Source organism: Tasmannia lanceolata, unplaced genomic scaffold, assembly GCF_043159265.1.
Source record: "Tasmannia lanceolata isolate RefF3 unplaced genomic scaffold, GAP_Taslan_0.1 ptg000026l, whole genome shotgun sequence".
Taxonomy (NCBI): domain Eukaryota; kingdom Viridiplantae; phylum Streptophyta; class Magnoliopsida; order Canellales; family Winteraceae; genus Tasmannia; species Tasmannia lanceolata.
The window spans coordinates 7751483-7870533 of record NW_027518703.1 but is presented as its reverse complement, the minus strand read 5'-3'; the positions used below and the strand labels follow the sequence as shown (position 1 = coordinate 7870533).

Here is a 119051-nt window from a genome sequence, read left to right as displayed (position 1 = left end):
GGACTCAAAATGTTGATAGTTAAGATTGATCGCAAGGCGGAAAAGAAAGCAAAAATGGAAGTCATAACACGACAATTGTTAAAGTTATCATACACTCATGAATGCCAGTGTGTTGCAATTTCTAGAACCTCTAAATTAAAAAATGAGAAAATTAAATAGAATGTTTAGAAATAAATATATGCTGAAGTTAGCTACAAGGACCTTCATAATTGATTATATCCAAACATTTGAGAAACAAACAAGGTTTTACATTTCGGTTTCGGAGGTAATTTCGGTCCTATCCAAAACCGAAATTTTAGCCAAAATTCTGTAACGGGCGCTCGAAATGTCATTTTTATTTCGGCTGAAATTTTGTAAAGGAATAAAAAAATTGATATTTATCTTAAATTTCGACCAAAATTTGGTACGTTTTGGGAATTTCGGTTTCAGAATGTTTCAGTTTCGGTGTTGACTGAAATCGAAATTTAAAACCAAAGGCTTTATAGTATCTACGGCCATCCAGAGTGCTTTTTTATTGCTGCTTGGATATTGGTCTCAAGTTCATAATAATGAAACAAAGCAAAGATAATCCTACTTTTAAATATTTTTACTGACCCCACCAGCTCGGATAACGCCAGATTGCCCTTAGACATCCTATCAATATTTAATTTAAGATCTCCTATTTTTGGCTTGTCCTTATACACGCGGATAAATCTAAGCATGATCTAGGAATAATCTATATTGTGCCTACAGCCATCTCTTCCTAAGAGGAGCAATCGGAAGATTGAGAAAATGAACCAAGTAACGAGCAAAGGAATTACCCTTAAAACAACCCCCCCAAATAATGTTTTATTTCTCCTCTTAGAGAACTCGATCTATTAAACCAACCTGGTATTGCTAATTCTTTTTTTAATTGACTTCTGAGAGCTTTTTGGAAACTTCAATAACCTTTCACAGCTATTTAAATAATAAAAGACAAGTTGAGTTAGTGCAATTATCAAAACGTGATAGTGTCGGTGTTAGTAGCCATACATATATATACACATAAATATATTTATATACATGGGAATGATATCCACACTGCCATAATTTGATAATAGCACTGCTCACCTTGTTTTATGCTTTCTAAATTAGCTCTAAACGACTGTTATGATACTCGAGATGTCAGAAAATTGCAAAACAAAATATGGTAGTGTGGATATCAGCTGCCTAAATGCTATGATCCTTGGCCCATGCTATGCATGTGTAAAATAATGGGACCCACCCCATCAAAACATGAGGGGGTAAAATGGTGAGCCCCACTGTATGCATGGGCTCGGGTGGAGCGTGGAACACATCCACGAGTTAAAATGGTGGGCCCCACCTAATGCACGGGTTTGAACGGAGTTGGTGCGACCCACCCTTTCAAAATATGTAATAAAATGGCAGACGCCACTCCGTGCAAGGATTCGGGTGGAGATGGAGCGACTCACGGGTGTAAAATGCTTGGCCCCCCCATATGCATGGATTTTGGAGAGGTAGTAGGTAGGCCCTGCCATAACAAAACATTAGGTGTAAATGGTGGATCCCACCAGTGTTATCGGCCTCATCTTATCAAAATTTGCTGTAAAATGATGGGGCCCACCTATCCTGTGCATGAGATGTAAAAATGTCCACCGTAAAAAAAATAGTAAACAATTTCATTTAAGATTTCAAATAAAATTTGTTTAGGGAAGAAAACGGATGACAATGAAAAGAAATACGTTTTGTATATATTAATTATTCATAGATTTACATATAGATATATAAGATAAATATAATTATATGATGAATGACCTTATAAGCACATAAATTGAGGTAGTACGATAGAAGTACCACCCTTGATATCTGATAGGATGGGACGATGAGTACGTTTTTATACGGCCATTCGTCATATAATTTCTAACATAGATAGATAGATACGAGAATTTATATGATGGGTGGCCGTGAAAACACGTGAAGCCTAAAAAAGTAGGTACGGCCCACTTTTTTTTATGATCCAAACCGTTCATCTGTTTGGGCACAACGTAAATAGGTTGTGCCCCAAAAATCATTTACATAGGATGATACTAGCCCTTCGATCTGAACTGATCAGAAAATGGAGATTTCTAAAAATAATTTATGGAATCTTCAACGGATTGGAGGGCAAGGATCATCCTATGGAAATGATTTTTTGGGCACAAACTATTTACGTTGTGCCCAAACAGATGAGCGGTTTGGATCATAAAAAAAATGGGCCGTACCTACTTTTTTTAGACTTCACGTGTTTTCATGGCCACCCATCATATAAATTATCTATAGATACATAGAATGGAAGATGGTTAGGTAAAGAGGGGTACAACTACATATCAAAACTACGAAGTAGAATGTATGACTCCCTTTCGGTTACTATGCCTTTATTAAATTCGAAAATAATCAATTTTTATACGAAGAGCATATCTTTATACAATCCCTTTCCTTGAAACTACAGAAACATTGGAATAAGAAAGAAGAAAAAGATAAAGAATGCCCTTTCTTTGAACTGCCTATCGAGTGGAATATTTCGTTGGTTGTGAAGGGAGCATCCTGTTATAATAATTGGAGTGCGGTAGGGAAAAAATTTCATAAAAAACCATAAGAAAGGGAAGTGATATATTCTCCCTCTTTTCTTCCTTGGGACAACCCCCTTTACGACTACTCTTTTACAGTAGAAGGGGCTGTCCCAATTAAGCAAAAGGGGCGAATATATCATTTCCCGAATAAAATACTGGCATTTGCTCTGTCTCGAAGACGAGTAGCAGTTAAACCTGTTCGAAATCCCGAATACAAAAAGAAATATAATAAACTAAAGTTTTTGGGTGAGTGAATAATATTTTTTAAATAAGGGATTTACTAGGCAATTTCGCGGCTTACTTTTGCACCAGAGAACAGCCACATGAGATGAATTAAACCAATAGGACAAAATCTGCAGAAAAGTAAGACTCTGTGGCTGTTGTCTTATGCAAAAGTCTGCCTCGAAATGGCTTTCTACAAAATTTCCTAGCAAATCCTCCATTTTTTTTCTCATCCCCATTATTGGTGGGGCCACAAGTCAGATTCATACACGTGCGGTGGGCCCCAGGCGGGAATCTCGACGCTAGACCGTCAGATAGCGTGGGGATGCTCGTCTGGACGTGACACGTGTCGATGGATTTATGCCGCACGAAATCATGAAAAGCATTGAGTCATGCAAGACGACAAAAAGGACTGTACTTAAAAGAAAGAAAAAAAAAAGAAAAAGGGTTATGGAGTTAGGTGAGTCCTCGGGTAGGGATACCCTTTACCTTAGGTTTGAAACGGTCGGAAGTGATGACGTGGCTCTTGAAAGGGACCCTTGGGAATGATAAGTTAACGGTTAACTGACGCCGTTTGAAAACGGAGTCTTTAGTTTTGACCACTAAACGGCGGTTATCATTCTCAGCTCCGTTGGTAGATATGCACACACATATCGTGACCGTAGTTGGAAAACGTGACCAACAAGGAATGTATGGCTGTAAGAATCTAATTTTGATATTGGCACTACATAGGGGCTTTTCTCCGTGGGGGGAGGTAATAGCAAGCTTGGGTTTTACTACATCCTTGGATAGATAGACTTGCTATCTACCTTTGTTCGTGGATAAAACTCTAGTTAAGGTTATCTTAAAATTAGACATTATATTTTGGAACAAGCTACCGAAAATTAATTACAGAGATCAAGTTTGGGCACTCTGGGGGCCGACTGGTACTGGGAAGTGCTAAGGGACGATAGGTGAATGACGAGATGGGTCTTTTCTAGGCCAATTGGGATTAAAGGCTCCAATGAAGCTCAGCTTAGATCAGTCCTACAAGGCATTAGAATAGTGGGGGAAGGCATTCTCAACAACCTAATTGTTAAGGGAGAATCACTAAATGTAATCAGGTGGTTGGATGGTGTTTGCTCTCATCTCTCATGGTTCGATGAATTGATAGATGAGATCTAGAAGAGGATAACTGATTCTAGTGTCAAATTTCAACATGTTAGAAGATCAGCTAATGTAGACATAGATTGGCTGGCTCATTAAGGGTGCAACTTGGGTCGGGTTAAACTCGAGGAATCCTTTTTTTTTTCCAACCTGAACCCGACCTGAGTTCAATCCGACCCAACCTGAGTTTTTAAGCTTACCAAAAAAAATGATAAAAAAATGTCGGGTGATGGGTTGAATACTCAACCTGAACCCGATTTTTTTTTCGGGTTGAACCTGATCTGAGTTGCACCCCTATGGCTCGTGGAGGGGTAGGGAAGGATGCCTTGGAAGCTTTTGATTTCCTTCCTCCTTGACTGTCATTTCTCTCGTATTTCATTTCTGTTTCTTTAATTTGTTATATCCTCGTCGCAGGCCCCCTTTTCTTTTTAATAAAATTTTATCTCTTAGCCATTCAAAAAAGAAAGAACCAATTAAAAAGAGGGTAGTGCGTTCGGTTATCATCTCCCTCTATAGGATAATGTTATCTTAATTTAATCTCATCTGCAAATGGGACGCTTAAGGCTTATTTGGAAGACATTGACAATGGAGATTGTTTCACCTCATGACTAATCATGTCGCCTAAAAAACAGCCTTCCACTTTGTTGTGAAGGGTTGGGATTAATAAATGTTTTTTTAGTGAGATTAATCTCAGCCCTTCACAGAAAAAGGAAGTATGATTTCAGACGATATGCTTAATCGAGAGGCAAAACAACCTCTTAGCTAAATCGCTTTTATAACTATTATAACCGTATTTGCAAATAGTCATACTTAACGTTTAACTTTAAAACCAGGGGCTGTGCTTTCTAGCTCTATTGGTTAAGACTTTGTTCTGAAAACTCGAGGTAAAAGGTTAAATCCCAGCTCACCTACCAAAACAATAAATCCTTTAAAACCATTAGCATGTGAGATTCTATGCAAGTAAATTTGAGGTATCCAAGAGGTTCTAACACATTGTCTCCAATGTTTTTCTAGAGATAATATTTTCATCCTCCTTTCTACCATTTCCACCCCCCTCCTATCTGTCTATTCCTAGTAATCGTTGCATTTCCACCTCCTTTTGTTTTGTCTTCTCTTGAGAGTAAAGACATTTTCAAGAAATGAGTTCCAAAAAATGAGGTGGAGACATCGAGAAGGAATGGAAAATTAATATCATTTCCCACATTTTCCCTCATATGAAGGTTATGTGAAAGGGAAATGATATACCCGCCCCCATTTATTCAAGGAGCCACTTGTATAATTCATAAATACACTAGAGGGATGGCCCAGGGAAGAGAACGTGGCGCATATGTCACTCCCCTTATTTGAAATTATATGGTGTTTAATAGTGGAACAACATAGGTGCCGTCCTTGATATTTGATCCAACGGCTGTGTGCATGGATCAGATGACGCCCTGATTACCCAATGGGGACGTCATCTAATTAAAAACTCTATAAAGATTCTCTTGTTCTGTGTGCATGATGTTACGAATGTATATTATTTCTGAAAAATTGGTTGAGAGAATGGTCAATTTATAGATGCATTTAAGCCTGTACAACCTACCAATTGAGTGATTTTGTTTGTGGGACCTATCTGTGAGTACGATAAGGATATGAAAGTAATAAGGGTCACCACATTGCTTAGCGTTTTATGGGAAAATAATGACTTGCTCTGTAAAGGCATGCATAAACAAACAAACAAAAAACATATTCAGATAAGCATAATTCAAAGAAAGCCCTTTACAAACCCTTCCCTTTTGAACAACCATTGTTTTGGAAGACATAGTGTAATACATTTATATGCGGGAGAAACAAGGTAATAAAAAAATTCAATAATCTTATGACCCAAGAACATAATAGACATGATTCCTATCCCTATCGTGAGATAAAAACAACATAAAATACATAGAGAGAGCTTAGGTCGCTAATTAGATATCCTAAAATGGGGATTCGAATAACTTTAGTTGTCCTGATCATGGTTTAAAATTTTGGTTTCGGTTACCGTTTCGGACATTCGGAAAACCGAAATTTTGACCGAAATTTGGTATTCCTGTTCGAAATTCCGGACAGAAATTCCGAAATTTAAAACCATGGTCCTGATTACTAAAGATATCCAATTCCATATTTTAGGGTGAAAAGGATTGTTGTGGCAATTGCCCCCCTCCCATTTTTGTCTACAACGTAAACGCGTGGGCCTATGAAAAGAATGTGATGGATGATTGGTAACTGCTTCAAATTTGCTATTACTGTATCATTTTGTAAGAAAAAATCATCATAAAAATATTTGGTGTTGCTCGGTTGCAGCTATGACACTGTCCAGAATTGCCATAGATTTCTAGATAGGTTGTCTTATATAAGATATATCTCATATTATTTATATGCTAATGATATTGGCTCTACCCTGTTTTGATAATTGCACTAGCTCATCTTGTCTTTTATTGTTTAAACAAACTATCGAAGGTTATTACAATTCCCAAAAAGCTCTGGGAAGCCAATTAAAACCGAGAAGACAAAGATGAGTTTGTGCGATTATTATTAAAACATGGTAGTGTCAATTCCTCAAAACTAGGTATAAATACAATTCCTCATCTTTTTGTGTATATGACATGTTATTATAGAATAGATCTTATTCTCCGGGCGCTAATATTCCCCCCTGTAGGCTATTTCCTCCCCCCCCCCGACATTCTCCGGGCGCTGATATTCCCTCCTGTAGGCTATTTCCTCCCCCCCCCCCCCCCCCTCCCGACGGCTGGCTAACGTTAAACGTTAGGATTTAATGTATATGTCACTTTCCCACCATTTGACCTCTCTCTCTCTCTCTCTCTCTCTCTCTCTCTCTCTCTCCACACACACACCCACAACAGGAACAGTTGGTGGGCCCAACAGAAACCGTTGGTAGAATGGTGGGCCCATCTTTGAACAGCGTAGGCCCCTCCCATACCACACCATAGGATAATTCAAACCGTCCATTTGATGGGCCATAAACGTAAATAGGTTGCGTCCCAAAATATCATTTCCATAGGCTGATCCTAGCCATCCGATCTAAATAGAAACTACGTCTTATGCAACCTCTATAGATTGTAGGGTTGTGATCATCCTATGGAAATGATTTTTGGGGCACAACCTATTTACATTGTGGCCTATCAAATGAATGGTTTAGATCATTCTATGGAGTTGGTCGTAAAGTAACATTAAGGCCCATCCACAACATAGGACGATCCAAGCCATCCGTGGTTTGGATAATCCTATGGAGTTGGTCATACAGTAACATTAAGGCCCAATCGTAGGCCCTACCGATATTTTTTCAAATTGAAGTATACCGTCCACAACATAGGATGATCCAAGCTGTCCATGGTTTGGATCATCCTATGGTGTGGTTCGTACAGTAACATTAATGCCCAATTTAAGCCCCACTCATATTTTTGAAAATGAAGTGTACCGTCTAGACCATAGGATGATCCGAGCCGTCCATTTGATGGGCCATAACGTAAATGGGTTGTGCCCCCAAAAGGGTTGGCCCATCAAATGAATGGTTTGGATAATCTTGTGGTCGTACAGTAACATTAAGGCCCGTCCACAACATAGGATGACCCAAGCCGTCCATGGTTTGGATAATCCTATGGAGTTGGTCGTACACTAACATTAAGGCCCAATCGTAGGCCCCACCGATATTTTTCAAATTGAAGCGTACCATCCACAACATAGGATGATCCAAGCCGTCCATGGTTTGGATCATCCTATGGTGTGGTTCGCACCAATTTAGGCCCCACCCATATTTTTAAAAATGAAGTGTACCGTCCAGACCATAGGATGATCCGAGCCGTCTATTTGATGGGCCACAATGTAAATAGGTCGTGCCCCAAAAATCATTTCCGTAGGATGATCACAACCCTACAATCTATACAGGTTTGCATAAGATGTAGTTTCTATTTAGATCGGAGGGCTAGGATCAGCCTATGGAAATAATACTTTGGGACGCAAACTATTTACATTTATGGCCCATCAAATGGACGGTTTGGATTATCCTATGGTGTGGTATGGGCGGGGCCTACGTTGTTCAAAGATGGGCCCACCATTCCACCGACGATTTCTGTTGGGCCAACCAACTGTTCCTGTTGTGTGTGTGGGGAGAGAGAGAGAGAGAGACCGGTCAAATGGTGGGAAAACGTTAGGCAGCCGTCAGGTGGGGGGTGGGTGGGAGGATATCAGCGCCCTATTTTCCCAACAAGTGATGGATAAACGCTTATCTTGAAATAACTCTTATTCACGATATTTTCGCACAGATAATGGATACCTTCTATGATGGAATAGATTTTTAGAGGACAACCATCCAGCAATAAAAAATAATCCCTGTTCATTACAATCCTTATCCATTGTATGATATTTACTAGGTGGTATTAAGGATAAAAATGAATCTTCAGGTTCATAAGCTAATTGTGATAATTAGAGAAGATCTCGATGCTTAGGCCCCATTCTTTTTGGATTTTGAGTCTAGATCTGATTATTAAACTCAAAATTGTGTTTAATTTTTGAAGTTTCAATAATCACTTCTGGAGGGCTTTATCATTCTCTCACGTTTGTAGTTAGTTTAGATAGTAAATTGATATCCACAATCCCTCTTTTTATTAATTGCACTCCTTTTTTTAATTTGCACTTCTCCAATTAGCTTTTAGAGGCTGTTATCATTCCCTCAATAGCCAACTTAAAGGTGTTTAAGTGAGGAGAGCCATTGTTTCTGAAGTATTATCAAATAATGGATTAAGCAAATCTGAGGTTATTTTAGTCAGGAGATACCCTTTAGTAATTTTGGAGAACCCTCCCTCCCTAACTCAACAAAAAATTATAAGACTTCTTTTGGCCAGCCCCCTGTAGTGTATTTGTGACTTCCCTTTTACCCTACAACAGAGTGGCCCAGGAAAGAAAAAGGGGTGAATTAATCATTTCACTTTGTGATTAACCATGGTTAAATACTCCAGTTTTTTTTTTTTTTTCCCACCGCAGCAGTGAGTTTTGTCTTTTACTGCTGACTGTCGTTGAGAAAAGTAATGGAAAAATACATTTTCATTTGAAAAAAAATTGAAAATGATGACACCTATATATTTCCAGGTGAAATACCGTATATTAATACGTATTCTGCGAAATCATGAATGAGAAGAGGAGTATTTCAGAAGCCTGACTGCTTCTCTGATTTTGATGCATGCAAAGGCAAAAATAGGGGTAAAAAAGATAAAAAAAGAAGAAGAGTTAAAAGAGAAATAGAGTACTGAGGAAGTTTCATACCTTCCTTGTCTACATATTTTACTACATTTAGTTCTCTCCTTCCTCTTCATCCCAGAGGAAGAAACCTAAACAGGTGGGTTCTTCATTCTTCTAAAGGGACCTTGTGTTTTTTATGAAAATTCTCAAAATGTATTTATGTAATCTTTTTTTGTGCAGGAATTTTTCTGGGTTTTGTTGGGTTTGAGATAATGCTGAGGAAGAGAAGCAGATCAAATCATAAGGATCAAAACAAGAGTCATCTCATGTCTGATTCTATTTCAGATGCTCATGTTTCATCTGATTCTTTTTCTGTTCAGAAAAACAGAACCAGGCCATTTTTCAGTGTCCCTATAGGGTTTAGTTCCAAAACTTTATTGGATTCTGATTCAGCTAACAGCCCTACATCCCCACTAGATTGTAAGGGTTTTTCCAGACCCAATGGGCCTCATAAGAGTTGGGATTGCAATAGAGTAGGACTTGGCATTGTTGATTCTCTCAATGATGAATCCAAACCTAAAATTTTAGGGTTTTCAGAGAGTAGGAGTATACTTTTTGGATCTCAGTTGAGGATCAACATCCCTAATTCCCAAAATTCTCAGCAGAATTCTCTAGATTCTTCTGAATGTTCCAAAACATTTCCCAAAAATTGCGCGATTTTGCCCCCAAATCAGATCACTTCTCCCTTTCCCCAACCAAATTGCCCTGGATTAGGATCTAATCTAACCCTAAAGCTTGAGGGGATTGGAAAAATCCAATCTTTTTTGTCAGATTGTGGTGGATTGCCGTCACCCTTGACTAGTTTAACAAACTCTAACCCTAAGTTGAATTCCGATAATTTTTGTTCGGATTCGGAAAATACCCAAGTGGGTTCTTTTCAATTTGTTGGAGACCCAAATTTTGAAAAATTTTCTGGTTTGAAATCTAATTCAGTCCCTATATCCATTGGCTCTGTCCATGGATTTTTGGGTTCTATCTCTGCTAGTGAGATTGAGCTTTCGGAGGATTATACTTGTGTCATTTCTCATGGTCCAAATCCTAAAACAACTCACATTTTTGGTGATTGCATTTTGGAGAGTCATTCAATTGAGTTGGATGATTGTAATAAGAAGGAAGAATGGGGGATTGGATCACCTCCACCAATGAAGCTCTCAGGCGATTGCATGTCTTATCCTTCGGATGAGTTCTTGAGCTTCTGTTATTCTTGCAAGAAGAAATTGGAAGAGGGGAAAGACATCTATATTTACAGGTTGGTTTGAAGATCCCCAATTGGTTGTTTTCTCTGCTCTTTTGACGTATTAGTGACCATTAAATGTTTTCTCTTTCCACTGATTTCTGCATTTTCTGTTCGATCTTCAATGCCATGTATATAAATTTTCCAGTTGCCTGTATTTTTTTAATCCCTGAAGATTGTTTTTAGAAGAAACCTATAAGCAATGACAAGAGAGACAATGTCAGTATAAAAACTCCCTCTTTGGCGAGGAGTTGGCCAGCGCATTGGCATCTCTCAGAACATGCTAAAAAGAAACATGGAACTCTTTTACATAAATCAAGGATTTCATTAACTTGGGAGGATGTCTAACATGGGTTTTTTCAGTTACATGGGTGAATCTCTAGAGGCCGGGGCTATGATTTATAGCGTAAGTCATAGCATTAGAAGAATCCTCTTCCACCCAATGCTTCCTTTCGAGCTCTTCAATGTATGTAATGTATGGTGGGGAGAGCTTGAGGTCCTCATTAGTCTTAGATAGCAAAGATCATATAAACTCTTCAACAGCTCTCCCCTCACAGTTCTAAATGCCCCCAATATTGGCGGAGCTCAGATTACCTAACAAGTCTCCATAAATTGTGCTTCAAAGAATTAGGAGGTGGAGTTATGGAGCAACCCATCTAAGAGGAACTCTTTCAACTCTTGTTTGTTCGTTATACTCAGTCAGCTCCAATTTTATCCGCACAAGATGTATTTTTGATGACTTATTTTCCTATAAAGTTGCTTGATTAGTGTCCAGCGTTTCATACAGCCATCAATGTCAAGTATCAGATTGATTTCAAGTTTTTTAGCAACTTTTACTTGTGGGTTCAATCATTCTAGGTCTAGATTGGGATAGCTACAAGTTTCTGATTTCTTTGATCTTTTGCAGAGGTGAGAAAGCATTTTGCAGTTCCAGTTGCCGATCACAGGAAATTTTAGTCGATGAGGAAATGGAGAACCCCACTACTAATTTTTCTCAATCTCCAAAGTCAACCTGTTGTGAGGATATCTTCTTAATAGGTATGGCTGTTGCCGAGTAAACTAGGCAGCGTAGGATGCCTCCTGACTCCAAACCCATGATCAATGAAACTGCTGTGGTAAACGGTTTGACCATCTGTTTATGAAGAGCTGTTTATGTGAATTGGTTGCAGCCATAGATGGTCGTTTTGTATATCCTTTTGTTTACTGATTATGTTTCAGCTTCATGATATTGGGTGGGTCATGGATTCCAGTCTTTTTTTCCCCACAGTTGGAGTATGGATAAGAGTGGACTTCTGTCATATAATTTTGATTAGAAAGGGTTGTAGCCACTGTTCTGGCGCCCCACTTTTCGATTTTCTGTTTTTTTTATTTTGGGCAGGGATAATGCATAAGCCTCTGAACTCTATAAATTCATAATTGAATATGAGCTACTTTTGGATATATCTTCATTATGTTCTTTAATGATCTATAATTTTTTTAGTTTGTAATAATTCAAGGTACAGCAATGGCATGGTTTGAGAGACATGATGTCTTTTACTCCCATGTCCACAATCCCGTGAAAACAATCGAAACAGTGCAATATCACTAGCAGATGTAACGGGGTCACTATGATTGCTTTTGTTCATCATGGTTCAAGCATTGTGCTTCATATCATCATGAGAATGCCCTCGTCTGTGAAGAATGAAGGCTACACACTGACCCTCTCTTATCTATTCTATTATACTAAGCGTCTTCGCTAACTCACTTAGAAGGACATGAAATTCTAGGGTCACCAATAATCTCTACGAGAACATAACCCACCCTGGAAATGGTGGAACCTGTGGTTGCCCCTGATGACAATCTGTCTATCATATGCCTTTGATATGAGCTTCATAGGAGATCTTCCAATTGAGAAGATCTATCGACTTGAGACGAAGAAAAAGTTCTATCTATTTTATTTAGTTATTCAGTTAAACCATTGTAGCAGAGAGTAAGAACCATTTCATAGGACATGCATGTTCTTTATTTTCCAATGGATTTCTATCTTTCATTAATTGAAATTGTTTGATGTAGTGAGTAATAGGCTCTGGTTGTTCGCTGTTCAAGAATTCTCATGGTTGTTCGCTGTTCAAGAATTCTCATCTCTGAATGACGATCAACACACACAAATATTGTTCACAACCCGAATAATTCTGGTGTTGCCGATAAGCCCGAAAGCAACAGCTAACTTCTCGCTATGGTAAGATGTTTCTTGTTCCTCTTCATCTGCGCAAAGAAACAATTTTGTTGCATGACCAGCATAGCTCAATCTTGTTCTCATGTTATCCTGCGTGGAATAGATCTCTGTTGAATGAGATTGTGAGTAGTCTCCAGCTGTGAACTCATGGACAACTCCATTATCTTCTATCAGAATGCATCCCACCTTTGTCTTCAATGAATTTCATTGCATCTTTAAACTCCCAAACCCTAGCAAGGAGGTCAACAATAAACCCATAGTGCTGAACTGTGGGGCTAATTTTGTAGGAATTGCTCCTTTGATGAACATATTTCTGGCCCTGTTTCACCAATCCACCTTGACTAGACACAGACAAGAGAGCAATGAAAGTGATTCCATCAGGTTGTATGCCTACTCTATCCGTATCTCAGTAGAGATCAATGGCATGTTTTGCATTCCCTTTCATGGAATAGGCTGTAATCATAGCAGTCCATGTCAATAAGTTCTTCTCAGGTATACTCAAAAGTACTTTAAAAGCTCGCTCTCTCAACACATCCACACTAGGCTTACATGTCTATCAGGGCAGTGCCCAACACTGTCCGCTTCTATGTCATGCTTTTCGATATCAACATGAACTCATTTGTCGTGATCAATGGCTCAAACATGACCACAATGGCTCCAACATGACTACAGGATGATAGCACAATGATCAGGGCGAGCGTCTTTGGTGGCGGTATGCTAATCCGCATCAAAAAATAATCTTGCTCCACCCAAGTCTCCGTGGCATTCCTAACAACATCTCGATAAGAAGGTCGATCCAAACCTTCATAGGCACTATCCTATCGTTTGCATATCATATTTTTCCGTTAAAGATGACAATTTTATTCAAAAAAGAGGCAAGGGGAGAGGCCAGAGCTCCCTGTAGATAAAAGATCGAGAGCCTGTGGATCGGGGCTGAACCATATCCTTTTTCTGATAACAGATTACAAGTGCACTTCGGGAGTAAAGATTGCCCCATAAAGAAGGATCAACTAGAAGCTCATTATTTGACAAGACAATCAGCCAACCCATTGGTGCTTCTAGGAATGAGAGAGCAATCAATTCCTCGTTTCATATACATGTCTAATCCCTAGAAAGCCACCCATTTCCATTCCACTTTTCACAAGCAGTGGATGGATCTTACCTAATTTGCAACCTGAAAGAACTGTCACAAAAAGCAACCTCTTCAGGTTCCACGTTTGCAAACTGCATGTTTCCAAACACCTCTAAACTCTCGTTGAAAAGCCCACCTTGAAGATAATCAGCCATCATGATAACATGAAACCATTAACCTATCAAAGAAATAAGGGATTTGCTAGAGACCATAACAGAAGGCATTTCACGGACAGGCTGTTGCATGAGAGAGCGATGTAATTGGATAAGACAAAATCGGTTGAAAAGTGAGCCTATGTGGCTGCTCTCTCATGATGCAACAGCCGGTCCGCAAAATGACTTCTGCAATGGGGAGTCCCCAGCAAATCCCAAGAAATAATTTGAAGAGTAACCCATTTTCATAAAAAAAAGACTTTATTTGAAATAACAAACTTGTCTGTTTCAAACACAGTTTTGAATAATTTCTTTAAGCACTGAACTAGACATTAAATTCTTTTGAATATCTACTACATGAAGCACTTCACCGAACTTAGTCTTTTCCTTGACTTTGCTATAGATGATAATGTTTTTACATAAAAAGTTACCTTTCAAAAATAGAAAATGTTCACTCGCTATCTCCGACTATCTTGTAAGGGTCTGTTTGTTTTAGATTATGACAACCGATTGTGGAGTCCCCAACCGATTATTGGACTCAAATTTAGTGCAATTTTCAGTCCAATAATCGGTTGGGGACTCCACAATCGGTTGTCATAATCTAAAACAAACAGGGGCCTAAGAGGATAATACACCGATGTACCTTCAGGCCCTAATGCCCAACTACCAATATTTTATATCATCGATTAGGTTCACTTTCAAGCCTACAAATACTAATCTTTGAGCCATCTTTGTTTGAGGTGGTCATATTCACTCAGCATTCGGACGAGATTGCATCCTAATAAAGCATTTTCCAATTGGGAAATGATATATTTACCTCCTTTTCTTCCAGGGGCCACCTCCTTCTAATATAAAAAAGTAGCTATAAATACACTAAATTTGGGTGGCCCGAAAAGAAAGTGGGGAGATTATTTCACGTCTCTTTTCTCTTTGTTTTTGCCTACTGATATTAGCACTACCGTATTTTAATAATTGCAGAAATTCATCTTGTCTCTTCCTTTTTAACCGGCTGGTGAGTGCTTTTGGGAACTCTAATAAACTTTTTTTTTTGATAAGTAAACTTTGACATGTCTTTGAGTAATAAAAGTCAAGATGAGTTAGTGTAATTATAAAAACACATGTGAGACCTTCCTGAGTGACAGATAGTAAGTTAGTAACCAAGGTTTAAAATTTCGGTTTCGGTACCGGTTTCGGACCATGGAATTTTGAAATTTTGACCGAAATTTCAAAATTTCGGTGAAAATCTGGTACATAACCCGAAACAAATATTTATTTAATATTAAATTTCGGTAAAATATTAAAGGAAAAATTGTTAGAAAAATGCAAAGTTTTGGTTAAATTGTCAAGTAAGGGTACGTTCTTTTTATTTGTGAAATAGGGGCTGTCAGTGCTTTTAGAAATCCCAAAGGACAAGAATACCCTCTCTATCCCTATGCACTTATTACCTTCTCACCTACCACTTTCTTCTTCCTCAAGACTTTTCTAACGTGGAAAACTTCATGGAAAGGTTTTGAAGGTTGCCATTTACAACAGAGTTTGGTAATCGTGAGGGAGAGAGAGAGAGAGTCGGACTTCCGAGTCGGGAACAAGGTTTGGTAATCATGAAGGTTGCCATTTACAACAGGGTTTGGTAATCCAATTTCTTTGCATTTTTTTATTCTAAAACATCAAAATCAAGCTTCAATTTATAGTTGCCTGCATGACACTAAGATCACAATGTATATCCCTATTATCCTTCGAATTTTTACTCAATTTGAAAATAAAAATCTTTGGAATTCTCCCTATTCTACTGGCTTCCGTCGAAAGTCCGAACAAAGCTTCGGACTTCCGAATGGAAGCCAGTATACATAACCAAAATATTGGTTACATTCGGAAGTTCGAAGGTTTGTTCGGACTTCCGATGGAAGACAGTCAAACTTTATAGTTCGGTAATTGTCATATGTAAGTGCATCCTTTTGGTATTTTTTTTGTAATTTTAATACTTTGCTTCCATTTTTTTGTAATTTTTCATTTAAAACTTAGCACTTCAGCCACAAAATCCGTAATGATTTCTATTTTTTGCAAGTAATGATTACTATTTTTTGCAATTATGCTTTTGCTAGCCACCTTTGCACCCATATTACTTTTGCCAATCTTTGCATCAAAGGATGGGCCACAAGTCGAGAAGTTGCTTCGGCAAAGGTGGCTAGCAAATTCCCATAAAAAAAAAGGGAAATGTTATCCACACTACTGTGTTTTGATGAGGGCACTCCTCATTTAATTAAAAGTACGGTATGGCCCCCCATAGGATGATCCAAAGCGTCAATTAGATGGGCCACAGCCTAAATTGGTTGTGTCCCAAAAATCATTTCCATAGGTTGATCCTAACCCTCCGATCTATAGAGGATTAGGACTAACCCTCTAACATTCTGATCAGAGGGTTAGGATAAACCTACGGAAATGCTTTTTGGGGCACAACCTATTTAGGCTGTGGCCCATCTAATGAACGGTTTGGATCATCCTATGGTGCGGACCATACCGTACTTTTAATAAAGTGAGGAATGTCCTCATCAAAATACGGTAGTGCGGATATCATTTTCCAAAAACATCTTAAAAAATACGGCAAAAATCCGGGTGACACGCGGGTCAACCCGGCCCGTACGGGTCCGGCGTGGGAACCACATTTTCTACCCCGGAACCACTAGGGAACCAAATTTTATACCTCAGAACCAATAGGGAACCACATTTTATACCCCGAAATCATTACGGAACCACATTTTATACGCCGAAAACACTAGGGAATCACATTTTCTACCCCAGAACTACTACGGAACCACATTTTATACCCCGGAACCACTACGGAACCACATTTTATACCTCGGAACCACTAGAGAACCACATTTTATACCCCGAAACCACTAGGGAACCATATTTTCTACTCCGGAACCACTAGGGAACCACATTTTATACCCCGGAACCACTAGGGAACCACATTTTATACCCCGAAACTACTAGGGAACCACATTTTCTACCCCAGAACCACTACGGAACCACATTTTATACCTTGGAACCACTAGGGAACCACATTTTATACCCCGGAACCACTAGGGAACCACATTTTATACCTCGGAACTATAGGGAACCACTAGGGAACAACATTTTATACCCCGGAACCATTAGGGAACCACATTTTATACCCCGGAACCACCAGGGAACCACATTTTATACATAGCAACCACTAGTGAACCACATTTTATACCTCGAAACAGCTAGGGAACCACATTTTATACCCCGGAACCACTAGGGAACCACATTTTATACCTCGGAGCCAGTACGGAACCAGATTTTATACCCCAGAACCACTACAGAACCACATTTTATACTTCAAAACCACTAGGGAACTAGATTTTCTACCCCGAAACCACTACATAACCACATTTTATACCTCGAAACCACTAGGGAATAAGATTTTCTACCCCGGAATCACTACAGAACTACATTTTATACCCCGGAACTACTACGAAACCACATTTTCTACCACAGAACCACTAGGGAACCCCATTTTAAACCTCGGAACCACTAGGGAACCACAATTTCTACCCCGAAACCACTTGGGAACCACTTTTTATACTAGGGAACCACTAGGGAACCACATTTTATCTCGGAACCATTAGGGAACCACATTTTATACCCTGGAACCACTATGGAAGCACCATTTATACCTCGGAACCACTAGGGAGCCCCATTTACACCCCAGAACCACCAGGGAATCACATTTTATACCTCGGAACCACTAGGGAACCACATTTTATTCCCCGGAACCGCTAGGGAACCACATTTTATACTCCGAAACCACTACGGAACCACATTTTATACCTCAGAACCACTACGGAACCACATTTTATACCCCGGAACCACTACGGAACTACCACAGAACCACTAGGGAACCACATTTTATACCTTGGAACCACTAGGGAACCACAATTTCTACCCTGGAACCACTTGGGAACCACATTTTATACTAGGGAACCACATTTTATACCTCGAAACCACTAGGGAACCACATTTTATACCCTGGAACCACTATGGAAGCACCATTTATACATCGGAACCACTAGGGAACCCCATTTACCCCCCGGAACCACCAGGGAATCACATTTTATACCTCGGAACCACTAGGGAACCACATTTTATTCCCCGGAACCACTAGGGAACCACATTTTATACCCGAGAACCACTACGGAACCACATTTTATACCATGAAACCACTACGGAACCACATTTTCTACCACAGAACAACTAGGGAACCACATTTTATACCTCGGAACCACTAGAGAACCACAATTTCTACCCCGAAACCACATTTTATACTAGGGAACCACATTTTATACCTCGGAACCACTAGGGAACCACATTTTATACCCTAGAACCACTATGGAACCACCATTTACACCTTGGAACCTCTAGGGAACCCCATTTACACCCCGGAACCACTAGGGAATCACATTTTACACCCTCGAACTACTAGGGAATCACATTTTACACCCCCGAACCACTAGGGAATCACATTTTACACCCCCGAACCCCTAGGGAATCACATTTTATTTCCCGGAACCACTAGGGAACCACATTTTATACCCCGGAACCACTAGGAACCACATTTTATACCCCGGAACCCCTAGAGAACCACATTTTATACCCCAAAACCACTATGGAACCACATTTTCTACCACGGAACCATTAGGGAAGAGAGCTAAAAAGGTGATAGGGTAGGTGAAAATGCATAGGGAAGCGAGCTAAAAAGGTGAAGGGAAAAGAGAAGGGAGGGTATTCTTGTCCTTTGGAATTTCTAAAAGCACTGACAGCCCCTATTTCACAAATAAAAAGAACGTACCCTTACTTGACAATTTAACCAAAACTTTGCATTTTTCTAACAATTTTTTCAATATTAAATTAATATAAAAACAGTTTTTTTGGGTCAAATTTAGGAAAAACCGAAATTTCAACCGAAATTCTGAAATTTCGGCCGAAACAAATGACCGTTTCGGTTTTGGTCCATCTCGGTGTCGATCTCCACCGAAATCCGAAATTTCGGGGTCGGTCGAAATTTAAAACCATGTTTATATAGTAACTTAGTAACCGCGTTATTTGACTTAATTCTTTCTATCTGCCGGTTTTCCCAAAAAAGTAAGGTAAACGTTGCCGATTAAAAATAAGACGATGATATTTTTATCCCCCTTGAAGTATGCATTCGCCCCCTTTTTAACGTTTGACGTCAAAAAAGCGTTAAAGTTGCACACTGCTCCGTGCTCACGTTTATAATAGGGGGCGAATGCGAACTGCAGGGGGGCGGGGGGTTTTATAATATCATCCCGGCAAAAAACGATCAAATGTCACACATCAAAATTAGGGTTCTCAGAAACGAGAGCTAGGGTTTCAAATTCCGGATTTCTTTCTTCCTCCAGATTCTCCTGCAGAGAAATGGAAGACAATGAAGACGATGCTAGGTATCCCTCTAACCCTAACCCTCTAAATTTTCATCATACCTTCCCTTCTTCTCACCGTCCAAAACTCCCCGTCCGAAATCCCTCTTTTGCCCCTCCAATCAGCAATAATTTCGACTATGAAGATGAAGAAGAAGAATACGAAGAAGAAGAAGAAGAAGAGGAAGAACAAGAACAAGAACTAGACGAGGAAGAAGAAGAAGAAGAAGAAGAAGAAGAAGAAGAAGAAGAAGAAGAAGAAAATGGTATAGAGCGAGTCGTTGATGAAGAAGAAGAAGAGGAAGATGAGGATGGGGACGATTATTGGAGAATTCAGCCTGGACCTCGAGGTAAGAAGCAGAGATTAGATAAATTCGCTTTAGGGTTTGAATTCGCTCCTCGTGTTAAGGCATCAATACCACAGACTATTGCAACCACTACTCCTGCTCCAAAACCTTCATTTGGTGGCCGGAATTCCCCGGCCGATTGGTCGGAGCAGGGGACTTTCGCCCTCCTCGACGCCTGGGGGGAACGATTCCTTCAACTCGGTAGAAAGAGTCTTCGATCAGAGGAATGGATCGAAGTTGCTAAGAAGGTCTCACAGGCGTCGAAAACTCTAAGGACTGAGACTCAGTGTCGCAATCGATTGGATACATTGAAGAAGAAATATAAGGCAGAGAAGTTGAAGATGTTGGAAAGTGGGAATTCTAATAGTAAATGGGTTTATTTTAGGAAGATGGATATGTTGATGGGATCATCATCATCATCATCATCATCGCCTCCTCGGCAAACTGGGCTTTCGTGTGGGTTGGATTCGGGGGAGTATGTGTTTATGAACCCTAGGGTTTATCTTAATTTGTCGAATGGAATGGATGAGTTGAGGGATAGTCCTGATAATTCTGAAATTTCGGAGGATGGAGAGGATGGGTCAGATGATGATCTACCACCTAAGAGGAAGAGACTTTCGAAGGATGATGATGGGGGGTCGTCGGTTAGATTGCTCGCGGATTCGATTCAGAAGTTTGGGGAGATTTATGAGAAGATTGAGAATAGTAAGAGGGAGCAGATGTTGGAATTGGAAAAGATGAGGGTGGATTTCCATAGGGATTTGGAGCTTCAGAAGAGGCAGATTCTGGAGCGGGCACAAGTGGAGATTGCGAAAATTAGGCAGGGGAATGATGAGGAGATCGATGTTTCAATCGAGGATACCAGCGGATGATGTACGCTTTCTTTTATTGATTCATTTATGGCAATCTTGGCATGAACTTACTTTATAATATTATTGCTTCTATCTTTTGTTTTTGCATTCTTGGTTTCTATGTGTTAAAGTATAAAAGATAAATAACGCCTTTCTCCAACAGCTTAAGCTTTTGGAGAAGTTGGTTAGTTAACATGGTATCAAAGCCCTAGGGGGTTTTTGTGCCCTAGGGACCATTGGAGAAGCCCCCCTTCTCCTTCTTCTCTTTCTTTTCTCCATTCTCTCCCCACCCCACCTCCCTCGCCCATCTTCCTCCCTCGCCCCTCCCCCCACCTCCTCCCTCCCCCCACCTCCTCCCTCTCTCTCTCTCTCTCTCTCTCTCTCTCTCTCTCTCTCTCTCTCTCTCTCTCTTTCTCACCCTTCCTTCTTATCCCTCATACACCCTTAAACCCTTAACCCCCCTTCCTAAGTTTCTAACCCTCTTTCTCCATATGGTCTAAATTTCTTTCCCTTTTCTTTTCTTCTTTGTTTGCGACTCCGACCTTTCATCTTCTCCATTTATGCCCTAGAGGCCATATTATGTCTTCGTTTTCTCCTCTCACTCGTAGGATTCACGTCACATTATCTTGCCACACATAGTGGTCTCTTTACGCCCTAGAGGCATTCTCCTTTCCATTCTCTCTTGCCTTGCCGTCGTGTGTTTTGTCTATTTCACCTTCGCTCCTTCTATGGACCCCCTACTATAGAAAATCCCTCTCTCGGACAATCCCTCTCCTCTTCATCGGGTGATGCCTCCTTCCTCCCGATGACCACAATCAAACTTGATGGTTCTAATTACATGAATTGGAAAGTGGCGGTGGAGGTTTATCTCATTGCCAAAAGGAAGGTCTACACCATACGTCGTGACCCTCCTGTGGCTTCGGATCCCACCTCTGAGCAGTGGGAGACAGATGATGCTTGTATCCGTAGTTTACTCTGGCAGAGTATGATCCCACATATTTTAGGGACTATGATGCAGCTTCCGACTGCAAAGATGATTTGGGATCATACTGCAGTTATGTTTTCCGGCGTGGGTAACCTCTCCCTTATTTGTGCCACCTATTCTGAGTGGAGGTATCTTCGGCGTGGCGACACCCCTCTTTCTACATATTATGGCCAGTTCGTCTCTCACTGTCAGCAGCTCGATGTTTTCATGCCCTTGACGATAGACTTGGCCGAAGCTGCACGGCAGCGGGATCAGCTCCGAGTTGTTCAGTTTCTTGAGACCTTGGGCCCCGAATTTGTCTTTTCGCCAGCAGATTTATGGTTCTGGTACTATGCCTTCCCTCGACAGTGTCTCGGTGCAACCTCTTTTACTCCTGTTGTTTTTTATGGTCCTGCTACAGCGGCATATGCCGCAGGAGATCGGTCTACCCGTGGTGGTGGGACGTTTGGCCGAGGCCGTGGCCGTTCTTGTCCATATTGTACACATTGCCGACACGAGGGCCACCGTGAGGAGACCTGTTATGTGCTCCATCCTGAGCGTCGGCCGCGATCTATAGCTCATCCTCGTCGGCCGAGATCTACATCTCATCCTCATCGGCCGAGATCTACAGCTCATCCTCCTCCGCCCGCGCCGTTGCAGCCGGAGATCCCACCTTCCACATCTCAGGTACCCATTTCCCCTAGTTCTACTTCAGATTCTCCCATTGCTTCTCGTACTTGTTCTCACAATATTGCTCATCCTATTTCCTCTGTTGTTTCATACGATTCTCTCACCCCTATGTTTCAGAGTTTTTTCCCCTCTTTGTCCTCTGTTTCTTTGCCACAGTCTTTCCTAGCCGCTCTTGATCATCCGGGATGGCGTGCGGCCATGGATCTTGAGATGCAGGCCCTCCAGGCCAATCAGACATGGGGGTTAGTTCATCTTCTTCCTGGGGCTCGTCCAGTTGGTTGCCGCTGGGTTTATGCCGTCAAACACTTACCTGACAGTACTATTGAGCGCCTTAAGGCGCGGTTGGTGGCCAAATGATATACTCAGACCTTTGGTGTTGATTATTTAGAGACTTTATCGCCGATCGCTAAGATTCCGTCGGTTCGCGTACTTCTCTCTCTTGCCGTTACACATGACTGGCCTCTGCATCAATTAGATGTTAAGAATGCCTTCTTACATGATGAGCTTACTGAGGAGGTGTATATGGAGCAACCTCCTAGGTATGTTGCTCAGGGGGAGATGTCTTCCTCAGTATGTCAGTTGCGGAGGTCTATATATGGCCTCAAACAGTCCCCTAGAGCCTGGTTTGGACGATTCAGTGATGCTATCATGCGATATGGCATGAAACAATGTGCAGTTGATTACTCCGTCTTCAGTTCTCATTCTACTGCTGGTTGTGTGCTATTGATAGTATATGTCGACGACATCATCATTACAGGCAGTGATTCAGAGGGGATACACAGGCTGAAAACCTTCTTGCAGAAAGAGTTTTCAACCAAAGATTTGGGTCGTCTCAGATACTTTCTTGGCATTGAGGTTGCATATTCTACTAGAGGTCTCTCCCTCTCACAGAGGAAATATGTTCTAGATCTTCTTGAGGAGACAGGTCACCTTGGAGTGAAACCTGCGTCTGCTCCCATTGACCCAAATGGGAAACTCCTTCCAGAAGAAGGAGATTTATTAGATGACCCTGGCAGATACATGAGGCTGGTGGGTAAGCTCATATATCTTATAGTCACTCGTCCAGATATATCTTTTGCTGTTGGTGCAGTCAACCAACATATGAACTCACCCTGTACTTCTCACTGGGTAGCAGTGATTCAGATTCTTCGCTACTTGAAAGGAGCGCCAGGGAAATGCCTCCTATTCAAGAAGCATGGTCATACCAGAGTAGAAGGCTTCTATGATGCGGACTGGGCAGGATCTCCAGTAGATAGAAGATCCACCACTGGATATTGCACCTTTGTTGGCGGCAATCTAGTGTCGTGAAAAAGTAAGAAGCAGGACATAGTCTCCAAGTCGAGTGCCGAATCAGAGTATCGTGCTATGTCTCATACCAGTGGAGAGCTTATTTGGTTACGTTCTCTACTTTCAGAGATTGGTTTCTCTTCATCTGCTCTAGCTCAGCTTTATTGTGACAATAAAGCTTCTATTCATATAGCTACCAATCCGGTCTTTCATGAGAGAACAAGCATATAGAGGTTGATTGCCACTTCATTCGCCAGAGGATACAAAGAGGCGAGATTCATGTTTCTTTCACGAGATTAGCTGATCAGTTAGCTGATGTATTCACAAAGCCCTTAAGCTATACAAATTGAGTGACATATGTAACAAGCTTGGAATGTACAATATATACATTCTAGCTTGAGGGGGAGTGTTAGAAGGTATTAGAAGATATATTACATAGTGTACATAGCCCAAGGTCATAGTGGTCATTTGTATGTTCTCTTTCTATATATATCAAAGTAAAGTGAAGTGGGCTTCACTTCTTCTTTTTCTCTTCTTCTCATTCTCTAACAGGATCATTGCTTCCTTTGTCTTATCTGATCTTATTTCAAATTAGAAAATTGGATGTCAGATTTTGGAGAGATTGTTGAGTGGCTATGACCTCTTTGTAGGGTTCTATGACTTTCCTGACCATTCAAAATTTGAAAAAAAATGAATGATCGTGAGAATTTTGCAGGACTGCTGGTTTTGTTTTATCCTTTTATTTTAACGAGGACCCCATTTATTTACTACTGATAGGCATAGCTTGGAAGGGTTGTGCAGGGAAAAATGAATGATCATGAGAAATGTGCAGGACTGCTGGTTTTGTTTTATCCTTTTATTTTAGTGACGACCCGTTTACTACTGATAGGCATAGCTTGGAAGGTTGTGTTGGGAAAAATGAATATAGGTGAGACACCCATATCATATGGACTTATGATGTCTTTTCACAGTTTTTTATTGTTCTTTCCGCAAGTGTCTTTCTTATGTGGAGGTTTGTGTCTCCTGAAATTGATCTGTTACCATCTGTTACCCTGCTTCCACCCCAATAGCTATATGACATTCATCTGACTTGCATGTCAAGAGAATATTTTTCCCAAGGCATGCATTAGCAATTGAGTCTTCCTTGCCGATCATCTCTTTATTCCTTGTGGTCTAGAGAGCAACTGTGCTTGATTTTCTGTTGTGGGACTCTTTGTAGTGCAATGGCTCATCCTTTATGGGACTAATCTCTACGACACTGTGTTACTAGGTTGTACTATGCTTTGGGAATCTATCTTCTGGGCAACTTCTATATGATGGAATTAACATTTGTGACTAGTAGATTTCCCCTTCTGAGAAGCTTAAATTTTATAGTAAGAAATGGGGAATAAGGGTCCTTTAGGTGCTGGCGGTCTCTCCTCAGACTTTGTAGCTTCTCTTTCAATCTACAAGCTACAAAGTCTGAGGAGAGACATAACTTCATGCCTAAGAGATTCTGTTTTCACGACTGTGCCTTTTTTCTTTTGTTGGCTCTACAAAAGGTAAGAACTCCCAATCATGAAACACACTCGAAAGTGCTTGTTCCTCAGTTATTGGCATTGAAATTGAGTTCGAAGGCCTTCTGAAGTGAATGATGATGGAAGTTGTGCAAATTTGGACACTGTGTAAAGCAAAGCTCTAGAATAAAAATTCGATTGTTAAAGCCACCAAAAGGTGGAAGGACTGCAAAGCTTTGGGATGCATGGTTAGGGGTGCAAATTGTCACATACTTGATCTTTCCAAGCCCACCCGTGCAACACTTTAGGCACTCGTCATCCCTTAGAGTGACTAAGTCAGCATTCTTAGCTAGCAATACTGTCAAGACTAGTGAGCTAGAGAAGAGAAGGATGTAGACACAAAACACACTCAAGGGAAGAAGACACTTTGTATTGCTGTCAAAGTTATGCAACTTGCTTGATTGAGTACAAATGATGGCTTCATCTCTTTATAGGTAGTGATCTAAGTAATGCGGGGTCATGCTTATAACAAGTGTCATACAACCAATGAGTCTCTAGAAAAATCTCTCTAAAAGTATCTTTCACCCCATATAGTAGAAATGTCGAATTCTCTTAGGAAGTATCTAGAGTATTTACACGCCCCACCTTCTAGAGTCTTCACTCTTCTAGAAGGTTCTAGAATTACCTACATAAATCTAGCGATGTCTAGAACATTGTAGAAATCACTAGATATATGTATAACATTCCAGAATTTTCTATATGATTCCAAAGATGTCTAGAAGCTTCTAGAATTTCCTACATGATTCTGGAGATCTCTACATGGTTTTAGAATATTTCAAGGAGCTTTTACAAAATTCTTGACTTCTAGAAGGTTATCCACTCCTCCAGGCTTGTCTTGAATTATAACAGGATATGTAGTGAGCCAAATTGTTACCCCGTGACAATCCTCCCCCATCTAATTTGGTGACGCGCTTGTTGTGTGTCTCGATTGTGTCCTTGAACTGTCATAGTGTCTCCTTAGGTTCCAGCTTGTCTCGCTGTTTCGTAAGTTCTTCCACTTCACCGTATGATGTCACTATGACTGTAGAGGCTCTCTTAGACTCACCTCGATTCTCACGGGGTGACAATTTGGCTCACTACATATCCTGCTTTAGACCTATGGGAAGCTTAAGACAAGCTTGGGGAAGTGGAGAACCTTCCAGTAGTCTAGAGTTTTGTAGAAGATTCTAGAACCTTATAAAGATCTTAAGAATCATGTAGAAGATTCTAGAAGCTTCTAGATATCTTTGGAATTATATAGAGAATTTTAGAATGTTCTAGACATCTCTAGTGAATTCTATAATGTTTTAGACATTTCTAGATTTATGTAGGGAATTCTAGAGCCTTATAGAAGAGTGTAGAAGACTGTAGAAGGTGGGGCATGTAAATATTCTAGTGACTGCCTATGAAGGTTAGATATTTCTAGAGAGTTTCGCTAGAGGAGGTAGAAGATACTTTTGGAGAGAGTTTTTTTCTAAAGACTCATTGGTTGTATGGCACTTGTAATAAGCATGGCTACATATTGCTTAGGCCATTGCCTTATAAAGAGGTGAAGCTCTCATTTGTACTCAATCAAGCAAGTTTTATAGCTTTGAGTCCAAGCATGAAGTTGATATTGTATGCCTCTTGTCACAAGTTGACAATTGGCCTCACTTGATTTCTTTTTACAGGCACCGAGGATGCTTAAGACAAGCTTGGAAGAGTGAAGCCTTGACTTGTGTAGTAGAATCTTAAGAGAGCTGAAATTATAGATAATTGTAGGAGTTTCTAGAGTACTCTAGATGATTCTTTCTTGGGACAAGAGTAGAGAGAATTATAGTGATTCTAGAAGTTTCTAGGTTGGTCCTGGAGTGTTGGATGATTGCCAAGTGGCACGAGCCTCCATAATGGTGTAAAGTAGGGATCCTATAAATAGGTGAGACCTCATTTGCAAATCAGATTTGTAACCATCGATTACTAGATTTGGTGGGATGAGTCTAGACGCCCAGGTACTGATCTTATTCTATTTGCTTTCAGGAGAACAAGAACATCATTTCCTAAATTCTCGTGCCTTTTGGCCAAATTGGAGCCTGTGCTAGATTCATCCATTTTGCAGCTGGTTTCCTCCTTAAGCTGGAATACTGATCGGAGCCTTTTTTATGTAAGGTGAGTGATATCCCCCTTTTCTAATTAAGTAGCGAGCCCAACTAATGGTAGATACCAACCAATACCCATTCTTTATGTTTCATCTTTCTTTTCGTTTTTGTTTGATCGTCGGTAGAAATGGGTAAAAGTGTCTATTCCGAGGAAGAAGGTTCTGTACCCATGCAGTCAGCGCCGGCCACACCGGGGAATGTCACTAATTTGAAGGAAAAGGAGGGCTTTGAACCATTGTGGTTCAGTTCCTCAGAATTCCAATCTAAGTCTATTCGCCCCGATGCATGCAAGCCGATCGGCCTTACTCATGGCAGAGTGGCAAACATACTGAAAAGTCACGGGCCAACGCTCGATACAATCCAATACCTCTTTGATGGCATCGACAATTCTCCACGGATAACTAGCCGCCACGCCCCCCCATCATTGATTGAGCGCCTTCCACGGCCAAATTGTCAAGGTCCTTGTAATCATCCAGATGGATTCCAAGGCACCCTGCCGTTGATTCGGTCGAAGGACTCTTTGACTATGATCTCCCACTTCTTCAGTGCTATAAACTAATCTTGGAACATGTCTTTCAAGGGCACTTCACCATACCAGGCATCTGAATAGAACTGGACTCTTGTCTCTTTTTGCAAACCCTGTATCAAGTTCCTCTGATAAAATGGAACTTAATTTTCAGAATGTCTCTCCAAGCCATAGCATTCATAATGTCTCTGCAAACCATAACACCCAAATTCCTGTAACCATCTAAAAAATTCCAACCACCAAAGCTAGCCCCATACTTCTCAATCACACCACCTCCAGAGAGGAGATCTATCCTCCCTCCTCCCTGAATCACCTCAAACATTTGCCCAATAATGTTTTATTCATAGCTTTGACGTTTCTAATGCCTAGGCCCTACACATCTTTGGTCGCGAGAGCTCCTTCTAACGAGATGTAATCTCCAACTATCCATCGAATCAGCCTCAAAGAAATTTCACAGAAGGTGGTCAATGCGCTTGAGGACCCAAATTGGGCATTTGAACAAGGACATGTAGCATGCTTATGGGGAGGTTAGGTAGGGGCAAGATTTATCACAGTGGCCTTGCCTCCCAAAGAGAGAAGGTTCATCTTCCGCGAAGGACTACTATCCACTTTTTCAATACTTGAAGCCCAAAGCTCTCTTTTAGGCCTCCCACCATATAGGGGTAGACCCAGACATCTGATGGGGAACTACCCCACTTTCACCTAACAAAACGGGAGCCCTTTCGTTAATGAGATGAGTTCCCATCATAACTGATTTACTAAAATTGGTTCCCTAACATGCCAACATCTCATAACATGGGATGATGACTTTCAAATTCTTGATTTTTATTTCGTCCATGTTACCAAAGACTAGCGCATCATGTGTATACTAAATGTGGGTAATCTCCACCCCATCCTAGTCTAAAGCCCTTGATCAGTCCGCATCTCCCAACTTTCTCAAAATACTTTTTAAAGGTACATCCATCGGGGTGAAAAGAAATGGAGACAACAAATCTCCTTACGGAGATCACAAGAAGATATGAAGAAATCATATGGCAAACTGGCAGATGAAACACATGTGAACATCCATGACCGCCACCTTATGCCAAAGCCCATCCAGCTCATCAGATAGTCCAAACATCCGTATTCTTCTGTTGTATGATTTCTCCATATCAATTTTGCACACAACTCCTTTCATCTGATTACAGTTGTAATAATCCAATCTCAGCGTTCAATGTTTTGCTGAGGATCTTTCTGCCCTAAGTGAAGGCACTCTCTTACCATTCAAATAAAAAAGAAGAAAGAAAAGTGAAGACTCTCTCTTTGTGAAACGAATTTGTTTGACTTTCTTCACCCGATCGGTCAGGACCTTAACCAGCACTTTGTACACAAACTCTACCACGCTAATAGGATGGAAATCAGAAGGTGATTATCTCCTCCTTATTCTAACTTTTGACGGGATTTGAAAAGTAACCAATGTCCATCCAGAGTTGAATGGGTGTTCAGAAGCAACATAGCCTTTTTTGGTTAGTTTTTTTTTTTTTTTTTTTTTTTTGAAAGATGACGTTTATTACCAAAAGGAAAAGTTACAAAGACAGGGGACAAGATGTCCCCACGTGGTGTAACACCCAGCCCAAAGGCTACATCTTAACAAGAAATTAAAAAGAAAAAATTGATCTAACCAAGGGCGGTACCAATCCCTTCGCCTTCAGTCGAACAAGTGACTGACATTGACTCCAAAAGAACAGCAGCCTTTGCAAGATTGTTCACCATTTCATTAGCCGATCGCTTACGGTGTTCAATCGTAGGGCCAAGCGAACGAACAGTATCTTTGATTTCAGCAATATAGTTCTGAAGTCTCCATGGTCCTTTTGCTTTGCTCTCAGCCCACACAATTGTGTTGGATGAATCGTCTTCAATGATTAGGGTATGATGATAATTTGAGGCATACCATTTGATTCCAAATAATAATGCTCTGACTTCTGTTTCGTTTGCGTCACAGACACCTGCTGGCCCTGAGTATTGCATCCATATCATGTCGCTAATGCCGTAATTGATTCCCCGCTTCTCCTTGACCCAGCTGATAATCTCAACCTTAGTTTCCACATCTCCCTCCCGGAATCCCCGAACATTCCACCCGTCCAATGAAGTATATCGTCTGTTTTAGCCTTTTAGGGAACACCCATGCCACACGGAAAGTCCTTATTATATCCATCCATAACTGATATGAGAATGGGCAGTGAAGGAAGAGATGATCCAGCGATTCCTCAGTTTGATTGCATAGAACACATCTAGATCGATTATACAGAATCAAGGTCGAGAACTATTGGAGGGGTTAATGTTGTGTACTAGAAATCTGGTGAGGAACTTGGATGGTAGGCTATTGGTGGAAGGTGCCTCCCTAAATTTCATTTCATCAACATTGAAAAGGAGGTTAAATCCTTGTCGGTTGATGAACTCTAATAATTGGTGCAGTGCTGTCCTTGGTGCTGGGGTAAGTGCTTCTTATTGTCAGATTTTCTGGTGGCAAACAAGGTAGTGGATGGCTTCAGGTTCATCAAAATTGTTGTTTTGTATTGGGCGAGCTCTGGCCTGTGTGTAATAGCTCTTGTCTTCTATGCCAATGTTCCTTTCAAGATCTTCATTTATTGATTTTTCAGTTTTTGTTTAATGATACCGTTCTAAGAATAATTCTTGATAGGCATAATATTTAGGCTGTATTGTTCTTCCGTTCAGTTCTAAAAGGTATAATTCTTGATACGTATAATGTTTAGGTTGTATTGTTCTTCCATTCAGTTCTAAAAGGTGATGTCCTGTTTAGACTTAAGAGGACCATTGCATCTCTTATGGCTGAGGGATCGTCCCACTATTCAGTTGGTGAGAATGGTGAAAACATAATTTTTAAGTCAGTTGTGGTGGTGCAGTGCATTCTATCATGGTGTTCACCCAGCTGCCATTGCTTTTTTGTTTTCAGCTTCATGCTTGGATCCATTTTGAAAGTGTAGGGGCCAAGTTTCCCTATGGAGTTGTACAATGTGCATTATTGCTTGACTGGCATGAAATTGAAAGTTTCCATTGCCCTTGGATATAGCCAATCTGTTATATTAGTTGGAAATAATGAGTGTTCTGAACTCAATTGTGAACATGCACTATTTTAACTTGATGAGACAATAAACTTTTCTGGAAGCATTGGATGCATAGTATGTTTTTGTTGATTGTTCAATTGTTCAAACTTTTTTGCTTGATTCACGTTTTGTTCCCTTGTTTGTAGATTGAAATGATTATGTGAATTCATGGAGCAGTATAAATTCAGATGGGAAGATTTTCGAACTCCTGATATATTGGTGATGTTCTATAGACTCAACTCGAGTTTCATCGTATTAGTACTCCGGCAACATTCGCTGGATTTATCTGCTCATTATTAGTCATTGTACATTTCACTGCCTTAAAAATTGTGCATTGAAGGACGTCGCTGTTGAAACCACCGCACATTTGCCAGACTCGGCAAAATTGGGTTAGGTTTCCTCAGGGAATGACAAGGGGTACCATGGCAGTAAGCAGCAAAGGGTAGCACCATTGCAGATGCTTTTACCAGTTCAGTTTTTAATGTAATCAGCACTTAATAATCCTTGTAAAATTACACCTTGAATGCAAATGTTTAAATTCATTCATTTACCTATATTCCTCTCTGCTTCCGTGCTTATTTTCTGCTCCTCCTTGGTCTATGTACTTAGATCATCATCTGCTCGTGCCTTTTCGGTGTAAAAGTTGCATTATGGAAGTTCAGCTGGGGTGATTGTTTTGCTGTTGCAGGCCTGGTATTGGCTTATTTAGCCTACATCACCTTTCCTTCCATGGTTATGCAATTGCAATTTTGGATGTAAGCCCTACTATATGGTAAGACTTGCATTCTTGGGACAGCACCCTCTAGTGTAAAAGAGTAATCATAAATACAGTAGTGGGGTTGTTCCAAGCATGGTTTTAAATTCTGTCCGATTTCGGTCAAGTTCGAAACCGAAATGTATCGAAACCAAAATTCCCAAAATTTACCAAAAATTTTGGAAAAATTCCCTTTTTTTATTTCTTTACTGAATTTTGGCCGGAATTTCGAAATTTTGAGACTTTCTACTGAGTTTCAGCCGAAATTTCAGTTTTGGCAAGGATCGAAATCGAAATTTAAAACAATGGTTCCAGGTAAAAAAGAAAAAAAGAAAAGGGTGAATATGTCAGTTCCCTAAGAAATATTCATGAGGTGAAAACAAATGCAGCGTCTGGCTGAACTGTTCCAATCTTACGTACACCCTGTTTGAATTGCAGGAAAATCAGTTCTTATGGAAAAAAAAAATTAATTTCTTTTCCATGATTAGAGAGAAATTAGGTGGTTATGGCTTATTTAGAGGGATAGTATTATAAGCTGGGCGTCACACTAAACAAAACTTGAGCTGATATTAGTTCAAGCTGCCCTTTTCATTTTGTGTAATCAAACAATGGAAAACCAAGAAATTTTGGAAAAAGTTTTTCTTTTCCAGACTCCAGAAAATTCCTGCAATCACAACAAAAATTTACTAAAGTTATAACTAACACCGCTAAAATATGTACATGAGGACCGCATAGCGCAGTGGATTAGCGCGTTTGACTTCGGATCAAAAGGTCGTGGGTTCGACTCCCACTGTGGTCGTGTGAAAAAATATTTTGCAAAGCTTTTTTTCCCTTAGCCTTTTTTAGAATGTTGAATGTTCGTTTCTGTGAAAATTATAAAGAAGTATTGTTCCATCTCTGTTACGATTAAGTATACCACCCAAAAATAAGCCCATTCACTATTTTTTGAAGACTCAGATTGAAAAATGTGTTTCCCGTAAGACTAATCACAACAAAGTAATTGGACTGATTTCGAGGATTGTTAGAAACAGGCATTGTAATCGATCCTATTTCGATTCTAGAATGATTCCAGTGTTTGGTAAAAAAAACTGAACGGAATCAGGAGGGCGGAAATGACATGGGGCTGCATTAAAGGTGAGAAAAATGTAGAGGTGCAACTCGGGTCGATTTTTGGTAATTAGGTTGAGCTTTTACCATAAAACCGGGTCGTGTTCAATATCACTCCAATTCATTTTTTACCAAATGCTTAGCCAAACTGGACCCAAATTACATCCCTAGAATCGGTGGCGGAGCCAGGATTTATGCATAAGGGAGGCAAGCTTATACAGGCCTTCAAATTTTAAAGGGGCTGGCCCCAATTGAGTTGGATCTATTAAGGATTTGGCCCAACTCAATAGGAGAAACTTCCCCCCTTATGCTACATGTACCCCAATTGAGTTGGGCCTATTAAGGATTTGGCCCAACTCAACAGGGCAACTGCCCCCCTTATGCTACACGTACCTCCGCCCCTGCCTAGAATAATGTCATAATTAATCAGTTTCCTACCCTAAGAAGTGGTATTTTGATTCCACTCCAACCATAATGATTTTTTTTGAATAATCAACTCAACTCAACTCAAGAAAGCCTTTTTCCCAAACTAGTTGGGGAATGAAATTTTTTGAATAAATTTTATTTTTTCTATTCAGTTACCATGGAAATCGACAATTATAATTCCTCATTCCAGTAATCCAAATGCCGACGGAGGTGAAGCAACCTCTTTAATGAATACTAATTTTTCCAGTGGACAGAAATATAAGTTAGGGTGACTTGTTCCACGATCCTAGCCATTTATCTATTAGATCGTACTATGGAAAATTCAATTCGGGGTACAACTTGGGTCGGGTTCAGGTTGAGCTTTTGCTAAAAAAAAAATGAATTGGAATCAACCCGAACCCAACCCGATTTTAAGGTCAAAGCTCAACCCATATTCGGAAAAATCGACCCGAGTTGCACCCCTAAATTCAACCCTATTTGCAGCTTCTGGGGGCGGTTGGAAGATAAAAAAAAGCAACGGTCTATATTGATCCTCAGAAGCTCTATAAATTAAAGGCTCAGAACTGTCTGAGGAAGAAAAATTCTGGTGAATGGCACATCCATAGCAAAGCCTATCAAATAGATATGTTAGACCATTGAACAAGTAGGCCTCACTCGTACTTATATTTTTCCTCTCACATACATAGCATAACAGCCTTTTTTAATAGATGGTAAGGAATATCCAAAGTATCACATTGTAGCACTCATTACAAAAGAAAAAAACGAAGGGAGAATACGTTTTCAATGAAAAGGAGAAAGCAACTGAGTTCCCATCAATGTCACAAATGTTCTTGCGATGAATGGAAACCGTTTGGTTCAAAAAAGAAAAGAATTTTGTGAAGAAGAAAAGCAAAACCAACGGTCAGCTTTTCCTCCACTCTCCTACCAAATAATTATTCCACATGCATACAACCTTCTGCATCTTTTCTTTTCGCCCACTGGTCGCCGCTTATCTATTGACTCTATTACATATGTGTGTTTCTTTAAGGCCATGTTTGGCAACCATCAAATATTATTCCATGGAATATTCGTGGAACAAACTGTATTGGGGCTGAGAAGGAGTTAGTGAGAGAGATTTGAGTAGGCATGAGCATGGTTTTAAATTTGGGCCGAAATCCGAAATCTCGGATTTTGGTTGAAACCGAAACCGAAATTTCAGATTTACCAAATTTCAGCCAAAATTTCGGGAAATTTAGGTCTAAATTTCGGGTTATAATAAAATATTATTTTTATTTTTTCGATTGCTGGATTTTGGCCGAAATTGGGACCGAGACTGAAATTTAAAACCATGGGCAGGAGTAGATATAGCATAAAAAAATCCCTAAAAAAATTAGTAAAAAGAAAATATTTATTTAGAATTGGTTTTTTGTTTTCGTGGTTTTTAGGAAACCTTTTCATGCGGCTCTCCTCATTCACACCCTCTCAAGTCTCGCCAACTGTCGCCGCCGTTGGCCCACAAATATTCCATGGAGTATTTTTTCATGGTGGCCATACATGGCCTAATTAAATATGTACCACTAACCAAAAATAATTAGGAATGATCCGTGGTAGAATCTTTCGCACAGAATAGAAACCATCTTGACCGTACCATGTGTTTTGCTGGGTTATTTCGTGCCAAAAAATATTGTACTGGTCAAAATGTTCCTAACCTTTCAATCTCAATCAATAGCACAAAGTTATAGTGCAATCAATAGAAATCCATTGGTGCAAATCATGAAGCTATCCTATGGATTGAACGGTGTGGAACAACTAATTACTTTTATACTTCAACACTTGATGATGTAATTACAGCAACATTATTGGTTTAACCCTACCTTAAGATTGATTATCACCACACCACCGTTGGTTTGTAATTGGGTTGCTTGCGACCTATTTTTAAGATATAACACCACTTGTGTCTTTGACGGTGAGCTCTAGAGTGGTTGAAAAACAGGAAAAAATAAAGTACTTTACATAGAGTTTCAACAGTTCTCCGTTTTTCAGCAACTTTCTGTCTCCTCACTCGTTCCATCTACTACTCTCCTGCCTCTCTCACCACTTGACAAAAAAAATTATTGTTGCCAAACATGGCCTAAAAGTATTAAATCACAAGAGTTAGGGGCCGTTCGGGTACGTGGATTTCAGAATTTAGGTTTTAGCTTGAAAACAGTGTAAAAGAGGGATCATGATCAAGCTACCTCATGCTGTCCTGACAGCATTCCTTGGATTTTAAGTAAGAAATCCAGGTTTTAGAAATCTCTCTCCCATCCTGAGACTTCTAAAACCTGGAAACATGGGATGATCTCCTGCTCTCTTGCTGTCGGAAAGAAGGGCGAGAAATCAGATAACGACAGCTGGTCTCATTCTTCTCTCGTTTCACATCTATAATTTTCAGGAAAATCAAGATTCTAAAATCCGCATACCCAAACGGTCACTTAGCATTTGAAATTTGATTAACTAAAATGTACACTAAGGACAAACACCTTTAGAGATTTTAAAGATTATACAACTCGCCTTAGTGCTTCCACCACTTTCTCCCAACTATTTGATTCAAAAGAGAAGTGTCAATCAAATCTTATATATAAAGCCATGTTGAAACTGCAGTTGCTTTTCGTTCTTATATTTCAAGCTTGCCTAAGTTGACTTGAAGATGGGAAAACTAGGATACTCAAAAAAGGAGTGGAGAAATCAATTTCAGTATGATTGAAGCTTGGAAACACCATGGCTGTTGTGCCTGTAACTGCACCACCGCATTCTCTTGGGAATATCCAGAGGATATTCTCCAAGGATTGAACCCTCTGTAAGCAAATAAATATGGGGTTTTTAGGGTTCTATGGGTTTTCATTATGAGGAATTCTAGCCACTAGTATTGGGGTTTTATAGGGTTTATATGGGTTTTCTTTATGAGGAATTCTAGCCACTATATGGGGTTCTATGGGTTTTCATTATGAGGAATTCTAGACACTAATATTGGGGTTTTAGAGGTTTATATGGGTTTTCTTTATGAGGAATTCTATCCACTTTTGTACTGAGATTTCTCAGGGTGGGAAACTCACCAAGGGAATCCATGGACTAGGAAGCTGTCTAGAAGCCTAGAACTTTTGTAATTCATTTATTTTTAATTCCACTCTATTAAAATAGTAAAAATTAAATATGAAAATATCAGAGAATTGATATCTGCACTCCCTTTCGCAATTGGAAAATGCTAAATGGATAGGGGACGCTACGCTTAAATGCTTAATAGATATGTGGTGGGACCTTCTTGTCCCACTTGCATGTGATTGGAACCGTTGATCCGAAAGGATCCAATCAAGCATAATCCGGTTTAGAGGCAAGGTTTCTATGTCCTCTTCTTGTAATTTTTATTCCTATTAATATAATTTGAAGCGCCAACCCGGTTTCCAAGATAAATTCCGGGTTAAAAAAAACTTAATTAAGGTATCAAAGTAATATTTGAACAATTGATTTTTGTAGTACTTTATCTTCAGCTCAGGATGGATGAATTCATGATATTCTACAAGATCAATGGTCTTAATTTTATGTGTCTGTCCCTAGAGACCCGATAATTGCCTCTTAATCCTCACAATGACTGTCAAAATAAGGGAGTGCCAATATCATTTTCCTTACGCCGGGGGCATCTACTAAAGACTCCAGTTTGTGGCAAAGGAAAAGGGGTTGATATGGCACATCAAATTTCAACCTACTCAGGCCCTGATTGTTTTGCATTTTCAGAACAGATTGAGTCCAAAACTGATTATTGGACTCGATTTAAACATGAACTTAGTCCAATAATCACTTTTAGACTCACAACTGCTTCTCGAAATCCAGAGGCCCTGTACGTTTAAGATTATAGAAATATATTTTGAGTCCAAAATTGATTATGGGACTCAAAATTCTGTCTAATTTTTCTCCAATATTCAGTTTTGGACTGAAAAAATCGATTGTCATAGTCTAAAACGAAAATGGCCAAAACAAACAGGGTCTTTGAAGTATGGGTCTCCGGTCTTGATAGGGACTCTTCATTAATTACATTTTGAAGTGGACTGTTTATTTTCATATGAACTATTTGCAACCTACTTATAAGGATGCGTTGAAATGGTGGGCCAAGATCTGATTCTGATTGAAGTGGACAATCCAGTAAGAACAACCTTTTCCTTGTTTTTCAAACTTGGAGGACTTTAAGAAGCTATAACAGGAGTTTTATATGGTGCACCTCGAGTGGCCCGCATTGATGGGTGACCCAAACCATTCATTTGTTGGGCCCAGACGTAGATAGGGTGTGCCTAGAAAATCTTCTCCGTAGCATTTTCTTCAATGTTTATCGGGTGGGTCCCAGTCAGGGTTATGAGAAAATGATATTCCTATCACGTTGTACGAGCTAAACATAATTATTGAATACATTAAGAACATATCCTAAATCCATTTCGAAAAAATAAAAAACAAAAACAAAGAAGGAAGAACGGATGCTTGGTTGATTACATTGAGCCCTAACGAGTGCAGCACTCGAAGGATAAACATAGAAGATGATGATAAAGATAAGAAAAGATAGAGATATAACATATCCTAATCTAGTAGGTACCTACTCAAGTAACCTAACAAAATTGATATGGCCAGATGTTGGTACACTCTTAACATATCGTCACATTCCTAATCTAAACTAGTTGCTTTTTCTAGCTTGATTACTTCATCTATCATCAAGCTCTTAACATTTAAAGTTGTTTTTTAATTTTTAGTTTTTATTTTATTTTTGAGAGATGTAATGAGGATAATACGTTCAATGGCATTTTGCTCATTTTGCCTAGCTCCACTTCCTTAAGTTATTAAGTCTACATTTTTCTATACCTACTATCACTTACCTAAGCCATTAATTATCCACTTTCCACTGACCATAATCTTCATTTACTTCTAGTTGCTGGGATTTTTGTAGTCATTTTCAACTATAGAGACCTCCATTGAAGCTCCATTGGGTGCAAGCTTGTGATTTAAAGCAAAGAGCCAACTTGCCCATTTTATCTACGTTTTAGAGTTTTTAAAGTTGTTTATCTATGGGGGCGCATGCATGTGTGTTGAGGTATATCTATTTTGGTAATTGTTCTTCTTCTATTTCTGTTGTGAATCTTGGGCTAGTGCAAACCTTGGTTTCACAATTTGAGAAGCGGATATTCCGGTGTTGCAAAATCCAGCTTTCTCTACATAAGCACCTAATTAATCTAACAAAATTGATACGGTTGGATAACATGTACTGTAATGCATTCGGCAGCCCACTTCTTTTTTTTAGTTCTTACACAGAAGACTTACTCGTATGGTTAGGATTATGTCCTTGGTGTCATGTTCAGGCAAAATAAATTTAAGGCCACACTATAGCCTCAATTTGGTAGTGAAGATTACTAGGCATATTTTCCCTACAAGAAAGCTCTGAACGTATAAACACAGAGTACTGCACTTGTGACTTCTTCACAGTCTAAACTAGCATACCGGTATGTGAAGCAGTCAATCAATCCAAAACCTTAAGCTGTTAGAGTTGGTGTTATAAAAACGGGCCCATGGTATGCATGGCCGTGAAATGGTGGGCCCCACACCATCAAAACATGAGATGTAAAACGTAGGTCTCTCCCCATATAAAATAAACCCGAGGTGTAAAATGGTAGGCCCCACCCCATAAAAAACATAGTGGCCTCATAATAGCATCAATAACATTAGGTGTATAATGGTGGACCGCACACTAATGCATGGGTTCGCATGGAGATGGTGGGCCCGTGACATCAAAACATGAGGTATGAAATGGAGGCCCACCCATCATACCATGAGGTGTGTAAGACCCCACCATATGCATAGGTTCGGGTATAGATGATGGACCCACCAGATTAGGTGTAAATCCTTGGCCCCCATTCAAGCTATGCTTGGGTATAAAATGTTGGGTGTCACCCTATCAAAACCAAGGTTTTAATTTTCAAGCGAAATATGAAATTTTGGGTTTCGGTAGAGGACGAAACCGAAATCGGGTATACCCGAAACGGTATAAAATTAAAATTTCGAACTTAATTTTGTTTCGGCCGAAATTTAAGGAATTTCACCCAACAAAAGAGATTTTTTCTGTTAAATAATACTTTCCGAAATTTCAGCGCAAAATACAGAAATTTCTAAATTTTCTATGGAATAAAATGTTGTTTATTTGATTTCGTGGATTTCGGCCTAAAATTTCGGTTTCGATGAGGACCGAAATCACCCAACCAAAATTTAAAACCTTGTTCAAAACTAGGGGTGCAACTTGGGTCTGGTCGGGTTTAGCTTTTGCTAAAATGGAATTGGAATCAACCCAAATCCGACCTGATTTTAAGGTAAAAGCTCCCAAATTCCACAAACTCAACCCGAGTTGCACCCATTATTGTAGGAAATCTAACTGGGTAGAACTCGCCCCTAAAAGCTAGTTGTTAGAGGGAGGGTGCCCATTCCCTTATTACACATCCACATCCATTTAACATGTATGAAGTGGGACTATTGCTTTTGTGTGGAACCCCAACAATCTCCCCCTCCATGAGGAAGCAATGTGGACCATCTCACCCCTCCACGCGGCCGGCAACGTGGGAACCATGAGATCTTCTCCGAGGGAATTCCATCGTCCTGGGAGGCACACCGGGGTACTTAGATCTTCCCGAGAGTTACCACGCCCCAGCTATGATACCATTTGTAGGGAATCAAACCGGGTAGAACTCACCCTTAAAAGCTAGCTGTTAGAGCGAGGGTGCCCATTCCCTTATTACCCATGCACATCCATTTAACATGTCTGATGTGGGACTATCGATTTTACGTGGAACCCCAACACTTATTAAAGCAAAACAAGGGTAAAGAAAAGATTTCCTATAAAAGAAATTCTTGAAAAGAAAGAAAATAAGAGAGATAGTCACTTATTTTCTTTCTTGCCCGGTGCCTAACCAAAGAAGAAAAGGAAAGGAAAAACATGGGTCAATGCAATGCCTACCCGCGTAAAAAGAAGAGAAAGTTTTGATCGTTTGTCCCACTCTCACTCCCAAGGAAGATGAAAAGAAAAACCACGGGTCAATGCCTACCCATCTAAAAAGAGAAAAATAAAAAAAATGGAGGTAGCACTGAGAAAGTGTAAACGAATCGAATAAACTCAAAACCCCTTATGCTTCTTACACGTTATCTGACCTTATCTTTCTAAATTTTCATAGTCGTTTTCCTCATGGATCTCATAGTTTCACTTTCGGCTCCATATCTTGCAACGTAAAGTGGGCGTAAAACAAAATTTACGCCCATTTTTTCCACTTAAAAATGGGCGTAAAATGTGTACATCCAAAGAAATTGAGCCTACCTATAATTATAGGGGTTCAAAATATCTGTTGCCATTTTATTGATTGCTTTATTATTTGAAATATCCTTCAATCACTTCTAAAGTCATGATACTTTTAGCCTAACAAAATTTAAACGTGGTGTTTTCTCATATTAAGAGGGAAATGTTATCAGCAATTCAGCACAACCTATTTTGATATCTGCACAAACCCAGCTGTCTTTTCTTCTTTAATCGGCTCGTGAGACCTATTTGGGATGTAATAACCTTTTGACAGCTCTTAAAATACTTAAAGACAAGATGGGTTAGTGAAAATATCAAAATATGGTGGTGCTGATATCATTTTTATTCGGGCCTCAATGTAAATAGGGTGTGTCCAGAAAATCATCTCCATAGATTTCCCCCCCAAAAAATAATTTCAGGGGAAAGAATCAAGATTTTAGAGTTACTTGAATGGCATTTATTTTTGAAATGATGAAAATTTATTAGAGAAGAAAGAACACAAGCAAGAAAGACGATACTCGGAGGACATTTTTGTTAAACAAATAAATATATTATAAGATAACATAAACAGCATTTTGGGACTTATAATAGGAAATATTTTTTCTAAGAAGATAAACATTTTTTTGGTAAATCATTATTATTATTATTATTATTTTGAAATGGCGGATCTTTATTAAAGAGAAGAAAAAAGTGACGTATATTCGGCAAATCATTATTCATGTTGACAAATGGTTATATAATTAACAAGAGGAATGATAGATACAAGGGAGCCCTTGCATAAAGAGCCAAAAAAGGGCTATTGATTGGATCCACATCATCAATTGTAACTGATTTTACTTTTTCAACCAATTTTAAAATGTAACTGAAAATGACGTGGATCCAATGAAGAACCCTTTTGCGGCTCTTAATGCAAGGGCTCCCTTGTATCTACCATTGCCCATTTAACAAAGTAGGGATTTATGAGTAAAAATCAATTTTATATGTACTAACTTAACAATTTCCCCTTTAATCTTGGATCGACCCTCCAACCACTAGGTTGGGAGCTCAATCCCTAACTTAGCAATTCCTGAAAAAAGAAATATCATGTGGGCCCGAGAAGATAGTTCCTAATTCCTTATTAAGCAAGAGTATGTCTTTCTTTTGAGATTTTATTATTGGCTCTTCTTTGATCACCAAAATGTGTCACCCACGCCATACCAAACCTTGGTCGTTATGGGTCCTAGAAAGTAGAAACGATGCCATTTTATATTCACCAAAAGTTGAAAAGTTTGTGCTTTTGCTAATCTTATATTAAAAAGGTAAGGGACTTGTGTCTTCATGCCTAGAGTTAACTTTTTGGGATAATTACATTTACACCCCCTCTAGTTTCTACACATCCACTTCCACCCCTATAGTTTAAAAAGTGACAAATACATGTTTGGATTCGGGTATGGGCCCACATTATTTGGATGATCCAAAGCGTTCATTTGATGGGTCCTGACATAGATAGGGTGTGCCCAAAAAATCAGCTCCATCGGATCATCCTAACCCTTCAATCTATGGACGAACCTTCAGCTGAGGGGGCAAAAACTAGAGGGGGTGTAAATGTAATTATCCCTAACTTTTTTGATGCTTGTTATTGTTCCGTGTGTGCCAATATCAAAATAAAGGTGTGTGAACGTTCTTAACAAATCTTAAGGGATACCATTACCAGCCCAATGTATGCAATAAGGTCTAGGGAAATAATATTTTCGCCCCCTTTTCGTCCATGGGACACCCCCTTCTAGTGTATTTAGGACTATTCTTTTTACACTAGAAGGGGTGTGGCCCAAGGACGAAAGGGGGTGAATATATCAGTTCCTTACTAATTGAATAATTAGAGGGCACAAGAAAACAGAGAGTATTATCCAAACACTAAGACAAACATACCACAACAATGATTCATGCTGCTTATTATTTAACAGGGATAAGGTAGTTTTGTTGGCATTCAGTAATGACTTTAATATTTCGGATAACGACAGTAGCCCTCTAGAAATGAACCAAGATTGATCACAGCCGCTCATCTGGTAGCCCCATGTTAGATCGCCACAGCCAGAAAAAAAAGAAAGAAGAAACACCCGCCAAAGAGGGCAATTGATATTGGTGCTACCATGTTTTGATAATTGCACTAACTCACAATTTTTTTTCTTATTTAATTGGTAATTGGCTTCTGACAGCTTTTTTGGAATTGTGATAAACCTTTTTTTTTTAATGGAAAAGAATTAAATTGATATCATAAGGAGGGTGTGAAAACCCCAACGATCGAGATCGGATACAAAGAAGAGCAAAACAGAAAAAAAACATGCACAATGCAATAACCCCTCCGTGGGATCAAAAGTTTCTAGCTCAGCCCTAGAAACTCTCTCACTAGCTAATTGATCAGCCTCACTATTCGCCGATCTTCTAACATGGTGAAATGAAATAGATGAGCCTTCCACGATATCCAAAGTCTCGTCAATCCACCGTGTTAGAATAAGTGAGATCTCAGAGTGAGATTAGGTTGAAATACTACCGTTGGATCATCACGGTGGTAGATTAGGCAAGTTGGTTAAAGGGGTAATCTTGCTAGATTAGGCACTCAAATTAAATCAGTAGTTAGGTTAGATTAGAATATTCTACCAATATCCCATTCCATGTTTACCATGGTCTTCTTTTTATGTTTATCATCTAAATGCTCCATATTAGCACTACTTGATTCTCTTGTAATTACATTCAAGAATAATAGAAATTCTCCAAAATTCTTCACACCGAGTAACCCTTGAAGGTTGGGAGGAGCTTCCCTTCAACCAATTTATCACATTCAGGGAGTGACCCTCCACTATGACCCTATCAAGAACATTATGATTCCTTGATGCGACGCTCTTATCTCTGCCTCATTGTAGTTGGAAATTCCAATGGGGCAAAGAAAGCCCATATCGTTTTGCCATTGACATTTCTCAGAAGACCACCAACTCCAATTAGGTGGAGGAGTTGCAATAAACTTTGACAGTGGATTAACAAAGAAAAGACAAGGTGTAGTGCCAATATCCTATATTCTAGCCATCTTAGATGAATTAATTCGCCATAACCAAAAAGGGATCGATTTGAATTTTGCACAAAGGCATTTTGGCTGCTGACTTTTTCATGGTCGAATAGTCACCTCAGATGAATTAAATGATCTGAATCATTAATCTTTGGCCTTTGATATTTGTTACATCAACAACACCACATCGTTGGATTGTTGGACGGTTAAGATCATCCAATCTGCATGATTTTTGGCCGAGATCATAACCCAGATGTGTCCTAACAGATTAACCTTCTAGAAGAGTACGTAGCCATACATGGTAAGAGAAGCCAAACTAGTAAAGATAAGAATGAAACATGTTTTACAAAAGATTTTGGGGCGTTTGGGTCATTTCACAGAATCACAATAAAGAAGAACCCACTGAGGATTAGTGCTGAGGACTGTTGGAAATATCATTTCCACTGAGGGTTGGAAAATGGAAATGCTGAAGAAGTAGGTGGAAATATCATTTCCAGGGTAGTGCCAATATCACCAGCAAAGAGTGTAACGACAATAAACACATTCCCCCTCTCTCTCTCTCTCTCTCTCTCTCTCTCTCTCTATAAATAGATCTTCCAAGCCCTTGCTCTGTCTGTAGTCCTTTGTGGTTTTTTTTCCATCCCATTTGGTGATATTTTAGAGATGGGAGGAAGCTTTAGAAGAGTAGAGAATTTCCCTAATGTTCCTGAGACATCTATGCATTTACCGGTTACAATAGAGCCTTTGGAAATTCACAAGGTCTGCTTACCTCCAAACAAAACAGCCTTCCAAGCTTTCAAACAAAGTTTCTCTGAGATTTTCTTCCCAGATGACCCTCTCCACCAATTCAAAGACCAGACATTCCTAAGAAAACTGGTTTTGGGTCTTCAGTACTTCTTCCCAATCTTTCAATGGGGTCCAAATTACAGCCTCAAGTTACTGAAATCTGATTTGATCTCAGGGATCACCATTGCAAGCTTAGCAATACCACAGGTACGGAAATAAACTACCATTTTATATATGGTGAGTTTTGGTAATGAAATTTCCGTGAAGAAGAAAAAGAAGGAAAGAGAGATGTTTTAGTGGGTTGTTTTGAGTTAAATAGAAATGCTTAGGACTGGTCTTATTTGGGTCATTTCATTTGGTTCTAACTGTTTGTGAATGATCATATTTGAGCCATTTGGATTGGGTTTTCTGAAGTAGAAACAACTGTTCATCTATTTGAATTTATTGGATGAGTTTGAGGATGAAACTGTTTGGAGAATGATCTCTTCTCTTTTGTTTTATTTCAGGGAATCAGTTATGCAAAGCTTGCAAATTTGCCTCCCATTATTGGACTCTGTGAGTAAATCATTCTATTCACTGTTTTCTCCCATCATATTCTCTATTATGGATCAAATTTTTATTTTATTTTTGTCTTAATTTGTTTTGTACAGATTCAAGTTTTGTGCCACCACTGGCATATGCTGTTCTAGGGAGTTCTAGAGATCTCGCCGTTGGTCCGGTTTCGATAGCGTCTTTGGTGATGGGATCCATGCTAAGAGAGATGGTGTCTCCTCTCAAGGAGCCTGTTCTCTATCTTCAATTAGCTTTCACAGCTACCTTCTTTGCTGGTGTCTTTCAGGCCTCCTTAGGTCTACTAAGGTAGGAATTTCTTGGCAACTAAACGCCCATATCACAGGTTTTCCATTATAGTTTCTGTTCCTTTTCCATTTTGTCACGTCAATTTCCTTTCCTTTCCACGGAAAGCAATGGAACAGAGCCTAAGGTTCTCTTTCTTTCGAAGTAAAGTGGGTGTAAAACAAAATTTACACCCATTTTCAAGTAAAACAATGGGCGTAAAACAAATTTTACGCCCATTTTACATTGAAAGAAAGGAGCCTGAAGTTAAATTTGCAACATGATTTCCTCACTTAGATAACAACCAAATTACCAGCTTTTCAATACAGTTCAAATTACCAACTCTTCAAAAATGTCTTGATTTAACAAGTTTTAAGTTTCTAAGTCATTGTTTTCTTGGATGGAACTCCAAGATCATATCAATAAGTATTCCCGTTTCAATCATAGGGCTTGTAGCATTCTTTAACTTGTAAAATTAATCACTTTGCTTAGAGGTTAATCTAATCTTGGGTGAAATGATATCTCTTTTACCTTCCTGGCCTTGCTTTCCTCTGTAAAAGGAAGGAAATGTCTCAGTCCATATCATAATGATGGGATACATATAACCACATTGCTTAGTGGAATATCCAATTTAATCATATTGCTTAATGGAAAATCCAATTCAATCACATTGCGCAATGGAAAATTTAATTTTAGTTTCTACATTTATGTGTGACTTTAATGTTCAGAGTGTCAAGATAACTTCATGACTCAACTTCTAGAAAGAAATCAAATTAGGAAAATAAATTGATTTTCTTATGTACAGGTTGGGTTTCATCATTGATTTTCTCTCCAAAGCAACATTAATTGGTTTCATGGCCGGGGCTGCGGTCATAGTTTCTCTGCAACAGTTGAAAGGAATGCTTGGGATAGTTCATTTCACTACTAAAATGGGATTCTTGCCTGTAATGTCCTCTGTTTTAAGTCACAGAACAGAGGTAGGAATTTTTTATTTCTGCATTGAAACTTACTTAGATATATCTTGAGTTTCACTGATGAAAATCCAATAACTGTTTATCTACAGTGGGCTTGGCAGACTATTCTCATGGGCTTCTGTTTTCTGGTTTTCCTGTTGGTGGCAAGAAATGTTGTAAGTTTCATATCACCCCATTATCTCTACAAATGTAGAAATCAATTTCAAATATTCTTTTCTTTTTCCGTAAGCTATAAAGAAAACAAAGAAGTTGGTGAATTGGGTTACTTCTAATACTTCTTTGTATAAATTCTGATTTTATGTAATTACTGTCTTTTTTGCTATGCTTTCCGGATAAAGAAATAACAGAAAATACATTTCCCTTTTTCTTTTTTGCTATGCTTTCCTGATAAAGAAATCACTGATGCAGAGCTTAAGAAAACCAAGGCTTTTCTGGGTTTCAGCAGCAGCACCATTAGCCTCTGTAGTTCTTTCTACCTTTCTAGTCTTCATCTTCAAAGCTCAGAATCATGGCATCAAAACAGTAAGAACAGATAATTAAGCTATCTCCTTTGCAACGATGCACTTTTCAGTGAACCCAACTCTTATTTTTTCATCTTTATCTCACTGACTCACTCCATGATTTTTGCAACAGATTGGGCATTTGGAACAAGGTCTGAACCCACCTTCAGCAAACATGTTGTATTTTCATGGCCCTTATTTGGGTCTTGCTGTTAAAACAGGGATTGTTACTGGGATCTTGTCCCTCACAGTAAGTTGGCAAAACCCATTATTTTCTTTATACAATTTAGAAGAAAATGATATGATTGTGCTTAATTTAGATGAATATCATTCCAAAAGTATTGTTTGAACCTTGGCTGACTGTGGATAGGCAAACTTGCAATAGTCACACCGACTAAGGCCCTGTTTTGATTCCAGGATTTTTCTGGAAAAGTTTGGAAAAGGAATTTTTTTTTCCAGAATTTCTTGCTTTTCCACTGTTTGATTACACATGAAAAAAAAGTAAATAAAACAACTGGAGTTCAATTTTTATCATCATTTTATTTTATAATGGTAAACCTCCAAATAAGCCATACCCATATCATTTACCTCTAAGTTGTGGAAAGGAAAAAAAAAAAGTTCATCGGAAAACAAATTCCACAAGAAACATTTTTCTTGCAATCCAAAAAGGGATCTCAACCATCTGAGCTGCACCCTGCAAATGGACTATAAAATTTTGGAAATGTGAATCTTATTTTACAAGAACCATACAGTGATTGATTGATGGTGAAGATGGTTTGAAAAGTGAGTTCAATCTATATTTTATGCTTATATGGGTTGAGATTTTTATATTACAGGAAGGAATTGCTGTGGGAAGAACATTTGCTTCTCTAAAAAATTATCAGGTTGATGGAAACAAAGAAATGATGGCCATTGGTTTGATGAATATGGCCGGTTCATGCACTTCATGCTATGTTACTACAGGTGTGAGCGCAATTTAAGATTTCTAATTAAATTTCTTATAGCCAAATCATACTAAGCATTGTCACAGATATTTGTATTGGGAATTTCTCGGGAAGGGTATTTTTTAAATATTTTAGAATCTCAGGAAAATTTTGGAAATTTGTAATTTTATCAAAAAATTACAAAATATCTTAAAATTTTCAAAATTTTTGTGGATATGTTACTACATATGATCAAATCTATTAACTCTTGTCTTACTTTTTTATTTTTATTTTCTAAAATTTCAGGATCATTTTCTAGATCTGCTGTAAATTACAATGCGGGGTCGAAAACCGCAGTTTCTAACATCATATTGGCGTCCACCGTGCTAGTGACTCTGCTGTTTCTGATGCCCCTATTTTACTACACTCCTAATGTTATTTTAGCCGCCATTATTATAACGGCCGTGATCGGCCTGATTGATTTTCGGGCTGCATTTCGCTTGTGGAAGGTCGATAAATTTGATTTCTTGGCGTGTTTTAGCGCCTTTTTCGGTGTACTCTTCATCTCAGTGCAGATGGGACTCGCCATTGCAGTAAGCTAGCACTCCCTAACTATTTATTTTATTTTTTATTTATATTTTTTGAATGGTGAAAATGGGATAATTTTTTTATTTTTATTTTTTGGAACCTAAATCTGAATGAAATACGAAACATTTAGGCCATGTTTGGCCGCCATGAATTTTTTTTTAGGGAATATTAGTTTGGCAACACTGGGATATACTAACATTCCTTGGAAAAAAAATTTCATGGCTGCCAAACATGGCCTAATTATGTAAGAAGCGCTGAGAATAGGGGTGTAAACGAGCCGAGCTTGGCCTAGTTCGGCTAGGCTTGGCCAGGCTCGCGAGCCTTACCGAGCTTGGGTTATACTAAGGTCAATGATATATTCACACCCCTCATCTTCCCTGGACAGCCCTATCTAGTATAATTTGACTACTCTTTTTACACCACGGGGGGTGGTCCAAGTAACAAATGGGGTACCAAAAAAGAAGTGACATATTTTGCCTCCCCCTATCACTCCCTGGACAACCCTTATAGTATATAAATTAATATATAATATATATTTAAATATATTAAATCCTTAACGAGCTGAGCCGAGCTCGAGCGAGCTTTCGAGCCCGAGCCAAAATTGACACCCTTAGCTGAGAAGGAAGGAGAGGGAGAGAATTGAGTGAGCAAGAGTAGCCATAGCATAAAAAAATCCCTAAAAAACAGCGAAAAGAAAATACCTATTTAGAATTGGTTTTTTGTTTTTCTGGTTTTTACTAGTTTCTTTATGCTCCCCCTCACTCCCACCCTCTCAAATCTCTCCATCTACTAGCCACCCAAACATGGCCCACAAATATTTCATGGAATAATATGCTAAATTGTTTATGCTAATCATTCACAACTCACAAGATGCCCAATGCAGATTAAATTATAGGTTTGTACTTAATCATGTTTATTATTCGTTTTTAAAATACCCTTAATTACCAAGTACACTGTAAAATTGTACTAATTATTCCCAAAATACCTCTTCAGACCCATTAATTCCAAAAATGACCTCAGTAATCCCACTCATCTTGTGATTATAGGAGTATAGAAAAGCGGGAAAAAAAAAGTCGTGATTTGTGTTTGGTGGGATTTTCAGGTGGGAATATCGATGTTGAAGATTGTGATGCATGTTACAAGGCCAAACACAGTGATTTTAGGAAATATTCCGGGGACACAAATCTACCGAAATATCGGTCACTACCAAGAGGCTACGAGGGTCTCTTATTTCCTTATTCTCGCCATTCGATCTCCCATCTACTTTGCAAATTCAACTTATCTTCAAGAAAGGTTGGTTTATTTCGGGCCTCACCTTGAAATGATATTTCCACTCCCCTCTTTCATCATTTCTCTTCTTATATATTTGAAATGATATTTCCACGGTGGCCAACTTGGTCCGGTGGGCCACCGTATACTATGATTAAGATGGCCTAGGCTAAGCCCGTGGACCCTATTTTTCCTAATTAATTTTTTCTTCTTCCTAACATTGATTTAAATAGAATAAAACACCCATAAACTAATTGTTATGTTTTTAATGTAAATATTGGCAGGATTTTAAGATGGGTGAGGGAAGAAGAAGAGAGGATCCAAGCAGCCAAGGAGAACACTCTAAAGTGCATCATTCTGGACATGGCCGGTTAGTCTTTACTATAATCAAATTCTTTTCCTTATATTTTCAAAATTTTTTTTTTTTTTTTTTCCATTTAAATTTGCTCGAGGAGGGCCCGCTTGATGGGTCCCGCTGTCTAATCAAAATTGATTCAAAATATTGAAAAAGGCACTGTGGTGAAAACTGAACTCATATTCTTCTGTACTTATTTCCATAGGATGATCCTAGCCCTCCGATCTACAGAGGTTTCCATAATATGCAGTTGCCCTCCGATCTACAGAGGTTTCCATAATATGCAGTTGCCCTCCGATCTATAGAGGTTTCCATAATATGCAGTTCCTCTATAGATTGGAGGGCTGAGATCATCCTATAGAAATGATTTTTTGGGCACAACCTATTTACATTGTGGCCCATCACATGGATAGTGCGGTCCTAACAGTACTTTTTGAAAAATACGAGACCATAAGGGCTTACACCGTATAAAAACTCACTTTTTGTTATGTCGTATTTAGAAAAAAAAAGAGTATACGTACAGCGGTACAGTACATACACCTGGTGTAATTGTAAAAATCAGAAGGAATGCTAAAGAAAAGGGTGCCCTTGCAAAAAAACCAGCTACTAAAGCGCTCTCACTGTACAATTTCGCTAAAGTGCATTTATTATTCATTTTATTTGATATTTTTCTGTGCCATTATAAATGCACTTTGGTAGTATTGTCCAATGGGAGCGCCTTTGTAGCTGGTTTTTTCAAGGTGCCCTTCACTTCAGCATTCCTAAAAAAACGGATGTATTTTTTCTAATGTTTTTTGAACTTTTCCCAATACATGCGAACTCTTTTCTTTGCAAAACCTTCCAAAAAACCCTATCTGATTAATTTCAAATCTCTTCTCACTTGTTAGCTGTGACGGCCATCGACACGAGCGGCATCGGAGCATTGGTCGAACTGAAGAAGACGTTGGAGAAGAGATCACTTCAAGTAAGGAGAATTTCATTCCACACCTAAATATTAGATAACCCTAGAGATTATTTGAAAATCTTATTATTTTTTGGCAAGATCCTGGCAACTATTTATAACATAAGTTTTATTTTTCCAGTTATATTCCGGCAACTATTTATAACATAAGTTTTATTTTTCCAGTTATATTCCGGCAACTATTTATAACATAAGTTTTATTTTTCCAGTTATATTCCGGCAACAATTTATAATATAGTACAATAATATTCTCATTTTTTTTTTTTGTAGCTCGTGTTGGCGAATCCCATCGGAGAGGTGATCGAAAAGCTCCACCGATCTAAATCCACAGAGACCTTCGGATTGGACGGCATTTATATGACGATCGGAGAAGCCATTGCGTCTATCTCGTCGTTGTTGAAAGAACAACCCTAAATCCTTCATCCTTCGCGGCAATGGAGAATTGTTGTGTTGCAAAGAGATAATTCACAGTAGGTATTGTGAAGCAACACAACACAACATGCGATTCATATAGTAAAGTTGTGTCTTGGAGCACTTCTCAGAAGAGGTTTTGATAATAGTAAAAGCATTTTTCAGGAGTGATGTTTACTATAAGATACTCTTAATATGGTTTAATTAAATTAATCCAATACCCGTTTTGTCTTCTCAAATATTTTATGATTTCATTTCTTCACTGGGCGGTTTCTCAGTCATGTTGCGGCTCCTGTTTTTCAAGAGAGAAGAGCCACCCACCTTGTAGCTGAATTTGTCCTTTTCAATTAGGCCATGTTTGGCAACCATGAAAGGTTTTTTTTTTTCATGAAATATTAGTTTATGAAGTGGTGGGAGACAATAAGGGAAGAAGGTGAAAGAATCTACCCTGCTCAAATTGACTAAGTCTAATCCTGACAATACTTGGGTTCATCTACATGGATAATTTTCTTCCATTCTCTCCTATCCAAGTTCATGTTCTCTGTTATGTTCCTAGCCATCAAGTCTTTCCTTACTGTTTCTACGCAAGTTGTTTTCGGTCTGCCCCTACCTCTTTTTACTCCAACTTGGCACGAGTCACTTCTTCTCACTGAAGCATCCAAAGGCCTACGTTGGATATGTCCAAACCATCTTAAGCAGTGCTCTCTCATCTTTCCTCAATTGGTGCCTTGCTCTCTCATCTTTCCTCAATTGATGCCTTTTTACATATGTCTTCATTTTTAATTCTATCCGACATTGTATCAAGTTAAAAAATAGGGCATATAAAAACTCTACTCAAAATAGGCTTTTCGTTTTCCTTACGCAGAGAAATGATATTTGCAACCCCACCACCCCATTTCCCACATTTCCACTCCTTGTTTGCCTTTTCCTAAAAATAGCTGCATTTCCCACATTTCCACCCTTTCCTAAAGTATCTGAATTTTCACCCCATTTTGTTTGTCTTCTCTTGAATAATAAAAACGGGGTAAGAGCAGGTGTAAGGTGTAAAATAGAAGGCTCAGAACAAAAATTCCAACAAGCTGGAGCGTTAGAATTGTACACTGCAGGACACCTTCGGCCTAAGCCATATCAAGTACAATGCCAAACTGTTGGTATACACTTATTCAGTTCGGCAATGAGATATAGAACAGTCCAATAATGCAATCCAATGAAATGCATTTGGTGTATATGTAAAAAGTCCCTGCCTGACTAAAAATCAAAGTGTTTACGAGGTCCACACAAGTCCAAAAGCTGGAGGAGCTGGTCGACCCACTCTGGCAACTGATCATGATCAAATGGAGAAAGTCATATATACCAGTAATAAGTGTATATACTATCTTCCCCTCAAAAAGAGTACTCACATTTACTATACATACTTGCATAGACACCGAAGAGACAATCCTAACCATCCAATTAATTTGGATTAACGTGAATAGCATGTTTTTAACAACCTATGTAGGCTACTGATCGACGTATAAGATCATCCAATCCTGCAACAAAAAGTTATGACATCTTACACAAGATGAACAGTGGGCAATTATACAGAGATCTTGTGTATGCACCCAATTGTGAGGGAGGGTGGTCTTATGGGTGGAGTCTCCAAATAACATTCCAGAGGAAAAAGCTTCCCCTCTCTCAGGCCTCAGATCTCATCTTGGCAATGGATGAAACAAGACTAAATACTCATTCAGCATGTAAAGGAATTAGGGGTGCAACTCGGGTCAGGTTGAGGCCATCCCGACCCTACCCGAGGAACCCTTTTTTTTCCAACCCGAACCCGACCCGATTTCCAACCCGACGAGGTTCAACCTGACACAAGGAACCCTTTTTCCCAACCCAAACCCGACTCGAGTTCAACCCGACCCAACCCGAGTTTTTAAGTTCACAAAAAAAAAAAAAAAAAAAAAAAAAAAAAAAAAAAATCATTAAAAATATCGGGTTACACTGGGGTTGGGTTGCCCAAAGCCCCAAACCCTCAATCCGAACCCGACCCGAACCTGAACCCGACTTGACTTCTTTTTTTTTTCGGGTTGAACCCGACCCGAGTTGCAACCCTAAAAGGAATAGAAGCAATAGAGGAATCTTACATTGATCTATTTTTTTTTGAAATAAGATCATGAGAAGTCAAAATCCAAAGAACAGAATTCTTCTAAATCCTTCCAAAACAAAAACAAAACAGAAAACCTTGTGAAAATAGCATGATACAAGTGGGATGCTTCCCCTCTACAATTCATAAAATCAAATACCTTGTAATTCTCTTGATCTTTGAAGCTCCTCCCCAACTTGAGATACCCAATTGGGTATCTCGTGCCATTATGAGAAGCATTGATCGTTCATGAGAAAAATGCTCGACGTTCTCGGCCTATAGTGTTCTGCTGATCAAACATCTGCATGGGAGAGCTCTTGGATTAGTTGTACTGGTGTGTAGATAAAACAGGATTTAATGCTGACGCTGGTACAACAAGTGATTCAACAATGTATAGCATCATGGAAGTTTTCAAGGGTTGCCCAGCAATTTGTTTACGGGCAAATTATATAAATTCTTTATGCACGAGAGTTTCCATAACATCCGTTCAATTTTCATAGGAATTTCAACCAGAAAACTGAATTTTTAAATCTTCTGTGTATGTTCGTAAGAGTTACGTAAATTTTATAAGTACAAGCTTCCAAGTTCCTAACACTCTCACCAATCTCCTTGGGTACCCGCTGGCTGCTTGAGTCTTTGAGGCCCTTCTCCACACATCTAGATCCACTATTGCTCTCATACTACTAGCCACCCAAATCTTCAATCACTGTCGTATGGCTTTTAGTTTTTGGAAAATGATTTAAGGACACTGCCCGGCTTGATGTCCTGCTATCACTCCTTTTTTTTTTGGTCATACCTCTGTTTGATGAAAATCATTGTCTTACTGGTTGATGTCATATGTCAAATCTGTTCCTAACGATGTGTTCGGAAAAAAATAACTGTCCGATTACTTCTTTTTTTTTTTTCGGAAAAAACAATGGCTATTGGCATAAAGATGGGAGAGAACTCTCAATGCCTTGCAGAGCAGAACATGGCTATAGAAAACAACAACCAACATGGCGTCTACAAATGGAAAAGCCACACCAAAAAACATTTGTGGATAGAGTTCTTTCGATGAGATTCGCTGCTGTTTACCCACTCCTCCAGTGGGAATAATCGGGACCATAACAAACAGACACAACAACTAACATACTTCCAAGTGGAAAAAGCACACAAACATGTTAAAAACAGTGTGCTTCCGACCAAGATTTTGTGTTACTCCATAGGTCTGACAATGAACACCAAATGGTGTGGCTCGAATTACTCTCATTTCCTACTCCACTACACTCACTCAAGTAAGCTTCCAAAGGCTTGAAACTTCCTACTGCCATTCAATACGAACTTTCAGTATAACGGTGGCTCCAATTACCAAAGCATGAAGGATGGACACTTCATATGGACAGCCATTATGAAAAAAAGCCTCAAGTTGATCAAAGAGAAGATAACTTGCCACTCATACTTCCGTTGCCTAATGTCCGTAAGTGTTGAAAATTTAAGCATCGATCTTGCTTGAGCTCAATTATATTCTACATAAGGAGAGATTGAAGGGGATGTTAACCATAGAATAAGAGTAGGTTGGTTGAAGTAGAAGCTTGCCTCAAGAGTTCTGTGCGACTGTAAAATCCCTACCAAGTTGAAGGGAAAGTTTTATAAGACAGCTGTGAGGCCAGCCATTCTGTACGGCTCAGAATGTTGGGCTACTAAGAAGCAGCATGTGCATAAGATAAGTGTAACGGAGATGCGAATGCTTAGATGGATGTGCGACCACACAAGGCTAGATAGAATTAAAAATGAAGACATTCGTAAAAAGGTGGGGGTGACTCCAATTGAGGAGAAGATGAGAGAGCACCGCTTAAGATGGTTTGGACATATCCAACGTAGGCCTTTGGATGCTCCGGTGAGAAGAGGAGACTGCTGCCAAATTGATGGAGTAAAAAGAGGTAGGGGCGAAAACAACTTGGGTAGAAAAATTGAGGAAAGATTTGATAGCTAGGAACATAACAGAGAACTTGACCTTGGATAGGATAGAATCGAAGAAAATGATTCACGTAGAAGAACCCAACTAGAACCAAGATTAGAGCCGGGTAGATTCCTTTTATCTTCTTCATGAGTTTTTTTTAAAGGATTCATTTAGCCGATCCCAACTAGTTTGGGACAAAGGCTTTGTTGAGTTGAGTGGAGTTGAGTTGAGTTGATCTTGCTTGAGCTCCAACAAGCCCAATCACCTATAGCCCAGCTTTCCTTCACGTTTGATTCCTCCAGATCATCTTCCAGTCTTCAAATTCCCAAGCCTCGACCTCCTTACTTTCCTGCGAATTATGTCACCCCGGAGACTTCTCCCCGCACCCTCCTTCTCGATACAACATCTTAGGTAGAATCTTGTCTGCTGAAGTTTGCAAATCCACAATAAAAACACTTCCAACATCTAGGTCATCAATGTTCCATTCCTCTTTGGGATAGTCTCCTTCCTTGTCCCACTCTCCTGCTTTGATCCAGGGTTTTATGTTTCAATTTCAGTATGTGATCGTGATGGAAATGGAAACATGCCGGTTTCAGATGGAAATTTCGGTGGAAATCCTATAAAAATTATGAAAACATATGGAAATATATTGCTTGTTATTCAATTCAATGCCTCTCTGTTGTCAACTTTAACTCTAGTGGATTCCTTTAGCTATTCTACGTTCCAGCAATCACGAACTTTGCAGCAGTTTGACTAATTTATGAGAACAAAATGATTATCATGTATTGTAGCGAAACTAAGTATGGTTTAAACAATATAGTGTGATTTGTCATTTTAAAAAATAAAAACAATAAGAACAATGTAGATAGAGGCTATGATAAATGGGAATAAATGCTAAACACTACATTTATGACATGGAATTAATAAATATGAGATACATGGAAAAAATAAAACAAAAAGAAAAAGAGGAAAAAAACCTAAAATATGGCATGTAAATACCAACACATATGGATATAGGCATGATTTATACTATAAATACATGATGGGATAAAATAAAAAATGAAAAAAAATAATTGATGGTCCAATAAAAAAGAACCCTTGAAATACACAGTTCATTATTGTCAAGAAGATGCTTTGTTGGGTTTTTTTTTTCATGGTTGTTGTTTTGGGCGGGGTTGTAGCATAAAGAGAAATTGTAGTAATGCATTAAAAAAAAAAGAGAAAACCTCCCATTGAATGGTTAAAGTACAGTTGGCAACTGTATCTGCCCTATTTTATAGGTAGGGGTGTAAACGAGCCGAGCCAAACCGAGCTTGGCCGAGCTAGGCTCGGCTCGTTAATGTCAAAACTGGGCTCGGCTCAACTCGGCCAGGCTCGCGAGCCTTACCAAGCTCGTTAACAGGGCCGAATTGGGCTCTTTTTTTACCTGTCATGTACAAGTTTATCAAGGAATTATGGGGTAATGGGGGTGGCAAAACCAATTCATCAATCTATGTTGAAATATGTCATAATCTTACACTAAATCAAGTACTAAGCAAGAGGGAACATAATCAAATTTGTAAGGAAAAAACCCAACTCATCAACAACAATTTTTATCCCTACAAGCTACAAATTAACACCCATCATAATCAAGTTCATGGGTGTAATTGCATTCTAAACAAGAAATGAGACAATACAAATACATTGTCCTCATACTAAAACACTGGAATCTGCAGAGATTTTACCAATTAGTCTTCAAAGCTTACAGGCTATATCAAGTGATAAAAAAACCCTTCCCAACTTGTCTAATACCAACTACACTTCACAATCCCCACAAACAAGCACATATATTGTTCAATTACAACTTCAAAACAAAAATCACTATGCATGCATAGCAAATCACTACAAATCTTTCAACATAACCAATACTTCAGAAGTTCCCATAGGTCATAACCAAAAGTCCCACCACCTACAAAACAAATAGAGAAAAATTGCTAACGAAACAACATTATGCAATTAAAGTGGCACCTCTAAAATAATAAAGGCCAATGCGACAACATTATGCAAATAATGTGTCACACCTAAAATAACAAAGGCCACAAATGCTCATTAGCCTCATTTCATTACATACCCACTTTGAAATCTCCGCTTTTGAAAAATCGATGTATACTTAGGTAATCTGATTTTCAGGGGTGCAACTCGGGTTGATTTTTGAAAATTTGGGTTGAGCTTTTACAATAAAATGGGCTCAGTTTCAGGTTGACTCCAATTCAATTTTTAGCAAATGTTGAACCTAAACCCTTGATATTTGATCCAACAGCAACTTTGGTTGATTTTTGAAAATTTGGGTTGAGCTTTTACCATAAAATGGGCTCGGTTTCAGGTTGATTCCAATTCAAGTTTTAGCAAAAGCTCAATCTAAAGCCTTGATATAATGATATTTGATCCAACAGCAACTTGGGTTGATTTTTGAAAATTTGGGTTGAGCTTTTAGTCTTTTACCATAAAATGGGCTCAGTTTTAGGTTGATTCAATTCAATTTTTGGCAAAAGCTCAATCTAACCCTTGATATTTGATCCAACAGCAGCTGCTGTTGGATCAAATATCAACGTTGGTACTTCCACCGTAAGGCCTTGCACAGTTGCACCAAATAATTTCTCTTGAAAATGAAAATTTGGGTTGAGCTTTTACCATAAAATGGGCTCTTCTCTGTTTCAGGTTGATTCCAATTCAGGTTTTAGCAAAAGCTCAACCTAAACCCTTGATATAATGATATTTGATCCAACAACAACTTGGGTTGATTTTTGAAAATTTGGGTTGATTCAATTCAATTTTTGGCAAAAGCTCAATCTAACCCTTGATATTTGATCCAACAGCAGCTGCTATTGGATCAAATATCAAGGTTGGTACTTCCACCGTAGGTCCTTGCACCATATAATTTCTCTTCAAAATGAAGAGAAAACCACCTAGAAGGGCAGTGATATTTCCCCCCATAGAAAACCCATAAAAAGCCCTAAAAGATTCTCAAAATGAAAAATAAAAATAAAAATTATGAACCAAAATAACTAACCTTGCTTCGAATGATCGAATCTGAGGCGAGGAGGAGAAGAAGGTGACGAAGAGCACCGGCGGGGAGCGAAGATTTGGAGAACACCGACGGGGGGTGGAGATTTTCTCCTTCTAGGGTTCCGTCAAAGAGAGAAAGGAGATAGAGAGAGAGAGATGTTGGAGTATGGATGGGGTGCCGGATTTAATGGAGCTCGCCGGAGTTAGAGATGGTGGAGAAGTGGAGAAAATGGGTGTAGATATGTGAAGAAGATGGTAGAGATGGAGAGGGTTAGATCTAGGGTTTAGATGGAGAGGAAAAGATGAAGAGGTGGAGATGGAGAGGGGGAGTCCTTGAAGGTGGCCGGATCTCCGGTGGATGGTCGGAGAAGATGAAGAGGCGGATCTCCGGTGGGATGGTTTTTTCGCCCAAATGAAGATGCGGCTGATTTTCTATAGAGAAAAAGTTAGAATGAGATAAGGTCATAACTCATAAGGCTTTAACCCTAAATTACTCCTTATATTTTTCTCCCCAGGCCACCCTCTCTGTGCACATTCACCCCCCTCTTGTTAAATCGAGCCTTAACGAGCCGAGCCGAGCCTGGCCTAGCTCGGGCTCGGCTCGGCTCGTTAAGGATTCGAGCCGAGCCCAAACCGAGCCGAGCTTGAGCGAGCTTCCGAGCCCGAGCCAAAATTGACACCCCTATTTATAGGTATACTCATTTTCCATACAGTTCCCATTTTATTTTTTCCGTTGGATGGGAATACCTTCTAAATTCTAACTACATCAGATTAAAGGGTATTTTAGTCCATCATTGGATGGGACTTCCGATCACTTGTCAGTTCACAAGTACGGGAAACTACTGGAGTGGAAAGTTTGTTCATTGGATTTGTTGAGAACCCAATGGTCTCAAGCTCTACTCTTTTTGTTTACCGGGCTCACTAGCAGATCTAGACGATTTAGTAGTCTTTCCGATGGTATAACAATAACAGCCTATAGAATGATTAGATAATGCTAAAATATCTTTTTAAACATAGATTGTATAATTTTATTAATGAAATCCCGATGACCGAGGTGGTAAAGAGGCAGATTACAAGCATATGAAAACAGTAGAGCGAAGACTAGAAATATGCGTCCCCAACCTAACCGCCCCACCAAACTAAGGAAACAACACCAGTCCCTAAAACTCCCCCGGATTGCCTCTCAAGGAGGTAGATAATGGTAGAATCGTGAAATCGATACAGTAAACGGAATAGAATTAGGAATAAGTGCTCACTAGTAGGGTAATGGCAAGGTCCAGTATGACATGAAGACAGTAAATAACAAGAACCGTTTTAAGCTCAAGAAGAAAGTTTCAACAATAAAAAACAAGAAGAAAAAATCCCAACCTATAAATCAGGTATAAACACCAAGCAGAACAGGTTTAAACACCACAGCAAAAGAGTCAGGAACATAAATCGTTCAGAAATAAAAGGAGGCAGCTAGACAAACGCAAAAAACTTGTATCACATGACAAAATAAAATATATCACCGACTTTAATTGGATAACAGATCAATGTTTCATAAAATGATCGTTTTTTTTTTCAAAATATTAACAAAAATAATATGACACCAATTTTCCATACATGCATATTTTGACTTTAGTAGGTACAGAAGAAGAAGAAAAACAAGTTCGGCTTACTTGAACGTAGTCGTGTTTTAGGAATTTCTCTCAACTCATGATTTCTGCACAACCGTTCACCAAGCAAAACCGTCACTGCAAAACCAGTGCCATTTACAACCCACCATGTAACTGAGGATGGCCACCCTCCATATAAAATGCATATAAAGAGATGGATGGTGTAGAGGGTTGCGGAAAAATCTAAGCACTTTATAGACCTCTCAATCAAATAAAGCATATAGCCAGCCCTGCTCAAGCATAACAGTTATACACAGGTTAGCTGTCGTCCATTTCTTTAAAAATATTTAACCAGATTCAAGTTATAGTGCAATATCAGTTCTTGAACATAGAAGCCAACAGATAAAATAACGGGGGAAATCACATGTCCCACGCAGCATAAAGCAAGAAAGAAAACCACTGATCAGTTTCCAGGAAAGTTCCTTGGTTCCAATTAACAAAGACAGGAACATTGATGGGACACAAGCAAGACTTGATGAAAACTTTAAAAAGAAATAGAAAGGGATCCAAGGTGGATTCAATGAAAATTTTACTGTTCAAAAAGAGAAAGAAATAGAAAGGGAGTACAAGTAGAAGAATAATAAAAAGCTATAAGAAAGAAAATAAGCCCTCAGAGCAAAGCAAGCTCCTTGAGACTCCTTCAAAAATGAGTCCCCAACTACAATAATCTATAAACATGAAAAGAGAGACATCTAGGCTGTGTTTGGATTGCCAGAATCAAACACTAGAATCGGCATCCTATCCTGATTCTGCCCAATTCCGATGTCTGGTTCAAATAAATGAACAGAATAAGGTGGGCGAGTGGGAGGAATTGAATCTGGGGAGGAATATAAGGGGGAAATGTCAGACGCTGTTTCCTGCCCAAGAGGTGGTATTCTGATTCCGCCCTGGTTGGAATTAAATTTTTTATCGGAATTCTTTCTATTCCATTAACAGGGGAATCAGAACAGAATGCTGACTTCGATTCCTTATTCTGACTAACCAAATGCAGCCTAGGGACTGAAATATCATAAATGTCATCCAACTCATTCATAAGTACACATAGAACTTAATCAATTCGACTTGTCTATGAAAAAACAATTAGTCACCATGTAATAAAAAAACAAAGGATCTCACAAAGACTCAAGTTTAAGGCCATCCACAAGGCTCCCATTTTCACTACTAATGAGTCTGCCAAATTGATTGTGCACGCAAAAGCAAAACAGAGCTTCCCCTATTCATTTATAAGGCTTCCACATGCAGGAGCATCTTCGTCTTGACAAATTTCTAAAGAAGCATGGAAGAAAGAAGGGAAGAACAAAACGGGGACATTTGATCTTTTATAACACGTCATTTAAGTTACAACGTTATGAGCCCTATCCCAGTCATAGGCTTTGTTGTGAGTGTGGCTGGGGGAGTTTTAAATTGTAGGGACATAATAGGGTTTTTCCAGTTTCATTGGATTTTAGGAATATATCAAAGTCTCACTCAACCTTGGTAGTTAGTGGTGTGATGCCCCAAATATGAATGTTGAAATGCTATTCAACATTTGATCAAGTTCTCTGATTAGATACTAGAATTTCCAGATATATAAACTTGTTCCTTTAGGATAAGATACTAGAATTTCCAGATATATAAACTTGTTCCTTTAGGATAAGAAAAATATGAGCTACATTGTAAGAGATAGACTAGCAAGATGGTGCCATATTGGCTAACGAGAAAGGTTACATTTAACGATAGATGCGAAAACGTGTTTAATGATAGGGACTGTTGAGTTGATGGACCACAACTAGCCTACCTAGTGGGTCTAGGTCCTGTGTAAACAAGGGGACCCATCTGCAAGATTGAGGCGTACAAACCAATGTTGCCTAGAACACAGTATGTTCCACTACGCATTATCGGAACATGTATGTGGACTTCCCCAATGTGTAGGACGTGGGTTGTGGGGGTAGGCTCATTTGGTTCCTCCTTGGTACACAAAATGCTAGAGGAGGATCACACATGTATTGGATGTAACACAAAATCCATACATGACAACTGGTTACATCTGATACACCCAAATATCACATATCCTTGACTTGAGAAAAGTATATCATCCATCCAAAGGTAAAAGTATAATTTTCACTCCAGAAAAAAGATAAAATGACTAAATGAGTATCTTTTTCCAAACATTACTCGCTGCATATTTTATTTTTTTCAATCCTGGTTGCGTGTTTTTCTCATTTCTTTGCAAATATAAATTGTATAAATAACCATTTTTAACTGCCTTATTCTATGGGTTCTCACTTAGGAACTAAAGAGACGAATCACCTCGCTGAATTGAAAGCGCGCACGCACATACACACACATATATGCATATACATAAAGAAGTAATATGTATTGAATTATAAAAATTCCACATTCTTTTCTAAGGACGATTGAATTTTGAAAAGAGAAAGTAAAGGAAATATTATATATGGTGCACACAGTGTTGCAAATTTCCTAGTTGGCAATTCAAATCCCATGTCACTTCAAGAAAACAATCTACAGCTCATATAGAATTACATTTAACAAAATCACACATGTAGTCATACCATTCTCAAAAGAAGTCAAAATAATCATGATTGATAATGGCTTTAATTTCACTTGGAATATGAAATGGAATGCAAGTAGCATACTCAGACTAACTTCTTTTCCTGTCAAACTGGCCTAGATGTTTTATACAGTCCATTGCTACATTAAAAAAAGTCAAGAATGTTAAATTTGACTACTATTTGAAGTAGAACGCTAGAATGGGGTAGAGTTGAGCACTATCACAGTTTCCAATTTTTTGCTAATTTTATGCCACAACATTTTAAAAAGTTGATTCAATATTTCCCTCTTATGATTTTATGAGATAAATATACACTTGCTTTAAATAGTTTCCTAAGATGCTTAATAAGGTAGAAGAAGACATATAATGCCAAGTGTCTGTCCAATACTTAACTAGAACAGTACAGCCCTTGATGTGTTATTCAAGATAGTTTCCCAGCATGCCTAATAAGATAGAAGACACAACACTCCCAAATGCCTGTCCAATATACAATACAACCCTTGACATGTTGATGCAGTGCCAACATGGCAGCCATGTCATGCCTAGGTGGTTTTGGTGGAGTTCCAAGGTGCATTCCTGCAGTAATGTTGCTGGCCCGTTTTTTAACCTCTTTTATGGACCTCTAAATGGCAGAATTATGGAAAGTGGTAGACTACAAAGTTGTAGGTCTCTTTGAATCTTTCCAACAAGTATTTATGCTTGAAAATTGGACAAGAGAGTAGAAAGTTATGGCAGTTTTTGTGGACTGTGTCTGTGGGTTCCCAAAACAGTCAAAGTTAGTGAGTTCCTATGCAATTAATGTTATGTTAGTCCCTAAGCTAGCTAGTGGAGGAGCTTGAACGAATTTGCTTTGGTTTTCTTTTATTTAAAGAGTTAGAAACTATCTTGAGAGGGGATATTTGATGTTGATAAACTTCTGTAATTAATGGAATATCAATTGGGTTGAGCTTTGCTCCCATTTTCTTCTTCTTCTCTTGTTGTGTTCTTGATTTCTATTTTTCTTCTTCTTCCCTCTTAAGCACCCGCATTATCTGGTATCAGAGCCAACGTTACTCTCTTGGGCTAGCATCAATTTGATTTTCATGGCGGCATGAAGAGGTAGAGGAAGGCGTGGTAACCAAATGATGGAAGATTTGAGAGATGAAAGAGATGATGAACTTCAAGCACTTCGAAGACAAGTTGAGCAACTTACCATGCGACTTGAACGCCAAGAGACTCGTAGTGAGCATGGTAGATCAAGCTGTGGAGGTTCTAGTGATGAATCCGATGTGAATCCCTTCACCAATACTCGTGAAGAGGCTAGGTTGGGAAGGTTCTGTCGTGATTTCGACACTGTCAAGATTGACTTGCCGGAGTTCCATGGTCATCTACAACCCGAAGAGTTTCTTGAATGGCTTAGTGCCATTGAGAAGTTCTTTGATTACAAGGAGACACCCGAAAGCCAACGTGTGAAGCTTGTGGCTACAAGGCTTCGTGGCTACCCTTCAACATGGTGGGATAAGGTTCAAGAGATGAGAATCCGTAAAGGAAAGCGTAAGATCTCTTCTTGGGAGAAAATGAAGTCAAGGCTTAAGGAGAAATTTCTTCCGTTGGATTTTTCCCAAATTATCTTTTCTCAATTCAACAACCTACGCCAAGAATCCAAGAGTGTGTTGGACTATACCGAAGAATTCTACAAACTCATGGTTCGTAATGATATTCAAGAGGGTGAAGATCAACTTGTGGCAATGTATGTTGATGGTTTGAAGTTTTTCATTCGTGATGAGGTGGAAATGCACCGATCATTGAGCGTCAATGATGCTTACCAACTAGCCTTGAAGGTGGAGGCTAAGCTTTCTCGTTGTGGTGCTAAAAAGTATGTGGATGTTCGTAATCTCTATCCTTCTTCTAAAGGTGAATCTTCACATGGTAGAGGTACAAAGTCAAGGTCCGACTATTTCAACAAAATTTTTTCAAAATCAGCCCCTACACATCAAGTTGGAAATCAGCCCAATCGCCCCAACAATTCAAATGCTTGTTTTAAGTGTGGTCAAGTTGGCCATCGTTTCAAAGATTGTCCAAAGAGGCAAGTAGTGGCCTTCGGTGATGAAGAAATGATGATAATTTTGTTGATGATTCAAATCAGCCCATATATGATGAGGAAAATGACATACAACATGAAGAAATTGAACCCGAAGAAGGAGAAAGCTTGGTGATCCAAAGAGCACTTGCTACACCAAAGGTTGAATCCGATGATGATTGGCTCCGTTCTAATATTTTCAAGATTCGATGCAAATCTCATGACAAGGTTTGCACCATTGTGATCGATGGTGGGAGTTGTGAGAACATCGTATCTCATGACATGGTGAACAAGCTCAAGCTCAAAACCGAATCACATCCAAAGCCCTATCGGATTGCATGGTTTAAGAAGGGTAATGAGGTAAAAGTTATTAAACGATGTTTAGTTTCATTTTCTATGGGTAAGAATTACCATGATCAAGTTTAGTGTGATGTTGTCCCTATGGATGTGTGTCACATACTCTTAGGAAGGCCATGGCAATATGATAGAAATGTTACCTATGATGGTCGTAAAAATACATATATCTTTCGAATGGGAAAAGTGGAGATTGTTCTTTTGCCTAGTAAGGAGGAAAAGACACCCAAATCTTTACAAGAGGGTAGTAATTTTCTCACTTCATCAATGTTTGCAAGAGAAAGTGAGAGTAGTGGTGTCATTTACATGCTAGTGGAGAAAGATTTGGGAATGTCCTTTAATGTGCCTAGTGAGTTGGAACCTCTCTTGGAGGAATTTAAGGATGTCACACCCAATGAGTTGCCCAATGGACTCCCTCCTTTAAGAGACATTCAACATCAAATTGATTTGATTCCCAGTTCTAATCTTCCCAACAAGGCTCACTACCGTATGAGTCCTAAAGAGCATGAAGAGTTGAATAAGCAAGTCATGGAGTTGTTGAAGAAAGGTTACATCAAAGAAAGCATGAGTCCTTGTGCGGTGCCGGCATTACTTACTCCAAAGAAAGATGGAACATGGCGTATGTGTGTGGATAGTCATACCATAAACCGGATCACTATCAAATACCGGTTTCCCATTCCAAGAATTGATGATATGTTTGACATGCTTGCTGGTGCAAAGATATTTTCCAAGATTGATCTTAGAAGCAGCTACCATAAAATTCGAATCAAGCCGGGTGATGAATGGAAGACCGCTTTCAAGACATGTGAAGGCTTGTATGAGTGGCTTGTTATGCCATTTGGTCTATCCAATGCCCCAAGAACCTTCATGCGGGTAATGAATAAAGTCCTTCGCCCTTTCATTGGAAAATTTGTTGTTGTTTATTTTGATAACATTCTTATTTATAGTCATGATTAAAGTGAACATGTAGAACATTTGAAGGTTATTCTAACCACTTTGAGAGGTGAAAAAACTCTATGTAAACCTCAAAAAGTGTTCTTTCATGACAACTAGCCTAGCTTTCCTAGGCTTTGTTTTAACTTCAACAGGGATTAGAGTGGATGATGAGAAGATCAAAGTTGTTCAAGAATGGTCTACTCCAAAGAGCTTGCAAGAAGTGAGGAGTTTCCATGGATTGGCCTCATTTTATCGCCGATTCATAAGAAATTTCAGCACTATATCAGCCCCCTTGATGGATTGCATGAAGAAAGATAAGTTCAGGTGGACTATGGAGGCCGAAAAGAGTTTTCAACTTATAAAGGGCAAGTTGTCTAGTGCTCCTGTGCTTGCTTTGCCGGACTTTGAGAAGATGTTCGAGGTTGATTGTGATGCCTCTGATGTGGGCATTGGCGGAGTACTTAGCCAAGAAGGTCATCCCATTGCCTTCTTTAGTGAAAAACTCAATGAAGCAAAGAAGAAGTACTCTATCTATGATGTGGAATTTTATGCCATTGTTCAAGCACTTCGGCATTGGCGATCGTATCTTGTTCAAAGGGAGTTTGTTTTGAATTCCGATCATGAAGCTCTCAAGCACATCAACAATCAAGGAAGCCTAAATCGAAGACATGCAAAGTGAGTTTCTTTCTTACAAGAATATACTTTTGTGTTAAAGCATAAGAGCGGAAAGTGCAATCAAGCAGCGGATGCTCTTAGTAGAAGAGTGGCTCTTCTTAATTCCGTGAGTGTGCAACTTGAAGGGTTTGATACCATTAGAGACATGTATGCAAATGACTTTAAGGGGAGTCGCTTATGCATTCCAAAATGCTCACTTAGAGAGTATGTTATAAAAGAACTACATTCGGGAGGTTTGGGAGGACATTTTGGAAGAGACAAAACTATTTTGCTAGTGAAAGAAAAGTATTTTTGGCCGACCATTTACCGAGATGCGATGTGTTATGTGAAGAGATGCCGAATATGCCAAACATGCAATGGACAAACTCAAAACACCGGTACCTACACTCCACTTCCACTTCCTAATGCTCCATGGGAAGATGTTAGTATGGATTTTGTGGTTGGCTTGCCGAGAACTCAAAGAGGTAATGATTCCATCTTCGTAGTTGTTGATCGCTTCTCTAAAATGGTCCACTTCATTCCTTGCAAGAAGACTATGGATGCTTCTTATGTTGCTAATCTTTATTTCAATGAAGTAGTTAAAGCATCATGGTGTTCTAAAGTCCATTGTTTCGGATAGGGATACTAAATTCCTTAGTCATTTTTGGAGATGCTTATGGAAAAGAATTGGTACTCTTTTGCTCTATAGTAGCGCCTATCACCCTCAAACCGATGGACAAGCCGAGGTGGTGAATCGAACTTTGGGAAACTTGCTTAGGAGTTTGGCGGCAAAGAGGCCCAAGCAATGGGATATGATGCTCCCTCAAGCGGAGTTTTCTTATAATTATGTTGTGAATCATTCTACCGGTAAGAGCCCATTTGAAGTGATTTATGAAAAAACTCCAAAATACTATCTTGATCTTGCACCCATTCCCGATCTATCATTGTCCAACAAGAAGGCGGAAGATTTTGCTACTACCATGACAAAGATTCATGAAGAAGTGAAGAAGAATCTTGAAGAAAATACCGAGAGGTACAAGCAAGCGGCCAATACTCATCGCCGAATCAAAATCTTCAATGAAGGTGATCTTGTGTGGGTTTATTTGAAGAAGGAACGATTTCCAGCCGATCCTATAACAAGCTCAAGGAGAAGAAGATTGGTCAATGTCAAATTCTCAAGAAAATCAACGACAACGCATACAAGATTGAGCTCCCTCCAAATATCAATACTCATCCAACTTTCAATGTCAAAGACTTGACAACTTATCATGCAAAGCTTGATGAGAACTCGTGGGCGAGTTCTTTCTCACCCGGAGATAATGATGCAGTGTCAACATGGCAGCCATGTCATGCCTAGGTGGTTTTGGTGGAGTTCCAAGGTGCATTCCTGCAGTAATGTTGTTAGCCCGTTTTTTAACCTCTTTTATGGACCTCTAAATGGCAGAATTATGGAAAGTGGTAAACTACAAAGTTGTAGGTCTCTTTGAGATCTTTCCGACAAGTATTTGTGCTTGAAAATTGGACAAGAGAGTAGAAAGTTATGGCAGTTTTTGTGGACTCTGTCTGTGGGTTCCCAAAACAGTCAAAGTTAGTGAGTTCCTATGCAATTAATGTTATGTTAGTCCCTAAGCTAGCTAGTGGAGGAGCTTGAACGAATTTGCTTTGGTTTTCTTTTATTTAAAGAGTTAGAAACTATTTTGAGAGGGGATTTTTGATGTTGATAAACTTATGTAATTGATGGAATATCAATTGGGTTGAGCTTTGCTCCCATTTTCTTCTTCTTCTCTTGTTGTGTTCTTGATTTCTATTCTTCTTCTTCTTCCCTCTTAAGCACCCACATTACATGTTATTAGACCATGGCATGTAAGCATGCATTTCCTTAGAAACCATATACACAAAGTGTGGTTACATAATTCAGACATACATAAATGAGTGTGTATATAAATTGGACAAATTTTAGATATTAAAGCAGCCAAGAATTACCAACATAAAACAGGCGTAAGAAGGTTCTAATCAAAATCATAAAACAGGAAGTGGAATGGAGATCTTACCCTGCTACCGAACTGAGTAGACACGAAGAAATGGTGCAACGACCAGTGATCGTAGAAGCATTAAGAGCCGAGTAATCAAAGAAATATATGAGGCTCATCCGAGACACACGAAACCCGACAAGAATTGATAGGAATAGTCCAAGAGTAAGATAGTATAAGCATTGAAGGCAAACAATCTGAGCAATAATGAGCCAAGGATCCCATACTGTCGCCCCATAGAACATGACTTTTATCTCTCTGAAAACTACAGTGCTCTTAAATTTCCTCTTGAAACCCAAACCTTAAAAGCTCGAAATTCTATCAATAGATCGAATAACCTAAATTCAAACCTCAGTGCCAAATCCCTTGTTTATTAAACATTTAGAAGCTAACAAAACAAAATTAAACCTCCCAGTTTATAAGTCAATCCAAATTCTTCGAATTTCGTGGAAAAGCATAAAGACAATGGAAAAAGGAAAACCCTAAATTTCAGTATCCTTTAAATTCACCCAATTTTCCAGCCTAATAATTTGAATTCCTTACTTTTATAATCTGAAACCCTCTGTTTCTTCATAAACCCCAGTTTACAGAAAACAAATCGCTAAGAAACAAAAAAACAAGCAAACTGAAATCGAAATCCATAACAAAAACTCCAGATTTCAGACCAAAAAAAAATCTACAATTCAGAACAAAAAACCCTAAAAGGAGCTTCTTACAGATTGTGACGAACAGAATGATTGAATTTCCTGAACTGCCTATGCCATATCTCGATCGGAAACCCTAATTCCTTGATTCAAGAAATGAAATCGAAATTCAAAGAGGAGAGAGAGAGAAAGGAGAAACTACTTTTATGAAGGTGCTCTTGTTATTCCTTGCAACACATACTTAGCATCATTGGTGTATAATCAGTTAATGACCAAAATGACACGAGAACGAAAGGGAGGTGATAAATTCGCACTCCCTGTAGGATAATTCGCACCACTTGTAACGTGAATTGACAAATTTTGGCTGACTTTCACGCTTTTTGACGTCAAATCACGTTAACAAGGGTGCGACTTATCCTACAGTGGGTGCGAATTTATCATCACTCAAAACGAAATTGTCCTCCTCATGGACCACGATGCATTTTGCACAGCCACAGGGTCAATGGTTAGAGAAGAGGGTCACTCGATACTTCGATGAATGATAACTAGAAATGGTTCGAAAAAAATGCACGTCTTCTTTTACTACACTACAATCAAGTAAAAAATCAGGGTATTTTTGTAAAATAATGCAATAAATTCGGATTTAGATAATGGTGCAACTCGGGTCGGGTTCAACCCGAAAAAGTTGCGTCAGGTTGGGTGTGGTTTGGGTCGGATTGGGTTTTCCTAACCTGGGTAGATTTCGGTTCAGGTTGAGGGTTTGGGCAACCGGACCCTGTGAAACCGGACATTTTTATTTATTTATTTATTATTATTATTATTATTATTTGCAGTTAGCTTAAAGAGTTGGGTTGGAAAAAAGGGTTTCTCCTGTTGGGTCAGATTGAACCTCATCGGGTTGGAACTCGGGTTGGACCCAATCCAACCAGAGCTGCACCTCTAATTTAGAACTCTCCCACAGGCTTTTGTTGGTTGCTTATATAAATGTAAAGTTTACATCAACTATTATATACCGTACATACGCAAATATCTTTCTAGATATCAGATATTGTATACATGCAAATTTCCCTGTAACTACTAAATGCCTTGTATTCTTAATGCTCTTGGTCTATTTCTACCTCATAAAAATTTGTTTTGCATGATTAATGGCGAGAAACGATAATCTCTACAAAAAGTAAATAAAAAAAATATAGAAAACATAACATGCAATCAACCTCAGTTGAAGCAAACAAGAAATGTAAAGAAAAAGTAGGACTATAGTATGTACATAGTTGGTTAAGCTAGAAGGATTAATGTAGGTAAGGGTTACAAATAGTAAAAAAGATTTACAAGTTTTAAGGATGTATAGTTTCACATATTTTATTCACGTAAATTTAATGTTGAGTTTTTAGAAAGGGAGATGATTTTTTCACACCTCCCCCAGTAGAATAATGTACACCCACCTCGTAACGTGATTTAATGTTAAAAAGTGTTAAAGTTTGCCCAAAATTCACGTTAAAAGGGGGCGCATTATGGTATAAATTCAAGCTCTAATTTAATTTTGTGGCAAGAAACACAGAAGGAACCAGAAAAGGAAACATAGAAAAAAGTTAAGAGGAAACGGATCACGGTGAGGAAGTAAGATTGAAAAGAGGGATTTGCCATCAACGACTGAGGAGGGAAGCCGGTTAGCCAAAAAATTGACGGTAAGGATGGTATCGCTCCAATAGGCTTTAGGAACCCGCATTTGGAAGAGGAGAGTGCTGGCAATATCAAGCAAAGACCTGATTTTGTGTTCGGTTTCACCATTCAGCTGGGAGGTGTAGGCATAAGAGGATTGATGGATAATACCATGAGAGGATACAAATTATTGAAAGCCATTAGAGGCAGGAAAAAGTACTCTCGAGCATTATGGGTAAACAAAGATTTAAGATGACAGTCATACTGGGTGGTAATCTCGGCATGGAAAGTATGAAAAGCTAAAAACACTTGGGATCGATCCTTAAGGGGAAAGAGCCAAGTCATACGGGAGAAATTATCAACAAAAATGAGGAAGTATCGATAACCTAGAAGAGACATAGTCCGGGAAGGACCCCAGACATCAGAGTGGACTAGCTCAAATGGACGCGAGACACGACTAACCAGCCTGGGCGGGTAGGAAGTATGATGATGCTTCCCAAGCTCACAGGCCTCGCATTGGAAGGACTAAAGAGGGCCAGAGATAACAGAGGACTGTTGAAGTCGCTGAAGAAAAGGATGGTCGAGAGGGCAATGCCATTGATAGGTATCAACAGAGCTTTGTAACATATCACGAGGAGGATCATAGTCAAGGTAATATAGACCATTGGCCACACGACCAAACGCAATCGTCTTCCCAGTGGAAAGGTCCTGAAAGACACAATGAGAGGGGAAGAAAGGGACAAAAAATGATGAGTTTTGGTAATTTGGGTCACAGACAGTAAACTAAAGGTCAACTTAGGAACACAAAGGACCGATGACAAGATAAGACCTGGGTGAGGAGGAAACAGTGCCAGTACTAGAGATGGGTGCAATGATCCCATCGGCTAAAGTGATAGTAGAAGCGAGCTAAAGGAGCTGAAACGAGTGAAGGGAAGCAGGGTTACTCGTTATATGGTTGGAATCCCCGGAATCAATAATCCAAGGACTAGAGTTGTAAGAAGCGAAGCAGGTGGACTGTTGGGTTGTGCAAAATGGGCAATATGGGCTTGGTGATGCGCATGCAGGCGCAAAAACTCATCATAGTCAGCGCGGGAGATACAAACTAGTCCAGTGGAGGGGGAAAGACAACCACCGCCACAGCAGAAGATCCGTCACGAATATACGCTCCAAGAATAGAAGCCCAAATCAAGGGGGCATAAGTCAGCAGTGGAAAGGGAGCCGAAGGCGGGCAAGTCGATCCGGTAGTACGAGGGGATCTAAGATGAGAATCCATGATGATAGAAATATAGAGACAACCTCAAGCACACTACCGTAGAGGATAGACAAGAGAGAAGTGGAGAATCACACGAGGAGCTTGACTATAATAGCGTAGCTCCGACGAAGAGACAGAGCATAAGAAAACATAGGATCACTAGCCATGAGGAGAGGAGGGAGAGGTTAGGAGATGAAGGCGGAAGCACAATAGCTCACTCAAACATTTCAGCAAACACGTGGTGTACACCTTTGATGGGAAGAAGAGAAAGGGTAGGAAAAACAAGGAAGGAGGAAGTAAACAATGAGAGAAAAAGGAGTTTAGAAGGGCCCAAAAGACATACTACGGCTCTGGAGAAGAGAGATAGTAGAGGGAGGCATACAACTACACGTCAAAATAAAATGGCAATCTAGTGGATTAGGGCACTAGGAAAAATAGAAAAAGTTGCGAAGGAAAAAAAAAAGGAGATTTAAATTATGGTTAGGGTTAGGGCTTTAAGAACAAGGAAGCAGAATAAGGTGGGGGCAGGGTTTGGAGGGGGCGTCACTATTCACGGTACTGTTCAGGAATACTGTCCACGGGTACTATCCACGGCACTATCACAGTTACTGTTCAAGGTACAGTCCACGGTACTGTTCACGACATTATTTGCGGTATTGTTCACGGGTTAGGGATAGAGATAGAGAGAGGGAGGGAGGAGAGAGAGCTGAGAGGCGGAGGCAAGACAATGCGTACGTGGTCCCTAGGGCATCGTAACCCTAGGGCTTTGATATCATGTTAGAATAAGAAGAGGAGATGAGAATGAGAGAAAGAAAGAGTGAGTTGAGGATATCTCCAAATCTATGAAATCAAATAAAATAATATTTTATTTCATAGAAAATTTCGGCCGAAATTACAGAAACTTAGGGAAAGTATTAAATAATTAAAAAATCTTGATTTTTGGGTGAAATTAAATTTCGGCCGAAATTTCAATTGAAATTTCGAACGAAATATTGTAGGGTTGCTATTCTTGAGTTTTGAACCTCTATATTATATAATGGCATGAGGAAAGAAAGGAGAGATTGAATAAAGTTTACTTTTGGGATATCACTTGTGAAGAGAGCATTGGCTCTTTCACGTGGGTGAAGAAGCTTCGCTCCTTTCATGTGTTATATTGGAGGTTTTATCCAAACCGTGGCATGGGTTTTCAAACCCCCATGAGATTATTTTAGTTGCTTCTTATGTTGATCTCCATCTTGTGTTGCCGCTCGACGCTCCCTGCGTCAGTTGGTATCAGAGCACAAGAGATCTCTGACGAATGCCCGCCGGAATGAAGAAGTCGTTGCACCTAACATCGGCCAGCTTGATCTAGCCCCAGAGAATTGATCCTCCCTCTCAAATAAGGGCAAGCATTGATCCTCCCTCTCGTTGGTAATCCGTTCAGGCTCTTTATCCCTTCCCCTTCATCCACTTGCATGTCTGTGTTGGCCCGTTTCTGACTTGAGTGTCCGGAGCCACACCTCTTGGCCCACTAACACTTTCTCTGTGAGCGCAGGATCACAGGCTCTACCAGGCTAGATCAAGTAGCTGGATTCCAGGCATCATCAATCATAATATGGAATGCAATTGCAAATGTCGGTGTGTTAGAAATTTGATATTTTAAAAAGGTTTTAAATAGAATTGAAATTTGGGTATCCTGTACAATTTATACATCCAACTAATTCCTCACCCCTTATAAAACATTCGATAGTCTAGATAAAGTATCTTCTTTGAAAACTTATCCATGTAAAATTACGCAATTTGTTAAATGATGAATCTTTTTAAAAATATAGGGAGATGATATTTTCACCTCCACGCCCAAAATATATCATTGATTCTTAGGATCTGAGTTTAACTAAGGGCCTGTTCAGTTGCACGCAGGAAACGGAAAGGAAAAGGAAATGACGTGGCAGAAGGAAACGGAAAGGAAAAGAAACTGCTAAGAAAGCAGAAGAGTGCGCGTTCAGTTGCCAGGAAACGGAAAAGAAACAGTAAAGAAACAACAGGAATGTGCATTCAGTTGCCAGGGAAACGGAAAAGAAACATCACAGAAGTGGTGGAAATATCATTTTCTATTATGAGAAATTATACGGAGTTAATTTATATTTTTTCAGGTAAAAATATGGGCAAGGAAACATTAATAATTAAGAAATCAAGGTACTTATTGGGAACAAAAAGGCCATGTTTGGAAAGACAAGATCCATTAAATTGATCTAAACCATACACGTGGCGAATGTATATAGTGATCAAGACCGTTCAAAATGTGGGTCTACTATGTATGTCCATAAGCCAAAAAACCGAACTTCTCAAGCCATCCAACCCGTCTAAAGTATAGAAACATGGGCCCATCCACAGGTTTGAGTGCTGTCTGATTAAATGTGTTTCTTTTTTCTAAAGATTCTACCGCCACACGCCAATCATCATGTCCAGGCACTTTACTGCTTTTATTCTCGCAATGGGCCCATCTCTGTTAAGAGATCCTTCAGTGGGCCCGACCCCGCTTTGATTGATCTGAACCGTCCTGTAAGAACCGGTAAAAAATATATATATATATATATAAAAATGGCCTCATAGGTGGGTAATCATCGGCCATTACTCATTTTCCCCAAGTTAATCGGGCATGAGGACATCTGGCATAATGGGGCGTACACGATTCGAACCCAAGTCTAAGCTAAGATTGAACGGCTTCCTACCACTAAGCCACCGCCCCAGATGTCAACAAAAAACGGAATAGATATATATATATGTTAAAAATTTCCAATAGTCACTATTCACAATAGTCACTATGCGAGATTACTATGCAGAAATACTATGCAAGTTCACTATTGAGATACACTATTTAAAAGTATTATTCACAGTAGGACCCACCGAGTACTATTTACAAACGGGTCCCACCATCAGTAGGTCCCACATCAGCGGGCCCCACACCCGCAGGCCCCACATCAGCGGGCCCCACACAAGTAGGTCCCACACAAGCGGGTCCCACATCAGCGGGTCCTACCAACAGTAGGTCCCACAACAAGTAAGTCCCACACAATAATTCAAGTTACTATTCAAGCAAATAAACTAATAATATAATAATTCAAGTTACTATTCAAGCAAATAAACTAATAATATAATAATTCAAGTTACTATTCATGCAAATAAAATAATAAATAAAATAATAATATAATAATTCAGGTTAAGGCTATAAATATAGAGGCTCGCAGACGAGGAGAAGGAAAAAAAAAAAAAAAAAAGAGAAGAGAAGAAGAAGAAAAAGAAAAAAAGAAATCTGAGAGAGGAGAAGGAAAAGGAAATCTGAGAGAGAAGAAGGAAAAAGGAAATCAGAGAGAAGAAGGAAAAGGAAATCTGAGAGAGGAGAAGGAAAAGGAAATCTGAGAGAGGAGAAGGTAAGTCTGTCAATAGTTATTTATTTACACAGTGAAATATCGGTGATATGGTTGGTTCTACCACCTATGGATAAAGCGTGCATATGAGGCGATAACTCGCTATCGATTATGCAAACTTTATCATCATATTTGAACGGTGAAATGCTCGCATAGTAACCGTAAAGTAAACTGTAAGGAAAGAAAGGCGAAGAAAGGCGAACTGCTGAGCATAGTAGCCAAAGAATGGTGGCCCACATGAATAATAACATGCGGGGCCCACATGAATAGTAACATGCGAGGCCCACATGAATAGTAACATGCGGGGCCCACATGAATAGTAACATGCGAGGCCCACATGCATAGTAATATGCGGGGCCCACATAAATAGTGCATATTGGACAGAAAGGACATGAATTTGATAAAACTTAGAATTATTTACAGGTTAATCATTCCTATTCTTGTTGGGACTTTTCGGTTACTATCTTCACTCAGAAATTAAAAAGGCAGGTGACAGCTAGACCTTGTCTTGTAATGGTATTCAATATAATTGTCTATGCAATGTAGCTCTGCTTATAAATTGTCTTATAAATACCTGCTGAGTTACTTTATACTTGCTTGCTGGAATCAAATGAATTGAAATGAATGCTGGAATCAAATGAATTGAAATGAATGCTGGAATCAAATGAATTGAAATGAATGCAGGAAGAAAGGCAAAGGTAAGTAATTGCATACATGTTACATGGGGGAGAGTGAAGGGGAACTTAAGGGTGTGGTGGAATCATCCTGGGACCTAAGGTCCAAAGGCCAACGCGAGAAGCGTGTACTGCCTTTCGTTGGCAAACCAACCAAAAAGGGAAAGTATCCCCGAGGGATAGTATCCCCGGCTCGGCAAATGCGAGACCGTAATCCAAGTCCATAACGTCACTACCTTCAGACAGGGGTAGTGGGTAGCCGTGCGGCAAGGACACCGGCAGAAAAAAATAAAATAAAATGAAAAAGTCAGAAAAGAACTGACAGAAAAATAAATGGGGGAAAAGCCGGATGTACCTGGGGAATGTGCTGTCTCATAATTATTGCATGCATAGCATACATTGAAATTATTGTCATTCCTTTTATTTATATTGCCATGGGCATTGTAATCTTTATTATATTGTTTCTAGACATTATTGAGGATGTGGATTATATTGTATGCACTGTTATTATTGTCTCTTTTACTTTGCTCGGTCTCTGGATGACCCTGCTCTGACGTTGATTCCTCCACCACAGGGGTTGAGGCATTAGATGGCGGAGCATTTGCAAATGAATGAACCATGGGATAAGGGACTGTGTGATCAGAGAGTTTGTTCCTGAGTTTTTACATTTTGACGCCTTGCGTCATTTACCATGTCTATCAATACTTTGTTATGATAAGACATCTTTCAGTTGTAATAAGATTCTATCGTGGTTGATGCTTGTATAAAAAAAAAAAAAAAATAGTTACATGATTTTTGCTTTCTTTTGCTCGTATCGACTCGTCGGAAATCGGGTCGTTACAGTTGTGGTATCAGAGCCCGGGTTTACGGAAACCCTGGTGCTTGTGGGTTGTGTCGTTAAGTAGGGTTAGATAGCTAATAGGTGACATATGATGTGTCACATTTCAAGGGTAAACTGGAAAAAAAAAAAAAATTGATAGTGGTCCACCATCAAAGAACTTGTGCCCCCACTGTGGAAGGATTCACGTTGGGCAATGCTGGAGAAGAAGGGATTGCCCTAAGGCACCAGCCTTCATCCAAAACCACCCACCTCCGCCACAATATCAACCGGTGCAAACAATCAGCAGAACCAGGGAAGAAGAAATCAGTACCGCCCTCTGACCCAAGATAAGAACGCACAGCCAGGAACTGAAAAGCGTTTCTTCGCCCTAATCAACGAGGTACAGGATGGGGCCTAATCAACGATGACAACGAGGTACAGGATGGGGCAACAGAAGGTCAGAAAACTTATTTATAAATTATGGATTATGGGAAACAAGGGAATTCATAGGAGTAAAATGTCTGCCTAGAATAGAAGATTAGTAGTATTTAAGAGGCAGTGCAGATTATGATGGATTTCACAAGACGTTGATTTCTAATCAAAATTAAGATTTACAAAGTAAAGGAGATGATCTTAAATTATCATGTGTCGAGATTCTGATTATCAAGATATCTAGGTTATGGGCGTAGGAATTTCGGGGACGAAATTTTTTTTTAAGGGGGGTAGAATGTAAGAACCGGTAAAATATATATATATATATATATATAAAAATGGCCTCATAGGTGGATAATCATCGGCCATTACTCATTTTCCCCAAGTTAATCGGGCATGAGGACATCTGGCATAATGGGGCGTACACGATTCGAACCCAAGTCTAAGCTAAGATTGAACGGCTTCCTACCACTAAGCCACCGCCCCAGATGTCAACAAAAAACGGAATAGATATATATATATGTTAAAAATTTCCAATAGTCACTATTCACAATAGTCACTATGCGAGATTACTATGCAGAAATACTATGCAAGTTCACTATTGAGATACACTATTTAAAAGTATTATTCACAGTAGGACCCACCGAGTACTATTTACAAACGGGTCCCACCATCAGTAGGTCCCACATCAGCGGGCCCCACACCCGCAGGCCCCACATCAGCGGGCCCCACACAAGTAGGTCCCACACAAGCGGGTCCCACATCAGCGGGTCCTACCAACAGTAGGTCCCACAACAAGTAAGTCCCACACAATAATTCAAGTTACTATTCAAGCAAATAAACTAATAATATAATAATTCAAGTTACTATTCAAGCAAATAAACTAATAATATAATAATTCAAGTTACTATTCATGCAAATAAAATAATAAATAAAATAATAATATAATAATTCAGGTTAAGGCTATAAATATAGAGGCTCGCAGACGAGGAGAAGGAAAAAAAAAAAAAAAAAGAGAAGAGAAGAAGAAGAAAAAGAAAAAAAGAAATCTGAGAGAGGAGAAGGAAAAGGAAATCTGAGAGAGAAGAAGGAAAAAGGAAATCAGAGAGAAGAAGGAAAAGGAAATCTGAGAGAGGAGAAGGAAAAGGAAATCTGAGAGAGGAGAAGGTAAGTCTGTCAATAGTTATTTATTTACACAGTGAAATATCGGTGATATGGTTGGTTCTACCACCTATGGATAAAGCGTGCATATGAGGCGATAACTCGCTATCGATTATGCAAACTTTATCATCATATTTGAACGGTGAAATGCTCGCATAGTAACCGTAAAGTAAACTGTAAGGAAAGAAAGGCGAAGAAAGGCGAACTGCTGAGCATAGTAGCCAAAGAATGGTGGCCCACATGAATAATAACATGCGGGGCCCACATGAATAGTAACATGCGAGGCCCACATGAATAGTAACATGCGGGGCCCACATGAATAGTAACATGCGAGGCCCACATGCATAGTAATATGCGGGGCCCACATAAATAGTGCATATTGGACAGAAAGGACATGAATTTGATAAAACTTAGAATTATTTACAGGTTAATCATTCCTATTCTTGTTGGGACTTTTCGGTTACTATCTTCACTCAGAAATTAAAAAGGCAGGTGACAGCTAGACCTTGTCTTGTAATGGTATTCAATATAATTGTCTATGCAATGTAGCTCTGCTTATAAATTGTCTTATAAATACCTGCTGAGTTACTTTATACTTGCTTGCTGGAATCAAATGAATTGAAATGAATGCTGGAATCAAATGAATTGAAATGAATGCTGGAATCAAATGAATTGAAATGAATGCAGGAAGAAAGGCAAAGGTAAGTAATTGCATACATGTTACATGGGGGAGAGTGAAGGGGAACTTAAGGGTGTGGTGGAATCATCCTGGGACCTAAGGTCCAAAGGCCAACGCGAGAAGCGTGTACTGCCTTTCGTTGGCAAACCAACCAAAAAGGGAAAGTATCCCCGAGGGATAGTATCCCCGGCTCGGCAAATGCGAGACCGTAATCCAAGTCCATAACGTCACTACCTTCAGACAGGGGTAGTGGGTAGCCGTGCGGCAAGGACACCGGCAGAAAAAAATAAAATAAAATGAAAAAGTCAGAAAAGAACTGACAGAAAAATAAATGGGGGAAAAGCCGGATGTACCTGGGGAATGTGCTGTCTCATAATTATTGCATGCATAGCATACATTGAAATTATTGTCATTCCTTTTATTTATATTGCCATGGGCATTGTAATCTTTATTATATTGTTTCTAGACATTATTGAGGATGTGGATTATATTGTATGCACTGTTATTATTGTCTCTTTTACTTTGCTCGGTCTCTGGATGACCCTGCTCTGACGTTGATTCCTCCACCACAGGGGTTGAGGCATTAGATGGCGGAGCATTTGCAAATGAATGAACCATGGGATAAGGGACTGTGTGATCAGAGAGTTTGTTCCTGAGTTTTTACATTTTGACGCCTTGCGTCATTTACCATGTCTATCAATACTTTGTTATGATAAGACATCTTTCAGTTGTAATAAGATTCTATCGTGGTTGATGCTTGTATAAAAAAAAAAAAAAAATAGTTACATGATTTTTGCTTTCTTTTGCTCGTATCGACTCGTCGGAAATCGGGTCGTTACACGTCCATTTGATAGACTAATGTTAACGTTATCGGATGTTTGGATTACTTAAGTGGTGTAATTTTGGGCCGTAGGAGATCCAATGCCAAGTCGATCTGTCAAATAGAGGGTTCAGATCAATTAGAGGTGGACCCAAAGCCAAGTCTTTTAAATGGAGGGATCAGATCAATCAAAGGTGGGGACCCACTATACGGTGAGGTCGGGAAGCATTCCTCCAAACTGTTGGGGACTTTTCTTTTTAGAAAAAGGGTCATGCAAAGTGCAAACTGCTGGGTTACTCTAATGATCGACAAGATTTTTGTCTTTAGTAAAGCAAAAGGAAGGTGAGACATTGGATTGGGTTATTGGCTTCTGATCCAAGATCTAAAGATCAATGATAAATGCTAGAATATGTGAGACATTGGATTGGGTTATTGGGTTATGATCCAAGATCCAAAGATCGATGATAAATGTTAGAATATGTGAGACATTGGATTGGAATGTCAACGAGGCCGATGAACAGAATGGGCTGCTGCATGAACTTTGGAGTTGAGAGCAAGTTTTACTTCCTATGATTGGATTTTTTCACGGATCCATCCACGTAAAGTACATCATCAATCCAAGCTACAATGTTAAATGCTAAACCTTCCAACACTCTTGAGTAGCTCTCTAAGATTGCTTCCCCAACATCCTGCAAGAAACAATGAATGTTACAAACAAATGGGCAACCATGTAAATTTCTTTCCATGAAATATTAGTTTATCAGGTGGTGAGAGGGCTAGGGAGGGTGGGAGATGAAGAAACTAGAGATAACATGACTAAAATGCAGGAGAAAATAAATTGTATTTTGTTTAGAGTTTCTTTTTTCCTTGCTTTTCAGCCTTTTCTCATCATCTCCTCACTCATACCCTCTTTAGTCTCTCCTTCTCCACACCCCCTAGCCCTCTCTCGCTGCTTGATAAACTACAATTCCAGAAAAAAAATTTCATGTCAGCCCAACATGGCCTAAATTTATGAATGTTCTGTGTACATTTAGGGGGTTATTTTGGATAATTTCAAATTTTCAGAAACATATACTCTTGAATTTTGGACCGACCAAATTCACCATTTCTGAGGTGTTGAGACACTGTTTGAAACAGACCAAAACCTTTTCTTCCTCCTCCTGTATCTTCAATCAAGCTTCAAAATCTAAATCCTCAATTGTCTTGACTTCATTAGACAAACTATGTGGACAAATTAAAGGCAATGGGAATGATGTTGAAGATACTAAGAGGAATGATCCAGAAACAATTACAAGAACGGTAGCTTATAAGGTCTTTAAACTTAGAACTTCTCTCAAAATTAGCACAATAGATTGGAATACACCAAACACACAAAAATAATATATGAAAGAAACCCATCAGCAGGAATTTTTGCACAATCCAAATCTAGCCCGCATACAACCTCAAGGAATTGAACTGGATACAGGAACCATTTGCAACAAGAAAACAAACCAATCTAGGAACAGTTACAGGAATATTTGATTCTATAGGCCATACAAATTTAGTACAATAGATACCATATATAGAAATTTAATAGAAATTTCCCTCCACTCTAGTACAATAGATCCCATATATATTAAAATTAATGAGCTACAAATACACCCAACAAGAAGAATTTCAACAGAATTATAACCAAGCCCATGAAGTGTTACAGGGAAGCAAAATGAACCCAGAAACAACCACAATAAACAATCTATTTCCTTGAGAAATCTGATCCAGATCAGAGAACAATTTCTTATTTCAGCCTTAAAAATTTGCTATAAATGTATAGAACAGAGCAACGACAAATAATAATAGAAAATAGTAATTGAAAAATCCATCTTGAAGACTTTTCATAGAATTTCGACCATGAACCAAAATAGAACCACCAGCGATCAAACTAATCCAGAAACAATCACAAGAAGAGTAGCTTATGAAGTATTTACACTTCAGAAATTCCTCTCAAATTTAGCACGATAGATCGGTATACACCAAACATGCACAAATAGCAAATGAAAGACACCCATCAGCAGGAATTTTTGCAGAAGCCAAATCAAACCCACATACAACTTCAAGGATTTGAACTGCATCCCCCTTTACAACAAGAAAACAAACCAATCTAGGAACAATTACTGGAGAATTTGCTTGTATCTGCCAAATTCCCCTCCACTTTAGCACAACAGATCCCATATATATTAAAATTAAAGAGCTACAAATACACCCAACCAGAGGAATTTAATTAGAATTCAAACTAAGCCTATAAACTATTACAGGGAAGCGGAATGAACCCAGAAACAACTACAAAACAATCTCTTCCCTTGAGAGGTATCTAAACTTGAAAGGTGAGAACTTTTAAATTGTTTCTCAGCACTTTGTCAATTTGACAACATATAACAGTTCATATGATTCATACAGATTTCATTTTTGAGATCAATAAGATTGATTCCTTGCGTAGAATCAGTTCATCAGTTGGCAAAACTTGTTGGAATGTCAACGAGGCCGATGAACAGGGTTGTCTGTGACAATTCAGGGTACCTTTGCTTCAAACATAACAACAAACTCTCAGCTCTGCAAGCAAGAGTCCCATTTTTATCTCCATCAGCATTATTAATGCATTATTTAAGGCCTTCTAAATACATATAGTCTTATAGATGGGATGTCCAACAAGATCAAGCTGTTGCAATCGATCCCAATAAGCTCTCAGCAGCCAAGTAGATTCGGAAAGCCTAAAGATTTTTTTATAACCCTATGCCATAGTTTGACACATTTTACATAGCTGAAAGTCAAACGCCTACAGAAAAAAAAAGTTCCATATAAAACACTATCATTCTTTACACGGTGGATATCAAGGACGGAACTTCAACATCTCCACAATATTTGATCCTAAGCCCCCTAAGCCTACCAAATAGTCCACTAATACAAAAAAATACTCAAAAAAACTTAAGAAGCAGATTTTAAAAGCAATATAATGGAACCAACAAGAAGGAGGGAAACTCATGGTAACACCCTCTGTGGCACCACCTCTGCCCTTTCATTTCGCAACTCCTCTACCTCCTCAACCCTTTCGCTGCTCCGATACCTGGCTCTCTCCAAATATGCGTCTAGCTGTGACTGAGCCTCCGCCAACGTCCCAAATGAGCGGTAGCATGCTCCGCTAAATTTGTCAACTTGCTCATGGCACTCTGGCCAAGTGTAGTAAATCCCAGGCCTCCTGCCATTAAATACAGCATAGTACTTCTGCTTCCCCATACTCACCTAACAAAAAGACAACATATTTTCGATGAAAAGATATCAAAGCATCATCCAAATGTTAAAATAGAAAATATGCACCGTCTGCCATTAACCGCCATCCAAATGTCAAAGATCCCATACAGATAAAAATAACTACCGCCATAATTACTAACATCCAAAATAAAAGCTACCACCATAGCTACCAACATCCAAAATAAATAACCACCATCCAAAATAAAACAAAGTGTCATAAAAGCATTGTTCATATAACAATAACTACCACCATAACTTGTCTCAATCATCCATCTGTTGCCTGATGAAACGAGCCATCTTCCTTCGGATGTACGATCTCCTCTCATCCTCCTCGTACATGATGAAAAGATGGATTTATTGTGAGGTACTCTGTGGTCCTCAACAATATATCCTGCGAAAAACCCCCAACCCCTCTAACAGCTTCGCGAAGCTGTGCAAGGTAAGCAGGGGCACGATCACCTGTGAGGGCATCGGCAACCTTGTCCATGCTTGTTGAGAGACGCGACATACTATCCAAATGTGCCCCACCCTGGCGAGTCCTCTGTCGTCTGGTACCATCCCGTCTTAAGGGAGATGTCTCACTACCACCATTAGTAGGATCTGCTTCTGGAGATGGTTGGTGGTGAGACATGGGGGTATGGTCATCTGCAAAGTCATCCCCAATGTCATCAAGACTGACTGGCTGCGAACTTGCTATGCTTGGATTCTCACGTGTCCTAGCCCCGGCCCCTTTCGCGAACTCATCTCCAAAGATTTTGCACATATCGTCATGCAAAACATGATGGGTAGTGAAGTGTTTCTTATGTTTTGGATGAGCCTGTGAGAAGGAGCATAAAAAATAAGAAGATATTGGATATGGTATTACTATAAGAAGATTGTATCTTGAGAGGAAGTGTTTCTTACAGCGACGTAGTCATCGTAGACCTCTTTCTCGCAGGTGACCATTTTGATCTCATTGTCCCAACCAAAACCGCTTCTACTCAGGATGATGCAAACACTCTTGTATGTTTCTTTCATAGTCTTGATGCGGTTTTTTATGTGCTCCTTATTGAGTTGGAGGTTGAAAAAGGCATTCATTGCAGTGGCCGCAGCTACATAGGCATGATCCTTAAAACCATTAGGGATTTTGTACCCCTCTGCGATTTGAACTAGAAGGGTATCTACGAGCACCTTGTCCATTTGGTCATTCCAAATGACATTCTTCCCCCTCTTCTGCGAGGTTTGTGGCGCAGTTGTCATTCTGATTCAATATACACATATATGTTCTTTAGGAATCATACATCCATATAACAACCGGAGATGTATAACAACTTGAATAAATACACATACAACCATCAAAAGATACAGCATACATCATCCAAAACAACTAGCTACTATCTTCCTTCAAAATTTTAATACATCACACTAATAACAACAGAGTTACTTGAATAAACACACATACAACCATCAGAACATAATAAAGTTATTCGAAACAGTAAAAGAGTCATATAACCCTAACATCAATGACGTCTGCTGAAATCATTCCACATCTGTGTGCTAAGCGTGTTTCTAATTTCCTCTCCAGCTCTTTTGTCATCATCCCTTGATTGAGGAGGATCTCGTGGTATGTCCTCATCTTCCACAGTTTGTAGCAAGAGTTGTCTAGCTCGAAAGTTGTCCACATCTTCTAATATTGAATCATTAGGCATGAAACGCCGAATATGATTATGGATGCAACAACATGCTAAGAAGATGTCAATCTGCTTCTCGATATTGTACATTGGTTCTTCATTAAGAATATTGAAACGCTTCTTCAAGACGCCAAATGTGCGCTCAATGACATTTCGACAGGACGAGTGCCTATGATTGAACAACTCATTACTAGTCCGTGGACGCCGCCCACTCCACTCACTTAGGTGGTATGCGGTCTTACGATGCGGGGTAATGAAATGTCGTAAGAGAGGGTACCCGCCATCGGCGAGGTAAAACTTTCCTACAAATAAAAAAAGATTATATATCAGCAACTAGTAATAAGTGGGAACTTGTTTACTAGAATGTAACTATGTCATATACAATGTACCTGGAATAAGTGGAATCTTGTCAGCCCTTGTTAATGCATCCGCTAACACTCTCGAGTTGGAAGCCGAACCCTCCCATCCGGCTAGGATATACGTGAATTTTAAGTCAAAGTCACAGGCCGCCAAAACACTTTGAGCTATAAAATGCTTACGACAAAAGTAGGCAGGTTTGTCTTCAATACGTACTTTAGCACGTATGTATGTCCCGTCTATTGCACCGATGCAATCCTTGAAATATGGCATCCACCTTGGATTCCCCTCAATCTGCGATGGTGTCTCAGCTGTCGGTGGTTTGATGAAGAAATCTTGCATACCCAAAATTGCCTTTAGTACTTTGTTGAAATACGTCGAAACAGTTGCCCTTGAACGTCTAGCGCATGCTCTAATAGTCCTAACCCTCTGATTATGTGCCACAATATGCAAGAAGATGGCAACTTGCTCCTCCACCTTACAATGGATTGTATCTTGTAGGATTTTCGCCCGTTTAAATATTTCAACAAATTGACGAAAGCAGCTGACGTTCATCCGTAGCAAGTTATGACAATGTTCATCTGAATCGATGACAAAAGAAATGAACGTACGACGCGTGAAGTAAGTGCTTTCATATGGAGCTCTGAGAAGATACTTTTTGTAGTACTCTTTCCAAAGTACTAACATAGCAGCAGCACCAGCCATTAGTAGTGCGACTGCTTGCCCAACTAGCACATTCCTACGCTTCAACTCAGCTCTACGCATCAACTCTTTCTTTCTCTTTCTTGTAGGACGACGAGGCATCTTACTCTAAAAAAGTAGTCAATAACTTAATTGAAAAGACAACAAAGTAAAAAACATGGCATCTTAAACACAATCACAAAGAAGACAATCACAAACAATCCATCCATCCATAAACAATCCATCCATCCACAAACCATCCCTCCATAACCATCCATCCATCCATAACCATCCATAACACAATCATAAACAAGACAAACACAAACAATCCATCCATCCATAAACCCTCCCTCCATAAACAACCCATCCATCCACAAACTATCCCTCAACAAACCACCCCTCCATAAACCATCCCTCCACAAACCATCCATCCACAAACCATACCACCACAAACCATCCATCAATCCAATTACATGCAACCACATCTACCTAAAATATATTTATCTACCAAACCATCCCTCCATAAACAAGCACTCCATAAACCATCCATCAATAACCCATCCCTCCATAAACAACCACTCCATAAACCATCCATCCAAAAACCATCCCTCCATAAACCACCCAATCCATCCACAACCCCCCCCCCCCCCCCCCCACAAACCATCCCTCCATAAACAATCCATCCACAAATCATCCCTCAATTAATAACATTCACCATCACAGATGGAAAAATTCTTGATAATGAAAATCAAATGAGAGGCTGACCACCTGCAGAAAATTCAATACCTCAATTAATAACATTCACCATCACAGATTTAATATTGGAGTAAGAAAACCGAAAAAATCAAAGTATTGAAATGTGGGGTTTTATCAGAACTCCAGGTTTAAAAAATCACAGTTAAAGATCTATTTTCCCCTCTCAATAGATCCAAAATATCCCATATTCAGATATAAAAAGGAGAGAATAAAATCACAAAACAAAATGACAAAATTGCCAAAAAAAGAGCAAAAGCTACAATCCATCCAAGACATCCTCTTCAGAGAAAAAAAATTGATATTTCCCTCTCAAAATTGATATCCATCCAAGACATCCAAGTAAAAGCAAATGTTACAATGCATCCCAGACAGCCAATTGAGACACCAAAAATCCAAATGTCCGAACAAAAAGGAAGAAAATAAACAGGTTCTGCTGAAAAAATTGAAAAAATAACACAGAAAATAAAGAAAATGCAGAAAAATGGAGAACAAATGGAAAAGGGGTTAGATCGAAAGATTCCAAATAAAAAAACATCTATCCATACCTTAAAATCACAGATCTTAGCATATACAACAAGAAGTCAAAAAAAAAAAAAATGCAAAACGGGGGAAAGACGAGAAGGAGACGACGCCATCAAAATCTTCAATTAAACCCACGGAAAAAACCTTCCAAAATTTTGAATGAAAACACTCCAAACCCAAACAACACCACCATCATCTTTTACACCAACATAAACAGACCCCCACCAATCTTTTAAAATTAACACAAGCCCATAGATCTGAAAAGTACTTGGGTTTAGAGAAGATCAATACAGCAAAAATGGCACAAAAAATGAAAACCCGAACAAAACCCATATCCAAAAAAATACGAGGGTTTAGAAAGCATAGATTCAAGAAACACAGCAAAAAATGACACAACAAAATGAAACCCGAACAAAACCCATAGATTCAAGAAAAAAATGAGGATTTAGAAAGCATAGATTCAAGTTCTCCATAGCAAACCAGACATTTGATACCCAATATCCGGAAAAAATTCAAAAAAAAAATGGAGAAAGGAAGAAAGGGAGGAGGCATACCTGTTGGAGGAGTGGAGGCCGAGCTTCGGTCGGAGAAGAAAAAGCAAGGAGGTGGTGCGATGGTTGGAGAAGATGCTAGGGCTTTTTTTTGGTCGCTTCTGTTTTCGCGAGAGGCGGTAATCGAGGAAAAGGACTCGAATCCGAGCCCTACGCACGGATTTGGTTCGGCGGAAAGACCCTTGCCAACACGGATTATTCGGATTCCACGTATGACTTTTATTTTCTCAGCGCTTTCCGTTCATGGGCAACAAAACGACCATATTACTCACTTTCCACGGAAACAAGGTCTATTTTCCTTTCCGTTTCCGTTTCTTAGGCGCAACTGAACAGGCCCTAAGGGTTAGTTTGGTGAGAAATTATATGATGCCCGACCGTCACGTGACAACGGTACTTGACGGTCGGGCACCATATATCTAGACAGACCAAGGCTGGCTGGGCAAAATTTGAACCAATAGACAACTTGACTAAGCTAGGGTCAACATGTGTGAAGTGTCTAGTTTAGGTCCAACCAAGAAAAAGGTCAAACCAATGAACAAGCAGCGCTTTCTGGTTTTTTTTTTTTTTTTATAATTGTTTGGCACTTTGGCATTCCTCTTTAGGACCACCTTCATAAACTGTTCTGCCTCCTTCAGTAGGGAGTCTAGGGATCATGGTTTTAAATTTCGGCTGATTTCGGATTTCATTTGGATTTTGGTTGGGACCGAAACCGAAATTTCGGCTGAAATTTTGATAAATTGAATTTTTTTCAAAATTTTTTTTTCCTGAAACTTCGGGCAAAATTTTGCTAATTTCGGCCGAAATTTACTAAATAATAAATTAATACTTTTTTTACCGGATTTCAGCGGAAATTTTGGTGCCCGAAACCGAAATTTAAATCCTTGGTAGGGACACAACACAATTCTTTGTTGTACTTTCGTGTTTGGTCTCTGGGTTGGTTCTACACATTTCTATTGCTACCAGTTCTTTGCAACTTGAGTCAACTCGGGCGAGTTTTGAGTTAACGAGTTTTGGTAGTATGTTTGATCCAACAAAATAGACACAATAGAACTTCATTCAATCTCTTTCTTGTCTCATCATCAATTATCATTGTGCTTGATGTGTACATAGACAGATAAGGGCCAGTCACAATCGCAATAGTTTATTAAGTTTATATATACACCATCAAACAATTACATTTTGTTGTAATTAAAGAGGTTTACTCTATACAATGACCTTGGAGTCTTGCAACTTCTTTCTCCTTGGACTCTTGAAGCATTGAATTACACGACGAGATGGCCTCTCTAACCGACAAAAAGACCCATTCTTTCCCAGTCTTCTCGAGAAGATCAGATGCCACAAATTTCTCTGCAACGTCAATCCTGGGATTTGTAAATGCGACCTGCACAAATAAACCACAAAAATATTTAGAGTTCCATCTACTCTTTTATGGAATGAAATAAGGAGAAGCTATATCGTACCTTGATCCCTCTTCTCTCATTCCTTCTTAGAACTTCATTGAGCATATCAATGCCAGTTTTATCAATGGATGTGACCCCTAAAAGAATAAAGATACTTCAGTAAAGGAACCGTAACACACATAGACGAAGTAATAACTGTGCACTTTTCTCCACTATTTTGGTGGTGTGAAGCTCACTACTTTCTAAGGAGCTGTGGGCTAATCTAAAATAGACCCATTGCTCAAGCAGTTGGTGGGCCTTACAACCCCACCAATTCACCAAAGCATTGGGATTCAATGGTGCTGAAGAGCACATACACCTACTATTCCTTGTATGCACAATAGGCCATTTTCCAATCATAAAACCACTTTGTTTTCTTCTGAACTAAAGTTATTGCAACAGAAGAACTTACCACTCAAGCCATTCAAAAAAGAAAAAAAAAGAACTTACCACTCAAGTCTAGTATGATAAATTGCAAGTCATCCCCTTTGGAATTTATATTTTTCTCATCTTCTTCTTCGACCCATCTCGTAATCCTGGTGAAAAGACATAAAAAATCTTTTACTTATGGACAATGAAAAATCCCAACTGTTAATATAATCTCAGATCAAACCGTAATCAGCAGTGTGCCTATGTCCTAAGGAAAGATAGGAAAGTTTTAAATTAGGGCAACAAGCTTTTCTCTCGGTCCCTCAAGCTATAACTATTTCACATCACCTTAAATTAAATCACCCTTTTACAATAATATAAATACTCTCGGTACAAATACTGAAGATACCCCCTAATAATAGGGTAGGCCTAAACTTAGGGGGCTAACCATGGTGATCACTTGCCAATATATTACAAGGCAACTATCTTTACGTCTTTAAAGTGGAGTGCAATTTGGGTCGGGTTGGGTTGAGTATTTGCTGAAAAATGAATTGGAATCAATCCGAACCGAGCGATTTTATGGTAAAAGGTCGACCAAAATTCCCAAAAATCGAGTTTCACCCCTACTTTAAACCCCATTAAGATCCACAAGTGGTTTTTTTGAAAAAACTATGGGAGCTGATAGTACTGAAAATTGGACATCAAGTGAATCAATATGACTATTGGTATTAGCATTTACCTTTCTCTTATGTAACCAGCGTTTGCAAAGTAAATTGGGGATCCTAGTTGAAGAATTAACATGCTTGGGACCCCAACCATGCTATTATATTGCTCCACATCACGATAAATTGAAGTGTTTGGTACATTCCCAAGCTTAGCCACCCCAGGTCTAGCTACATATAACAGTGCTCTGATTATAGAAAGTCCTACCTGCAAGTTGCAACAAATAATAGAAACATAAATAAATGACAATAACAACTTGCTGCATTCCTCGCCCAAGATGCTAAAAAAGAATCCAATATATTCCCACCAAACTTGTCGATTATGTAATTTAAGATTATTGATCAGATTGAACTCTTAGCTTTAGTGCTCTGTCTTTTGTTTATTTCAAGGTTTGTATCCCCCCTCTCATATGTTCCGAGTTGGATGATAACTTGTTCCTAATGTGCAACATCTTTATATTTATCTAATAAACAGGTGGGGGTCCCCATCAAACTCTCGCTTATAGATCAGATCTCATAAGATCATTGGATTGTGTGGGTGTTGAAGTAGGTGACTTGATTTGATTAGGATGATCTACTCCTAATCTAATCTGAATCTTTATCTCCTTCCTTGTTTATCACCTTGAGTGTTTTGCCGAGCTCAGTCGCGTGAGCTTGTAACTCCATGCGGGGGGCTTTAAGGTGGTGGGATATTTGTTCCTAACCTCATTGGCAGGGTGGTGCACACAAGGCATCGAAGTCCGACTTGCCCGTTCTGACATAGCTCCGGGTACTAAGAGCAACGACTCCGGCTTGAAGGCAACAAGCCTCGTTCCCAACAACACCGTGTCCTCTCAAGGCTGGTCTCAATTGGACCACCACCTTCCATTTCAAAAAAATCACCGTGAGTGTTTTACATAAACACTCGTTAGGAATTAATTGAAAATTAACTAAGATTTGGCAGCCATGAAAGTTTTTTCAATGGAATATTGGTCTCTCAAGCGGTGGGAGAGGATTAATGAGGGTAGCGGACAAAGAGAATTGAGAGGACATAAGTGAGGAGAGGGTGGTGATACGTGGCTAGAAATAGGAAAAAGAAAACGTGGCAGCCATGAAAGTTTTTTCCAAGTAATATTGGTTTCTCAAGCGGTGGGAGAGGGTTAAGGAGGGTTGGGGACAGAGAGAATTGAGAGTACCATGCCAAACAACCAATTACTCCAAAACCTTGGGTTTAAGATTATTACAACCGATTGTAAGTGCCAAACCTATTACCTAAACGAGTCCAATAATCAAGTTTAGCATTCACAATCGGTTCTCATAATCTTAAATGAAGAACACGCCCATAGAGTTGGTGTTATTTAGGCCCTGTTCGTTTGGGGTTATGATAACCGATGGTGAGCCCTCAAACTGATTATTGGACTCAAAATGAATGTCATTTTGAGTCCAATAATCAGTTTGAGGGCTCACCATCGGTTGTCATAATCCCAAACGAACAGGGCCTTAATCATTTATACTTCAACAATAACAATAGCAGAGATAAAGATGGTTACCGACATCATGAGACCAACGATCATGCTAAAGAAGACAACGCCAATAAAGGCAGCCATGCAAATAAGAAAATCAAACTTGTCAACCTTGAACACATGGTAAGCCTCCCTGTATTCAATGAGTCCGAGCATGGCGTTGGTGATAATCGCTGCGAGGGCGACTAGAGGAGTGTAGCTGAAAAGAGGAGCTAAGAACAAGAGTGTAAGCATCATGCAAATTGACATCACCACATTTGACATTTGGGTCTTAGACCCCGAGTTGCAATTCACCGCAGATTTTGAAAATGGCCCTGAAAAATCAAACACATCCCCAATTTATGTTAGGTTTTGCCACCACGGTTATTAGTTAGTACTTGTCCATTACAATGAAAGTATATGTATGAGATCATATACCTCAGTTTTAGTTTTCTATCTAAAATCTTTAGGCAGTTATGTGGGAATAGTACCATAATTCTACATATACTACGATGAAAGGGTCATTTTTTTTTGTAAGCCAGCCCTTTCTTTAACAAGTTTCTGTTTCTTTTCCTTCTTTTTCTGATTTGTCTCATAATTTATTGCTCTCTCTCTCTCGATAAACTTCTCATAAATCTCTCTTTGTATGGTGCAACCTCATTGTAATAAAATGAGGTGGGCCCAATGAAAATGGTTTCTAACATCTTGATCTCGTTTTGTTTGTAACATCTAGGCCTCCTTTTGTTTGTCTTCTCCTAAAAAATGGTTGTATTTCCACTATCATTTCACGTTAGTAATTTGATGGCCCAGATCATTGTACCTGTGGTCAAGTAGCATGATGTGAAAGATCCAACGATGTTCATCATCCCAAAAGCTATCATCTCCTTATTCCCATCTACGTGGTAGTTTTTCATAACTGCAAAGATCCTCCCAATTGCTATGCCTTCCTGCATTATAAAATAGATACTAATCACTAATACTGAAAACCAATGATAAAATTATGATAAACATTTGAATAAGTTTCTTCTGAAAATTGTTGAGAAAAAGAGATAAAAATACAATCCCTTCTTCTCAGGTCTCTTACAGTTAGAGCTAGGGTGCCCGTCAGTAGCCCAGCTTTTAAGGTTGCTGGTAGATATCGTGAATCGAAGTTCAAAAGTTTTAGAGATGAAGGATTTATTCCTTTTTTCAAGTGACCCACCTACCAAAAAAATTATATATCGTCAGATTATGCATAAATTTTGAAGAATATTCTAAAATTACGAAGAATACTCTATAAGGCTGTTTAGAATCCCGGATTGTAGCTATTTCAAAAAAAAAAAAAAAAGAATCCCGGATTGTAAGGATTTTACAAGATAAAACCAGGATCTTATAAGCTAAAACCATATTTTTTTAATTCAGGATTATAAAATCCATGTATCCAAACAGCCCCTAAATAGTTACATTTACAAGGTATCTAATAGGGCTGCAACTCGAGCCGGGTTTTACCCGACCCGCATCGACCCGACCCGAAAATAGCTTGGGTCGGATTCAGGTTTCATGGGTTTCGGGTCGAGCCGGGTTCAGCATTCAAAAGCCCGCATGAATCTCGGGTCGAGCCGGGTTTGAAGGGGCCCGACCCGACCCGAGTTACATAAGTTATAGTATGTACATTTTTTTCTATTGTTAGTTAAAAGTTAAAGGGATAATTACATTTACACCCCCTCTAGTTTCTGACACATCCACTTCCACCCCTATAGTTTAAAACGTGACAAATACACCCTTGTAGTTTCAATTTGTTTAAGGTAGGCCCCCTCACCTGAAGGTTCGTCCATAGATTGAAGGGTTAGGATGATCCGATGGAGCTGATTTTTTGGGCACACCCTATCTATGTCAGGACCCATCAAATGAACGCTTTGGATCATCCAAACAATGTGGGCCCACATTATTTGGATGATTTTTTGGTAGTGTTTGGATTCGGGTAGAGGCCCACATTATTTGGATGATCCAAAGCGTTCATTTGATGGGTCCTGACATAGATATGGTGTGCCCAAAAAATCAGCTCCATCGGATCATCCTAACCCTTCAATCTATGGACGAACCTTCAGCTGAGGGGGCAAACCTTAAACAAATTGAAACTACAGGGGTGTATTTGTCACGTTTTAAACTACAGGGGTAGAAGTGGATGTGTCAGAAACTAGAGGGGGTGTAAATGTAATTATCCCAAAGTTAAAAGTGAAAACCCACGCACCCACTGTATGTGAGTATAATTTCTGCTTCTATGAGTTGAGTTGATTCAAGTGTTTGATTCAGCATTGTTTGATTGTAATTACAACATTGTTTGATTACAGCATTGTTTGATTCAAGTGTGATGTGAGTGTAATTACATCACTGTTTGATTCAATTGTAATGTGAGTGTAATTTCTGCTTCTATGAGTTGAGTTGCCTTGCCAAACAAGAATTTTCCTTAAAAATTTGCGTCAACGTGAAAAAACCCGACCCGACCCGAACCGACCCGAGATTTATCATGGGTAGGGCCGGGTTTGGGAATCGTGGGTTTTCCGAAGAAAAAAAACCCGACCCGATCCGACCCGAGATATTTCTCGGGTAGGGTTGGGTTCTCCAAAACCCGACCCGCCCGACCCGAGTTGCAGCCCTAGTATCTAACATTGCCATAAAGAAACTTTCATGTATAAGACATTTAATATTTAAAAGAGATTTCACTTTTTTTAAGGTTTTAACTTTCATTTCCCATCCGAATGATCGATTGATCGGGGCATGAAAACAAACTGATCATCAAGCTTGGGAAACCTAGAAGGGTCTCTTTTTCATCATCCTTGATCAAGGGACTAAGATCATCCGATGATAGTGGGACCCAAACACCATATAGACTGGCTGTTGGCTTATGTGGTAGGATCAGATCTACCAAATTTACATTAGCATATCTATAAGTAGAACATTAAAATAGGTCCAGATAAAGGGTCCAGATCATGCTAGAATTGTAAAAGTGGGCTCCATGAAGTAATATCATCCCCTAAGAAAGGAGAACCAAACCATAGAAACAAAAAGAGGGGCATATCAAGTATTAATATCGAATAAATATGTGGATAAGGGGCACTTAACTATATGAATCCCATGCTTCTCTGCATCGGCGAAATAAGCGATAAGACAACCCATCACCACGACTAACATAGGGGATATGGCTGAAACCCAGAATAGCTTTGGTTGTCTTTTTCTCTGCATTAATTTACACATTGTTAAGGTTTTAATAGAAAATTTCCATATATATGATTCAATTAAAACATATTTTCTAAGATGCAGTTTAACCAGAAACTCCTTCACTAACCAGAAATGTAGTGAAAAGCAGTAGCGCAAGAAACCCTAACCCCAAAACTACACTCTCCCATCGCCACTGCACACACACGAAAAAAAAAAAAAATTAGGACCCACCATACGGATGGTCTAGATTAACGATAATTGGTTTGCCTATGAGCATGATAAAGTGCAAATCAAGTATGTTATATAAGAGATTTTATATGGTGTAAGGCCTTACAACACTACGGTTGGGGTACTGCCCTTGATATTTGATCAAACAACAGCTCACTTTTTGAGAAGCTGCGGTTGGATCAAATGTCTAGGGTGGTACTTCCACCGTAGAAAGGCCTTATTGTTGTAAGGCCTTACACCATATAATTTCTCGTTATATGTAATTGGAAAACTTGGGTCGGCCCCAAGGTTATTTAAAACAGAGGAATGATGGACACAAGGGCCCTCTCATCCTGGGCCGGAAACATAAAAAAGAATAAAAAAGGAAACAGAGAAAAAGAAAAAGATGAGTTTTGTATTAAAAATAGGCAAACCTCGCTGGTTTGGGAGAAGATAGCTTCCATCACAGAAACTATATCAGTTTTCGTCGTAAAATACGTCAAACCAAGCATGCTCTTCAACTGTTGAAGGATTATGATGATCGCAGTTCCGCCCATGAATCCGAGTATTGTCGGGCGAGACAGAAAATCTACCAAAATCCCGAGCCTGTAAAAAAAACAAAAGAAAAAACAGAGGAATTCATTTTCCACAATGCAATCTGAAAAAACAAAGCATCTAAAAACAGAACATCCCTTCCCTCTATACCTGAAAATTCCCAATGCAGCCTGAAAAACTCCAGAAAAGAAAGCTGCGGTGAAGAACAAATGTTGATACAAATCGGGATCTTCAGTGAATGAAACTTCTTTTTGTATAATGGAAGCAGCAAGTAACGACGCTGCCGCGACGGTTCCCACAGCGAGATGCCTTGAAGTTCCGAACAATGCATAAATCAAAGGCGGCACGAAGCTCGAATCTACAACAAAATCACCAAAATAAAAAATAACCGTTAATATGAGACTCCTAATGTATCCCTATATTTCACATAAAGGTTTAATGCTATATTTTTTCTGTATTTTGATGGGTTAGAAGCAAGGTTGAATATCTCTTCTTTTTATCTTTTGTTCTATCTCATTAATAATATTCGATTTAGGGTTGGGTTTAGGGCATTTGTTAGGGTGTATTGGAAACATAATTTTACACATGTTTCGAATAAAAAAAAGGGCAGTGATAAATCAACCCCCCAAATGATAAATCGACTCCCCATGTGTTTATCTCTCTCCTCTTTCTCTCTCATATGGGTATGAGAGAGAAAGAGGAGAGAGATAAACACATGGGGAGTCGATTTATCATTTGGGGGGTTGATTTATCACTCCCCCAAAAAAAGTCTCAATACATTTGTAGAAGTCTCCTAACATTCTCAAAACATGAGTAAAAAGAAAAAGAAAATCATAAAGAGGCACAAAAACAAGATGAATCGAAACACAATAATAAAAGGGGATGTTACCACTCCCAATTTCTTCCTTTTTTTTCCCTAAAAATGCCCGCATTGCCCTTGTTTATTCTTCTTTTCCTAAAAATAAAATCATTTCTAGGCAAACAAAAAAGACAAAAAAGAGGTGGAAATGTCATTTCCCAAGCAAAATTCTTAAAGACAAAAATGCCCTTCTTTTTTTTTTCTTTTTTTCTTTTTTTCTTTTCCTTGCATCCCACGCCAATGTTTATTTATCTTTTCTCAAAAAATATTCATTTGTCAGGAAACAAAAACAGACAAAAGTAGTGAGGAAAATTCATTTTACAAACAAAATTCTTACAGAGGCCGATAATGGGAGGCAGATTAGCCAACTTGGCATAGCTGATCCCTTGAGGAATTGCAAGGCTGGCGATAGTAATTCCCGAGAGAAGATCATAACGGAAAAGATTGAGTCTGTATTTGGGTCCCCATTCGAGAACTGGTAAAAAATATTTAATCACCTTGCCCACTTTTCCCAAAGCCGATTGGTTTTTAAATTGACGAAAAGGATCATCGGGAAAGAAAGTCTCTTTCAGTGAGGATTTGAAAGATGTCTCAAAACTTCTTGTGTTTGAGAAATTCACAGTCACCGAATGATTATATTCGTCATTGTTTCCCATGGCTGAAGAAAAAGGGGGCAAGGGAGTGAGAGAGAGAGAGAGAGATGCAGAGAAGATTGTGAATGATAGGAACGAGATTCTCACGTATTTATATTTCACCTACGTGGAAATGGAATGGGTGTGATGCCTAATTTTAGAAGGGGTTATTAGGGAACGTGGAAGGATTTGATTGGATGGTTAGGGTCGTATTCGTGTGATTAGTTGGAGATTATCCGGATCATGCAAAAATGGGATTTTAGTTTTTGGGGGATGGGATATTTTGATAAGATCATAAGATTAAGAAAGAAAAAGACCAGGTAGGATTATGTACCCTTGACCGGACTCATTGCCATGTAAACAATTGGGAAGTGAAATATTCGCCCCTTTTTCTTACCCGGGCCACCCCCTATCTTCTGTTCAAGTCGACCGTTATTCTTAGATGAAGTATTATCTGAGTAACATTGGTGAAAAGTAAACAAGATGGTTTGCTTAACCAAGGATTTCTATCCTCTTGGTGAACAGCCCTTCGGAAATAAGCAGAAACATAAGGTAAAAAGGAGTGCATGCAGCAGATGTTAGATATTAGGCAGTGGGTTCTTTTATTTGCTTTATAGAGAGTTTAGTGCAACCAACTTTAGCATGAAAATAGGCCCAAGTAAGATGAGGGGGCGACTATATCACTTTCCTTCTTATAGCAGGAAAGCAGTTTTACAACAGCAAATATACATTAAAGAAAAGTACGGAATGTGGGCCGATGTTTAGTGAAAATACGGATTGCGCGTACCTTTTAAAACAAGAACAAAAAACGGGCTAATATTTAAAATTGGGTTGGAAAAAGACCTTGATACCATTCTGACATCAACAGAAACATCATTAAGCCTTCTTTTTCATTACGGCGTGTTTCACGAGGTTCTTTTGGTTCGTTTGGTTTTTGAACCGATAGAAGTCACAGAACCTTGGGTTCGTTTCTATCTTGGCCGTCAGAAATACCTAGAGACGGATGGATGCCTGACACGTGTTGAAAAACTTTTTGAAATGCTAGCGGCTCTATACATAGTCGGTTTGATTTGGATTGAAATCTTTCTGTGAACCCAGAGTCCTTGGGTTCCTTTAAATCTTGGCCGTCGCCAATATGAATAGACAGTCGGATCCACACCACGTGGACATCAATATGAAACAGTGGCGTCTTTTAATAATACCCCTCTCTGTAACTATTATTCCCTTCTCTGTAACCATTATTTCCATCGGCATACCCATTATTTCTGTCGGCGTACCCATTATTCCCCTCTCTATAACCATTATTTCCATCGGCGTACTATTCCTCTTCCCCTCTCTGTAACCATTATTTCTATCGGTGTACCCATTATTTTCGTCGGCGGGTACCCATTATTCCTCTCTCTCTGTAACCATTATTTCCATCGGCGTACCCATTATTTCTATCTTGACTGTCAGAGATACCTAGAGACGGTTGGATGCCTAACACATGTTGAAAAAATAAGTGAGAAAAGATAACGTCTACCGTTCTAAGCCAAAAGATATTGTCAATGTTCCAAAAAGTACAATAACATCGGGGTTCCAAAAAGTTTTCCAACGCGTGTCAAGATCCATCCGTCTCTAGTTATTTCCGACGGCCAAGATGGAAACGAACCCAAGGTTCTCTCGGTTCAAATACACATTTAAATGAACCAAAGAAGCCTCGTGAATCGTGCCAATTTAAGTGGCAGTAATGAAAAAAGGAGGATTCTGTCGATGTCGGAAGGGTATTTGGGCTTTTGACCACCCGATTTTGAAATTTAGCCCTTTTTTTCTTCTTGTTTTAAAAGGTGCCCGCAATCCGTATTCTCACTAAACATCGGCCCTCATTCCGTACTTTTCTCTATGAGGAATGATAGATACAAGGGAGCCCTTGCATAAAGAGCCAAAAAAGGGCTCTTGATTGAATCCACATCATCAAATGTAACTGATTTTACCTTTTCAACTAATTTTAAAATGTAACTGAAAATGACTTGGATCCAATGAAGAGCACTTATGCGGCTCTTTATGCAAGGGCTCCGTTATATCTATCATTGCTCTTTCTCTATATATTATCAAAAAAAATTTAATTAGGCACATGAACCGAGAAATGGGTTCAACATTCATTAGAAAAAGGAGTGAAGTGGGTCCCAATAGGTGGTGGGCCCAGCATGCATCGTGTATCCTTTCCCATACAATGCGGGGGGAGAGTACTGGAGAAATTTAGGCACGTGTGCCATGTTTTCATTTTTGGTAATACCCACCTGTGCTTGTAAAGTTTTAGATTGAAATGGGTTGGCCAATTCCAGTCGTAATGGATAGAGTTCGTTTATTTATCTGCCGATTTTGTGGGTCAAAATAGGTAAAACACTAAAACTCAACCTAATTTAGGAATGTGAGAACAGAAGGAAAGTTTAGGTACCGAATAAGGGAAATAAAAGACTAATCAACTCATAAACAGTTTTTCAACAAAAAGAAAGATTCCAAGAAATTCAAACAAGCTGTACCAAGACAGAGAGTCACTTTACCATTAAGGGTGAAAGGCAATTTTGGATCCTACAAAGGGGCATGTGGGGGCATAGCTGTGAGATCAAGACCGTTAATCTTGTAGAAGAGAATGAGGTGATCCATGGTTGTGGTCCCATCCCGAACCCACATCACATTGGTTAGTTTTTTTTGGCAGGACGCTAAAACAATGCTTGATCTTGAGGGCTTAGGACAGTCTTATCAAGGTTTTCTCAATAGCATTCGGCCAACCCTAGAGTTGAACGTTTTTTTTTTTCAACCCTATAGTTTAAGTTAAGATAAGAGGGTCATCACATGCACTTTTGTCGTGTGTGAATAGAAGACAGTATGGAGTCTGATAGGCTAGCCAATGGAGTACTGTCTCGTGGTGGCATGATATTAGTAGAGTCCGTATGCCTGCACTGGGAAGCTCTTAGCAATAGCAGGTTTTAGTTCTTGTTGTTTCAGTTTCAGTTGATTTTCCTGTATTTTTAGGGTCATGTGGATACGTGGATCTTAGAATCCAGGTTTTAGCTTGAAGACAGTGTAAAAGAGGGTTCGTGATCAAGCTGTTGTATGCTGTCCTGGCATCGTTTCTTGGGTTTTAAGTAAGAAATCCAAGTTTGATTTCTAAAACCTGAAAACATGCGACGATCTCTTTCTTCTCTCATCTCCCATGAACAATTTTGAGGATGTTGAACAAAATCCGCCGGGCAATCCGATCCGATCCCATCGTGCACAAATTTAACGGGAAAGTGAAATAAACAAATCCAAGCCACAAGTTGAACACCAAGATTTTACGTGAACCTACTCCACGGGCGAGAAACACGATCTTCCACTATGAGAAAAAACAATATACAAGGATTACAATGGATTAATCACAAACCCACAAACCCGCAACCCTTTCCTTGATTCTCAAACCCAAGACCGTACCCAAGAGATAAACCCAAAAAAGAACCCTAGAGAAAACCCCGAGATAAAAAACCTCTTCTCCCTTTCTCTCTCTTTTTCGTCTCTCTCTCCTTTGGCAGCCGACACACCAAAGACCTCTTGTTTTGATGCCGCCTATGAGAGAAAAAACTCTTCTTGATACTACGGTTTTGCAAAAAACCCAAAAGGCAATTTCTATTTCTTTGCCTTTACCTTCCCACCCAAGTAACCCATTATGGGTGGGAAATAAGGCAACTTTCCCAATAGAGGAAATCCAAGATTCTAAAATCCGCATATAAAAAAGGCCCCTCAGTTGACATAGCGTTCCTTTAATTAAGTATTGTTTTAATTAGTTGTTAGCGCTTTGTGTTTCTCGTTTGTTTTGGGAACTCCTAGTCCTCGTGCCCTTCTTTTTTATAATTTTTTCCTTATTTAATGAAAGCCGCTTATGTTCTCATGCCTCCTTTAGTTTCCGGAAAGATTGGTGATGACCTGAAATGAGATGAATTAGAACTCTACCTTGGATCAAGGTGAGCTTCTTTATATCTTCCATTAGAAGAAACCTTTCAAGGCACCACAAACTGAGACGTTGGCCATTTGACCAGGTAAAATTTCCACCTTTCAGAGGCAAGTCAACTGGTTCCCTTTCCAAAATAAGTCCATAGAACCTATGCATGAAAGGTTGGTTGATTTCGCTTCCGGCCATCTACCTGTATTACAATTTACAATCCTCACTTCATTGACTAGTCGGTACGCGCTCTCCACCTTGTTCTTTGTCCTTTCATTCTTGACTCAATCTGCCGACTAGATGTACGCAATTTCGAGGAAAGAGAATGCACGAGATGAACCGTCCATTTGATGGGAGGAGGTTGTGCCCAAAATGATGATTTCAACCCTCCATAATATGCATTACCTCTATAGATCCAAGGGCTATGATCATCCCTTGGAAATAATTTTTTGGGCCCAACCTATTTACATTGTGGCCCATCGAATGGACGGTTTGATCATCCTATGGTGTAGGACTGGAGGCCGTACTGTACTTTAGAAAACTAAGGGACTGTAAGGGCTTACACCATATAATTTCTCCGAAATTTCGCGGAAAGAGATTCCACACTCTTTGCTCCATAAATCCAGCCTCACAGGAGCTCGGCTTATAGCGCTCTCTCTCTCTCTCTCTCTCTCTCTCTCTCGCCATAGCTTCCCCTTCTGGTCCAAGGCCGATAATCATCGACATGGACAGGCTCAGCTGCACTGGGGAATCGAATGAGGGCGATCTATGGACCAAACACTCCATTTACAAAGTCCCACCTTACATGTTTCATCCCAACAAAAATGCATTTGAACCTAAACTCGTCTCCATCGGTCCTTACCATTATGGAAAACCCCACTTGAGATCCATGGAAGAACAAAAACACAGAGCTCTCGGTCATCTTCTCAAACGATCCAACAAACCCATCAACGATTATATGATGATATTGGACGACGTTCTCCAAAATCTAATGGATTCTTATGAGAAGCTCGACGATATATGGCGAGATCGAAATACGTTCTTGGAGCTTATGATCCTCGATGGCTCCTTCTTGCTTGAGCTCTTGTGCTCTTATAGTGGGATCATCGAGGACTATGGTATCAATGACCCTGTTTTTAGCTGTCAAGGTTCGTTCAATATCCTTCATAATATAATATCGGATGATTTAATGGTTGAAAACCAGTTGCCTTTGGGGGTTCTTGAGAGGTTACTAGCTGTTGAAAGCGACACCATGGTAGAGGAAGAGAAGGTGAGTCTTTTCCAATTTCTTCTATATAGAAATGATATTTCCACCACCTCTTCCTAAAAGATATCTTCAACTCCACCCTTTTTCCTTTTTGGACTGATCGGAGCAGCTTACTCGTTTCGATGATCTAAACCGTTCATTTGATGGGGATTATCTATTAGATGTGAATTGTTGGTCAATTTTTATTTGGAGTAAGGTGTGTTTTTCTGTCTAGAACCTATCCATGATGTGACCAACGGATGAATGGTTAGGATAATTTATAAATGGACTCTTCGATTGGACCCACAAATCAGGACCCACCAAGAAGTTGATATCATGTGAAGGAAAATGATATATTTATGAGTAATATGGGATTGAACTAGGGCTGGCAATTTCACCCGAAAAAGAGGGGATCCGCCCCGCCCCGTTTGGGGAGGGGATTCCCCGATTTGAAAGGGGAAGGGGAAGGGGAATATAAAAATTCCCCGGTGCGGGGAGGGGAAGGGGAAGGGGATGGAGTTGTCCCCGCCCCGCCCCGCCCCGCCCCGCTACGCCCCGCTAATCAATGCCATTTTTTTGTAAATTTTTAAGTGTTGTTTTTAAGGAAAACGACTAGAAACTCTGTGGATCGGCTACAAGATTCCCCCAAACATAAACTTAGCTTGTCTTTTCCTTTTAATTAGCTTCTGAGAGCATTTTGGGAACTATAATAACCTTTTCACAGATGTTGAAATAATAAAGACAAGCTGAGAGCCTGAGACGCTGAGTGTATGCAATTATCAAAACAGAAAATTGCTGAAAGATGAGGTCCTCTTGTTATTTATGTTTGTTGTCTCATCCATGCATTTCTGATTTTGTCCATCTGTTTGTTGATCACATGAATAGAATCATAGCATTCATCACAATATTGTCTGTAATGGACGTAGAAGAAAGAAGCTCTGTTTGCTGGTTTGGTTGGGTTCCAAAGAGGGGCGGGGCGGGGATTTTGTCCCCGAAGGATGCGGGGAGGGGAAGGGGAAGGGGAAGGGGAAGGGGATTAGATATTCCCCGCGGGGAGGGGAGGGGGATTCCCCACCATCCCCGCAGAGGGGAAGGGGAAGGGGAGGGGGGAAATTCCCCGCAAAGGGGAAGGGTAAGGGGACCCCAACATCCGGCCCCGACCCGCCCCGTTGCCACCCCTAGATTGAACCTCTAGTTCAATGGTCAAGGCTTTGTCCTTGACCTAGAGGTAGGAGATTCGATCCCAGTTTACCTAACAAAAAAATGAAAATTATATATTTGTCAATTGTCCGCTTTTCTTCCCCAGGCTAGTAGGCCACCCGCTTGTAGTGTAAACAGATTGTCACGAACAAGGTTTCAAATTTCAGTTTCGGAATGTGTTTCGGTCCTCACCGAAACTAAAATTTTGAAATTTCAGTAAACAAAATCAATCAACGGCTATTTTATCTTCTACAAAATTTCGACCGAAATTTCGGGATAATGTTAAATAATAAACATAAATCAAATTTATGTTTCCTAATTTTTTGCCACTCATCATCACCGGAGACTCTAATTTCCAGTATTTTGTTTCTGAACTTGTAGCCACTTCACCCTCATCTCCACTTGGAGACAGCAAATTCTCATGAAAAACAATTCACAGTAGCCAAAAGTGTCCTTAGTTCATTTTAAAGGCATCAATTAAAAAGTTACGATATTTTAGTTTATTTAAAGGCAAATGGATGAATTGAAAAGTATCGTATTATAGTTTCTTTTTAAAGGCAAATGGCGCCCATGCTTCCATATATACCATACTTGCCTACATCTCATTAACCTTTTCAGCATACTTCACTAAATAAAGTTGGTATTATCTCAAACTTTATGCAGAATAACAAATCCCTGAACAAACTTGTGGTGGGATTCTTTATACCTTCCATGAAACCAGTCCCTGATATAGGAGGAGGCCTACACATGTTGGACTTGGTACGGAAGGGCATGATTCTAGGCCCACGAGCAAATACGAGTAGGCGTTTACTTTCGGCCGTCATCCGGTCAGCGTCGGACCTTCACGATGCTGGAGTTGAGTTCAGAAGGAGCAAAACTAAAAGCATAAGAGATATTACATTTAGTAATAGTACTGTGAAACAACCAATCACTCCAAAAGCTTAAGCTATTGGAGATGGTGTTATTTAATCTTTTATACTTCAACACTCCCCCTCACATGTGGCCCCTCTTTCTAGGGTTGGCCACACGTGGCACATGTGGCCTCTCTTTTGGGTTTGGCCATTGCATGTGGATTTTTGCTATCAAGGAAGTTTGAACTGTGGACCTTTGGCTCTAATACCATGTGAAATAACCAATCACTCCAAAAGCTTAAAGCTGTTGAAGATGATGTTATTTAATCTTTTATACTTTAACAGGTATCCTTAGTCTACCGGTTTTCATAATTGAAGGTGGAACCGCTTCCTTCTACCTCAATGTCCTCGCCTTTGAGCGGCTTCACCCAACCATAGGCCGCCGTGAAGTGAGTTCCTTCGTTGTCTTCATGTATGGTTTGATCAATTCCAAGGAGGATGCTCGGTTACTCCGTTCGCCAGAGCTTATCAAAGCACGATTGGTTGCAATGAATCTATTGCTGATCTAACTAAAGAGCTTGCGAGGGACGTGTACTTTGATCCTTTTAGTCCTCTATGTGAAGTGCGAGATATGTTGAATGAACACTATGTGAAGAGCACGAAGAGGTGGAGCAGAAGAATTCGTGAGTGGCGTTCTAACCTTATGCAAAACTACTTCAAGAACCCTTGGACTTTAATCTCTGTAGTGGCTGCAGCTTTCCTTCTTGGCCTCACCATGACTCAGACCTATTACACGGCCCTCGGCTACTATAAAAAGAAATAATAACTCATAAAAAATGCTTCATATATATTTCTTTTACTGTAGAAAAAAACAGTCTCTTTCAATAGATTTTCTGATACCATTCTTTTGCTCTCTTTTATTTTTGCTGCCTAAATATTTCCTTGGTTGTAACTGTAATGGGCATGTTTGGAAACAATGAAAAAAATATATTCCATGGAATATTAGTCTGACGTGTCATGAGAACTGGACAATGAGAGAGATACTTGAGAGGGTGGGCGTGATAGAGGCATGAAAAGCCCCTGAACAACAGGGGAAAACCCCAATTTGAAGTAGGAAGTAGGGTATTTAATTTAAAACTGTTTTACGGATTTTTCATGCTTCATCCCCTCCAGCCTTCTTAAGTCCCTCCCCCACGCCACCCCACACAACAACCCCCCCCCGCCTTGGCTCTCTCAATTGGTCCCATGAGTATTCCTTGGAATAATTGTTCGCTGTTGCCAAACTTGCCCTATATATCCATAGTCTAAAGATCAACAGATAGGATTGAATCTTGATGATCAACATTGGGCCCCACATGAAAGTGTGTATAATATGAACCCTTGACATGGTTGATGATCTTGTGATGAGTGATGGCCCATATGGTCCTGGTCTCATGGGGCTCAGATCATTAGATCATGCTAGACCAATGGCAAGTTGCTTGAATTATTTTTGTGGTTCATATCACATCCACATGGCACATTAGCATGTCCAAATGTGAGTGGGCACGTCGGGTTATCATTTCTTTTTAAAGATTCGGTTGGTTAAAGATTAAAAAATCACTAATTATTAGTGAGTAGAAGAGCAATTAAAAGTTCTTGGAAAATAAGATATGGGAGGCATCTCTCCTGATACATGGCAGGATTGGAACAAAGTATAATCTGAAATAAGTAAGCTGAGACTAGGAAATAATTTCAATCTTGAAAGGGCAGTTAAGGGAGCATGAAATTGAACTACTTAAAGGCTCATGATTTGACTTTAAAAATCATGGCCATTTCTTCAATTATCCAAACCATTCATCTTGTAAGATTTAAAATTCATAGGTGATGTCCTAAAAGTCTCCCAGCTTAGACAATTCTTACCCTATGAACAATGGAGATTTACAAAATTGATATGAAGAATTGATTTATGTTGGGACCAGGGTAGAACCCACCCTTAAAAGCTAGCCCTTAAAGGGAGGGTGCCCAAGTCCTTATAGGCCTATCCACATCCATTCACTTATCTGATATGGGATCTTTGTTTTGCGTGGAACCCCCAACAATTCCCCCTCCACACTGAAGCAACATGGAGAATCTCGCCCCGCCACTGTGGAGCAACGTGAGAACTACGAGATCTTCCTCAAGTGTTTTTGTCATCTTCGGGGGCATACCGGGGTTATCGTGATCTTTTCAGAGGAATTTTTCCATGAGGCACACTAGGATTACCACGCCCCGGCTCTCATACCACCTATTGGGACCTAGGTAGAACTCACCCTTAAAAGCTAGCCATTAGGGAGAGCGTCCACGTATTATTACAAATAGAAGGATGCTTGGGATTTGCTAGGGACCATCGCATAAAGGCATTTCACAGCTAGCTGTTGCATTTAATTCACCTTAGGTGGCTGCTCTCAAATGCAACACCCAGCCGTGAATTGCCTTTCTGCAATGGTCCCTAGCATTCTAACTTTTAATTACTTAGTAGTGATTTAAAAAAACAAAAAATTGTGGTTGAACTCGATTTAACAACACGCATCATGGATGTCCGCATGGGATGGCATCCGGCTTTGATCCAGACAAGCCATAGGGTAGTGCCTGCCTCACATCTACCATGCCCCCAAAATCACATTGGTAGGTTGACCTTAACTATTTGATTAAATATATTTCTAGCCACCCTCGTGTTTTTTTGACTTTTACTATCCATTCATTTTGATCTTACGATTAGATCATCCAATCACAGATTTTTGGCAAATTGGAGATCCATGTCTTTGATCACGTATGGGGTCCACCAGTTCACCTATTTGCAATGTATCATATTATAAGTTTTTACAATGTGTCCCATGTACGCATATGGGAAACGATATATTCACCCACTTTCCTTCCCTGGCCACGTCCTACTGTAAAAAGACGTCACAAATATCTCAGACATTTTTAAAATATAGCGATTTTATCGTGAAATTTTGGTAAAATGATAAAATCTTCAAAATTTCCGAGAATTTAAAAAATATAGAAATATTTTCTTTTAGGAAATGTCATCAGCAATACTGTATTTTGATTTTTGATGATCGCACTAATCACTTTATTAAAAGTACGGTATAGCCCGCACCATAGGATGATCTAAACCATCCATTAGACAGGCCACAGCCTAAATAGGTTGTGTCCCAAAAATTATTTCCATATGTTGATCCTAACCCTCCGTTCTATAGAGGGTTAGGATCAACCCTAACATTCATATCAGAGGGTTAGGATCAACCTATGGAAATTATTTTTGGGGCATAACCAATTTAGGCTGTGGCCCATCTAATGGACGGTTTGGATCATCCTATGGTGTGGGCCCTAATTGGTGGAAGGATGGATTGAGAAGGCCCTAATTGGGACTTTTGTGGGAGGTCTCAAGGATGAGTTAGCGGGAGAAGTTCAAGTCTTCCGTCCGAAGACATTGAATAATGCTATTGAATTAGCGCGGATGATGGAAGAGAAAATCCAACATAGCCAGATATTTCAAAAGGGTACAATGATTGAGCATGAGTACCCAACATCATATCCGAAGGTTCCTCCAAGGCTTACAATGGGCGAGATGAAGGAGAGACATTCTAAAGGGTTGTGCTACAACTGTGACGAGCTATTTGTTCCTTGTCACAAATGCAAGTTTCCTCAATCCCAGTTAATTCAAGTTCTTGACAGGGATAAGGAGGGAGCAGACGAAGAAAATCAACCGCCTTGGCTTATTTCCCAGCCACCTGAAGATTTTCCGTTGATGTCGCCACCGGTTCGCTCCTACCTCAAACCACCATTGGCCTTTTGAAGTACCAGCTACATACCCTCGAATCACCTTGGTTCTGACTCCTCCCGATTCGATCAACACGGCCAATGCACATGTGTAGCTGCCAACCTGTTGACTCACCCAGTCAACCTTGGAGAGGGATCTCGATCCATCCTCCCCAACGCAGGTATTGTCACCCCTTCACCATCGTCTGCAACCTGAAAACTTGTCCCTACACCAACTGCGAAAGAGACCCTACGCGTGCACACTCTTCCACTTCGTTTTCAACTATCCATCGAGATCTTAGGACACTAGTCATAGTGTCCAGAACCAAACGATATAATTCGCCACAATTATCTCCTTTTATCAGAACCAGATAGCCGTGTGTGATTTTCATGGCTTCACATGCAGTTGAAAACTTGCAACCCCTGGAGTCCAACAGGCTAAGAGACACTAGATTCCTTCGCATCTTTGGGACATACGCCACACCACCCAAAGTACGAACCACTCCATTAAACATTTTGATATTTACAGTCCCAACTCCCGTGACGTCACAAGTAGACTCGTCACTCAAGGACACTACATCCGCCCTTGTCTCCTAGAGCGTATCAAAATATTCACTCTTCGAGCATACATGAACAGAGCACCCTGAATCTAGAACCACTCATCATGAGGAGAAGTGTGATTACCTGTGGAGACTGTGAGAACGTCTCCAAACCCTTCTCTCTGTTCATCTGTTACCGCCACCACAATATTCGAAGCACTATTGTCCACCTGGTCAGCTCGCTTTGGACAATCCCGCTTGATGTGGCCATATTCCTTGCATCGGTAAGATTGCACGCCCTTTCCGCCGGCTCTGGATCTTGACCTGCTTTTTCCTGATCCCCTGTCAGACGACCTTCCTCTTTGATTCCCACCATGAACAACCAACCCATGCTCTTCATTTGCACTAAAAACAGTTTTCTTCCGCATCTCTTTAACTTTTCGTCAACCTTGTGGAGTTGATCCACAAGCCCATTGAACACCGTAATGTATTCCAGAAAATCCCCGCCTTCCTGCATCTTCAGTGCATACAATTGCCGCTTCAGATACAACCGGTTGGCCAAGCTTTTTGACATATATAGTTTTTCCAACTTCTCGCATAATTTATGCTCATCTTCTTCTTCCATAACATTAAACATAACACTATCTGCAAGACATAGTCGAATTGTGCTGACCGCCTTCGACTCTATGTCTTCTCACTCGCCACCACTCATCTTCTCCGGCTTCCTATCATTTCCCTTCAAGGCCTTGTTGAACTAGGGTGTCCTTCACCCGCATCTGTCATAGAGTGAAACTTCCCTTTCCGTCAAATCTGTCAATGTTGAACTGAGTAAAACTCGATTTTATCGCCATCTCAGATTACTCCGCACTTTACGGTGTAGCGCTTCACCTCGAACGAGGATCTTTCCTTAATAACCTTTCTACTCCGAAAGATCTCTCTAACCGCGATCCAGCCGCAACACCCACGGTCACTCCACCCGGTCTCGATGATCGCTCCACCTGAGCTTTAATACCACTTGTTGAACAAAATCCGCCAGGCAATCCGATCCGATCGTGCACAAATTTAACGAAAAAGTAAAATAAACAAAAGCAAGCCACAAGATGAACACCAAGATTTTACGTGGTTCGGCCAAGCCTACTCCACAGGCGAGAAACACGATCTTCCACTTTGAGAAAAAATAATATACAAGGATTACAATGAATTAATCACAAACCCACAAACCGCAACCCTTTCCTTACTTCTCAAACCCAAGACCGTACCCAAGAGATAACCCAAAATATAAACCCGAAAAAAAACCCAAGAGAAAATCCCGAGATGAAAAACCTCTTCTCCCTTTCTTTCTCTCCTTTGGCAGCCGACACACCAAAGACCTCTTGTTTTGACGCCGCCTAAAAGAGAAAAAACTCTTCTCTTTATAATAGGGTTTTGCAAAAACCCCAAAAGGCAATTTCTATTTCTTTGCCTTTACCTTCCCACCCAAGTAACCCGCGATGGGTGGGAAATAAGGCAACTTTCCCAACAGAGGAAATCCAAGATTCTAAAATCCGCATATCCAAAAGGCCCTTTAGTTGACATAGCGTTCCTTCAAGTATCGTTTTAGTTGTTAGCACTTTGTGTTTCTCGTTTGTTTTGGGAACTCTAGTCCTCGTGCCCTTCTTTTTGATAATTTTTTCCTTATTTAATGAAAGCCGCTTATGTTTCATGCCTCCTTTAGTTTCTAGAAAGATTGGTGATGGCCTGAAATGAGAAGAATTAGAACTCTACCTTGGATCAAGGTGAGCTTCTTTATATCTTCCATTAGAAGAAACCTATCAAGGCACCACAAACTGAGAGGTTGGCCATTTGACCAGGTAAAATTTCCTCCTTTCAGAGGCAAGTCAACTAGTTCCCTTTCCAAAATAAGTCCATAGAACGGCCTATGCATGCTTGAGGAAAGGTTGGTAGATTTCGCTTCCGTCCATCTACCTGTATTACAATCCCCCATAGTACACCTAAGTCATTAGCCACAGAAAAGAATCAAGATACATTTGAAAATAAATCAAAGAGTTACTCTCAAATGAATCCATTTTGCCTGGAAATGCTTTGTGGACCACCTTTTTGAAGCATTATCTTGTCTTTTGGTTGAAAGATCATGGACTTCTTTGACCATTGCAGATGAAATAAGTCTTAAGCATGTATGCAGTATTTGGTCCTTTTGAAGCATATCTTGTCTTTGGTTGAAAGATATTGAGTATCTTCGATTATTCCGCTGATCGTTCAAAAAAATGACATAGGAAACCTTTATTATTGAGAATGAATATTTAGTATTTAGTCCCGGTTTCATTATCGCTCAAAATATTACAGTATTTGGTCCTTCCGAAGCATATTAAGTGCTTATTATTGAAACCTTTATAGATCGGAGGGTTGCGATCATCCTATGGAGATGATTTTTGGGGCACAACCTATTTGTTGTGGCCCATCAAATGGACGGTTTGGATCATCCTATGGCCCATTCAGTTCATTTTGAAAGATATGAGGCCTACCTTGTTCAAAGAATTTATGTTATAAGGGGGTGAATTTATCACTGCCCATTTTTGTGTGAAATTGAATTATACTCTGTGTGACATTGAATTATCTTCTCTTAGAAGGGGGTGATATCAGGCAGTGACCTTATGGACCTCAACCGTTGTAACAAAAAGGGGTAATCCTAGCTGGTATGCAACTAAGTCGGGGTGAAGGTAGGCTGACACTATATCTGCACTGCACCTATGTATTAAACACGGGAATGTTCCACGAAACATTCCCGAATTTCCTGGAAGCCCCGAATAAAAATTGGCTCCACACGGGGGTTGGAGGAAAGTTCCTCCAACCCCTCTATGGAAATATCAATTCCAGTCTAACTTTTTATTTTCAGAAGGAATTGATACCCTATTATACCCAAGTTTTGCTCACTTCTATCACATTCAGGAAATACACTTTGAAAGGTAACACTATATTGACTAGTTGGTACGCGCTCTCCACCTTGTTCTCTGTCCTTTCATTCTTGGCTCAATCTGCCGACTAGATGTACGCAATTTCGAGGAAAGAGAATGCACAAGATGAACCGTCCATTTGATGGGAGGTTGTGCCCAAAATCATGATTTCAACCCTCCATAATATGCATTACCTCTATAGATCGAAGGGCTATGATCATCCTGTGGAAATAATTTTTTGGGCCCATCCTATTTACATTGTGGCCCATCGAATGGACGGTTCGATCATCCTATGGTGTAGGACTGGAGGCCGTACTGTACTTTAGAAAACTAAGGGACTGTAAGGGCTTATTCCATATAATTTCTCCGAAATTTCGCGGAAAGAGATTCCACACTCTTTGCTCCATAAATCCAGCCTCACAGGTGCTCGGCTTATAGCTCTCTCTCTCTCTCTCGCCATGGCTTCCCCTTCTGGTCCAAGGCCGATAATCATCGACATGGACAGGCTCAGCCGCACTGGGGAATCGAACGAGGGCGATCTATGGACCAAACACTCCATTTACAAAGTCCCAATGTTTCATCCCAACAAAAATGCATTTGAACCTAAACTCGTCTCCATCGGTCCTTACCATTACGGAAAACCCCACTTGAGATCCATGGAAGAACACAAACTCAGAGCTCTCCATCAACACCTTAAACGATCCAACAAACCCATCAACGATTATAAGATGATATTGGATGACATTCTCCAAAATCTAATGGATTCTTATGAGCAGCTCGACAATATATGGAGAGATCGAGATACCTTCTTGGAGCTTATGATCCTCGATGGCTCCTTCTTGCTTGAGCTCTTGGGCTCTTATAGTGGGATCATCAAGGACTATGATATCAACGACCCTGTTTTTAGCTATCAAGGTTCTGTCAATATGCTTCATTATATAGTTTCGGATGCTTTGATGGTTGAAAACCAGTTGCCTTTGGTGCTTCTTGAAAGGTTGCTAGGTGTTGAAAGCGATACCATGATGGAGGAAGAGAAGGTCAGTCTTTTCCTTCTTCTTCTATAGAAATGATATCCCCCACTAAAAATATCGAGCCACATATATCTTAAATCCCCCCTATGTGTCTCTCTCTCTCTAACCCAGAGGAGAGAGAAACACATAGGGGTCGATTTAAGATATTTGGGGTCGATATCACTGCCCAAAAAATATCTTCGACTCCACCCTTTTACCCTTTTGACTGATCGGAGCAGCCCCACTTGTTTCGATGATCTAAACCGTTCATTTGATGGCCGGAAATCTTTCCCATAGGATATATTTGGTGTAAAATGGACAGTTCAGAAAATTCCAACTTTCTATGGTGGAGAGTCTGGAGACCAACAAATGAATGGTTCAGATCATCCAAATAGGCAGGGCACAGGCAACCTAATTTCTTCCACTCGTTTTGCCCACTTGTGTGGGACCTCCAATAAAGGAAAAAGATAGGTAATCAATTCCCTCATGTGAATTCGCCCCTTTTTTCTTCCCTAGGCCAGCCCATTGGTGTGAGTGTATGAGTGTGCCCTCCCAACAATAACAAGCGATTACCCATTATCAGCGAGGGGATGTGATATATTTGCCCCCTTTTCTTCCTTAGGCTAGCCTCCTCTAGTGTATATATGACTACCCTTTTACACTGTAATGGGTTGGTCCAGGGAAAAAAGGCCGAATATATCATTTCCCTCTTATAAATTTGTCTCATCGACCATGACAAATGGAAGTTTTGGCGTTGCCCCATCCCATCCTTTATCTATCATTCCCTTGAAGAAAAGAAGAACAAGCGGGCAATAGTAGAGGTAGAGGATCCAAATAGCCCATAATCAGTCTCTCTGCTGCTATGGATGATCCATGCTATAAAAAGCTCCCCCATCAAACTATTCTACACTTCAAAATCTCAATAAATTGAATGGTTAGGATTGTCATAGGGGGAGCTTTTAGGCCGTCTCTATCCATGCACTACCCAAAGAACAAATGGATCAATTGAAAAATATAATCTTTGAGTTTCTTTAAGAGGAATGACAGATGCAAGGGCGCCTTGCATAAAGAGCTGGAAAAGGGCCCTTGATTTAAAACACGGCATTAAGTGCAGACGAATTTACTTCCGATCTCCACCAATTTTAAAAGGTCTACGAAAATGACGTGGATCCAATCAAGGGCCCTTGCACCTATCACTCCTCTTGTTTTTAAAGGCAAATGGATCAATTAAAAAAATATAATATTTTAGTGTTATTTTATGGGTAAGCTGGGGTGAGGTGGACCCCTACCAGTATATTAAAGAAAGAAAGATGAAACAATAGCAGGAATAAGATCAATGCCCAATCCTTTGAACAATGTCTAAGGAAAAGGGAAGAAAAAATAGGTCCATGATAACATAGGGAAAGGAAATCTAGGAACAATATTTTAGTTTATTTTAAAAGCAAATGTATCAACTGAAAAAATATAATATTTGGGATTTGCTAGCGTCCATCACAAATGCATTTCGCAGATGGTTTGTCTCATGTCAAAGCAGCCACAGAGGCTCACTTTTCAGCAGACTCTATTATCATTCACGAGGTGGCTACTCTGACATGGAAGAGCATCTGCGAAATGCCTTTTGTGATGGACCTTAGCAAATCCCATACTATTTTAGTTTATTTTGAAGGCAGATGGTCATGCCTCTCATGGATAACATGCTTACATATCATTAATCTTTTCAGCATATTTCATTAAATAAAGTTGGTATTACTAAAACTTTATGCAGATTTACAAATCCCTGAACGAGCTTGTGGTGGGATTCTTTATTCCTTCCATGAAACCAGTCCCTGATATAGGGGGAGGCCTACACATGTTGGACTTAGTAAGGAAGGGCATGATTCTAGGCCCACCAGCAAAAACAAGTAGGCGTTTACCTTCCGCGGTCATCCGGTCGGCGTCAGACCTTCACGATGCTGGAGTTGAGTTCAAGAGGAGCGAAACTAAAAGCATAAGAGACATTACATTTAGTAACGGTATTGTGAAACAACCAATCACTCTAAATTGGAGATGGTGTTATTTAATCTTTTATAATTTAACAGTCCCCCTCACATGTGGCCTCTCTTTCTAGGGTTGGCCTACACGTGGCACATGTAGCCCCTCTTTCTAGGGTTCGCCCACACGTGGCACATGTGGCCCCTCTTTTAGGTTTGGCCATTGCATGTGGATTTTTGCTATCAAGGAGGTTCCTCAGGACCTTTGGCTCTGATACCATGTGAAACAACCGATCACTCCAAAAGCTTAAGCTGTTGGAGATGGTGTTATTTAATCTTTTTATACTTTAACAGGTATCCTTAGTCTACCAGTTTTCATAGTCGATGGTGGAACCGCGTCCTTCTACCTCAATGTCCTCACCTTTGAGCGGCTTCACCCAAGTATAGGCCACCGCGAAGTGAGTTCCTTCATTGCCTTCATGTATGGTTTGATCAATTCCGAGAAGGATGCTCGGCTACTCCGTTCACTTGAGCTTATAGAAAGCACGATTGGTAGCAATGAATATATTGCTGATCTAACTGAAGAGCTTGCAAGGGACATGTACTTTGATCCTTTTAGTCCTCTATGCGAAGTGAGAGATGCGTTGGACGAACACTATGTGAAGAGCACCAAGAGGTGGAGCAGAATACTTCGTGAGTGGCGTTCTAACCTTATGCAAAACTACTTCAAGAACCCTTGGACTTTAATCTCTGTAGTGGCTGCAGCTTTCCTTCTTGGCCTTACCATGACTCAGACCTATTACACGGCCCTCGGCTACTATCGAAAAAATAGTAACTCATAAACAATGCTTCATCTTTCTTTTACTGTAGAAAAAAGTCTCTCCTCCTTCAATAGATTTTCTGTTACCATTGTTTTTCTCTCTTTTCTTTTTGCTGCCTAAATATTTTTGTGGTTGTAACCAAGGTTTTAAATTTCAGTTTCGGGGGTTATTTCGGACCTAGCCGAACCCGAAATTTGGTAAAGACAGATGAAATCCCGTTTTTTTGGGCCAAATTTCAGCCGAAATTTCAGCTGAAATTTGGGGCAAGGAATTAAAAAATAATATATTTTTTAAAATTTCGCCGAAATTTGACAAAATTTCTGAAATTTCGACCAAAATTTGGGTCGTTTCATGGATTTCGGATGAAATTTAAAACCTTGGCTGTAAACTACAATTGGCAAAATGTTTGGTCTCTTTGAATAGATTGTCTGATACCATTCTTTTGCTCTCTTTTATTTTTGGTGCCTAAATATTCCTGTGGTGGTAACTATAATGGGCATGTTTGAAAACATTGAAAAAAAAAATTTCATGGAATATTAGTGTGGCGAGTTGTGAGTTGTGAGTTGTGAGAGATGGACAATGAGCGAGAGACTTGAGAGGGTGGGAGTGATAGAGCGTGAAAGGCCCCTCAAAAACAGGGGAAAACCCCAATTTGAAGTAGTGTATATTTTTTTCACTGTTTTTAGGAATTTTTCATGCTTCATCCCCTCCGGCCTTCTCAAGTCTATCTCCTCTCCCGCCAAGGCGGCGCCCTCGCAATTGGTCCCATGAATATTCTTTGGTATACGTTTTCACTGTTGCCAAACTTGCCCTATATATTCATAGCGTCTAAAGGTCCACAGATAGGATTGAATCCTGATGATCAACATTGGGCCCCGTGTATAATATGAACCCTTGACATGGTTGACGATCTTGTGATGACCCACATGGTCTTGGTCCAATGAAGAATTGACATTGGATACCTCGAAAAATCAATGCTTTATCTTTACTTTCCAGGCCTAAGCATGGGGCTCAGATCATCAGATCATGGTAGACCAATGGCAAGGTGCATGAACTATTTTTGTGGTTCAGATCAATGCTGCAGATCACATCCACATGGCACATTAGCATGTCCAAATGTGAGTGGACAGTACTCTTTGTTTTTATTGATCATGTTGCTTAAAAAATAAAAAAAATGACTAATTATGAGTGAGTAGAGGAGCAATTACAAGTTGTTGGAAACTAAGATATGGGAGGGCATCTCTCCTGTATATGGCAAGAACTAAGTGTAATCTAAAATAAGTGAGCTGAGACTTGGAAATAACTTCAATCTTGAAAGGGCAGCTGCAAGGAAAGGGAGCATGAAAGGGAACTACTTAAAGGTTCTTAATGATTTTAAGTTTAAAAAATGAGGTATTATATTCTGGTTGTCTATTTCTACTCAAAGAAATATGGACAAGCAAGATACAAGTGGTGGCCATTTGTTCAATTATCTAAGCCATTCATGTTGTAAGATTTAAAATGCATCGGTGATGTCCTAAAAGTCTCCCAGCTTCGCCAATTCTTACCCTATAAACAATGGAGATTTTCGAACTTGATTTGAAGAATTGGTTTATTTTGGGACCTGGGTAGAACTCACCCTTAAAAGCTGGCCCTTAAGGGGAGGGTGCCCAAGTCCTTATAAGCCTATCCACATCCATTCACTTATCTGATATGGGATCTTTGCTTTTGCACGGAACCCCCAAGAATCTCCCCCTCCACGCGGAAGCAACGTGGACAAATCTTCTTCTTTTTTTGTTGGGTAAGCTGGGGTTAGGCAAGACCCCTACCGGATATCATTAAAAAGAGAAAAAAGTACAATCAGGGGGGCTCAAAGGCCAACAGTTTGTGGGGCAGGCTCCAACAAAACCAGCAGCAAACAATGGAAGAAACCATTGAACAGATAAAGAGACAGACGAGAGAAGGGCTCCTAAAGAGCATCCCTACAAACATAGCAAATGAAAATAAAATAGACATGGGAACTACAATCTAGTATACAAAGTTCCAGAGGAGTCATCTAAGACAAGGGCCATCAGATCAGGGGGCAGGTTTGAGGGAGGAAGATCTTCTCCTTTGATGCAACAATTAGTTTTGGATAAAAGATCTGCTACTGAGTTGGCTTCCCGCCAGATATGTGTAATCTTCCAACTCTGAAATTCACCGAGTAGAGCTTTGAGGTTGAAGAGAATTGGAATTTACTTCCATTGGCATTTGATTTTCCCATTGATAGCATTGACGGCGAAGAGGGAGTCAGATTCAATCCAAAGGTGATTGAGGCCTAACTTCCTTGCTGAGGCAGTACCAACAAGAATCGCTTGCATTTCCAGCTCCTGGATGGATTTTGGAGGCATATTAATGGAGAAAGTTGTAATGATGTTGCTGTTGGAGTCTCTGATTAGCCCTCCAATGGCTGCTTCAGTTTGACAAAGAGATGCGTCAGAATTCAGTTTGAATCTACCCTCATCCGGGGGAATCCAGCTGCAGGTTTTTATCAATTCAGGTTTGCTGAACTTGGGGAGTTTCAGCTTAGCAGCCAGGAAATTGTCTTTGGGGTCAAGGTTTCCATCCAATCTGAGGAAAATAATTTTAGATCGTATAATATGGATGATATCCCAGAGGATGCTCTGCTTGTGGCGATTGCTTTTGTCGAAGATCCTTCTGTTCCTTTTGATCTAGATGCAATAGATAGTAGCACAAAAGGCAAGGCGGAGAGCAACCAAATATCTGTCTCTAGAATTTATGTTATTTCTGATCCATAATTCTTCTTCAAGCAATGTTTTCTTTAGTTTCCTTCTAATCGAGAACCTCCATAATAAGGATCTCCATATCCAGGAAGTGAAAGAGCAGTTGAAGAAAAGGTGGTCCAAATCTTCTCTTCCCGAAGAGTATAGGGGGCAGGAGGTTTCAGTAATGATCCCTATAGATAGGAGTTTAGCTTTGGTGCTAAGTTTACAATGGAGCGCTTGCCAAGCAACCAGGCTATGTCTGGGGATGTGGCCCTTGAACCAGATAGAAGAGAACCACTGAATTTTGGGATGGTGGATTCTGATACTTTGCGAGGCACTTGTCAAAGTGAAGTTTCCATTTGGGTGAGGTTTCCAAATTACTTGGTTATGGTTCCCAGGGATGATAAGAGCTGAGTTTAGAATGAGGTGAAGGCCAGGAAGAGTGCGCTGGTTAGTTGGGATCCATTCGCCGTTACTGAGGAGGTTATCAACTGTGGTAGATTGAGGAAGAGAGTTGAGAATTCTTCCTTCTGGGTATAAGTGAGAGATGAGACCATCAGGGTGCCAAGGCTGTTTCCAAAAATCAATTCCTTTACCGTCTCCAATGACATAGCAAATGAGCCGGTTAGCTTCTTCTCTGGCTTTGAAGATGCTTCTGGCTCCCCAGGAAGGCCTGGAT

General features: G+C 39.6%; 9 protein-coding genes and 1 non-coding gene across 14 annotated transcripts in view; 7 read left to right on the top strand and 3 right to left on the bottom strand.

The window, feature by feature from the left end:
* Positions 1 to 9131: 9131 nt before the first annotated feature.
* On the top strand, positions 9132 to 11904 carry LOC143858557 (FCS-Like Zinc finger 8-like). The gene is made up of 3 exons (XM_077369217.1): positions 9132 to 9327; positions 9411 to 10479; positions 11372 to 11904. The coding sequence occupies exons 2-3, from the start codon at positions 9443 to 9445 to the stop codon at positions 11520 to 11522; spliced, it is 1188 nt and encodes a 395-aa protein (XP_077225332.1). The 5' UTR covers positions 9132 to 9327; positions 9411 to 9442; the 3' UTR covers positions 11523 to 11904.
* A 7407-nt stretch (positions 11905 to 19311) lies between these two features.
* On the top strand, positions 19312 to 31418 carry LOC143858629 (trihelix transcription factor ENAP2-like). 2 transcript variants are annotated; one of them, XM_077369323.1, is made up of 2 exons: positions 19312 to 20645; positions 29742 to 29880. In XM_077369323.1, exon 1 carries the CDS (start codon positions 19424 to 19426, stop codon positions 20642 to 20644), a length of 1221 nt encoding a protein of 406 aa, XP_077225438.1. In that variant the 5' UTR covers positions 19312 to 19423; the 3' UTR covers position 20645; positions 29742 to 29880. The 2 variants fall into 2 exon arrangements, with proteins under 2 accessions (XP_077225438.1, XP_077225437.1); XM_077369322.1 differs by lacking the exon at positions 29742 to 29880 and adding an exon at positions 31011 to 31418 and having other exon boundaries at positions 19314 to 20645.
* LOC143858627 (uncharacterized) lies at positions 21017 to 22634 on the top strand. The gene is made up of 2 exons (XM_077369320.1): positions 21017 to 22274; positions 22434 to 22634. The coding sequence occupies exons 1-2, from the start codon at positions 21429 to 21431 to the stop codon at positions 22632 to 22634; spliced, it is 1047 nt and encodes a 348-aa protein (XP_077225435.1). The 5' UTR covers positions 21017 to 21428.
* Positions 31419 to 32343: 925 nt separating the features above from the next.
* TRNAR-UCG (transfer RNA arginine (anticodon UCG)) lies at positions 32344 to 32417 on the top strand. The gene has a single exon. It is a non-coding gene; the product is annotated as a tRNA-Arg (tRNA).
* An 11708-nt stretch (positions 32418 to 44125) lies between these two features.
* LOC143858691 (putative sulfate transporter 3.4) lies at positions 44126 to 51396 on the top strand. Its single transcript, XM_077369409.1, has 13 exons — positions 44126 to 44514; positions 44814 to 44862; positions 44958 to 45165; positions 45947 to 46118; positions 46205 to 46270; positions 46524 to 46637; positions 46749 to 46865; positions 47452 to 47578; positions 47845 to 48131; positions 49229 to 49419; positions 49680 to 49765; positions 50638 to 50714; positions 50982 to 51396. The coding sequence occupies exons 1-13, from the start codon at positions 44185 to 44187 to the stop codon at positions 51123 to 51125; spliced, it is 1968 nt and encodes a 655-aa protein (XP_077225524.1). The 5' UTR covers positions 44126 to 44184; the 3' UTR covers positions 51126 to 51396.
* A 1838-nt stretch (positions 51397 to 53234) lies between these two features.
* On the bottom strand, positions 53235 to 69315 carry LOC143858777 (uncharacterized). 4 transcript variants are annotated; one of them, XM_077369493.1, is made up of 4 exons: positions 69190 to 69315; positions 68495 to 68731; positions 59893 to 60119; positions 56852 to 57134 (listed from the first exon to the last, which is right to left on the bottom strand). In XM_077369493.1, the coding sequence occupies exons 2-4, from the start codon at positions 68716 to 68718 to the stop codon at positions 57079 to 57081; spliced, it is 507 nt and encodes a 168-aa protein (XP_077225608.1). In that variant the 5' UTR covers positions 68719 to 68731; positions 69190 to 69315; the 3' UTR covers positions 56852 to 57078. The 4 variants fall into 4 exon arrangements, with proteins under 4 accessions (XP_077225609.1, XP_077225608.1, XP_077225606.1 ...); XM_077369491.1 differs by having other exon boundaries at positions 56876 to 57134; positions 68495 to 68791; positions 69190 to 69313; XM_077369492.1 differs by having other exon boundaries at positions 56876 to 57134; positions 68495 to 68738; positions 69190 to 69313.
* A 19615-nt stretch (positions 69316 to 88930) lies between these two features.
* LOC143858628 (putative sulfate transporter 3.5) lies at positions 88931 to 97326 on the bottom strand. The gene is made up of 12 exons (XM_077369321.1): positions 97008 to 97326; positions 95962 to 96169; positions 95691 to 95862; positions 95177 to 95242; positions 94954 to 95067; positions 92936 to 93052; positions 92672 to 92798; positions 91900 to 92186; positions 90388 to 90578; positions 89730 to 89815; positions 89301 to 89377; positions 88931 to 89221 (listed from the first exon to the last, which is right to left on the bottom strand). Exons 1-12 carry the CDS (start codon positions 97324 to 97326, stop codon positions 89039 to 89041), a joined length of 1947 nt encoding a protein of 648 aa, XP_077225436.1. The 3' UTR covers positions 88931 to 89038.
* Positions 97327 to 101861: 4535 nt separating this feature from the next.
* Positions 101862 to 105529, top strand: LOC143858739 (UPF0481 protein At3g47200-like). Its single transcript, XM_077369454.1, has 2 exons — positions 101862 to 102530; positions 104370 to 105529. Exons 1-2 carry the CDS (start codon positions 101985 to 101987, stop codon positions 104649 to 104651), a joined length of 828 nt encoding a protein of 275 aa, XP_077225569.1. The 5' UTR covers positions 101862 to 101984; the 3' UTR covers positions 104652 to 105529.
* Positions 105530 to 112042: 6513 nt separating this feature from the next.
* On the top strand, positions 112043 to 115725 carry LOC143858610 (UPF0481 protein At3g47200-like). The gene is made up of 3 exons (XM_077369302.1): positions 112043 to 112864; positions 114603 to 114849; positions 115162 to 115725. Exons 1-3 carry the CDS (start codon positions 112286 to 112288, stop codon positions 115647 to 115649), a joined length of 1314 nt encoding a protein of 437 aa, XP_077225417.1. The 5' UTR covers positions 112043 to 112285; the 3' UTR covers positions 115650 to 115725.
* Positions 115726 to 117841: 2116 nt separating this feature from the next.
* LOC143858468 (uncharacterized) overlaps positions 117842 to 119051 on the bottom strand; it is a 2019-nt gene continuing 809 nt past the window's right edge. Inside the window, exons 1-2 of the mRNA XM_077369117.1 lie at positions 118754 to 119051; positions 117842 to 118318 (exon numbers count right to left, since the gene is read on the bottom strand). The exon at positions 118754 to 119051 is cut by the window's right edge and continues 809 nt beyond it. Of these exons, the coding sequence (XP_077225232.1) occupies positions 117842 to 118318; positions 118754 to 119051 (775 nt within the window). The remainder of the gene's footprint in view (positions 118319 to 118753) is intronic.

Bases quoted from the DNA above. Each gene is read 5' to 3' on its own strand.
- LOC143858557 (XM_077369217.1), top strand. From the start codon at position 9,443: ATGCTGAGGAAGAGAAGCAGATCAAATCATAAGGATCAAAACAAGAGT. The intron at 10,480-11,371 runs GTTGGTTTGAAG...GATCTTTTGCAG, and splicing joins AAAGACATCTATATTTACAG to AGGTGAGAAAGCATTTTGCA.
- LOC143858629 (XM_077369322.1), top strand. From the start codon at position 19,424: ATGGAAGACAATGAAGACGATGCTAGGTATCCCTCTAACCCTAACCCT.
- LOC143858627 (XM_077369320.1), top strand. From the start codon at position 21,429: ATGACCACAATCAAACTTGATGGTTCTAATTACATGAATTGGAAAGTG. The intron at 22,275-22,433 runs GTACCCATTTCC...TCTTTGCCACAG, and splicing joins TCCCACCTTCCACATCTCAG to TCTTTCCTAGCCGCTCTTGA.
- LOC143858691 (XM_077369409.1), top strand. From the start codon at position 44,185: ATGGGAGGAAGCTTTAGAAGAGTAGAGAATTTCCCTAATGTTCCTGAG. The intron at 46,119-46,204 runs GTAGGAATTTTT...GTTTATCTACAG, and splicing joins TTTTAAGTCACAGAACAGAG to TGGGCTTGGCAGACTATTCT. The intron at 48,132-49,228 runs GTAAGCTAGCAC...TGGGATTTTCAG, and splicing joins AGATGGGACTCGCCATTGCA to GTGGGAATATCGATGTTGAA.
- LOC143858777 (XM_077369493.1), bottom strand. From the start codon at position 68,718: ATGTTCTATGGGGCGACAGTATGGGATCCTTGGCTCATTATTGCTCAG. The intron at 60,120-68,494 runs GTAAGATCTCCA...ATGCTTGAGCAG, and splicing joins CTACTCAGTTCGGTAGCAGG to GGCTGGCTATATGCTTTATT. The intron at 57,135-59,892 runs GTAAGCCGAACT...TTTGTTTTGTAG, and splicing joins TAAAACACGACTACGTTCAA to GTGGTGGGACTTTTGGTTAT.
- LOC143858628 (XM_077369321.1), bottom strand. From the start codon at position 97,326: ATGGGAAACAATGACGAATATAATCATTCGGTGACTGTGAATTTCTCA. The intron at 95,243-95,690 runs GTTTGCCTATTT...GTGTGTGTGCAG, and splicing joins TCTTCTCCCAAACCAGCGAG to TGGCGATGGGAGAGTGTAGT. The intron at 93,053-94,953 runs GTTAAGTGCCCC...TTTTTTTGGTAG, and splicing joins AGAAGCATGGGATTCATATA to GTGGGTCACTTGAAAAAAGG.
- LOC143858739 (XM_077369454.1), top strand. From the start codon at position 101,985: ATGGACAGGCTCAGCTGCACTGGGGAATCGAATGAGGGCGATCTATGG. The intron at 102,531-104,369 runs GTGAGTCTTTTC...AACTTTATGCAG, and splicing joins CCATGGTAGAGGAAGAGAAG to AATAACAAATCCCTGAACAA.
- LOC143858610 (XM_077369302.1), top strand. From the start codon at position 112,286: ATGGCTTCCCCTTCTGGTCCAAGGCCGATAATCATCGACATGGACAGG. The intron at 112,865-114,602 runs GTCAGTCTTTTC...AACTTTATGCAG, and splicing joins CCATGATGGAGGAAGAGAAG to ATTTACAAATCCCTGAACGA. The intron at 114,850-115,161 runs GTATTGTGAAAC...ATACTTTAACAG, and splicing joins AGACATTACATTTAGTAACG to GTATCCTTAGTCTACCAGTT.